This window comes from Coregonus clupeaformis, chromosome 10 (genome assembly GCF_020615455.1).
Source record: "Coregonus clupeaformis isolate EN_2021a chromosome 10, ASM2061545v1, whole genome shotgun sequence".
Taxonomy (NCBI): domain Eukaryota; kingdom Metazoa; phylum Chordata; class Actinopteri; order Salmoniformes; family Salmonidae; genus Coregonus; species Coregonus clupeaformis.
In genome coordinates, this window is record NC_059201.1 from 60,074,874 (window position 1) to 60,219,052 (window position 144,179).

General features: G+C 44.0%; 2 protein-coding genes across 2 annotated transcripts; both read right to left on the bottom strand.

Moving 5' to 3' along the window:
• Window positions 1-5,210: 5,210 nt before the first annotated feature.
• Window positions 5,211-102,670, bottom strand: rims4 (regulating synaptic membrane exocytosis 4). The gene is made up of 6 exons (XM_045223104.1): window positions 102,019-102,670; window positions 87,431-87,569; window positions 12,072-12,184; window positions 11,640-11,741; window positions 11,216-11,355; window positions 5,211-7,468 (listed from the first exon to the last, which is right to left on the bottom strand). The coding sequence occupies exons 1-6, from the start codon at window positions 102,155-102,157 to the stop codon at window positions 7,250-7,252; spliced, it is 852 nt and encodes a 283-aa protein (XP_045079039.1). The 5' UTR covers window positions 102,158-102,670; the 3' UTR covers window positions 5,211-7,249.
• On the bottom strand, window positions 59,734-61,522 carry LOC123491628. The gene is made up of 2 exons (XM_045223103.1): window positions 60,039-61,522; window positions 59,734-59,943 (listed from the first exon to the last, which is right to left on the bottom strand). Exons 1-2 carry the CDS (start codon window positions 61,261-61,263, stop codon window positions 59,786-59,788), a joined length of 1,383 nt encoding a protein of 460 aa, XP_045079038.1. The 5' UTR covers window positions 61,264-61,522; the 3' UTR covers window positions 59,734-59,785.
• Window positions 102,671-144,179: the final 41,509 nt, after the last annotated feature.

A 144,179-nucleotide genomic window follows, 5' to 3' on the forward strand; every position in this document is an offset into this window, starting at 1 on the left:
CATCATTACTTTAAGACATGAAGGTCAGTCAATCCAGAACATTTCAAGAACTTTGAAAGTTTCTTCAAGTGTAGTCGCAAAAACCATCAAGCGCTATGATGAAACTGGCTCTCATGAGGACGGCCACAGGAAAGGAAGACCCAGAGTTACATCTGCTGCAGAGGGTAAGTTCATTAGAGTTAACTGCACCTCAGATTGCAGCCCAAATAAATGCTTCACAGAGTTCAAGTAACAGACACATCTCAACATCAACTGTTCAGAGGAGACTGTGTGAATCAGGCCTTCATGGTCGAATTCCTGCAAAGAAACCAATACTAAAGGACACCAATGAGAAGAAGAGACTTGCTTGGGCCAAGAAACACGAACAATGGACATTAGACTGGTGGAAATCTGTCTGATGAGTCCAAATGTGAGATTTTTGGTTCCAACCGCCGTCTCTTTGTGAGACGCAGAGTAGGTGAACGGATGATCTCCGCATGTGTGGTTCCCACCGTGAAACATGGAGGAGGAGGTGTGATGGTGTGGGGGTGCTTTGCTGGTGACACTGTCTGTGATTTATTTAGAATTCAAGGCACACTTTACCAGCATGGCTACCACAGCATTCTGCAGCGATACACCATCCCATCTGGTTTGCACTTAGTGGGACTATCAGTCCTTCTTTGCTGATGTGAATAAGAAACTCAATGAAAGACAGTCCAGCGAGGATAGGGAGGGGTAAAAGGTTGCCCACATTTTCAAGACCTGAGATACTTCATTTATTTTTGAAATGTACTAGTTTATTTAGGCAATCTAATATATTTGTTTAGGCTTGGCCTTTTTAGTAGGCTATTTTGCACCATAAAGCCCCATTTGTCAGCATAAAGCTGAGTAACTCACTCATTTGTGGCTTTGGATCAAAATAAATAAGTACCAACATTCTTTCTGATAGTCTTTAATAAAGAAATGTTTTGACCAAGTTAATCTGCTCATGTTGTGTGTGTGTAGTTACAATGAAGAATGTAAACGGACGCATCACTTTGTTTCTCTCCGTTGCCCACGCACTTTCAATATTTGGATAATAAAGCATTTAAATGCTGACATTGGTTGATTTTACGTTTTTAAGTTTACGCTTTATCAAGATGACTGACAAGAAAAGTATCATCCAACCCATAGGGTATCTCACTGCACCCTTATATGCCATGTCTCGAAATATGCAGACAGAAGGATTAAAAGTTAATTTCCATTGTAATACTTCTGACAGCCAAATGTCTAACTCCACCCATAACCTTTGGACTTCATAACATTCCCAGAAGGCATGGATTATTGTAACCTAATGAAAAATGTACCTGGTAATCTAATTTAATTTACTGCAGGCCTAAGACCTATGGGTTAACCTTCTGAATGAATTATTATATTGAAGATAGATGCCGCCTCTTAATGAGTTCCTAGAGCCAATCAGTTACCCAACAAAACAATATCAATTTATTTCAATGTATTTAGCCTAATTGTTAGCCTAATTGTTTTTATGACTACAGACAGTAGGTTAATATTCCTCTTTTCCTGCCTTCTAATATTAGACAACAAATAAATACACTAAAACAATAACTTAAAAGACAGTCCATTCATAACTAGATTTCTTCAAATTGCTGTGCAGGAAAAGGATGTCATCCACCGAGCCTGGTCGCAGGCTCGCAGCTGGCTTCTCTCTGAAACCACACATCCATCTGTAGGTGACGCTTTATCATTTGGAACCACACAATTACCAGGTGGACAGTAGGCCTCTTGAAACGATAGAGGAAATCAACAAGATCCACAAGTATTCTTTCACAATAGCTGGCCTTATGTTATCTGCAGTTTTGAGCTGCACTGTCCCACTCCGTACTGGACAACATCCACGTTTTGTTGATGTAATGGCCTGTAAGGCACAAGTATCCTATTTTTCAAAAATCGTCAGTCAACATGTCAAGTGTAATTGCGCCATTGTATTTACCAAACTTCTCTCTCAACTCCGGGAACACACAATTTAGACTACCGATAGATGCTGCGGTCAGTCAGAGATGAGTCCTATTGTAAAGTGTAGCCTAAAGGCCAAAAAAGGGCAAAGTTGCAATGTATTCCAGGCTTAAGTACTCTAAAGTTTTACATGTCTAACTCAATATCACAGACCAGATTGAGTGAGTCACTCAGCCCTACGCTTCTGTTCCTGCTTCTGTTGGCTATTTGAGTGTTTGTTTAATATCCTACTGATTCTGTGATCACCCAGCCTCATGCAACAGCAAAATGTCGGATAAAGCAATTTCACAAATCCGTCTGTTTTTAAACTTTGCTATGCTGTATTAAAGGCTTTACAAAAAAAATGAATTTGAACAGTCAGGCGGCATTGGCGGGGGCGAGGAACGAGATGGAGTCCCAATCCATGCCAGGCACACCTGCGAGCTCTGGAACTCCACCTCCGACAGGAAGAGGCAACAATCGTGGCGGGTTCATCAGGTCCTCGGTTCACCCTGACATTTCCATTCCTCTTCTGACACCAGAGCTTGACGAACTGCTCACCAGGCACAGCAAGGGCCGTCCGGACCGTTATGCTGTTCTGCTGTTCCAAGGATGTGTAACCGAAGAGAGATACCCTTAGTGGACACAGAATACCAACTGGGATGGATCCCGAGGCAATTGTGGCTTACCAGTGAACCTCCGAGTGTTCATCATAAATACTGTGTCTCAGAAGTTTCTGTCCATGAGTGATGCAACCCGAAAAAGTATTAAAGACAGATTTAATGAGTACTTGAGGTCTCGAGAAAGTCTGGACATGGCCTGCTCTCCCTTATCTAAGGAATTAGGCACTTTACTATGTTTATTATGTAAGCTACAGTAAACATCTCATTGTCTTTTTGGTTTTTGTCACACTGCACAGTAGCCTAATAAACATATGCATTTTGAAACCGTAATTTTTTTTAAATAATAGTTCTACAATATATTTCTACCACTGTAGATGCTGTGTTTTTGTTTTTAGAATACAGTTCTCGGTTTACAGTAGTGATGGACAGCTGTTTTCAAACACGTATAATCAATCCCATATAGTTTGTTCTAACAAAAAAGGTTTTATAGTCTTCAGTACAGCCAAGATTAAAAACAGTTGAATTAATTCCTGAATTCAATTGCTTTAGCCGACATGTTGTGGTTTATTTATTGTTTAATTATTCAAGGCTCCCTTTGTTATTTCTGTCACACCCTGATCTGTTTCACCTGTCTTGTGCTTGTCTCCACTCCCCTCCAAGTGTTGCCCATTTTCCCCATTACCCCCGTGCATATATACCTGTGTTTTCTGTTTGTCTGTTGCCAGTTCGTCTTGTCTCGTCCAGCCTACCAGCGGTTTTCCCGTACTCCTGTTTTCTCTGTAGTCCCTGTTTTCTAGTTTTCCCGGTTTTGACCATTCTGCCTGCCTTGAGCCTGCCTGCCGTTCTGTACCTTGTGACACTGCCCTGGATTACTGACCTCTGCCTGACCCTGACCCTGAGCCTGCCTGCCGTTCAGTACCTTTCGGACTCTGCTCTGGATTACTGACCTCTGCCTGCTCTTGACCTGTTGCTTGCCTGCCCCTGTTGTTGTAATAAACTTTTGTTACTTCGAGCTGTCTGCATCTGGATCTTATCCTGAGGTCTGATAATTTCGTTTTATAACTGAAACGCTTGATTGTATTTAAAGACACTGCCCAGTAGCCTAATAAACATATGCATTATGAAATAGTAAAAAAAAAAAGAATCTAATTCAATAATATATTTCTACCACTGTAGATGCTATGTTTATATTTTTAGAATACAGTTCTCGGCTTACAGTAGTGATGGACACTGGTCACAGTTCACGCATTGATGAGCCATTAAATTGGCCCAGGCAGACGTTGGTGAGATGTTCGTGTGCTGTCTGGGGTGATGACATGCACAAATGCATGAATGTAAGTTATGTTAAGACAGCTACAGTAAACAGGACACTTAGTCCTACAGCTCCATGTCATTTCAATAAAAACCTTGAACCCACCTGTCCCTGAATTTACCAAAATATGTGTATTTTACACTCTAGCAGTAGGCCTACATTAAGATAAATATCATAAAAGACAAAAACTTACTGAGCATTTCATCCTCAAAGCGCATGAAGGTCTGCTGCGCGGTATGCATATTAACAGTAGAATAGCTAGGACTTAACGAGTAGTCTATCAATAGCCACCAGTCTAATAAATCAATGTAATATACACAATCACAAAGAAATCCATTCATATCTTGTTTAGGAAGGTCATAAAAAAACATGATACTAAGACAATTTATTTCAAAAGAACAGAATAGCATGTTTTCAGATTTATTTCTCTGCTATACCCTATCTGAAAGCTACTATAGCACAATCAAAACGTCTGGCCTGCATGGACCTCTGTAGGATTATTTGGGAAAGTAAGCAAGCTTCATAAAGTAATCAAGCTTCATAAAGACACCCTCAAAGATGCCCTCTGGTGGTTTCAACAAGCATTAACGGCCACAATGGCTGACAGTAAAATACCATGACTTCATGCACTGTAACCTGCTGTACAATCCTGCAGCATCCTGCAAGCTGTGCTACATTATGACACAACTTTTAAAGGAAGAACCACTGTATAAAATAATCTAATTTCCCAATTTTTCTTGAGTAAACAGTATTTCAATTATTTATTTTATACAGTCATTATTGCACATCTTTATCAAGCGTGTCAATTTCGGACCCCACTGTCCACACCTGCTGACACTGGTTTGCACAGAAATGACTTACAGGTTGTATTAGCTTAATTGTAGTTTTAGCCTAATATATCACAATTCGATGGACAAAAACATGGTTTGTTGTGGATTATTGTAAATGGGTGCTGCTACTTATTGCTTTACACAATGAAGATATTTATTAGACAAATAAATGTTTCTGAACAGTAAGTCTTGGTAGCATATTCCTGTACCAGTGCTAGCTGCTCTAGAGAGCTCAAATTTTTTCCACTTTGATGTTGCGTCTACAATTAAGTGTTTGATTCAATGAGATCCGCTTTAGCCAACATCCTCATAGCAGTTGTTTTGGCTGTGTCGGAGGTGGAACTGCCTTAGAGCTGTCAAATCCACAAGCGGCTCCTGGCATTATACCTAAAGCGGACATTGCCATTGGCTGCACGCATTAAGAGAAATCCCATGCAAGTCGCATTAAGAGAAATCCCATGATGCCTTGTTTACAAGTTCGAACACTGGAATGTGAGATGTAATCTACACCTCGATTAGGATTATATAAATCCTCATTATTTTGTTTAATGAATTTTCAATTTGAGCATAATTATTTCTATACAGCCTACACTTTCTTGTTCTGAACTTCTAATGCAAATGGGGAGGGTGTGGCTTCCTGACAATGATTGCAAGAGAAGCTGCTTACAGATTTGACAGCTCCAATGCAGTTCCAACACTGCCAAAACATCCGCTATGCAGGTGTTTGTTATTGCCGGTTAACACTTGTTTTAATTGAATCTAAGCCTTAGTGTTCATCTTAAGACTTGAATTTTGTCTTCAAGTTAATTTAGCATTTAAAAAATGTTGTATCCATATATATATATTTTGAACATTTCATTCTAATTTAGACTTAATACATTATACGCAACATGTAGACTCATTTTAGCTAGATCCAGGTCAGATACTTTTGTCAAAAACGTTCAAGTACTTGAGCTGCGCTTGATTTAGTTTGCATGTACAATGAAACCAATGGAATAGTCCCAGAAGTGCAAACTCCAAGCTAAATTAAGTATTTGGAAGTATTTGACATCTGTATTTGACACAGGTTTGATTTATCAGGTGTGGTTCAGAGTTTTTGCACAGCATTGGACATTTTATATTGTCAAAAAAGATACCAATGTGTGCTGTATAATACTTAAAGGGAACAAATACACTTGTTTCTTAATATTTAATACAGCTATTCTGTTTTCCACAGTAGCACACAAGTCAGTACTGCAATTATCTCTATGAATCTGAACTTAACTGCTACATGTTAAGGACAATACACAATGCGCAAGTGAATGCCAGTGAATGGTTAAAAGCAGTGGGTGTCCATCCTTTACCCTCTGACCAGAACTTTGGCCAAAATTATTTATTTCCTGACCATTCTACATGTTGAATCGGCACCGTTCCGTCGACACCCAGCAGGTGATTGCCTGGCCACCGGTTCCTCTTAAGTGTTCGTTGGCACTGTGTGTTTCTTGTCCTTTAGCTCCTTAATCAATTTACACTTTAGTTTAGATTTCTGGGACCTATCCGCCCCTGCTTAATCTTATTATTTTGTGATAAGCTAATAAGGTATTCTGTCATGCTGACGCTACCACCTAATGCTACAACCTTACTGGGATACCAAAGTTCTGTGTCTCTGTTCTTGGCTCACTGAAGACTAACATTAATAGAAAAACATCAATAATAAAGTGCCCAAATAAAATACATGTTATTCTAATTACCGTACAGCTATACAATGTGCACACATGTTCTTCTGTAAATTCATTTGATTTCATTATATATCTGTCATATATCCTCTCAGTGCCCCGTCACGAGCTGTCATCAAATGTTTCCGTTCCAAAATTACCCCTTTTCAGTGAACAATGGCACAAGCCACAAAGTCAAGACACTTGCTGGTAAATTGGCACAGTTGAAAATGTTAAAATGTTAGCCAAGCATCAAAGACAATCTTAAATATATTCAAACAACACTTAAGCTCGATCCAAATCAGAATTCTCAGCCTGGTTTTACAAATTCTATTATTGTAGAGAGAATCTGCTTCTCTTGCTGTTGGATGTCTAGAACTTGTGTTGGCTTGTTTTTTCCTATACCAGCTACAGTATAACCATGATATTGCACATTCCCCTCTGTGATGCAACCTTCAGCTTCAGACCCAATGTCTGCAAACAGAACACAGGATGGTAACCTCCCCAGTAGAGGGTTGCAAATCTCTCTCTTGCACCATCATTGACATAATTCTATCCAAAAGACACAGATTATACCATTGTACCATGTAAGAAGAAACAGCCCAAGTCAAGAATAAGTCCTGTGCTCAAAGTCTTCCTAGACCTTTGGCGCCCCTTTAAAATATATATTTTTTTAAACAGTGCAAGGCCAGTGTCACATTCATCATCTCAGAGCTGTACACTACGGTCAGGCATATGTTCCTCTGAAGGTGTGGTACCTTCCTTTGGAGGGCACACAAATAGAAGGGTATGTTCAAAAAGAGCCAGTACCCAGAGGTCTTAAGAGCGTTCAAAGGATGGGCCCACGGTGCTCTCCAAGGACAGCTGGGAAGAGTGCCTTATCAACGGGGCCATCGTGGGGTCCACCATGGACGAGGTGGGGAAAAGCTTATACCAGCCAATCACCATGCTCGTCAAATCCAGCTCCTCCAATAAAATGCGGGCAACACCCATGAAGCATTTACGATCCATGCGTCCGTAGTTTCCCCAAACAATCACCTGTTGGAGGAAAGAAATGGGAATATCAGTGAAGGTACTATTATTTTCTAAGGACTGGAAAAGCTCTAGATGAATCTCTTTGATACTATATATCCACTATTCCAAATGCATATGTTGATACGCTCTAAATTAATCTGAGACAAATAGAGATGTTATTTACTGCAGGACAAAATAATAAATGACCATCATCGGTTTCCTCTGGGACTGTTTCCGCATTGGTTCCACTGGCGACACAATCCCATTTCTCCCTCAATTGCTAATGGTAGATGACTCTACACTTTTAGATATACTTTACATGATGTTGATTTTTTTGTCACCCATCAGACTATTGCCAATTTAATATTGTCTTTAGGCTTCATCTATTATTATATGTGTGAAATGTCGTTTTCGATGGGCCATTATCAGATGGGCAACCAGCTGTCGGATGAAGGAAGGGCAGGGGGGAAATATGACATGTCCTCCTAAAACTGCTAATAACTCTGTGATTTCAAACTTCTAACAAAGTCATTGTGTTACAGTGCCTTCAGAAAGTATTCACACCCCTTGACTTATTCCACATTTTGTTGTGTTACAGCCTGAATTTAAAATTGATTACATTTAGAGTTTGTGTTACTGGCCTACACAAAATACCCCATAATATCAAAGTGGAATTATGTTTTTCGAAATGTTAACAAATTAATTAAAACTGAAAAGCCCAAATGTCTTGAGTCAATAAGTATTCAACCCCTTTGTTATGGCAAAACTAAATAAGTTTAGGAGTAAAAATGTGCTTAACAAGTCACATAAGTTGAATGGACTCTGTGTGCAATAATAGAGTTAACATGATTTTTGAATGACTACCTCATCTCTGTTCCCCACACATAAAATGATCTGTGAAGTCCCTCAGTCAAGCAGTGAATTTCAAACACAGATTCAACCACAAAGACCAGGAATGGTTTTCAATGCCTCGCAAAGAAGGGCACCTATTGGTAGATTAAAAAAGCAGACATTGAATATCCTTTGAGCATGGTGAAGTTATTAATTACACTTTGGATGGTGTATCATTATGCCCAGTCACTAAAAAGATACAGGTGTCCTTCCTAACTCAGTTTCCGGAGAGGAAGGTAACCACACAGAGATTTCACCATGAGGCCAATGGTGACTTTAAAACAGTTACAGAGTTTAATGGCAGTGACAGGAGAAAACTGAGGATGGATCATCAACATTCTAGTTCCTCCACAATACTAACCTAATTGACAGAGTGAAAATAAGCCTGTGCAAAAAATTTTTTTTTTACAAAATATGCATCCAGTTTGTAACAAAGCACTAAAGCAATACTGCATCATGTTATTGGTATCCTTGTAATTGTTAAGGACTGGGAAGTTTTTCAGGGGAAAAAAAGAAACAAATTCCTAGAGGAAAACCTGGTTCAGTCTGCTTTCCACCAGACAGTGGGAGATTAATTCACTTTCAAGCAGGACAATAACTTAAAACACAAGGCCAAATCTACACTGGAATTGCTTACCAAGAAGACAGTGAATGTTCCTGTGTGGCCGAGTTACAGTTTTGACTTAAATCTACTTGAAAATCTATGGCAAGAACTGAAAATGGTTGTCTAGCAATGTACTCCTGAGTGACGCAGTGGCCACTAGAGATCCTGGTTCGAATCCAGGCTCTGTCGCAGCCGGCCGCGACCGGGAGATCCATGGGGCGGCGCACAATTGGCCCAGCGTCGTCCAGGGTAGGGGAGGGAATGGCCGGCAGGGATGTAGCTCAGTTGATAGAGCATGGCGTTTGCAACGCCAGGGTTGTGGGTTCGATTCCCACGGGGGGCCAGTATAAAATAAATAAATAAATGTGTCTCTGGATAAGAGCGTCTGCTAAATGACTAAAAATGTAAAATGTAAAAAGCAATGATCAACAACCAACTTGACAGAGCTTGAAGAATTTTGAAAATTAATGGGCAAATGTTGAACAATCCAGGTGTGGAAAGCTCTTAGAGACTTACCCAGGAAAACATGTTTTTACTTTCTCATTTTGTGTGTAGATGGGTGAGAAAAATAAAATATTTAATCAATTTTGAATTCAGGCTGTAACACAACAACATGTGGAATAAGTCAAGGGGTATGAATACTTTCTGAAGGCACTGTAAATATACTTATTTACAAAAAGCCAAGGACGGAGCAGGACATTACTTAAAAGATTGCAGAAATATTACAATTTTAAATTCACATGATGTCAAAATGACCGTCTCTGCGCTTCTAGTGTTAACAGTACCCAGTCGTCCTGTTCATTTGAGGTTTACATCAATATGAGTAAATGTTTAGAGATATCTTTGATTGCCACAGTCACTGCTTTTGTAATTACTATGGAGACCACCAGGATCGTGTTCATTAGGCACCAAATGGAAGGAAACAGACAGGAAAAGGGCGGGGCTACCTGGACCTGGGATGCAAATGTTGTTTTCTGTTGCAAAACATTTGAAAATGCTTTCTGTTGCATCCACTTATGAACATGAAACTGATGTATATATACATGTACACTGATCAAAAATATAAACGCAACATGCAACAATTTCAAGGATTTTACTGAGTTACAGTTCATATAAGGAAATCAGTCAATAGAAATAAATAAATTAGGCCTTAATCTATGGATTTCACATGACTGGGAATACAGATATGCATCTGTTGGTCACAGATTCTGTACCTTAAAAAAAAAGGTAGGGGCGTGGATCCGAAAACCAGTCAGTATCTGGTGTGACCACCTTTTGCCTCCTTTCAAAGAGTTGATCAGGCTGTTGATTGTGGACTGTGGAATGTTGTCCCACTCCTCTTCAATGGCTGTGCGAAGTTGCTGGATGTTGGCGGGAACTGGAACACACTGCCATACATGTCAATCCAGAGCATCCCAAACATACTTAATGCATGACATGTCTGGTGAGTATGCAGGCCATGGAAGAACTGGGACATTTTCAGCTTCCAGGAATCGTGTACAGATTGCGACATGGGGCTGTGCATTATCATGCTGAAACATGAGATGATGGCGGCAGATGATGTGCACGACAATGGACCTTAGAATCTCGTCACGGTATCTCTGTGCATTCAAATTGCAATCCATAAAATGCAATTGTGTTCGTTGTCCGTAGCTTATGCCTGCCTATACCATAACCCCACCGCCACCATGGGGCACTCTGTTCACAACGTTGACATCAGAAAACCGCTCGACCACATGATGCCATACATCTGACTGGTACAGTTGAAACCGGGATTCATCCGTGAAGAGCACACTTCTCCAGCGTGCCAGTGGCCATCGAAGGTGAGCATTTGCCCACTGAAGTCGGTTATGACGCCAAACTGCAGTCAGGTCAAGACCCTGGTGAGGATGACAAGCAAACAGATGAGCTTCCCTGAGATGGTTTCTGACAGTTTGTGCAAACCCACAGTTTCATCAGCTGTCTGGGTGGCTGGTGTCAGATGATCCCGCAGGTGAATATGCTGGATGTGGAGGTCCTGGGCTGGCGTGGTTACACGTGGTCTGCAGTTGTGAGGCTGGTTGGACGTACTGCCAAATTCTCTAAAACGACTTTGGAGGCGACTTATGGTAGAGAAATTAACATTAAATTATCTGGCAACAGCTCTGGTGGACATTCCTGTAGTCAGTCATTCCATTTCTGAGATCTTTTATTTCAGCTCATGCAACATGGAACCAACACTTTACATGTTGCGTTTATATTTTTGTTCAGAGTGAATGAAGTCTGTTTTACCTTACCTGAACGACTTTCCCCTGTGGACTCTCCGAGAACACCAGCGCTTGGTTATACAGAGGGTCCAGGGATTTCCTAACTGACTTTGTCTTCTTTTTGGCAATGCATACCCCCTTTTCAAGTAGGTACACTTTAATGTAAGCCGCTGGCAATGAGAGAAGACCAATATTATTACATTGCGTGTCTCTGGGGCATGCGTAGATACCTCAAAGCAATCAGGTCACACTGATACACTTTTCATCCCCCATTTCAGATTGCAAGATTAAAGATTACACTTAGACATCCACCATGAGGAACAAGGTTTGCAGTGTCTTAAACACTTTTTGTTTCTCATTCCCAGTGCAGCAATATAGGGTTTGTTTTGAGTTCTGATCGGATATCATCCCCCAGAGAACTAAAGGGATAAGATGGTTGCAGCTCCTTGCTCACCTGGAGGTCCTTTGGATCCAGGTTTCTGGGTGAGTCCTCTGGCCTGCACGATCTCCACCTCCAAGAGGCCATTTCTCTCCAGCAGGCCTATTTCAACATCACCTGTATAATGATAAACATATCTATGAGCATAGACACGCTCACCAACTATACCACTATTGAATGTTGGCTGTATGGTTCATACACATGAAATAATATTAATCCATTTCATTACTCATTAAACCACACAAATCTTTACTTTCAGAAAAACACTATATATTTTTCTCATGAGGGTGGTGAGGTGTTGCCCCTTCTGTCCAATGAGGTAATTTCTGCACAATATATCCGTCCATTTAGGGGACCTTTTTTGGCTCCAGAGCAAAAGTTCTGTATAGCCACTATAATGACTTGAGTCACAGGTTTAGCTCAAGCACAGCGTTTAGTAATTCTCACCCAATGATGTTGTGGCTAGTGTCTGTCGCCCAACAAACTGTGCAGGGCCCATCCCATCCAGGAAGTCACTGAATTGGGTATCAGAGGCCAGGCACATCCCACTGTAATTCAGACTGGCAAAAAGGAGAGATAAGAAGAAATGGGAGAAACTGTTAGCTTCACTTCTCAAAACAGGAATCCCAGTTAAGCTTTATTTAATAGCTCCCTACCGGGTAGTTAGGTAGGAATTACATAGTTAAAGAGGTAATTACCAAATAATTGCATAGTTATTACATTTAGGTTTCTTTGAGATTTATTGACACAACTGTCACTATACCATTTGGCAGTGTTTCAGTACTCAAGTCCAGGACTCGGACTCGAGTACTACTCGATTCCCGACTTTCATGACTTGTAACTAGGGGGTGGGGGGGCAGAGCTGTGTTCCAAGAAAGAAAGAAGAGTCAGGAATTGTTTCTTCCCACTCTCCGTAACAAAGATAAAAGGGTGCCAATAGTACCAGAACATATTAAACACATTTCTTATCAATGTATTAAACTGAAAAACTCATGACATGTTGATATAACTTGAAACATAATGTGATATTTCTGTTCTGATCCTCCTATGTCATAAAATAAGTATAATGTGGATTTTGCTGTAACATACAAAGTATGTGAAGTAACCATGGTCATGTTTGGACTCTACAGGCTATGTATTTAATGGAAAAGATGTTGAAACTGTTCTCTGTACAGAAAAAAACATTCTATGAACACTTATGAGGAAATCTCAGGTTTATCTCATATGAACTTTAAATGTGTTGAGTTCTTAGAAACAACGGGGCATTCCCGTGCTACACTGTCCGGCCATTAGAGCCGCCTTCTGTGAGTCTCCCTATAAATTAGACGACTTACTAAACATACTGTAGATCAAGTTTAGCAAGGCGCCGCCATGCCCGTTGAACGAATGATCCCATCTCCTTAGAAGCCAAAACACTGATCGAGGAAGCATTATCCTATTCAGACAGAAGAATCACCCGAGAGGACCCTGCGGAGCACACTGTTGCTCATTCAAGTCCGACGGACTGAGTTAGCAATACATCCTGGGAGATCAGAGAAATAACTATATACACTTTAATAGACTTTACTTTCTTGGATTGAGAACTGAGAACAAAGAGAGGAAGACGTGGGTATCAATCCTTCGGCTGTGAGCTATTTCTGGCCCGCTGGCCTCAGCTCCAAAGGTAAGAGACAGGGAGACAGACCACAAGTAATTTCCCTGTTACATTCTTCCTATTGTATGAAAGTGGCCTTGTGTGTGTAACGTGGGTGGAAGTTATTGATTAGTTGTAAGACGGCAGGTCTAATTGACCAACCCATGATCAATACTGTCTCTGCATTGTCCACATTCTGATGTGAACTGATAGCCTAGCCATTGGCGATTCCTGGTTGATGAAACTCTATAATTTCACAGTTGTGAAAGCCTGTGTTGGTGGAGCCTCATATTTCCCCCTCAATTGATAAGACTATCTTGTCCTCAAAAGTCTTGTGAACTTATGTACTGTTGTATTTGCTTAGTTGAGTATGGAAGTTAATTTATATTGATATGTGGAGATTCTCACCTCAAAAACTATGCTGTATCCCATTATGCTGTATCTATTAACCCCCTAGAGTAAATGTCTGCTCCCCTGCAGAAATCAAATTAGCATAATAAAACAATCCCCATAAAAATCTGTTAGTTTAAGCTAGAGATATCCACCGCATTCGCCGATGTCGCACTTCCGCATCTGCGGTGAAAGGTAACAGAGCTAGAGCGGTGTTTGTCAGCCCATGAGACATCCCGAAAATCAGGCTTCTCACAAAATAGCATCCAAACGGTTTGGCTTACAAACTATTACCCCTCTGTGGAAAGGTGAGACTATCATGAACGCGTACATGTCAGTTGTTTTGCTCTAGGACGCCCACAGGCCACACAATACTTGTCTGAAGGTCCCCCGGTACCAGTTGAAAACATTTATGGAAGTATACTGTATATAGAAACTGTTTAGTGCCAAAAATATGGGGTTAAATACATGTAAAAAAATATATGTATCCTAATCTTTATTATATCTCTCATATATAGGACATACACTTCAGAACAAACCATGTAGTGAATCTGTTATTAAATGTGTTTGTATGGGCTAATAGCAGTAAGGCCAAATAATATTTTTCATCAAATCATTTTTTTAATATATATTTTTTTATACTTCAAGGGGGCTTAAAATTCCAAATCAAATAGCAAAATGATCCTTGGTATGACCTTCTTAAAACAATTGCATATAGCTTAGACAGGGCTTGGACTGTAATGGGTTAACTACCTAATTTTCCAATTTACTTAGTCTAGTAAATAAAACTTTAATGAATTATTTGAGGCATTGAGTTCATTTGCAAGTGACTGGGTTCTTGAGGTTTCAGAGTGACGACTGTTAAGAATGAGAATATAGTAAATTGACTGTTGATATAGGATTAACGGTATAAGGGCTAACATTTTCACACACGAGTTCCAAATATCTCTAATGATCGCTCCAGCTTGAGTTTTTTTATACAATGTGATTGTTACGCAACAGGACAGTTAACCCGCGCTGCCCTCGAACCAAGGTACAATGCCTGCTAATTATCTATAGGCTATGTTTAAACTTGTCAATTTCAAATTATTTTCTAAAAAGTTTTATTTTCTAACAGTTTGATTTGAGGTGTGTTCCGCCTCCTCATTAATTCACATAAGAATTGTTGCGGACAATTTATGTTTGAGGCTTTACTGAGGCGGACAAACTTCTCTGTTTCCCCAGATCAAGTGTGCAGACATTTGTGCATCTCTAGTCAGAACAGGCCTTGCATGAACTTTTTCCCCCTGGCACATTTTCTGGCTGGCGCCTGCATTGTCTTCATTGTTGTTTTCCTTACAAATAATAACTTTAGACATTACATTTACATTTACATTTTAGTGATTTTGCAGACGCTCTTATCCAGAGCGACTTACAGTTAGTGAGTGCATACATTTTTTTCATACTGGCCCCCGTGGGAATCGAACCCACAACCCTGGTGTTGCAAGAGACATGTGTGCGTTCTTATCAAAGTACAGTCCCAGTCAAAAGTGATTCAAGGGTTTTTCTTTATTTTTACTATTTTCTACATTGTAGAATAATAGTGAAGACATCAAAACTATGAAATAACATATATGGAATCATGTCGTAACCAAAAAAGTGTTAAACAAATCAAAATATATTTGATATTTGATATTCTTCAAAGTAGCCACCCTTTGCCTTGATGACTGCTTTGCACGCTATTGGCATTCTCTCAACCAGATTCATGAGGTAGTCACCTGGAATGCATTTCAATTAACAGTTGTGCCTGGTTAAAAGTTAATTTGTAGAATTCCTTTCCTTCTTAATGCGTTTGAGCCAATCAGTTGTGTTGTGACAAGGTAGGGTTGGTATACAGAAGATAGCCCTATTTGGTAAAAGACCAAGTCCATATTATGGCAAGAACAGCTCATATAATCAAAGAGAAACAACAGTCCATCATTACTTTAAGACATGAAGGTCAGTCAATCTGGAAAATGTGAAAAACTTTGAAAGTTTCTTCAAGTGCAGTCACAAAAACCATCAAGCGCTATGATGAAACTGGCTCTCATGAGGACCGCCACAGGAAAGGAAGACCCAGAGTTACCTCTGCTGCAGAGGATAAGTGTCACGCTCTGGCTCCGGGACTTTGTGTGTTGAGCCAGGGTGTGTTCGTTTCGTGGTGTTTTGTTTGGTTGGGTGGTTCTATGTGTTGTATTTCTTTGTTGGGTTCAATGACTCCCAATCGGAGGTAACGAGTGTCAGCTGTCGGCTCGTTATCTCTGATTGGGAGCCATATTTATCTGTATGTTTTCCTGTGGGTGTTGTGGGTTTTTGTTCCAGGTTCAGTCTTTGTCACTGTTGGACTTCACTATCGTCTTTTGTTTTGTATTTACGTGCTTTACTCATTAAAGTCATCATGTTCACTCAACGCGCTGCGTATTGGTCTGCTCCCTTTCAAGACGGTCGTGACAATAAGTTCATTAGAGTTACCAACCTCAGATTGCAGCCCAAATAAATGCTTCACAGAGTTCAAGTAACAGACACATCTCAACATCAACTGTTCAGAGGAGACTACGTGAATCAGGCCTTCATGGTCGAATTGATGCAAAGAAACCACTACTAAAGGACACCAATAATAAGAAAAGACTTGCTTGGGCCAAGAAACACGAGCAATGGACATTAGACCGGTGGAAATTTGTCCTTCGGTCCGGAGTCCAAATTTGAGATTTTTGGTTCCAAACGCTGTGTCTTTGTGAGACGCAGTGTAAGTGAATGGATGATCTCCGCATGTGTAGTTCCCACCGTGAAGCATGGAGGAGGAGTTGTGATAGTGTGGGGGTGCTTTGCTGGTGACACTGTCTGTGATTTATTTAGAATTCAAGGCACACTTAACCAGCGTGGCTACTTCAGCATTCTGCATGCAATATGCCATCCAATCTGGTTTTGGCTTAGTGGGACAATCATTTGTTTTTCAACAGGACAATGACCCAACACACCTCCAGGCTGTGTAAGGGTTATTTGACCAAGAAGGAGAGTGATGGAGTGCTGCATCAGATGACCTGGCCTCCACAATCCTCCGACCTCAACCCAACTGAGATGGCTTCGGATGAGTTGGACCGCAAAGTGAAGGAAAAGCAGCCAACAAGTGCTCAGCTGTCATCAAGGCAAAGGGTGGTTACTTTGAAGAATCTAAAATATATTTTGATTTCTTTAACCTCTTAAGGATCAGACCCTTCTTTTCAATTTCCGCCTAAAATCACATACCCAAATCTAACTGCCTGTAGCTCAGGACCTGAAGCAAGGATATGCATATTCTTGATACTATGTGAAATTAAACACTTTGAAGTTTGTGGAAATGTGAAATGAATGTAGGAGAACATAACACAATAGATCTGGTAAAAGATAAAACAAACGTTTTCTATTTTTATTTCATCATCTTTGAAATGAAAAACAAAGGCCATACATTCAGATAGGAAGCAGGAGGTAATTTAGATGTTATCCACAAGAGGGCAGCAGTGTCTGTACAAAGTTTCAGACTGATACAACAAAGGATGACAACACAACATCATATGTTGTATCAGGACTCCCAGGTGTCCCTCACGAGTTAGCCCAAATGTACAATTGGTCAATTGATACATTTTTAAGTACATACAGTGGGGGGAAAAAAGTATTTAGTCAGCCACCAATTGTGCAAGTTCTCCCACTTAAAAAGATGAGAGAGGCCTGTAATTTTCATCATAGGTACACGTCAACTATGACAGACAAATTGAGAAAAAAATATCCAGAAAATCACATTGTAGGATTTTTAATGAATTTATTTGCAAATTATGGTGGAAAATAAGTATTTGGTCACCTACAAACAAGCAAGATTTCTGGCTCTCACAGACCTGTAACTTCTTCTTTAAGAGGCTCCTCTGTCCTCCACTCGTTACCTGTATTAATGGCACCTGTTTGAACTTGTTATCAGTATAAAGACACCTGTCCACAACCTCAAACAGTCACACTCCAAACTCCACTATGGCCAAGACCAAAGAGCTGTCAAAGGACACCAGAAACAAAATTGTAGACCTGCACCAGGCTGGGAAGACTGAATATGTAATAGGTAAGCAGCTTGGTTTGAAGAAATCAACTGTGGGAGCAATTATTAGGAAATGGAAGACATACAAGACCACTGATAATCTCCCTCGATCTGGGGCTCCACGCAAGATCTCATCCCGTGGGGTCAAAATGATCACAAGAACGGTGAGCAAAAATCCCAGAACCACACAGGGGACCTAGTGAATGACCTGCAGAGAGCTGGGACCAAAGTAACAAAGCCTACCATCAGTAACACACTACGCCGCCAGGGACTCAAATCCTGCAGTGCCAGACGTGTCCCCTGCTTAAGCCAGTACATGTCCAGGCCCGTCTGAAGTTTGCTAGAGTGCATTTGGATGATCCAGAAGAGGATTGGGAGAATGTCATATGGTCAGATAAAACCAAAATATGACTTTTTGGTAAAAACTCAACTCGTCGTGTTTGGAGGACAAAGAATGCTGAGTTGCATCCAAAGAACACCATACCTACTGTGAAGCATGGGGGTGGAAACATCATGCTTTGGGGCTGTTTTTCTGCAAAGGGACCAGGACGACTGATCCGTGTAAAGGAAAGAATGAATGGGGCCATGTATCGTGAGATTTTGAGTGAAAACCTCCTTCCATCAGCAAGGGCATTGAAGATGAAACGTGGCTGGGTCTTTCAGCATGACAATGATCCCAAACACACCGCCCGGGCAACGAAGGAGTGGCTTCGTAAGAAGCATTTCAAGGTCCTGGAGTGGCCTAGCCAGTCTCCAGATCTCAACCCCATAGAAAATCTTTGGAGGGGAGTTGAAAGTCCGTGTTGCCCAGCGACAGCCCCAAAACATCACTGCTCTAGAGGAGATCTGCATGGAGGAATGGGCCAAAATACCAGCAACAGTGTGTGAAAACCTTGTGAAGACTTACAGAAAACGTTTGACCTGTGTCATTGCCAACAAAGGGTATATAACAAAGTATTGAGAAACTTTTGTTATTGACCAAATACTTATTTTCCACCATAATTTGCAAATAAATTCATTAAAAATCCTACAATGTGATTTTCTGGGAAAAAAATTCTCATTTTATCTGTCATAGTTGACGTGTACCTATGATGAAAACTACAGGCCTCTCTCATCTTTTTAAGTGGGAGAACTTGCACAATTGGTGGCTGACTAAATACTTTTTTTCCCCACTGTATTTGGGGTGATGATCTGTGAGGTGTTAACATTTTATTTGCTTAGTGATTAATCAAAAACGGTAAACGACTTGTCAAGTCATGTGCTCCGGTTCTTGTATACACTGTAACAAGTACATCGAAGATTTGCAATATGCTGAAAAATGGGAGTTTTCGCTCGTCAAACATTTAAAAAAACATGGCTGCCATCAAATAATTTAGTTGCTGTTAGCTTAGCTGACACGCATCTCTTTTCTAAACAATATTACATTTCTCCCTTGTGCTCACCAGAGATGTGGTACATTGTAAACAAGTCTAGCTGTTAGGTCGCTAAATTATGTGTTGTTTTTTGTCCGTTTAACCTGTTATTTAGACTGGTTTATGGAATGAGTTTGGCTGTGGATGTGGTCTGTGTGATGCTTGGATGATGAAGTTCACATTTATCCTTTACAATAAAAGGTGAAATTGAGGAATAAAATTCTGAAGATCTTTATTTCCCATCACTACAAAACATTGTTTAGATGCTTTTCAGACAACAATGCTGTTTAGATTGTTGCATCATATGTTCTGTTGCTACGGTATGCTGCAGGGAACACTGAACAATTATATAAAATATGTTATCATATGCGTCAAAGGGAGTTAATTCAAGGGTCTCTCTCTATATAATCCAAACCTTAATGTTGCCCCTCTTAGATTAATTTGGACAGGATAACCAAATTAACTATATAAATTAGATCAATTAATTATTCCAGTAATTAACCAGTAAAATATCTTGAATAACCATAACCAAAGTCACAACAGCTACTATGATAAGCAGAATAATAGCAGCACTGGGTGCGCAGCGCAGCAAGGGTTCTGTTCTCTAGCTAGCAGTGGGAAGGACGCGCCACACCGTCACACGCAGAATACATCAGCAGGTGAGCTGCTGTGAAGCAATCGCTGAGGGTGGGCAAACAGGCAGGCAGGCAGGCTCTGCTCCGCCTCCGATCATAGCTACACAACGCAGCAAGCGACTCGCTTGCTTCCCCGTAACCACCAGGTACCAGCCTACTATATAGCATTGCCTGGTTAAGAAACACCGCTTTACGAAATTGAACACAATAGTACTGAGTTTAAAAGTAAAACAGCAGTCTAGCTATTGTCTCACTCTCCCCTTGAGTAAAAGTAATCTCGCTCTACCCTCACACTTTCCCCAGTCTACCTTTAGTGTTTACATTTAAAAAACAACACAAATATCAGTGGGCAATTACAAAAAAAAGTAACTGAGAGCCTGTTACAATTATTGCAATTAATAATCAGGTCAATCTTGTCACGCCCTGGCTCTGGGGACTCTAATATGTTGAGCCAGGGTGTGTATAGTCTATGTGTGTTCTAGGTTTCACTTTCTGGTTTTGTAGATCTATGTTGGCCAGGGTGGCTCCAAATCAGAGACGGCTGTAGCTCGTTGTCTCTGATTGGGAGTCATACTTAGGTAGCCGTTTGGCACTCCTTCATTGTGGTTTCTTGTTCGTATTTGGTTTGTGTTTACCATTGACTGTCACGTCATCGTTTTGTTGTTTTGATCGTGTGATCATTAATATAATAAATATGTTCGCCTTCAACGCTGCGCCTTGGTCCTCCTCTCTCACCGACGATCGTGACAGAAGAAACCACCAAGACTTGACCAAGCAGCGTGTCCAGGAGCCATCGCCAGGGAGATCTCTAGCAGATCTCCTTCGCCTCCTCGACTGGGTCAAGCCGGGTGAGGAAGAGAAGGGCTTGACATTGAGGCAGAAGGGCGAAAGGCTGGCGAGGGACATGGAGACCTTGTCCACGGGTAGGAGAGACGCCCAGAAATTTTTTAGGGGGGGGCTAACGCCGTGGACGACGGGCCAGCAGGAGACCGCGGCAGAGCGGCCCAGCGGATTGGCAGAGGAGGCCGCCAGGTTACGGGGCCACTGGTCGAAGAGGGGGGTGGAAGGTGTAGAGGCACGGCGAGAGGTACTGGGGTGTGTTACCAGTCCGGTCCGGCCCATTCCAGATCCCTGCGTAGGACCAGTGGTGTGTGTCCCCAGTACGGTCCGGCCTGTTCCTGCTCCCCGCACCAAGTCAGTGGTGCGCTTCGTCAGCCCGGCTCGGCCCGTTCCTGCTCCCCGCACCAAGTCAGTGGTGCGCCCGTCAGCCCGGCTCGGCCTGTTCCTGCTCCCCGCACCAAGTCAGTGGTGCGCCCGTCAGCCGGCTCGGCCTGTTCCTGCTCCCCGCACCAAGTCAGTGGTGCGCCCCGTCCAGCCCGGCTCGGCCCGTTCCTGCTCCCGCGCACCAAGTCAGTGGTGCGCTCGTCAGCCCGGCTCGGCCCGTTCCTGCTCTCCGCACCAAGTCAGTGGTGCGCTCGTCAGCCGGCTCGGCCCGTTCCTGCTCCCCGCCCCAAGTCAGTGGTGCGCCCGTCCAGCCCGGCTCGGCCCGTTCCTGCTCCCCGCACCAAGTCAGTGGTGCGCCCGTCAGCCCGGCTCGGCCCGTTCCTGCTCCCGCACCAAGTCAGTGGTGCGCTCGTCAGCCCGGCTCGGCCCGTTCCTGCTCCCCGCCCCAAGTCAGTGGTGCGCTTCGTCAGCCCGGCTCGGCCCGTTCCTGCTCCCCGCACCAAGTCAGTGGTGCGCTTCGTCAGCCCGGCTCGGCCCGTTCCTGCTCCCCGCCCCAAGTCAGTGGTGCGCTCCGTCCAGCCCGGCTCGGCCCGTTCCTGCTCCCCCGCACCAAGTCAGTGGTGCGCCCGTCAACCCGGCTCGGCCCGTTCCTGCTCCCCGCCCCCAAGTCAGTGGTGCGCTCGTCCAGCCCGGCTCGGCCCGTTCCTGCTCCCCGCACCAAGTCAGTGGTGCGCTCGTCAACCCCGGCTCGGCCCGTTCCTGCTCCCCGCACCAAGTCAGTGGTGCGCTTCGACAGCCCGGCTCGGCCCGCTCCTGCTCCCCACACCAAGCCAGTGGTGTGCGTCGTCAGTCCGGCACGGCCCGTGCCTGTTCCACCGGTGGCTGGTCCGGCACCGGTCAGATGCTTCACGCCGGAGCTAGAGCAATCCGCTCCACCAGTGTGTAGTCCAGCTCCGGCCAGCGGGGCCAGACCGGACCAGGGGTACTTTGGGGGGTTGGAGAGGGAGCGGGGATCAGGCCCGGAGCCGGATCCGCCGCCTAAGCGGAGTGCCCACCCGGTCCCTCCCCTGTGGTGTTTGGTGGGCGCGGTCGGAGTCCGCGCCTTTAGGGGGGGGTACTGTCACGCCCTGGCTCTGGGGACTCTAATATGTTGAGCCAGGGTGTGTATAGTCTATGTGTGTTCTAGGTTTCACTTTCTGGTTTTGTAGATCTATGTTGGTCAGGGTGGCTCCCAATCAGAGACGGCTGTAGCTCGTTGTCTCTGATTGGGAGTCATACTTAGGTAGCCGTTTGGCACTCCTTCATTGTGGTTTCTTGTTCGTATTTGGTTTGTGTTTACCATTGACTGTCACGTCATCATTTTGTTGTTTTGATCGTGTGATCATTAATATAATAAATATGTTCGCCTTCAACGCTGCGCCTTGGTCCTCCTCTCTCACCGACGATCGTGACAAATCTGACAGGAACAATAGCCAATTCCATCTAGAGATAATTCATCCCTTCACAACATTATTACTAATTTGACATAACTATTGAACATTATATTAAAATAAAATACGTGTGAGCCTGTGTATGATAACGACTTACATTGCCTTGCAAAAGTATTCATCCCCCTTGGCTTTCTTCCTATTTTGTTGCATTACAACCTGTAATTTAAATGGATTTTTATTTGGATTTCATGTAATGGACATACACAAAATAGTCAAAATTGGTGAAGTGAAATGAAATAAATAAATAAATAATGTGGTGGTGCGTGCATATGTATTCACCCCCTTTGCTATGAAGCCCCTAGATAAGATCTGGTGCAACCAATTACCTTCAGAAGTCACATAATTAGTTAAATAAAGTCCACCTGTGTGCAATCTAAGTGTCACATGATCTGTCACATGATCTCGGTATATATACACACACCTGTTCTGAAAGGCCCCAGAGTCTGCAATAACACTAATCAAGGGGCACCACCAAGCAAGCAGCACCATGAAGACCAAGGAGCTCTCCAAACAGGTCATGGACAAAGTTGTGGAGAAGTACAGATCAGGGTTGGGTTATAAAAAGATATCCGAAACTTTGAACATCCCACGGAGCACCATTAAATCCATTATGAAAAAATTGAAAGAATATGGCACCACAACAAACCTGCCAAGAGAGTGCCGCCCACCAAAACTCACGGACCAGACAAGGAGGGCATTAATCAGAGAGGCAACAAAGAGACCAAAGATAACCCTGAATGAGCTGCAAAGCTCCACAGCGGAGATTGGAGTATCTGTCCATATGACCACTTTAAGCCGTACACTCCACAGAGCTGGGCTTTACAGAAGAGTGACCAGAAAAAAGCCATCGCTTAAAGAAAAAAATAAGCAAACACGTTTGGTGTTCGCCAAAAGCCATGTGGGAGACTCCCCAAACATATGGAAGAAGGTACTCTGGCCTTTTGGCCATCAAGGAAAACGCTATCTCTGGCGCAAACCCAACACCTCTCATCACCCCGAGAGCATCATGCTGTGGGGATGTTTTTAATCGGCAGGGACTGGGAAACTGGTCAGAATTGAAGGAATGATGGATGGTGCTAAATACAGGGAAATCCTTGAGGGAAACCTGTTTCAGTCTTCCAGAGATTTGAGACTGGGACGGAGGTTCACCTTCCAGCAGGAAAATGACCCTAAGCATACTGCTATAGCAACACTCGAGTGGTTTAAGGGGAAACATTTAAAATGTCTTGGAATGGCCTAGTCAAAGCCCAGACCGCAATCCAATTGAGAATCTGTGTTATGACTTAAAGATTGCTGTACACCAGCGGAACCCATCCAACTTGAAGGAGCTGGAGCAGTTTTGCCTTGAAGAATGGGGAAAAATCCCAGTGGCTAGATGTGCCAAGCTTATAGAGACATACCCCAAGAGACTTGCAGCTGTAATTGCTGCAAAAGGTGGCTCTACAAAGTATTGACTTTGGGGTGGGTGAATAGTTATGCACGCTCAAGTTTTCTGTTTTTTTTGTCTTATAACTTGTTTGTTTCACACAAAAAAATATTTTACATCTTCAAAGTGGTAGGCATGTTGTGTAAATGAAATGATACAAGCCTCCAAACAATCCATTTTAATTCCAGGTTGTAAGGCAACAAAATAGGAAAAATGCCAAGGGGGTGAATACTTTCGCAAGCCACTGTAAACATCAAATACATTGCCAGTTTGCCCTTTTTTTGCCATTAGGCTACACTTTACAATAGGACTCAACTCTGACTGACCGCAGCATCTATCGGTAGTCTAAAATGTGGCACAAATTGGGGATTTTTCACACCTAGCCGAGCTATTAGACTATCCTTTTGTAAATTAATGGAGGTGTGAATGTACATTTCATAAATAAATAAAATAGCTCAGGTCTTGAAAATATGGGCAACCTTTTCCCCTCCCTATCCTCGCTGGATTCTCATTCATTTTCTTCTTCACATCAGCAAAGAAGGACTCCATGTTTCAGAAACTCACTTCATATAGAGGGGCTATCACTCTTTCACACTGTGGTAAATAAAGCCAGTTTGTTATTTAGAATTATTTATTTCTGTTTTTAGAGAGAGAGAGAAACCAAAAGTGCCCACCGTGCCTATTTAAAAAAAAATATCAGTCCACATGTCAAGTAAAATTGTGCCATTGTATTTACCCAAGTTCTCTCTCAACTCCAGGACCACCACCAGCAATTCTTTTTTTTGCCTGATGCAAGAATCTAGTGCCAGAGAAGAGAAACATTCACACCTACATTAATTTATGAAAAGATAGTTAATTTTTGCCACAGTTTAGACTACCGATAGATAGCGTTCTACCTCCCCCTTGTGATACTGTGGTGCAATGATAGAATGACGCAATTTACCACAATCTGCCACCATCTACCACAAACGATCGCGGCATAAGCTCGAAACTTTTAAAGGAAGAATAACTGTATAATGTAAATACCAGGTAAAAAGTGGACTGTGAAATCAAATGCACCTGTGAACCTAGAACAATAAGTCAGGTGATGCCAAATATACAGTAATTACATCTGCAGTCAATGTCAGTAGTGTGTAACACTGACCTGGGAGACTCAACTACAGACACTTTATTACACTTTGTTATAGTATCTCAGCTCCCCTACTGTAAATGAAAGAGTATGTTGTCATGTCCTGTAACGGGCTGAGTCATTCAATGACAACATCTAAACATAACAATGGCCACCCTTAGTAATGAAAATGTATGCACTCACTAACTGTAAGTCGCTCTGGATAAGAGCGTCTGCTAAATGACTAAAATGTTTTTTTAAATGTAATGCGTCAATTATTATTATTGCAGATAGATTGTGGCTTCCATCAATGTAATTGTCTGCATAATTTCCAATCCCCCATATATTATTTTATAAATATACAAATAAAATATATATTTTTTAAATATTTTGCCCTAATCCTACCATCCTTCCCCTAATTGGAGTAAACTAATGGACAACAACTCTTAGCTTCTACTTTTACGGACACAGTATATTTTACAATAGTTATCTTTTGTTTGTTTTTAGTCCCATCTTTCAGCTCCACTCAACCCCTCCCATCTATCTCTGAACACCATCCAGTTTTGATTTCTATTTGCCATATATTTTTCAACTGTGCTGTGATGTTTCACATACGTTCTGAACCTTACTATTCTCATAGATTCTACATATTGTGAATTTAATATTTTTGTTGTTGTTGCTAAGAGTATTATTATATTATTGATCGATTGACTATGACTTTTTAAATCACCCAGCAGTGCTATTTGCAGAGTTAGCTCCAGATAAATGTTGCAATTATTCAGCCATTCCTGAACCTGCAACCAAAAACAACCTACGTATGGACAGTACCAAAACAAATGATCTACTGATTCTGCCTCGTCGCAGCAAAATCTGCAGAGCTGGGATGGTTGTATCCCCTACAGTGCATTCAGAAAGTATTCAAACCCCTTCACTTTTTCCACATTTTGTTAGGTTACAGCCTTCTTCTAAAATGGATTAAATAAAAAAATGTTCCTCATCAATCTACACACAATACTCCCTAATGACAAAGCGAAAACAGGTATTTAGAAATGTTGCTCATTTATTAAAAATAAAAACAGAAATACCTTATTTACATAAGTATTCAGACCCATGCTATGAGAATCGAAATTGAGCTCAGGTGCATCCTGTTTCCATTGATCATCCTTGAGATGTTTCTACAACTTGATTGGACATGATTTGGAAAGGCACACACCTGTCTATATAAGGTCCCACAGTTGACAGTGCATGTCAGAGCAATAACGAAGCCAAAAGGTCGAAGGAATTGTCCGTAGAGCTCCGAGACAGGATATCGTTGAGGCACAGATCTGGGGAAGGGTACCAAAACATTTCTGTAGCATTGAAGGTCCCCAAGAAAACAGTGGCCTCCATCATACTTAAATGGAAGAAGTTTGGAACCACCAAGACTCTTCCTAGAGCTGGCCAAACTGAACAATCGGGGGAGAAGGGCCTTGGTCGGGGAGGTGACCAAGAACCCCATGGTCACTCTGACAGAGCTCCAGTGTTCCTCTGTGGAGATGGGAGAACCTTCCAGAAAGACAACCATCTCTGCAGCACTCCACCAATCAGGCTTTTACGGTAGAGTGACCAGACGGAAGCCACTCCTCAGTAAAAGGCACGACAGCCCGCTTGGAGTTTGCCAAAAGGCACCTAAAGGACTTTCAGACCATAAGAAACAAGATTCTCTGGTCTGATGAAATCAAGATTGAACTCTTTGGCCTGAATGCCAAGCGTCACGTCTGGAGGAAACCTGTAACCATCTCTACCGTGAAGCATGGTGGTGGCAGCATAATGCTGTGGGGATGTTTTTCAGTGGAAGGGACTGGGAGACTAGTCAGGATCGAGGGAAAGATGAACAGAGCAAAGTACAGAGAGATCCTTGATGAAAACCTGCTGCAGAGCACTCAGGACCTCAGACTGGGGCAAAAGTTTACCTTCCAACAGGACAACGACCCTAAGCACACGGCAAAACAACACAGGAGTGGCTTCAGGACAAGTCTCTGAATGTCCTTGAGTGGCCCAGCCAGAGCCCGGACTTGAACCTGATTGAACATCTCTGGAGAGACTTGAAAATAGCTGTGCAGCAACAAGACACACCTGTTAATTGAAATGCATTCCAGGTGACTACCTCATGAAGTTTGTTGAGAGAATGCCAAGAGTGTGCAAAGCAGTCATCAAGGCAAAGAGTGGCTACTTTGAAGAATCTAAAATATATTTTGATTTGTTTAACACTTCTTTGGTTATTACATGATTCCATGTGTTATTTCATAGTTGTGATGTCTTCACTATTATTCTACAATGTAGAAAATAGTAAAAATAAAGAAAAACCATTGAATGACTAGGTGCGTCCAAACCTTTGACTGGTACTGTATATAATAATGTGTCAATAAACTCACTCCTAGTACACCTCCCTTCAACACAACATCAGCCTTTCCTCCTCAAATATTCCAGGCAAACCCCTATGGGCTAATGTCGATAAAACATTAGATAGAGAACTGCCAGTGTTTTGGTGCTGTGGAATACAGTGCTCTTATATAACAGTGGCAGTTTTGGCTTAATGGTGTCTGACAATGAGGCTGGAGTTTGGACATCCTGTCTATGGCAGAAAGCAGCAGGCCAGCACCGAGAAGCAGCTAAACCACCAGCCTGAAGGCAGAATTAAGGGAATTACTTGATGTGTGATTCTTGGCAGCATTTACGCCCCAACGGAATGAAATTCAAAGGGAAAGTGGATGAGCTGAGTACAAGAGCACAGGTGCCTCTCCAGGCAGTCTGGCTTTCACCAAATAACTGTGGTTGGGGGAGAAGGGGGCTCAGGATGCATTGAATTGAACTACACTGAACTACATTGAACTACACTGAACAAAAATATAAACAACATGCAACAATTTCAAAGACTTTAGTGAGTTACAATTCATATAAATCAGTCAATTGAAATAAATTAATTACGCCCTAATCTATGGATTTCACATGACTGGGAATACATATATGCATCTGTTGGCCACAGATACCTTTAAAAAAAGGTAGGGGCGTGGATCAGAAAACGAGTCAGTATCTGGTATGACCACCATTTGCCTTATGAAGTGCGACAGATCTCCTTCGCATAGAGTTGATCAGGCTGTTGATTGTGGCCTGTGGAATGTTGTCCCACTCCTCTTCAATTGCTTTGCGAAGTTGCTGGATATTGGCGGGAACTGGAACACGCTGTCATACATGTCGACTCAGAGCATCCCAAACATGCTCAATGGGTGACATGTCTGGTGCGTATGCAGGCCATAGAAGAACTGGGACATTTTCAGCTTCCAGAAATTGTGTACAGATCCTTGTGACATGGGGCAGTGCATTATCATGCTGAAACATGAGGTGATGGCGGCGGATGAATGGCACAACAATGGGCCTTAGGATCTCATTCAAATTGCCATCAATAAAATGCAATTGTGTTCGTTGTCCGTAGCTTATGCCTGCCCATACCATAACCCCACATCCAACCTGACAGAGCTTGAGAGGATCTGCTGAGAAGAATGGGAGAAACTCCCCAAATACAGGTGTTCCATGCTTGTAGTGTCATACCCAAGACTCAAAGCTGTAATCGCTGCCAAAGGTTCTTGGCTCAAACGCATTAAGAAGGAAAGTAATTCCACAAATTAACTTTTAACAAGACACACCTGTTAATTTAAATGCATTCCAGGTGACTACCTCATGAAGCTGGTTGAGAGAATGCCAATAGTGTGCAAAGCAGTCATCAAGGCAAAGAGTGGCCACTTTGAAGAACCTAAAATATATTTTGATTTGTTTAACACTTCTTTGGTTATTACATGATTCCATGTGTTATTTCATAGTTGTGATGTCTTCACTATTATTCTACAATGTAGAAAATAGTAAAAATAAAGAAAAACCCTTGAATGAGTAGGTGCGTCCAAACCTTTGACTGGTACTGTATATAATAATGTGTCAATAAACTCACTCCTAGTACACCTCCCTTCAACACAACATCAGGTTTGAAAGGATCCTCTAGAAGGAGCTCGAGAGGGAGAACTGTTCATAATGGATGGATTTGGCGGACGAGTTGCAAAATAAATCAATGCATTGCAGGGATCAACTTGCTGTGGCAGTTTTATTGCCTCATGCAGTAGTAGTAATAATAATAATAATAATAATAAACGATTACTACCTTACTATTCTGTGCAGGCTGACGCAGACAGATTAGGCTATTTTAAACATTACAAGCTACCAGGAGTCAAAAGCCACCTATTGGGCAAAAGATGTCGGAGGTGCGCACAGATTATTTGGACAATAATGTCTGGTCTGATATGGCAAAGAAGATGCATCCTGTCTCTTTGGGGATTTAGATAAGTAAACAGTATTTTAGGGACTGCAGATTACCGGCGTGACCATTGCGCATGCCCTCAGTGACAGTCTGTTTGATTACAGCCAAAAGCCATTTTGTGGGGTTTGTAGAGTCTTATAGAATGTCTGATCATTCAGTTACCTTAGTCTTATAGACAGTGTAGTCTTGTATAGACAGTGTAGTCTTGTATAGACAGTGTAGTCTTGTATAGACAGTGTAGTCTTGTATAGCAGTGCCTCCGTTGTCCACTGGGTGGATGACTATAGAGGTGTCATTCTGGAGATTTAAGGGCTTGTTTCTCAAAGCGGGTTAAGTTATTCCTTTCGAGTTTATACCGCAGCGCATTGAGGTAGATTATGGTATACTACGGCACATTACGTCGCCGCAAGGGGGAGTTAGAACACTGGTTATGCTTTTGGGTTCGTTGTAAAGCGTTGGTACCAAGACGCTAATGTGTCCCTCTCCTTACTGAATGAATGACGTGAATTGATGAATGGATGATAGAAATCAGATAGAACGTTTCTGAAACACAGAGTTCTTCTTTGCTGATGTGAAGAATGAACTGAATTAAATACATTTCCAAGGAGGATACAGGGGAAAAGGATGTCCATATTTTCAAGACCTGACCAATTTCATTTATTTGTTTTATTTTAAAAATGTACTTGTTTTTTATGCTATTTAATTTATTTGGCCTATTTAGTAGGCTATTCTTCAGCATAAAGCTGAGTGACACACTCATTCGTAGCTTTGGTTAGAAATAAATAATCACAGACACATTCTTTCAGATGGTCCAATTATTATTTATTTTTTACAAAGTTAATCAATCTACTCATGTTGTGTCTGTGTGTGTTTAATTATTTGTGACACTGTGGTTACAATGAAGAACATATTCTAAATAAATCAAATACATCCTATTCATAATGAATAATCAGATGCGTGTTACGAGCTTGTCATTTTTCCAACACTCCTATTAGCCTATAGAGTTCGTATTTAATCAAAAATGTTGATTTATCTCATTTCATTTACTGCGGGCCTAAGACCTATGGGTTTAACCTTCTGAATGAATGAATTTTTATATTGAAGAAATAAGGCGCCTCATGAGTTCCGAGAGCTGATCCGTTACAATAACATTAATTTATTTATCCTAATTGTATTTATGACTCCAGACAGTAGGCTATTATTCCTCTTTCCTGTATGAAATGATTTGTCTATTCAACATTTGGATAAAAAGAAACCATGCCATGAACTAAGAATTAAAAAAATATATAAATCACAATGCAATGCAGCACAATGACAACTCAAATCACTTTAAAAGAGCCTTCCAATAACCTAATGAAAGCTTATAGCTGACATAAGAAAACAAGATATTTACATTAAATATTGTTTAGAAAATAAAGTAGTTTAATTGAAACTTAAATAAACAATTCCCAGAATTGAATGCAGGCTGAAAAAAATCCTACATTTATTTAGTATAGGCCTACCCAAACTTTTACCATATGGCCTGCGTATGATCTATGAATGAAAGCCTGATTTAACCAACAAATAAAGCTACTAAAATAATAACTTCAAAAACAGTACATTCATCACTCTGATTTCTTCAAATTGCTGTGCAGGAAAAGGATGTCATTCGCTGTGCCTGGTCAGCTGGCTTCTCCTCCCTGACACCAGAAATCCAGTTGCTTTATCCTTTCGAACCACACAATTACCAGGTGAAGAGTAGGCTGTTTGCTTGCCTCAAAGGCGTGTGGCCTCTGAAGAGAGAGAGGAAATGAACATAATAATTCAAATGAAATGAGCTGTAGCATGAGGAGAGAGACTGCATATGCAAAAGACGATCAGATAGAATGTGTCTTTATTAAATTAACCCTGCATTATGAACCTATTTTGAACGAAAGCCAAAAATGAGCAAGTCACAGCTTTATGCTGACAAACATAGCTGTATGCTGCAAAATTGCCTTCTAAATAGGCCAAGCCTCAACAAATAAATGTAATAGCTTTAATAGTAACTTTGCCGTTGGCTACAGATGGGCTAGCTAACGTAAGCTAGGAACTTGTCTGTCGGCACTGCCTAGAAGACCAAAATTGGTTAAAGAAAATTGTGATGAATTACTAAGTATACAAGTTTAATTTAAGTAGCAAAATATTGACAGCTGTGACTTAGATAGCAAAATAGTTGGGAAGAAATTTGATGTACAGATTCCATGGCACATGGTTTACGAACTGATACACAAAACAACGGCGGATTCAAAACTTCGAGTTATACAATTTAAATTATACAAAATTCTTGCAACAAATAAAATGTTCTGTATGTATATATATATATATATATATATATATATATATATATATATATATATATATATATATATATATATATATAACACACACACACACACATACACACACACACACACACACACAGTGGGGAAAAAAAGTATTTAGTCAGCCACCAATTGTGCAAGTTCTCCCACTTAAAAAGATGAGAGAGGCCTGTAATTTTCATCATAGGTACACGTCAACTATGACAGACAAAATGAGGAAAAAAAATCCAGAAAATCACATTGTAGGATTTTTAATGAATTTATTAGCAAATTATGGTGGAAAATAAGTATTTGGTCAATAACAAAAGTTTCTCAATACTTTGTTATATACCCTTTGTTGGCAATGACACAGGTCAAACGTTTTCTGTAAGTCTTCACAAGGTTTTCACACACTGTTGCTGGTATTTTGGCCCATTCCTCCATGCAGATCTCCTCTAGAGCAGTGATGTTTTGGGGCTGTCGCTGGGCAACACAGACTTTCAACTCCCTCCAAAGATTTTCTATGGGATTGAGATCTGGAGACTGGCTAAGCCACTCCAGGACCTTGAAATGTTTCTTACGAAGCCACTCCTTCGTTGCCCGGGTGGTGTGTTTGGGATCATTGTCATGCTGAAAGACCCAGCCACGTTTCATCTTCAATGCCCTTGCTGATGGAAGGAGGTTTTCACTCAAAATCTCACGATACATGGCCCCATTCATTCTTTCCTTTACACGGATCAGTCGTCCTGGTCCCTTTGCAGAAAAACAGCCCCAAAGCATGATGTTTCCACCCCCATGCTTCACAGTAGGTAAGGAGTTCTTTGGATGCAACTCAGCATTCTTTGTCCTCCAAACACGACGAGTTTAGTTTTTACCAAAAAGTTATATTTTGGTTTCATCTGACCATATGACATTCTCCCAATCCTCTTCTGGATCATCCAAATGCACTCTAGCAAACTTCAGACGGGCCTGGACATGTACTGGCTTAAGCAGGGGGACACGTCTGGCACTGCAGGATTTGAGTCCCTGGCGGCGTAGTGTGTTACTGATGGTAGGCTTTGTTACTTTGGTCCCAGCTCTCTGCAGGTCATTCACTAGGTCCCCCCGTGTGGTTCTGGGATTTTTCTCACCGTTCTTGTGATCATTTTGACCCCACGGGGTGAGCTCTTGCGTGGAGGGAGATTATTAGTGGTCTGGTATGTCTTCCATTTCCTAATAATTGCTCCCACCTATTGCATATTCAGTCTTCCCAGCCTGGTGCAGGTCTACAATTTTGTTTCTGGTGTCCTTTGACAGCTCTTTGGTCTTGGCCATAGTGGCGTTTGGAGTGTGACTCTGAGGTTGTGGACAGGTGTCTTTTATACTGATAACAAGTTCAAACAGGTGCCATTAATACAGGTAACGAGTGGAGGACCAAGGAGCCTCTTAAAGAAGAAGTTACAGGTCTGTGAGAGCCAGAAATCTTGCTTGTTTGTAGGTGACCAAATACTTATTTTCCACCATAATTTGCAAATAAATTCATTACAAATCCTACAATGTGAATTTCTGGATTTTTTTTCCTCATTTTGTCTGTAATAGTTGACGTGTACCTATGATGAAAATTACAGGCCTCTCTCATCTTTTTAAGTGGGAGAACTTGCACAATTGGTGGCTGACTAAATACTTTTTCCCCCCACTGTATGTATGTATGTATGTATGTATGTATGTATGTATGTATGTATGTATGTATGTATATATATATATATATATATATATACACACACTGCTCAAAAATATAAAGGGAACACTTAAACAACACAATGTAACTCCAAGTCAATCACACTTCTGTGAAATCAAACTGTCCACTTAGGAAGCAACACTGATTGACAATAAATTTCACATGCTGTTGTGCAAATGGAATAGACAACAGGTGGAAATTATAGGCAATTAGCAAGACACCCCCAATAAAAAAGTGGTTCTGCAGGTGGTAACCACAGACCACTTCTCAGTTCATATGCTTCCTGGTTGATGTTTTGGTCACTTTTGAATGCTGGCGGTGCTTTCACTCTAGTGGTAGCATGAGACGGAGTCTACAACCCACACAAGTGGCTCAGGTAGTGCAGCTCGTCCAGGATGGCACATCAATGCGAGCTGTGGCAAGAAGGTTTGCTGTGTCTGTCAGCGTAGTGTCCAGAGCATGGAGGCGCTACCAGGAGACAGGCCAGTACATCAGGAGACGTGGAGGAGGCCGTAGGAGGGCAACAACCCAGCAGCAGGACCGCTACCTCTGCCTTTGTGCAAGCAGGAGCAGGAGGAGCACTGCCAGAGCCCTGCAAAATGACCTCCAGCAGGCCACAAATGTGCATGTGTCTGCTCAAACGGTCAGAAACAGACTCCATGAGGGTGGTATGAGGGCCTGACGTCCACGGGTGGGGGTTGTGCTTACAGCCCAACACCGTGTAGGACGTTTGGCATTTGCCAGAGAACACCAAGATTGGCAAATTCGCCACTGGCGCCCTGTGCTCTTCACAGATGAAAGCAGGTTCACACTGAGCACATGTGACAGACATGAGTCTGGAGACGCCGTGGAGAACGTTCTGCTGCCTGCAACATCCTCCAGCATGACCGGTTTGGCGGTGGGTCAGTCATGGTATGGGGTGGCATTTCTTTGGGGGGCCGCACAGTCCTCCATGTGCTCGCCAGAGGTAGCCTGACTGCCATTAGGTACCGAGATGAGATCCTCAGACCCCTTGTGAGACCATATGCTGGTGCGGTTGGCCCTGGGTTCCTCCTAATGCAAGACAATGTTAGACCTCATGTGGCTGGAGTGTGTCAGCAGTTCCTGCAAGAGGAAGGCATTGATGCTATGGACTGGCCCGCCCGTTCCCCAGACCTGAATCCAATTGAGCACATCTGGGACATCATGTCTCGCTCCATCCACCAACGCCACGTTGCACCACAGACTGTCCAGGAGTTGGCGGATGCTTTAGTCCAGGTCTGGGAGGAGATCCCTCAGGAGACCATCCGCCACCTCATCAGGAGCATGCCCAGGCGTTGTAGGGAGGTCATACAGGCATGTGGAGCCCACACACACTACTGAGCCTCATTTTGACTTGTTTAAGGACATTACATCAACGTTGGATCAGCCTGTAGTGTGGTTTTCCACTTTAATTTTGAGGGTGACTCCAAATCCAGACCTCCATGGGTTGATAAAAATTATCAATGGAAATCAAATTTGTGTGATTTTGTTGTCAGCACATTCAACTATGTAAAGAAAAAAGTATTTAATAAGATTATTTCATTCATTCAGATCTAGGATGTGTTGTTTAAGTGTTCCCTTTATTTTTTTGAGCAGTATATATATATATATATATATATATATATATATATATATATATATATATATATATATACACATATACACACACACATACATACAGTGGGGAGAACAAGTATTTGATACACTGCCGATTTTGCAGGTTTTCCTACTTACAAAGCATGTAGAGGTCTGTAATTTTTATCGTAGGTACACTTCAACTGTGAGAGACGGAATCTAAAACAAAAATCCAGAAAATCACGTTGTATGATTTTTAAGTAATTAATTTGCATTTTATTGCATGACATAAGTATTTGATACATCAGAAAAGCAGAACTTAATACGTTTCCTGTAGGTCTTGACCAGGTTTGCACACACTGCAGCAGGGATTTTGGCCCACTCCTCCATACAGACCTTCTCCAGATCCTTCAGGTTTCGGGGCTGTCGCTGGGCAATACGGACTTTCAGCTCCCTCCAAAGATTATCTATTGGGTTCAGGTCTGGAGACTGGCTAGGCCACTCCAGGACCTTGAGATGCTTCTTACGGAGCCACTCCTTAGTTGCCCTGGCTGTGTGTTTCGGGTCGACCCAGCCACGACCCATCTTCAATGCTCTTACTGAGGGAAGGAGGTTGTTGGCCAAGATCTCGCGATACATGGCCCCATCCATCCTCCCCTCAATACGGTGCAGTCGTCCTGTCCCCTTTGCAAAAAAGCATCCCCAAAGAATGATGTTTCCACCTCCATGCTTCACGGTTGGGATGGTGTTCTTGGGCTTGTACTCATCCTTCTTCTTCCTCCAAACACGGCGAGTGGAGTTTAGACCAAAAAGCTAAATTTTTGTCTCATCAGACCACATGACCTTCTCCCATTCATCCTCTGGATCATGCAGATGGTCATTGGCAAACTTCAGACGGGCCTGGACATGCGCTGTCTTGAGCAGGGGGACATGCGCTGGCTTGAGCAGGGGGACCTTGCGTGCGCTGCAGGATTTTAATCCATGACGGCGTAGTGTGTTACTAATGGTTTTCTTTGAGACTGTGGTCCCAGCTCTCTTCAGGTCATTGACCAGGTCCTGCCCTGTAGTTCTGGGCTGATCCCTCACCTTCCTCATGATCATTGATGCCCCACGAGGTGAGAGCTTGCATGGAGCCCCAGACCGAGGGTGATTGACCGTCATCTTGAACTTCTTCCATTTTCTAATAATTGCGCCAACAGTTGTTGACTTCTCACCAAGCTGCATGCCTATTGTCCTGTAGGCCATCCCAGCCTTGTGCAGGTCTACAATTTTATCCCTGATGTCCTTACACAGCTCTCTGGTCTTGGCCATTGTGGAGAGGTTGGAGTCTGTTTGATTGAGTGTGTGGACAGGTGTCTTTTATACAGGTAACGAGTTCAAACAGGTGCAGTTAATACAGGTAATGAGTGGAGAACAGGAGGGCTTCTTAAAGAAAAACTAACAGGTCTGTGAGAGCCGGAATTCTTACTGGTTGGTAGGTGAACAAATACTTATGTCATGCAATAAAATGCAAATTACTTACTTAAAAATCATACAATGTGATTTTCTGGAAAAAAAATTCTACATGCTTTGTAAGTAGGAAAACCTGCAAAATCGGCAGTGTATCAAATACTTGTTCTCCCCACTGTAAAAGCTTCTGAGAGGTGAGCACCAGAACATCCTGTCTGTCTCCTCACTGACCGATCCACCGCGTTGGCTTCTGCATCACAAACTATAGTGTTAATAAATTGTCATTCGCAATGGATGTTAAAAAAACACTTTCCTACATTTCCGCGCAGCAGGCCAGGTACTTCTGTGCGCCAGGCGCGCACGCTCCCTCAACATTATCAGGACATGTATTTTAAGTAGATGTACTCAAAGATTCCCTCAAGTGGTTAAAATGTGCATTAATGGCAAGCACTGTGACAAACACAGAATACCGCACACTGTCCCGCAGTATTTCACAACTTTAAAATGAGGATCCACTGTAGGGGATAGAGCCCTCTAGCTTGGATATGTCTTTACACACCAGTCTGTAGTATGTATCCACAGCTAATAGGCCCAGGTGAAATGAATGTACATGGAGCCATAAACACACTTTTCGTGGGGACCGAGGGGTTGCAATCTCTAAAGAACAGTTTGAGATGTAATGTGCGTATGAATTAGTAGTCGAAAAGCATTGCGGTTGTGTGTCCTGATATTCAGGCTGATTTGCTCCTATACTGTATGTATTCTTTTGTATATATTTTCTGTATATACAGTTGAAGTCGGAAGTTTACATACACTTAGGTTGGAGTCATTAAACTAGTTTTTCAACCACTCCACAAATGTCTTTTTAACAAACTATAGTTTTGGCAAAACTTTGTGCATGACACATGTAACTTTTCCAACACTTGTTTACAGACAGATTATTTCACTTAAAATTCACTGTATCATAATTCCCGTGGGTCAGAAGTTTACATACACTAAGGTGGTGACTGTGCCTTTAAACAGCTTGGAAAATTCCAGAAAATGATGTCATGGCTTTAGAAGCTTCTGATAGGCTAATTGACATAATTGGTGGTATTCCTGTGGATGTATTTCAAGGACTACCTTCAAACTCAGTGCCTCTTTGCTTGACATCATAGGAAAATCAAAAGAAATCAGCCAAGACCTCAGAAAACAAATTGTAGACCTCCACAAGTCTGGTTCATCCTTGGGAGCAATTTCCAAACGCCTGAAGGTACCACGTTCATCTGTACAAACAATAGAACGCAAGTATTAACACCATGGGACCACGCAGCCGTCATACCGCTCAGGAAGGAGACGCGTTCTGTCTCCTAGAGATGAGCGTACTTTGGTGCGAAAAGTGCAAATCAATCCCAGAAGAACAGCAAAGGACCTTGTGAAGATGGTGGAGGAAACAGGTACAAAAGTATCTATATCCACAGTAAAACGAGTCCTATATCGACATAACCTGAAAGGCCACTCAGTAAGGAAGAAGCCACTGCTCCAAAAACGCCATAAAGAAGCCAGACTACGGTTTGCAACTGCACAATGGGACAAAGATCGTACTTTTTGGAGAAATGTCCTCTGGTCTGATGAAACAAAAATAGAACTGTTTGGCCATAATGCCCATCGTTATGTTTGGAGGAAAAAGGGGATGCTTGCAAGCCGAAGAACACCATCCCAACCGTGAAGCACGGGGGTGGCAGCATCATGCAGTGGGGGTGCTTTGCTGCAGGAGGGACTGGTGCACTTCACAAAATAGATGGCATCATGAGGATATATTGAAGCAACATCTCAAGACATCAGTCAGGAAGTTCAAGTTTGGTCGCAAATGGTTCTTCCGAATGGACAATGACCCCAAGCATACTTCCAAAGTTGTGGCAAAATGGCTTAAGGACAACAAAGTCAAGGTATTGGAGTGGCCATTACAAAGCCCTGACCTCAAGCCTATAGAAAATGTGTGGGCAGAACTGAAAAAGCGTTCAAACCTGGCCTACAAACCTGACTGAGTTACACAAGCTCTGTCAGGAATGGGCCAAAATTCACCCAACTTATTGTGGGAAGCTTGTGGAAGGCTACCCGAAACGTTTGACCCAAGTTAAACAATTTAAAGGCAATGCTACCAAATACTAATTGAGTGTATGTAAACTTCTGACCCACTGGGAATGTGATGAAAGAAATAAAAGCTGAAATAAATCATTCTCTCTACTATTATTTTGACATTTCACATTCTTAAAATAAAGTGGTGATCCTAACTGACCTAAAACAGGGAATCTTTACTAGGATTAAATGTCAGGAAAATCTGAGTTTAAATGTATTTGGCTAAGGTGTACATAAACTTCCGACTTCAACTGTAGTTCACTAAAGTTTATTGTACCGTACTGGCTGCCTATTTTTTTTCTCCGATCAAATAAAAAGTATCTGCACAATAGTCCCTAAGAAATATTTTTTAAAAAATTAGAAATAGCATCCACACGACTTCATCTCAAATTGGTTTTTCAAATATATTCAATTTCTTTCTCGTTTTTTAATACTATGGCTATATTCCCACTAATATTCCTGTATATAATTAAGCTTTTACATGTGTATTTATAATAACAATAATATTTAATTTGTAGAGCACATTTCCCGCGCTCAATGCACATGTGAAGCTTGTTGGTACTAGCTTCCTTGCACAAATCATTTGAACGCTGCAGTTTGAGATTATTTATTCCCTTTTATTTATGAAAAGCTGATAATGGCCTTTATTATTAATTTCTGATATGTTAGCTTATTTCAACGTATTTAATATTATGGTGTTTCTATTCCAAGAAAAACTTAAATACATTGTACACTAGCCTATGTATTGCCTACCTAAAACATACATGAATACATTTGAAGCCCTTCAAAATAGAAGCTACATATCCTAATGTTAGAAAGTACAATATAAACTAGATATAGGCTAGTGTGGGTGGAGTAGGCTAAATAATTACAACCGACTGGGCCTAATTAAAAGAATAGTGATAAAGGAAACAAAAAATGCTAGGCAGAGCATGCCCAGAACTTGTGGCTGAGCAGTACCAAAGCAAAATTGGAGCTGGAAAGAAGGCAGATAGCGAAATTGGAGTGGGAGCTCCTCACTCTGCCACTTACATGCTCTGGCATTCAAAAGCAGCCCTGCTTCAGGCTATCAAAGAACTGTCAATTAATAATCATATCAATGGATGGAATCAGTGAATGAATGACTGCAGAAACCTTTACACGGTTTGACAAGCTGCATAACAAATTAGGCCTAATTAGACAAAAGAACAATTATGTTAAACCTCCGACTTCAAAGCGAGAGCAGCACAAGTGATTTAAACAAAGAAGTGAGTTTGGAAAATCTAAAAGTATAAATCTTAGAAATAGTTTTCACATATAAAGTTTATATGCCTGAACTCAGAATCAATTGGGCTTCCAAAAAAATCAATGTGATAGAACATTTATTTAGATTGGCGATTTTCGCCTATTTTCAAAGTCCCATCTAATACAGCTGTAGCAGGCTCGCTCTCTCTCCCTCCCCGATTTTAACCACACCCATTTCAAGTTCCACTTTGCTCTATGCGCCAGCAATTAGAGCCTGGGGACAAGGTTACTTCTCTCTGAACTTGCCGTTCAGTTTCCTGGCTTGCTTTGCAGTGAAGGGCAGTCCGGCACAGCTAAAAATTCGTTCACAGGCAGCAGAGGCAGGCCTATGTTCAGTTTGAGGGACACTTTCTTTATGTATGGAAAGGAATGAAGCAAGTCCATCTTGTCTGACACAGAGACAAGGTACCATCCAGCTCCCCTGTACCTTGTGACCTTTTGGGCATCAGTGATGAGAATAATCTTTATCAGATGAATGCTGCCTCTGTTGCTCTGTCTCGTACTCTATCATTGTGTGAAGATAATGCTTCAGGTAGACCAAACCAGTATAGTGGCAAATACACAACATCCACATATTGAATATTTCAGCAAATTCTGCTTTACGTGGCAACTTAGTTCATCATATCACTGACATTACAATAGCCAAACAGACTTTCCATAATTGTTATTCTCAGATACTGAGACTGTAGTAAGTTTGTCAGATGTTCTCAGACCTAAAAAGTTGTCTAATGTTGAGATGAGTCCATGTCTAGCTGTACCTATTGTGTAGACTCGCACAGTTTTATGCAAGAGGCAAGTAAAGGCGCATGGGGGGCCTCTAGTGGCCAGCACCTACAATGCAACCTTAGTCATACAATTATATGAAAAGACCCACAGTGACCATATCCTGCATTTCATATCACCATAGGGACACTTTTGAGGTTAACAAATATTAGAGTGAGGAAATCTTACCTGCTTCGATGACATCTGCTTTGTCAGTCCAAGAGGTCTTGAACTTTGGCAGAAGGATTGCAGCAGCAATAAGTTGGGGATCTTCCATCCTTCCTCCAATATGCTTTGGGAGACCCTCCTGAATGGCTCTGATGAGTGGTAGGCACATCTTGCAAGATGCTTCCAGCCTCTTAAGTTTGGCTTGTAGCGAGAAGATCATTGGCAGCAGCCACCCCATGTGCATGTTGGTCTCTGACTGAAGGATGTTCAAAGCCATCACCACAGGCTTCATCACGGTGCAGTACTCGGTCAAGAAGGCAATTTCTGCAGGGCTCAGCCTGTAAGACACAATAAAAATGTTAACACCTGTTAGAATAGTCATGGACAATAACGGTTACAGTAGCTAGGTTTCCATCCAATTGGTGACAGATTTTCATGCGAATATTCTAAAATCTGCATAAAAAGTATATGCTAATTTTCCCACCAGAGATGTGTTTGGATCAAATTGACTTGTTGTGGATAAAAGGCTGTGCGTGATGACATAGTGCACATAAAAATAACTTTTGAAGTTAAATTCCCATGTACCGAATAAAAAATACAAGTCAAATGAGTTTCCGTCGCATTTTCAACTCTACTGATGGTTTTGTCACAAAAAAATGTTGCGTTATATATCGAATGTGCCCACTCTGGTATTGGCATGTGCGCTCTAGCCAAAAGCTTGCATATACAGTGCAGGTATAGCCTACATTATGAGATTATTATGGACAAAATAGAGATTATTTTAATTGTCAAACGGCAGCCAAGCATCGATCATCATGTCATCAGAATAAGACCCTTGATATTTATTGGAAAGGAGGAGCTCACCTTGCACGTTCACCACCCTGTGAAGTTCACCGTAACTTATTTAATCTGTAGGCTGATAAACTGCATGCTTTCCTGAGTGGTAGTGGGAGGACCACACAGCATGTCATCGCATGACTCCAAGTTTACTTCGATATGATGGATATTTTAATCAATATTTCCACCGCCATTTCTCGCATAATTAATTTGACTGACAAAAAGATCCCACCTTGTCTAGCGTATTTTGTTTTGTCGACATTTGGAAAGTTTACAGACAAATTTGCTGTTTCAATCTGGCATGTCGTGACATTTTTTATCTGACATGTACTTTACTCGCATAAAAAGGTTGGATGGAAACCTGGTTACTAATAGGAATAAATGACATACATGAATATACCATATGAAATGTTACTCACATTTTCACAATGAACACACATTCCTTATGGCGTTCTTCTCTTGTATGACACGTGTGATCCTCTCCACAGCCAGGTACAGGAAGTCGAGTTCCAACGTGCTTGATTCAGCCGGATCAACTGCAGATTACACTCATCCTCTACAACTTCAGCAGCCAAGGTTGAACACCCAGTTTTATTCCACATGCCTTAGCATTTGGCAAAGGCTGAACGGGACAACCTTTTGTAGCTTTCACTATTCCTTACTGCCAGGGCAGAATCTGTCGTTGGTTCAGCAGGTGACATGCACACCGTTGATGTTGAGGGAACTGATACTCTAGGCCACTGTCATCTTCAAGGATGGAAAATGTGTATTGGTACTCAACCTGATCTGCAGGCTCTTCTGCTGCTTCCACTACTTCTGCCTGGCTCTGCTCACCAAAAACATTAAATGCTTTAATGAAGTTTGATCCACTGTCAGTTGGGGTTCTTACCACTTTCCCCCTGATCCTGTACGCACAATGGATGTCATTAAGGGCACCTGCAAGCACATCGAAGGTATTTCTTCCATCTATCTAGCGGGATGTGATGCCGATGTAACTTCTGTGATGAGCTGTCCAACAATCGGTGGTGGTGGCAACATAATTCACTCTACCGAGGAGTGCCATCACAGTATTCGTCATGTGATTGGCAGCTTCATGTACACTGCTCAAAAAAATAAAGGGAAACAACACAATGTAACTCCAAGTCAATCACACTTCTGTGAAATCAAACTGTCCACTTAGGAAGCAACACTGATTGACAATACATTTCACATGCTGTTGTGCAAATGGAATAGACAACAGGTGGAAATTATAGGCAATTATCAAGACACCCCCAATAAAGGAGTGGTTCTGCAGGTGGTGACCACAGACCACTTCTCAGTTCCTATGCTTCCTGGCTGATGTTTTGGTCACTTTTGAATGCTGGCGGTGCTTTCACTCTAGTGGTAGCATGAGACGGAGTCTACAACCCACACAAGTGGCTCAGGTAGTGCAGCTCTTATTAAATGTGCTTTCCATTGATAATTTGTGTGTGATTTTGTTGTCAGCACATTCAACTATGTAAAGAAAAAAGTATTTAATAAGATTATTTCATTCATTCAGATCTAGGATGTGTTGTTTAACATCCTCTGTAGCTCAGCTGGTAGAGCACGGCGCTTGTAACGCCAAGGTAGTGGGTTCGATCCCCGGGACCACCCATACACAAAAAATGTATGCACGCATGACTGTAAGTCGCTTTGGATAAAAGCGTCTGCTAAATGGCTTATTATTATTTAAGTGTTCCTTTTATTTTTTTGAGCAGTGTATTATTGAATGGAGATTACTTTGCATTGAGGTTGCAGGGTGGTTACCAACTCTTTAAAAGCTGGTTGCTGGACCACAGAGAATAACTGTTGCACCTCAGATTAAATTAATAACAAGCTTGTCAACTGCAAGACACATCTGCCTCTTATCACTGCCATAATGTCAGATATCTTTGCTTGCTGAAGGGGTGTTTGATGGTTCCTTGGTCCGCTTGATTTTGCGTGCTGAGGGGACGTTATTGTAGACCGTCATCTTTGATGGATGTTTCCTCTGTGAACAAAAATATTCCATCAACGTATGCAAAATGAATGTCACATGACCTCCAAAAACACACTGTTTGGTTTTATACAAATTAATTTAAACAAACCCATCTATTGTTCTCTCTCACTTCACATACACACACACACACACACACACACTCAATAATGATGATGAGAATGATGTGTACACAAAACATTACTTGTGAGAGACACTGATGTTGAATGAATACAATCAATCATGAAGGTTAATGTAATGAATGATAGGCCTACTTCAATTCTCATTAAATGTGTCATGAAAGGCTTAATAAAGATGTTTTTAATGCTTATGTAAAGTGTAGGCCCCAGTTATAGTAAAGTTTTACACAGCAAACATACTTTTATGTCATTGAATTATGTGATATTTGGTTACTCTATTATTTTATACATCCGAGTGATCTAACCAAATATAGCTAGCTAAAAAAAATTGACCCATTCTATCTGAGACTACAGAATCTGTATTTTAGATGAATGCTATCCTAATTTAAACATAGAAAGTACATAGCTAAAAATCCTAGGTCTCTCTAAATATGTCATGACCAAGCAAGCTAACGTTAGCTAACTAGCTTTTTTCTCTCTTCGGAGGACACATATTTTTTTTTGCTTTTCTGCTACCTATATTTTACATATACATTTTACATACATGGTGATTTTATATACAGCAATCACATAACAATAATACCTTACTGAACATAAACTCTTTAATCCCACCCCTCAGCCCATCCCACCTATCGCCATAACTAGTTAGTTAGTTAGTTAGTTCACTTGCTGACGTTAGCCTAATGTTGTTAGCTAGCCCAGATAACTTACATGGCTAGCTAGCTAGCCACCACCACACATAGTGACAATGATGTTCTAGGCAAAATAATGGCTATCATGATCAGATGGTGGTTAGCCATGTAGCTAGCTAGCTGCAAGGATAGCTAGCTAACGTTAGCATGCAAGACAACTAGGCTAACGCTAACCTAGGTTCAGAATACATTCATTGTTATGCATCCATTGCATTTATTTTGTATTATTCATAGCCAGTTATCTTACCTCTACATGTTTCCTCAAGTTCGAGGCAGAATTTTTGTAGGTGGCCACCTCTTTTATCCAGAGTAAGCAAAGCTTGCATTGCATGATTACACTGTCACCTCTCCTGTGATTATTAAAGGAGAACTGGTCTCTGAGACGCGGCCATGGTTTCTCCTCCTCGTCTTCAGACACTGGGTCTGTCAGTGTCTGATTGTCTCCTGACTCTCCTCAGCATCCTCCGTCGCCGTTGTTTTTCACACACACCGCTTTGATAAAAACTTCCTCGCTTTCACGATACTTCCCGAACTAGCTCTAGTTCTTTTGGAACATTTCTGTCCATTCATCATTCAGTTTGTGTGCACAGATTGATTTAATTGGTCTGTTTTGGTGCGATGCATGACATTTTATTTAATGGGTCACCTGACTAAACAACATGAGCAGTTGTTTTATGGCTCCTCAAACCTTCCATGCCACCATGATCTACTATTATGGATAGCCTACAAAATAGTAGCGAAGTACAATACTTCATTCAAAACATATTTAAGTAAAAGTACAATTACTGACTTCGATAAATACAAATAAAAAGTACAAGTACTCGGAAAAGCTACTCAATTACAGTAATGAGAGTATTTGTAATATGTTACTTCCATCTCTGGTTTTAGGGTTATGTACACTTTTTTTTTTATCATGTTGTTTTTATAGTAACTTACTGGCAGCCTGGTCACCTGTAAGTTACTGTAATAAAAAGGAACAGTATGTTTTACGGGATTTCCAATACTGTTACTGTAATTGATTTACAATACCAATAATACTACTGTAGTCATTTTACGGTAACATACTCTTACTGTAAAGCCTTATTTGCATATTTCACAGAGTGCCTTGCCTTTCGATTGAATTGTATAGTTACCAACCATGACTGTATTTGTTATTGACAGAGACATGGTTGCATTCATCCATGTTCAGTCCTATGGCCTTCACAAAATGAGATCATAAGTGAAAATGTTATCTTCTTCTTCTTCAATGAGGTTTAACGGCGGTTGGCATCCAATTTGTTCCATTACCTCCACCTACTAGACTGGAGTTCAACTCCCTTATCTTTCCTTGAAAAATAAAATAAACCAAAGCAAAGAAATATCCTACCATCTAACACTACACTCACACCTTCAACACTACAACTAATAATTAACCCCACCCTTCTCCACTGTTTAAATACACTCACTCCTACCTCATGCCCTCAACCTGAATTGATGGGACATCACCACTTAACACTCCCTGTAACTCTTCTGCTGTCAAATCTTGCACACCCAAATATCTCTCTGCAGCTGCCACCACCACCTCAATTTTCTTTGATTTGCGTTCCATCCCTGCAGTACAATTAATAACCATTGCTATAAACGCTAAAAATCCAATCTTGCTGAACCATATAACTTTTTGGTTTATCCCTCTGTACTGGTACATCTCTACTACTCACATCATTTCTCTCAGGATCCCTCCCCCTTGACCCATCTTCCTCTACTTTCTTCACTGCCTCCGCATATGACAACTTCTTCTCTACTCTTACCCTGGATACCTCAACCTGCTTCTCTCACACTGGACATGTCTGATCCCCAGCCCCATGGCCACCCCTACAATTAGCACACACCACCACATTCCCCACTGCTTCACACTCCTTTGTCTCATGCCCTTCTGCACACTTCTCACACCTTGGAATCTCCCTCCTACACACTGCTGCCACATGCCCATAAGTTTGACACCTGTAACATCTTAAGGTATTCAGCACATATGCTCGCACTGGATAACTTATATATCCTAACCTCACTTTCTCAGGCAAAGCCTCAACTTCAAAACTCAAAAGAACAGACAAAGACTTTCCCCACTCTCGCCACCCTGTTTACGTCGTACCAAACGACGAGCTTCACACACACCGGGAATCATCTCCTTCAGTTGGTCAACTTTTACATTCACTGCTACTCCAGTAATCACTCCTCTCAATGGCGCCCTTTTCTTAAGAGAGAAACAATTCACAATTCTTTCCCCCATTTGTTTAACTCTGAGCACCTTCTCCCTCTGCCCAACAGAAACACAAACAATTATCACTAGACCACTTCTGGTTACCCTCACCGATTCCACTTCACCCAACGCTCTTTTCACCCATCTTGAAACCACAATTGGATCAGCCAAAAGGCAAGGATCCATTTTTTCTTCACTCCTACTGTCAAAGACTCATCTTTATCCTGACCCGCTGTTCAATCCTCGGGCTCCGAGTACTTCACCACACCTTCCACCTCCGATACATCACCCTCATTCACTTCCATTTCTACTCCTGTCTTCAGCTCACTTTGCTTACATTTCCTACCACTCTTCTTTAACAAACCTTCTCCCTTTTTTCCGCCATTTTTAACTGACTCAAACTCACAATCTTCCTCCATCTCTCTCTTAGACCTCCTCTGCCTCTCTTTTTCCCTCCATTCCTCATCATTCATCCAAGTATACGTCTCCTTATGATAATACTGCATTTCTCCAGACCTATATCTGTTTCTTGCCTTCTCTAATGACTCCATTTTCCCCTTCCTTTCCCTTCCGGCGTCTATTCTATCCTCGGCCTTGACCTCTTCATTGCTCTCCTCTTCTGATCCGCTGTCCTCCTCTCCTGAATCACCATCGTCTTCCGATCCCTCACCTGTTATCCTCACTATCATCGGGACTTACTCCCTTTCCAACTGCTCGTCTTTTCGCTGAAGACACCATGCTCCACCCTTTGCAAGTAAGGTTGAAAAATTCTGGTAACTTTCACCAAATTCCCAGATTTTTTAGAAATCCTGGTTGAAGGATTCTGGATTTCCTGATTATTCCCTCCTGTTTCCAGGAAACTTCCAACGTTATCAGAATTGTGCAAACCTACCTGCAAGTCACATTATGCTGGCTTGACAAAATTGTGTAATTCCTATTGGAATCGAACCAAAGTTAGGATATCCAACAGTTGGAATTTATTTACCCACAACCTGCATTAAGAATGACTGTCAGGGTTAGGAAAATTGTGAGGTGACTACCTAAGCCATTTAAACTGGAACAACCATTTCAATAATGGGTGCAAACAAATCTAACTAACTAGAGGGACACTAATCCTGATGCTTATAAGAAATCCCACTATGCCCTCAGACGAACCATCAAACAGGCAAAGCGTTCACAGCTAATCATGGCTACCCGGACTATTTGCATTGTCCCCCCACCTCACCCCCACCTCACCCCCTCTATTACGCTGCTGCTACTCTCTGTTTATTATCTATGCATAGTCATTTTAACTCTACCCACATCTACAATTACCTCAATTAACCTCGACTAACCTGTGCCCCCGCACATTGACTCTGTACCGGTACCCGCTGTATATAGCCTCCCAACTGTTATTTTATTTTACTGCTGCTCTTTAAAAAAAAATTTTTTTTTTTTTACTCAGCAATTTTTTACTTAACACTTATTTAGCTTAAAACTGCATCGTTGGTTAAGGGCTTGTAAGTAAGCATTTCTCTGTAAGGTCTACACCTGTTGTATTCGGCGCATGTGGCAAATCAAATTTGATTTGATTTGACATGTCATTTCACTGAGCAGCCATTACGAACACAGGCTGTAAAACAGTGATCATAAGGTCATTACAGAAAACACCAGACTGATACCTATCAGGATTATTTGTAAGGAATAACATCAAGGAGAGTAGCCTTTTCTGGGTGTTTGGAGTCATACCTTGTGGGATTAGTAATAATCTGAGAATGATTTAGGGAGTCCCATTGCTTTAGGACTTGGTCAAGTGGTTTAAGCATGTCCCAGTTTAGGTCACCTAGCAGGACAAATAGGTCACCTAGCAGGACAAATTCAGACTTAGTGTGAGGGGCCAGGAGAGAGCTTAGGGCATTTAGGGTACAGGTCGGTGCTGATGTTGCACGATAACACCCAGCAACAGTCAACAAAGAGCTATTTGAAAGTTTAATGCTTAAAACCAGCAAATCAAATTGTTTGGGGACAGACTTGGTGGAGACAACCGAGCACTGAAGGTGTTCCTTGGTAAAGAATGCCACTCCACCACCTTTGGAAGATCTGTCTTGCCGAAAAAGGTTATAACCAGAAAGGTTAACATCAGTGTTCAAAACGCTCTTTCTTAACCACGTCTCAGTAATGACCAACACATCTCGATTGGAGCTGTGAACCCACACTTTCAATTGATCAATTTTAGGTAATAAGCTTCTAATGTTAACGTGCAGAAAACCCAGGCTTTTACAAGAGCAGAAATCAGTGAAGCAGATATCAGAGCACAAGTCAGAATTGGGGCTAGCAACAGTAGATGGGCCAGGGTGTACATGCACATTTCCAGATATCATCAGCAGTAATACAATCAGGGCATGGCAGAGGACAGGGAGAGCTCTGCAGTGTTGATTTATGACATTTGAATGTGCATTAGATATTTCATTTTGTACAGCAATTTCATCAGGTAACATGAATATAAAAGCCGGCGAGAGGTGGTTAGAATAGGATGGGAGGCCAAGAGTCTGTGTAACCAATAGAGAGTCAGAGTCCCAAGTGTGCGAACAAACATGGTCTGTCCCACGGTTGGGTAAACAAGCAAGTTCATAGTCAACAAAGCACGCAGGAGTCATGAGGCAAATAGCATAAAGCACAATAAAAAATATATAACGACTTGGGGCTAGCCATTGTAAGTTCAGAGTCACTCGCCCCAACAGTGCATGTGTGCTGGAGGCAAGCGAACGCTTGGGAGAGAGGGGGGAGTATGGCGGGGGTACCTGTATCAGACAGGGGGAGACAGGGCAGACGGTGAACAGATCGCCAGGTGGAATCCAAGCAGCAGTGCAGCAGGCAACGGGAGTAGGTGTCACAACCACTTGAGAGAAGCTTTTTTCGGGAGGCAGATTCCTTGTAAAAAAATCCCAGCTAGCTAGTCTCTGTCCACCGTTTTTTTCCCACTTGGAAAAGGAGGTCGTTAGCTAGCCATATCAAGGCTCATCCTATATAACTACTGCTGTACACACCTTTCCTATTCATATACTGTCCATACTGTCTATACACACCATTGGACTCTGACATTGCTCGTTCTGATATTTCTTGATTTGTATTTTTTGTATTTGTGTGTATTGTTAGATATACTGCACTGTTGGAGCTAGAAACAAAAGCATTTCGCTGCACCTGTGATAACATCTGCAAAATATGTAAATGCAACCAATAAAATTAGATTAGATTAGATTTTGAATATATTTTTAAACCATGTCTATCTTTATTTCCCAAACACAATTCAACACTATCACAATCACTTTTTTCGCCTTTTAAGCATATTTTAACACAGGCTTAACACTTAACAAACACTTGTACATTTTAAAAACACTTTTAACATAGGCCAGGCCCTGTTACCTCATATCCCAGCGATAATGCTTTGCATTACACCTGGGAAGAAAACACTTTAGTTTGCTCAACTTGCCATTGGCTCAACCATTGGCTCAACTTACCCAAAGGCAAATATTTTGACTATATTAGCCCAGACAGCTACAAGGATGCACTTCAGCGGCGGTCAGTACCATTTAAGATGAGGGAGGATGATAATTTCTTCTTTTTTGAGCATGGCCATATTTCTATTACAGCATATTGGATGACTGTCATTCATAATCCATTCACCCAGCTCAATGTAACATCGATAGGTTTAGGCTACTACATGATACTCTCATTTTCACTATATCCATCATGAAGCTGCCACAACCTAGCCTACAAATTAAAGTTTACAACGTAGGTGCAAAGGTCAAGAGAAATTTGAGTAATCAAGGTGTCAGACATTGACACATTCAATAATGCTTTGCACACTCTTGCCTGCATCTAGTTGGTCTAGGGTGTAATCATTAGTCCAACAGTTGCAAACTAGAGTTTCTATTGGACAAATTCAGGTATGTTTATCCCCGTTTCGTTCTGTTCGCTTCCGTTTAAGAAACGTTTTCCAACACAATCGGCGGAATGAATACACCCCTAATCACAAACAAACACAGATAACTTTCCTAGCAGCCACATACAAACAGCATGATCCCTTATGCATTCTCCTCCTCTCACCTTTTCTCTTCGCTTACGGACTTAAGTGCACAACACATCAGATTTCTGTGACCAGGCCCCAAAAAAACTTTCCAAGCCAAACCTTCATATCATAACCGCTACACACAGGATGAGTTGGTCAATTCAGCCCAGAATAACTGATTAATTTGTGAACACGCAGCACCCGTTGAATATGACCGGTGTCAGTAAACTTTGGCAAAGAAATGTAAGTAAATTGTTGCCAGCAGCACAGTTAGTCACCAACGCACTAGATAACATGAAAACAGCCTAACCAGCTCTTCTAGGGCGAGTAAAATGGTCAGTGAGGTGTTCTCTCATTTGTGTCTGGAAGTAGCTAGCAAGCTTGCTAACTTTGGCCAGTTAGCTTGGGTGCTTGACTGCCATTGTGAGGTCAGAACCCTCAGATCAACCCTACTCCTCGGCCAGAGTGTCCAGTGTGCGCTCTGAACGCCCCGAGAGCAAAACACTATGAATTTACAAACATTGCTCTGAATTTAGAGTGGATTTAGGAACACACCCACAGCCTATATTGTTGTCACCATATTAATGTCATAATCAACGCCCCGATATTGTGGTCCTCTGTAGCTCAGCTGGTAGAGCACGGCGCTTGTAACGCTAAGGTAGTGGGTTCGATCCCCGGGACCACCCATACACACAAAAAAATTTTATGCACGCATGACTGTAAGTCGCTTTGGATAAAAGCGTCTGCTAAATGGCATATTATTATTATTATTATAATCAACATAGCTACTAGAACTAACGCGTTAGTAAAGGCACTACAATCATGCAGTACAGTGTACAGTCGGCAGCAAGCAGTTTAGCAGTTACACTGGCGGGCCCCTGTGGCAATTCGTTAATAAAACCAATAAAACCTTACCTTGAGGAGTTCCAGTGTTGGATAGCCATAGTCAGCTAGCTAACATAGCATCCCTCTCTGTTTGAGCCGGGTGTTTGAGTAGGTTGAACTAGCTAGCTGCATTAGCTAGCGAAGTAAGTGAAAGTAAAAAAAAATACTACAAAATATAGCTATCGTTCTCTCTCTCTCTTGCTTCTCCTTCATTTTTGAAGAAATGAATTTGTTCAGAGCTGTTCAACTCTTGTCTTTTCTCTCAAAGTCAACTTCTCACCACATTTTATGCACTGCAGTGCTAGCTAGCTAGCTGTAGATTATGCTTTCAGTACTGGATTCATTCTCTGATCCTTTGATTGGGTGGCATGTCAGTTAATGTTGCAAGAGCTCTGAAAGGTTGGAGGACATCCTCCGGAAGTTGTCATAATCACTGTGTACATTTACGGAAGGGGGTGAGAACCACGAGCCTCCTAGGTTTTGTATTGAAGTCAATGTACACAGAGGAGGACGGAAACTAGCTGTCCTCCGGCTGTACCATGGTGCTTCCCTAATTATTTTTATTTATTTTTATTTAACCTTTATTTAACCAGGAAGGGCTCATTGAGATTTAAAATCTCTTTTTCAAGAGCGTCCTGGCCAAGATAGGCAGCACCAAGTCATTACAAAAAATTACAGACAGACAACATGAAAAACTACAAGTAATCTAGTAAAAACCATTCATGAATTCACAAGAGTATAACAATATCAAAAACAGCAAATTAAAAACATTGACAGGTCAGGGAATCAGCCTCAAAATCCTTCATCAGAGATTTAAAAACACCAATCGGGACAAGTTCTTCCAGTTTAAAATTATTTTGTAAGGTGTTCCAAGACGATGGCGCAGAGTACATAAAATACCTTTTACCAAATTCAGTTCGGACATTTGGAACAGTTAGCAGGATAAAGTCCAGTGAACGAAGAGAGTACCCACCACATTTCTGAACAATAAAAATGCCCAAATAAAAAGGTAGTAAACCCAAAATGGCTTTGTAAATAAAAGTATACCAGTGACTGAGCCTACGAGTGACTAGAGAAGGCCAGCCAACCCTGGTATACAAAGTACAGTGGTGCGTAAGGGTTTTGCAGTTTAAAATAAATCTCAAAGTACCATGATAAAGAGTGTCAATTGATCTCAAACACTGAGCGGAAGCATTCATATATAAAATATCCCCATAGTCTAGTAAAGGCATAAATGTAGCTGATACTAGCCTCCTTCTGGCTTCAAAAGAAAAACAGGCCTTATTCCTAAAATAAAATCCCAATTTCAGCTTCAATTTTTTTGTAAGTTGTTGAATATGCAATTTAAAAGAGAGGCCGTCATCAATTAGAATTCCAAGATATTTATATGAGGTTACAACCTCAATCTCCTTGCCCTGACAGGTAGTAACAGGTGAAAGGTTCAGAGGTCTATTTCTTGCATTAGAAAACACCATTAGTTTAGTTTTGTCAGTATTGAGGATAAGCTTCAACTGACACAAGATATGTTGAACAGTATAAAAAGCAGTTTGCAAGTTCTGGAAAGCTTTTGTAAGAGATGAGGCACAACAGTAAATAACAGTATCATCAGCATAAAAATGAAGTTGTGCATTTTGGACATTTTTGTCTAAATCATTAATATAAATAGTGAATAAGAGAGGACCAAGTACAGAGCCCTGGGGGCACACCATTCAGGACAGACAATTTAACAGACATAAGCCCATCAAATTGAGTGCACTGAGTTCTATCAGACAGATAGTTAGCAAACCATGCAACTGCATGCTCCGAAAGACCTACACTCAACAATCTCTGCCTTAGTATAGCATGATCAACTGTATCAAAAGCCTTAGAGAGATCAATAAAAAGTGAGACACAGTGCTGTTTTTTGTCAAGGGCTTCAGTGATATCATTTAAAACCTTCATGGCTGCTGTAATTGTGCTATGCTTCTTCCTGAAGCCCGATTGATACATTGATAAAATAGAGTTAGTAAATAAAAACTCTTTTAGCTGTTCACTTACAAGGGTTTCAAGTATTTTCACCAGGGGTGACAGCTTTGAGATTGGCCTATAATTATTTAAAAGAGTTGGATCTCCCCCTTTTTAAAAGTGGTAGGACAAATGCTGATTTCCAGATCTTTGGAATTTCATTACATTCCAGGGTTAGATTGAACAGATATGTAAGTGGTTCAGCTATGAAATCAGCTGCCAGATTTAAAAAGCAGGGATCCAAAAGATCAGGACCTGCAGGCTTTCTTTGATCTAAGGATTTCAGGGCTTTATGTACCACCTGCACTGAGAATGGCAGAAAACTAAAAGTTTGACCAGCTCTCACTGGTTCATCCACACAGGGTTGTACAGAGACAGAGGACACTGGTTCATCCACACAGGGTTGTACAGAGACAGAGGACACTGAATCAAACAGCCTACCAGATGATACAAAGTGCTCATTGAAACAATTCAGCATTTCAGTTTTGTCATATATAGCAACAGAGTCCTTCAAAACACATGACGGTAATTCATTAACATTACTGTTACCAGACATAGACTTAATAGCATTCCAAAACTTTCTAGGGTCATTCAGGTTATCAGTGGTAACAGACATAAAATATTCAGACTTGGCCATCCTGAGAAGAAAAGAACACTTGTTTCTTAACTGCCTAAAAATAAGCCAATCAGCATCAGAACAAGATTTCCTTGCTTTAGCCCAGGCTAGATTACGGTCGTGAATAATACAAGACAGCTCAGAAGAAAACCATGGATTATCCCGCCCTTTAACCCTGAACCTGCGGAATGGTGCATGTTTGTTTACTATTTGGAAAAAACCATCATGAAAGAATATCCAGGCAGTTTCCACATCAGGGATAAGCTCAATCTTGCTCCAGTCAAAATAAAACAAATCATGAAAGAAAGCCTGCTCATTAAAACACTTCAAATTTCTCTTACGAATAAAACGTGGATTTGTCTTTGGAACCTTAGTATTTCTAACAGCAACAACAGCACAATGGTCACTTAAATCATTACAAAAAACACCAACCGCAGAATATTTATGTGGAACATTTGTCAATATTATTAGGTTGGGTGGGGGACTCAGGTGCAGAGACGGACACACGGACAAAGAGAGTAGAATAAGGATGTAGTTTATTCAACGTGTAATGGCAGAGAGAAGTAGTCAGGGTGAAGTAGCTTCAGGCTGGGGTAGGAGCTGAGTGGGGTGGAGAGCCAGTAGTCCTGAGAGCTGGATAACGAGGATGTCAGGCAACAGAGGATCAGGTAGCGGCGTGGGAATGGCAGGCAGGCAGGCAGGCAGGCAGCAGGAACAGAAGAGATCTGGTCGAAGGAGAGACAGGTTACAAACGAGGCTGGAACAACAATAATACTGAGAGAGTACAACTACACTGAGAGTGCTGTACGGGCCAAGTTACCACTGGAAGTGTAGGAACGAACTGGCGCTGGAGAGGTGTCCAGCCCGGGTAGATATCTGCTGCTTGATTGGTGCCAATGAGCTGCAGCTTGATGTAACTGCTCTGGTGATAGAATGGCCACGCCCGCTGACCAAGAACCTCTGACTGCACAGCAGGGGGAGACAGACACAAACAACACACACAGGGGAGAAAAGGGAAACGAACACCAACAGGAACAGGACCAACAGAGCCGGACCGTAACAGTACCCCCCCCTCAACGGGCGCCACCCGGCGACCCACCCGGCTTGTCAGGGTGGTCCCTATGGAAGTCATTCACTAGCTGCGGATCCAGAATAAAACGTCTAGGAATCCAGGACCTCTCCTCGGGACCGTATCCCTCCCAGTCCACCAGGTACTGAAACCCTCTACCACGCCTCCGGACGTCCAGCAGTCTCCGAACCGTGTAGGCTGGATGGTCGTCAATAATGCGCGGTAGCGGAGGGGGATCCGCCGGCGGACACAAAGGACTGGAGGAGACCATCTTCAGCTGGGACACGTGAAATGTAGGATGGACTCTCATGGCCTGGGGAAGCTTCAACCGAACAGCCGAAGGGTTGATGATGGATTCGACCTCAAAAGGACCCAAATATCGGGGCGACAGCTTACGGGAGTCAGTGCGCAGGGGAATGTTGCTGGAGGAGAGCCAGACACGCTGACCAGGCTGGAACTGTGGAGCGACTACCCTGTGCCTGTCCGCCACCCTCTTATTCCTCTCTGCTGTCCGTAGAAGGGCCTCACGGGTGTCCACCCACACCTTGCGGCAGCGACGAAGGTTATCCTGAACTGACGGAACGGCTAACTCCCTTTCCTGAGACGGGAACAATGGCGGTTGGTACCCCAAAGCCGCCTCAAATGGTGAGAGGCCCGTGGCAGATGAGGTGAGGGAATTGTGGGCATATTCGACCCACGGGAGATGTTTGGCCCAGGTAGACGGGTTCTGGGATGTCACACAGCGTAGAGCAGCCTCCAGGTCCTGGTTGGTCCTCTCAGTCTGGCCATTGGACTGGGGATGGAAACCTGATGAGAGACTGACAGAGGCACCCAGAGCCGAACAAAACTCCTTCCATACCCGAGAAATAAACTGTGGACCTCTATCGGACACTATGTCCACAGGTATTCCATGGGGACGGAATACATGTAGGACAAAGAGGTCGGCTGTCTCACTGGCAGATGGTAATTTTGGTAATGCAACAAAATGGGCAGATTTAGAGAATCTGTCCACGATGGTGAGTATAGTGTCATTACCCTCAGACATAGGAAGTCCAGTGACGAAGTCCAAGCCCACGTGAGACCAAGGCCGACTCGGGACAGGGAGAGGCCGCAGCAGGCCCGAAGGAGCCCTGTGGGAAGCCTTATTTTGGGCACAGATGGAACAGGCCGCCACGTACTCCCGGACGTCAGCCTCGGCGGATGGCCACCAAAAGTGCCTCTTGAGTAGCGATAGTGTTCGTTTCATACCAGGGTGGCAGGAGAAGCGTGAGGTGTGGATCCAGTTGAGCACTTGCGGCCGCACGGCTGCGGGAACATAGAGAAGGTCGGGAGGCCCATCGGCCGGTCCAGGTTCCAACTCTTGTGCCGATCGGACGAGGGACTCGATTTCCCAATGAACGGCCGCCACCAAACAGGAAGCGGGCAGAACAGGTTCAGGATTGCTGGAGTCTTCAGTGTCTGTAAACTGGCGAGAGAGAGCATCAGGCTTGACATTACGTGTGCCAGGACGATATGTTAAGATAAACTTGAACCTGCTGAAGAACAGAGCCCATCTGGCCTGACGGGAGTTCAGCCTCTTGGACGACTGGATGTAAGCCAGGTTCTTGTGGTCCGTCCAGACTATGAAGGGTTGCTCTGCTCCGTCTAGCCAGTGCCTCCATTCCTCCAACGCCAACTTGACAGCAAGCAACTCCCGGTTACCCACGTCGTAGTTCTTCTCAGCAGGGGTCAATCTCTTGGAGAAAAAAGCCACCGGATGGAGCTTCTGGTCCGTGGGGAACGTTGTGACAGGACAGCCCCCACCCCCGAATCTGAGGCGTCCACTTCCACAACAAACTGCAAACTAGTGTCTGGATGAATAAGAACAGGTGAGGTGGTGAACAGTTTCTTCAATGTACTCACGGCTGACTCGGCCTCAGGCGTCCACAGGAATGGCACCTTAGGGGAGGTGAGCTTGGTCAGGGGGCAACCACTCGGCTGAAACCCCTGATGAAGCGGCGGTAGAAGTTGGCGAAACCCAGGAAGCGTTGTAGCTGCTTCCGAGACGTGGGTGTGGGCCACTCCACAACCGCTCTGATCTTGTCAGGGTCTGGTGACACTTGTCCCCGCTCGATGATGAAGCCCAAAAAGGGGGACGGACTGCCGGTGGAACTCACATTTTTCTGCCTTCACATACAGTTTGTTTTCCAGGAGGCGTTGGAGAACCAGACGGACGTGGGAGACGTGTTCATCCTGTGACTTAGAGAATATCAGAATGTCATCCAAATAGACAAACACAAAACGGTGTAGAAAATCCCTCAACACATCGTTCACCATGGCCTGAAACACTGCTGGGGCGTTAGTGAGACCGAATGGCATGACTAGGTATTCAAAGTGTCCGAGAGGGGTATTAAACCCAGTCTTCCATTCGTCTCCCTGCTTGATCCTAACGAGGTGGTAAGCGTTCCGTAGATCGAGTTTGGTAAACACAGTGGCACCATGAAGGGAGTCAAATGCTGAGTTGATGAGAGGCAGGGGGTATGTATTTCTGACTGTGATGTTATTAAGTCCTCTGTAGTCAATGCAGGGCCGTAAGGTTTTGTCCTTCTTCTCAACAAAAAAGAACCCAGCACCAACAGCGGACGATGAGGGACGAATGATGCCAGAGGTTAGGGAGTCGCCTATGTAGGTTTCCATAGCTTCTCTCTCAGGACGGGACAGATTGAAAAGCCGACTGGACGGCAAAGGCGCTCCAGGCAGTAACTCAATAGCGCAATCGTATGGCCTATGAGGTGGTAATGAAAGTGCCTTGGACTTGCTGAATACCTCGGCCAGGTCCCGGTACTCCTCCGGGACTGAAGAGAGGTCTGGGGTTTTGACTGGGGAAGCAGGGGAGCCGACCGAGGGCGGAATAGCCGACCCAAGGCAAACAGAATGGCAGTGAGTGCTCCAACTGTGTATCTTGTGGTTTTGCCAATCAATATGGGGGTTGTGAAGGCTAAGCCAGGGAAAACCGAGGATAAGGGGGGAGGCCGAGGAGGAGACTACTTTGAACTGGATGGTTTCTTTGTGATTGCCGGACAGCATGAGAGAAACGGGGACAGTTTGGTGGGTGATGTTGGCAAACTGATGGCCGTCAATAGCGGTTACTGTTATAGGCTTAGGCAGGGGCTTAACAGGGATCTCAGCCTGAGTAACCAGGCTAGCGTCAATAAAACTATCCTCAGCACCAGAGTCGATGAGAGCAGCTAGTGGGAGAGATAGATTCCTGAACTGGACTGTAACTGGGATCACTAGACGGGGTGCTGTGGGCATTGAGTCTGGTCTAACACTCGCAAGTACGCCCACTTTTACCTGCGAGCTTGGTCTTTTGGGGCGAATCGGACAGTTAACCAGGAAATGAGTGCGGCCCCCACAGTACATGCACTCACCAGCCCGTATGCGCCGTTCCTTTTCGACATGGGACAGACGAGCACGGCCCAGCTGCATGGGCTTGTCTAGTTCCGTGGAGGAATCCGCTGAGGTGTGTGGTCGGTGTCCGAGTGGTGGTGTAGCTTGGACTGCAGAAAGCGAGGGAGCCCCGTTAGAGGTGTGGACCCGACCGCCCCTCTCCTGTCTCCTCTCCCGTAGCCTGTTGTCTATTCGTGTAGCAAGGGAAACGAGAACATGAAGATTAGCAGGCTCATCACGAACAGCTAGTTCATTCTTAATTGTGTCACTTAGACCGTTAACAAACGCTCCCTGAAGAGCTTCGTCGTTCCACTTGGAATCGGCTGCCAAGGTCCAAAAATCAATGGCGTATTCAGCCACGCTACCCGTGCCCTGTCGTAGCTTCAATAGTCTTTTTGTGGCGGTTCCGGCATAGTCCGGGTGATCAAACACAACTTTCAATTGAGAGGAAAAATCGTCAAACGACAGGCTGGTAATCTGCTGAGTAGAACAAGCCGCTTCTGCCCACATCAAAGCTTTGTCCCTCATTAACCCCAGTGCGTAATGTACCTTTGAGGATTCCGTGGAGAAAGACAGGGGCTTCTGTTGGAACACCAAGCGGCACTGAAGCAGGAAACCACGGCATTTGTTCAGATCCCCGTGAAAGGTTCGGGTGCGGTTGTAGGGGGGTTCCCGAAAGGCAGGAGCGGAAGCCGAGCCTGGAGCCACTGTAGGAGGAACAGGCGGAGGAGAAGCAGAGGGAGAAAAGGTAGTGAGTGTTACCAGGTTAGCTACCTGAGAGGTGAGATGAGATACTTGATCCAACAACTGCTGGTTGTTATCCAATAGAGTCCGGATGAGTTGGTCGTGTTGTCCCAATAGTACTCCTTGTGAATGGAGGGCGTGTTGTACGCCATCCTCCGTTGTTTCATGTGGCATCTCTGCTGAGTCCATGTCTTGGCCAGTTCGTTCTATTAGGTTGGGTGGGGGACTCAGGTGCAGAGACGGACACACGGACAAAGAGAGTAGAATAAGGATGTAGTTTATTCAACGTGTAATGGCAGAGAGAAGTAGTCAGGGTGAAGTAGCTTCAGGCTGGGGTAGGAGCTGAGTGGGGTGGAGAGCCAGTAGTCCTGAGAGCTGGATAACGAGGATGTCAGGCAACAGAGGATCAGGTAGCGGCGTGGGAATGGCAGGCAGGCAGGCAGGCAGGCAGCAGGAACAGAAGAGATCTGGTCGAAGGAGAGACAGGTTACAAACGAGGCTGGAACAACAATAATACTGAGAGAGTACAACTACACTGAGAGTGCTGTACGGGCCAAGTTACCACTGGAAGTGTAGGAACGAACTGGCGCTGGAGAGGTGTCCAGCCCGGGTAGATATCTGCTGCTTGATTGGTGCCAATGAGCTGCAGCTTGATGTAACTGCTCTGGTGATAGAATGGCCACGCCCGCTGACCAAGAACCTCTGACTGCACAGCAGGGGGAGACAGACACAAACAACACACACAGGGGAGAAAAGGGAAACGAACACCAACAGGAACAGGACCAACAGAGCCGGACCGTAACAAATATCAAATCAATCAGGGTAGATTTATCAGGGCATTTAAGATTTGGGCGAGTGGGTGAATTAATCAACTGGGTAAGATTCATAGAATTACAAAACATTTTTAAATCATCAGACACCGGCTTTAACCAACACCAGTTGAGATCACCAATCAAGATCATTTCACTGTAAAGAAGTTTAGACATAAGGTGCGTCAAAGAAGAAAATGCATCACCAAGAGCAGAGGGGGGTCTATAACAGCCAATCACAGTTATAGAGAGGCCCTTTGAAACCTCAATATTCAAAGCAAGAAATTCCAACTGTTTACAAATAGTTTCAGACTTTGCCACACTTACATGGAATTTAGATTTTACATATATAGCCACACCCCCACCTTTCTTAACCCGATCTGCACGATAAACATTGTAACCACTTATACAAATATCCTTATCAAAAATAGACTTGCTGAGCCAGGTTTCCGAAAACACAATTACATCAGCATCAGTTGATTTAGCCCAAATCCTAACCCCATCAATTTTTGACAACCGGCTGCGTGCATTTAAATGAAAAATACCAAAACCAGATCTTGATTTAAAATCAGAGGGGGTTTGGAGACATTGCATATCAGGGCCAGGGTTAGGTTGCACGTTACCTGATATCAACAACAGAAGAATAACTAGGCACCTCTGTTTAATAACCTTGCACGGCTTCTCTTTTTTAAGAGACCTACTGCAAGCGAATTCTACAAGTGAGTTTCCAGACAATACAAAACAGTCATTTAAAACCATTAGACTTTGGTAGTGACACAAATTCGTACTGTTCACATCATGCCACAAATGCATCGGCACTTGGACGAGTGGACCGAGTGAAAAAGAGCGAGTTCCTGCAGACAAAATGTCTAATGGACGCGAGAGTACATTGTCAGATGTACTCACCCTGCGACAATGTTCGTTTTCTCCAGAGTTCAATAATGTCAGTGCACAAAGCAATACCACGTAAATTGTCATTTTCTCTGACCAAAAAACAAGAGGCCAACGAAGGTAAGTGGAGAGAGGGACAGCGTGTATGTGAGTCAATGTGAGTGTTTGCGCGCGTGAGCAGATTGGGTGTTGAGGGCGATAGAGAGAACGGGTTGAGCTGCCACTGACAGCCAGGCGAAGAGCAAGGAGCAGCTCGGACAAGACACTCCGCGGACTAACGAGGAACTCAGGCCAGCCAGAGATAGGGTTACTTTGGTAAACTTCAAGTAATGAAGTTCCGAGTTGAGGAGGACCTGTGATCTTTACACCAGCAAAAAATAAAATAGTTTGCACTACGCAACAACGAAGTTACGCAACCATAAATAAATAGATTATTAGTAGGTTAAAATGTACTAGTCACAAACAAACGACTTGACAAACGACTTGACATGCTGCCATCTTGGATTGAGTGCTGTTGAGGCTACTGTAGACCTTCATTGCAAAACAATGTGTTTTAATCAATTATTTGGTGACGTGAATATATTTAGTATAGTTTTATCAAAAAGGATACTTTAATGTTTCACTATTTTTATGAAATTCATTGAGGAGGATGGTCCTCCCCTTCCTCCTCTGAGGAGATTTCACTGATGCACTTTCATGCTAGGTTTAGAACCTCATATTGAAGCTTATAGAGACCCCAACTGATGTACAGTTGAAGTCAAAATTTTACATTCACTTAGGTTGGAGTCATTAAAACTCGTTTTCCAACCACTCCACAAATTTCTTTTTAACAAACTATAGTTTTGGCAAGTCGGTTAGGACATCTACTTTGGAAGCACAGAATCGTCTAAAATGTAATTGTATGCTTTGGCGTTACGATTTCCCTTCACTGGAACTAAGGGGCCTAGCCCAAACCATGAAAAACAGCCCCAGACCTCCGCCAAACTTTACAGTTGGCACTACGCAATCGGGCAGGTAGCGTTCTCCTGGTATCCACCACACCTAGATTTGGCGGATGTGAGCTTGTGTGGCCTACCACTTCGCGGCTGAGCCGTTGTTGCTTCTAGACGTTTCCACTTCAAAATAACAGCACTTACAGTTGACCAAGGCAGCTCTAGCAGGGCAGATATTTGACGAAAGGACTTGTTGGAAAGGTGGCATTCTATGACGGTGCCACGTTGAAAGTCACTGAGCTCTTCAGTAATGCCATTCTACTGCCAATATTTGTCTATGGAGATTGCATGGCTGTGTGCTCAATTTTATACACCTGTCAGCAACGGGTGTGGCTGAAATAGCCAAATCCACTAATTTGAAGGGGTGTCCACATACTTTTGTATATTGTGGCATACCAGGGGGTTTGATCAAGACGTTTACACAGATTAGACATGGAGACAAGTGTGATACTTCAGTTTCAAGGGTGTTTATTAACAACAATAAAGAAAAAGAAAAGAAACAGGTCTCCAGGAGACCTCTTCCCACTGGGCTATCCCGAACTGTCCCCTCAGGGGGCTCAGGGCATGTGTCTCGGAGGGTCCCTCGAAATCGAGGAGGGGGAGCATGGGCTCTTCCTCAGGTTGTTCACCAGGTGAGGTTGGTTCCGGCACCCCCTCGGACCCCGACTCCGGGTCCGTAGACACTGGGTTGACAACCGCTTGCTTCCGGGCCACGCAGGCGACGGTCTGTCCCCGCTCTCGTCGGTCGCCGGTTCGTACTCTTTTTCCCAGCTCGTACCTCCACAGTGCTGTGAACAGCGGATAATCTCGTGCCACGAGGAGGGGTATCGGCAACTCAGGTACAGCACACACCCTCATCTGGCAGCTCCCTTGTGGCGTCACGATGGTAGCCTGCCTGGTCGAATACCGCTTGGTGTCACCGTGGACACAGGAGACGGACATCCTCACCACGGTCAGTCAGATGGGCCAGCAAGCGCTCTTGTTACCACACTCCCGGAATCCAACAGAGCGTGGGTGTCGTAACCATCGACTTTCACCGGGACCATGGGTGCTGGTGGTTCGCTGTGGGCCCAACAGGATGTGACATAGTTTACTGCGTGGCCCGGCTCGTCTCCGGGGCCCGCTGATGTCATCGACTCCTCTCGACCGTGAGAGGTGTCCCCGGGCACCACACTCAAAACACGTCCTTTGTTCTTCATCCACCTGGGGGCGGCGGCGGTAGATCGACTCTCTCCCGGCTGTCTCTCCGTGGGTCTGCAGTCCTTTAACCCGACTGACTGTCGGATTGGGGAGTACGGTGGTGGGGTATCCTTCTGTCCCCTCCGACAGCTCCCGGACTCGGCCTGCGTCCCCTTCAGCAGGGCCTAGGTATTCTGGTGCGTCTCCACAGCTCCCAAGAGGTCCTCCAAGGTCTGGGGCACTCATAGGCTCACCGCCCTCTTCATGTTGTGTGGTAGCACCCGTAAGAAGTGATCCATGACCACTTTGTCGATAACGGGGAGAGTGGCTACGTCGGTTAGGAGCCATGCCCTGGTGATGCGCAGTAGGTCGCTCATCTGGTCTCGGGGGGAAGCGTTGGCCACGAACCTCTAGTCATGGACCAGTTGGGCCCAATGGCCCAGGCTGTACCCATAGCGGCTGAGTAGTTAGCCGCCTGTTCGGAGTTGAGGTCATAATACGCCTTTTGGGCGTCTCCAGACAGCAAAGGGGCCAGCAGACTCGCCCACTTCGCCTTGGGACATCCTTCCCAGAGTGCTGTCCATTCGAATGTGCAGTGGTAGGTCTCGATGTCGTCATCCTCCGTTAGCTTGATTAAAAACAGATTGGGATGCGATTCGGTCTGCGTTTCTCCTCGCAGCTTCCTGACTTCCTCCAGCAGGCGGACATTCTGTAGACGCTGTTCTTCCAGCGTTCGTTCCTGAATGTCCTGTTGCGCTTGTTGGGCCTGAACGAACGGAGCTATTAACTCATCCATGCTGATACTGCACAAACGTCAACCCTGGTCTGACCACGTTGTCAGACTTTCCCGCATTCTCCATCACTTGTGGAAGACCAGGGGGTTTGATCAAGACGGTTACATAGATCAGACACAGAGATAAGTGTGATACCTCAGTTTCAAGGGTGTTTATTTACAACAATAAAGAAAAAGAAAAGAAACAGGTCTCCTCCAGCAGACCTCTTCCGTGTTACCGCCTTCTGGGCTCCAGGGAATGCTGTCTCCTCTGGGGTAGAACACAGAGCCCCTCGGTTCTATCAGATCGTGAGGACGTCTGTCCGGTGGCAACCTCTCACTACCTCCAACCCTCCTGGCAGAAGATAGCCCTATTTGGTAAAATACCAAGTCCATATTATGGCAAGAACAGCTCAAATAAGCAAAGAGAAACAATAGTCTATCATTACTTTAAGACATGAAGGTCAGTCAATACGGAAAATGTAAAGAACTTTGAAAGTTTCTTCAAGTGCAGTCGCAAAAACCATCAAGCGCTATGATGAAACTGGCTCTCATGAGGACCGCCACAGGAATGGAAGACCCAGAGTTACTTCTGCTGCAGAGACTAAGTTCATTAGAGTTTCCAGCCTCAGAAATTGCAGCCCAAATAAATGCTTCACAGAGTTCACGTAACAGACACATCTCAACATCAACTGTTCAGAGGGGACTGTGTGAATCAGGCCTTCATGGTCGAATTGCTGCAAAGAAACCACTACTCAAGGACACCAATAAGAAGAAGAGACCTGCTTGGGCCAAGAAACACGAGCAAAGGACATTAAACCGGTGGAAATTTGTCCTTTGGTCTGGAGTCCAAATGTGAGATTTTTGGTTCCAACCACCGTGTCTTTGTGAGACGCGGTGTGGGTGAACGGAAGATCTCCGCTTGTGTATTTCCCACCGTAAAGCATTGAGGAGGAGGTGTTATGGTGTGGGGGTGCTTTGCTGGTGACACTGTCTGTGATGTATTTAGAATTTAAGGCACACTTAACTAGCATGGCTACCACAGCATTCTGCAGCGATACGCCATCCCATCTGGTTTGGGCTTAGTGGGACTATCATTTGTTTTTCAACAGGACAATGACCCAACACACCTCCAGGCTGTGTAAGGGCTATTTTACCAAGAAGGAGAGTGAAGGAGAGTGATGGAGTGCTGCATCAGATGACCTGGCCTCCACAATCCCTCGACCTCAACCCAATTGAGATGGTTTGGGATGAGTCGGACCGCAGAGTGAAGGAAAAGTAGCCAGCAAGTGCTCAGCATATGTGGGAACTCCTTCAAGACTGTTGGAAAAGCATTCCAGGTGAAGCTGGTTGAGAGAATGCCAAGAGTGTGCAAAGCTGTCATCAAGGCAAAGGGTGGCTATTTGAAGAATCTCAAATATAAAATATATTTTGATTTGTTTAACACTTTTCTGGTCACTACATGATTCTATATGTGTTATTTCATAGTTTTGATGTCTTTGCTATTATTCTACAATGTAGAAAATAGTAAAAATAAAGAAAATAGGTGTGTCCAAACTTTTGACTGCTACTGTATGTGTAACTGATAGATGCACACACACACACATACACACACACACACACACACACACACACACATACACACACACACTATATGTTAATGTTGTTAAATGTATGTAAATCGTTGTCTTCTGTCTGTAATGTCTTTTTCGTTATGTGTCGGACCCCAGTAAGACTAGCTGTCGCCATTGGCGTCGGCTAATGGGGATCCTAATAAATCAAATTAAGTAAATAAATCAAATATATCTTTAGGGGACTATCCAAATAAAGTGTAACCGAATATCATTTCATCATCAACATACAGTAAGGTGGTGGCTTGGATAAACCTGAATCGATAAGAATGGAACTCACACACTATAGAGGTTACTCCAAAAAAGTAATCTGTATAAGAGCCTATACAATCAAAACTGCTAACCAGGATTTCAGCTGAGATGGAAAAAAACTACAATACTGATGTAATAGTGTGAGTGTTTGTTCATGTTCAGCACCAGTCCTCATCTGAACCAGAATGTATTTTCTCAAGAGCAGCCAGGATGATAGTCTTGTTTGAATTGTATAATACACTAAGAAATTGCATCTCCATTTATTTTCCTACAAGCATGAACTTTCAGAGAGAAAACCAAATCAAGATAATAGCCCCTTCTTTCCCTTCTGGCGGCCTCAAGTCTTTTGACGGCTTGATTATGTAAAGATGTATTATTTGTTATGTATTCATGAGATTCATAAGATCCAATAAGATATGGTAAACCATCATCTGCACCAGAAGAGTAATCCCTGACTGTTCAATTCCCCATAATCCAGTTTCAATTAGGTTGATTTCCTTCCCTGATGCGGTTTCCCCTGTCGGAGTGGCCACAGATGTTACGTAAAACTACAGTGCAGAGGCCATCCTTGGTGCTTTGATGATGGCTCTCTTTGCAGAGTGCAGAGCTGGCACATTTCTAGCACTGCCTGATAGGCTGCTGTCAACAAGAGACACTTCCATAGAGGAAAGAAATAAAGTATTTTCCTCTTTCTTGTAATAAGATGAAAGCAAAAAAGTGCACCGATAATGAAGCTCTTTTTTCACTTCTTTGATGTAATGTGTGCAAGCATTGTTCTTTTTATAACACCATAGGACTAAAATGCTGTCACACCAGCTACCATCGGTGCTAGTCTGAGCCAGTGGTATATATCAAAAGCACACTGCACTTCCAAAAAGGTATCCCTTTTATCCTATGGCACATATCCATATTTATATTCCCTTTGTGATTATGGCACCGAAGAAGATGGCAGCCGTTTTACAGCCCTCTAACCAATTGTACTATTATGTGTGTTTTTTCGCGTTATTCGTAATTTATTCTGTACATAATGTTTCTGCCACTGTCTCTTATGACCGAAAAGAGCTTCTGGATATCAGGACAGCTGTGACGAGTACTGAGGATACGAAGAGGCAGGACGCAGACGCAGGAATCAACAATGTAAAGGTTTACTTAACACTGAGCAAGAGAACAACAAAGAGTGAGTACATGACAAGACACTAACAATCACACACTAACAACAGCCGGAGGGGAGCAACGGGAGGAGACGTGACAGTATCCCCCCCTCGGCGCGCGGCTCCCGCCGCAGGACGTCTATACCCAGAAAGACGACCCCGAGGACGAGGAGCGGGCCTGTCAGGGTGGCGACGGTGGAAGTCCCGAATTAGGTTGGGGTCCAGAACATCCCCCGCCGGAACCCAGATCCTCTCCTCAGGACCATACCCCTCCCAGTCCACCAGGTAACGGAGCCGTCCCCCACGGAACTTGGAGTCCAGCAGGTCCCTCAACACATACGCCGGACTCCCGTCAATTTCCAGGGGTGGAGGGGGCGTACCCCGGGGGACGGCATCCGCCAGAGGACCAGGAACCACCGGCCTGAGGAGAGACACATGAAAAGTGGGGGAGACATGGTAGTGAGGGGGAAGGAGCAGCCGGTACGATACCTCATTTGTCCGCCGGAGGACCTTAAACAGCCCCACAAACCGGGGCTCAGTTTCTTGCAAGGCAGGCGGAGAGGGAGGTTTTTTGTACACAGCCAGACACGATCACCAGGCTGGAATACGGGGGCCTCACTGCGGTGGTGGTTGGCATGGTCCTTCTGCCGACGAATGGCCCTCTGGAGTTGGACATGGGCGGCGTCCCAAACCTGTCCGGCCCTGTGGAACCACTCGTCAACAGTGGGCGCATCGTTCTGGCTGGGTGTCCAAGGGGCCAGGGCCGGCTGGTACCCCAGGACGCACTGGAAGGGAGTGTGCCCCATGGAGGAGTGAACGAGGGAGTTCTGGGCATATTCTGCCCAAAATAGAAACCTCGCCCACTCACCCTGCCGGTTCTGACAGTGGCAATGAAGAAACCTCCCCAGCTCCTGGTTCATGCGCTCCACCTGCCCATTCGACTGAGGCCTATAGCCGGAAGTGAGGCTGGCCTTGGCCCCGATCTTCTCCAGGAAGGCCTTCCACACTCGGGAGGTGAATTAGGGGCCACGGTCCGAGACGATGTCCTCCGGAAGTCCATAATGCCGGAAGACCTGTTGGAACAGGACCTCAGCGACCTGTAGAGCAGAAGGAAGACCAGTTAGTAGCAAAGAACGGCATGATTTGGAGAACCGATCTGCGACCACCAGGACTGTGGTGAAGCCGTCAGTACTTGGGAGGTCGGTGACAAAGTCTATGGACAGGTGTGACCAAGGTCACTGAGGCACTGGGAGAGGAACTAGTTTGCCTGCCGGGGCGTTCCGAGGTGTCTTTGTTTGGGCACATATGGAACAGGAGTTGATATAGTGGGAGACATCAGTAGCCAAGGTGGGCCACCAGTATTTTTGTGAGAGAGAATGTAGGGTGCGCGTCTTACCAGAGGGTGGTGTGCGCCCAGATCAGAAGGCGGTCACGGACCCTGGTGGGTACATACACGCGCCCCGGGGGGGCATTGGCAGGCGCTGGGTCCTTCTGAGCTGCCAGGCTGATGTCTTCATTCACATCCCAAATGACAGGTGCCACGATGAGAGACGGAGGCAGGATAGGACCCCCCAGATCCTTTCTCCGGTATGGTGCATCCTGGAGAGAGCGTCAGCTTTCACATTCTGGGATCCTGGGCGGTAGGACAGAGTAAACTGAAAGTGAGTAAGAAATTGGGCCCACTTGGCTTGACGAGAGGTCATCCGTTTCGCTGCCTGTATGTGCTCCAAATTCCGGTGGTCAGGTGAGAATCCGGAGTGGATTCCTCCAGAGCGAGGACCACTGCCAACAGCTCCCTGTCTCCAACTCCATAGTTCCACTCTGCGGGGGTAAGCTTTTTAGAGGAAAAGGCCCAGGGATACATTTTCTCTGGCTTACCTTGCCGCTGGGAGAGGACCCCACCCACGCCCTCCTCAGATGCGTCCACCTCCATGATGAAAGGACGAGCTGGATCTGGGTGTTTTAGGAGGGGCGTTGTGGTGAACCTCTCCTTCAGCCTCTTGAAGGCATCGTCAGCCTCAGGGTTCCAGGCCAGCTTCTGAGGCATCCTCTCAAGGAGAGAGGTGAGCGGGGCGGCTATGGAGCTGAAGGACCTGATGAAACGGCGGTAGAAATGTGCGAAGCCCAGGAAGCTCTGTAGGCCCTTGATGGTGGTGGAGACTGGCCATGACCTGACGGCATCCGTCTTCGCTCTTTCAATGAACACCCCGTGAGGACTGATCCTGTATCCCAGGAAGGAGATGGCCTGTTGGTGGAATTCGCATTTCTCCCCCTTCACCAACAGGCTGTGTTCCCAGAGGCAGAGTAGGACCGCTCTGACGTCCCTGACGTACTCCTCGAACGTCGCCGAGTAGATCAGGATATCGTCGATGTACACCACCACCTCTCTATTCGGCATGTCTCAGAACACGTCATTGACGAAGGACTGGAAAACAGAAGTTGTGTTGGCGAGGCTGTAGGTAGTATTCATAGTGGTCTGAGGTAGTGCTGAATGCCGTCTTCCACTCGTCTCCTTCCCAGATTCGAATCAGGTTGTAGGCACTCCTCAGGTCCAACTTGGTAAAGCTGCTCGATGGCCGACGGAACAAGAGGGCGGGGGTACCGGTACTTGGTGGTGACTGAGTTCAGCCCCCGGTAGTCAATGCACGGTCTCAGTCCGTCTTTTATGGCCACAAAGAAGAAGCTGGCGGAGGCAGGAGAGGTAGAGCGTCTGATGAACCCCTGTTTCAGGGTCTCCACAACATACTTCTCCATGGCCTCAGTCTCCGCTATGGAGAGGGAGTAAATGCGACTCTTCGCGGGGTGTTGCCCCTCCAGCAGGTCAATGGTGCAGTCCCAGGGCCTGTGAGGAGGGAGACACTTAGCCTTGGAGGCAGAGAAGACATCGGAGAGATCTGTGTACTCACGTGGAATGTTGGGCTGGAGGGCGGACTCCGGACTCTCCATTGACGTGGAACAACAAACCACCGGCAGGCAGGTCCTCCAGCATGAGGGGGACCAGGCTGTGATCCTCTTGGTGATCCAATTGATGGTGGGGTTGTGTAGTCTGAGTCAGGGCAATCCCAAGACGATCCGGTGAAGGGGTGACGTGACGATGTGGAAGGACAGCTCCTCGTGGTGCTCCGGTAGTGTGGGAACGGTGATGGTGATGGGGAGAGTGACGTGCGTAATGGTGCCTGATCCAAGTGGTTTATTGTCCAGCGATGTGACGTGTAGCGGAGAAAGCAGTGGCACGGTGGGCAACCCCCATTCAGAGAATAGCAGCTCCCTATCTATAAGGTTCCCCGCTGATCCGGAATCTATCATTGCCGTGGAATGAAGGAAGGAAGGAAGAACCATTCACCATTAGGGGAACTAAAAACAATGGTTTGGTGACAGGTGATGACGGAACACTCGACGGGAGTCATACCGCCTAGACCACGGACGAGGAGATCTGTGGTCCGTGGTGGTGTAGGGGGTGCTGCATTGTTGGTTAAGGGCTTGTAAGTAAGCATTTCACTGTAATGTCTACACCTGTTGTATTCGGCGCATGTGGCAAATACGATTTGATTTGATTTGCTTTTGAAAAAGAACAGCAACATTGGGCACACAAAAGCTTAGCAGAGGCAGTTTGCATTCTGAATCTGGATCAGTGAAATAGGAAATACTGGCAATCATATTATGCCAATTTTAGCCTCAAAAGAAGCACGTTGTCCAGGGACATGCCACTGTCCACTGTATTCCGCTGTGTTTTGCATTTTTGTTTATACTACCCATTTTTTGTGTTTTCGGAATGTTTATAACCCGAGCAATTTGAATGACTACATTACCCATTACTTTAGCCTTTACATTTTTTTTTATGGTTGCCATGACGCCAGTAAAAGCATCATAGGTTGAGAGCTCCTGTAAGTATTGTACATATTCCCCCTCGGCCGACTGAAGCACCATAAATGACTGATCCACCATTAACGGGTGGTCTTCCTCGGTTGCCACCTCAGGGGGCTCGACTTTGGTGAGCGAGTCGGTGTCTTTGCCGGTGTCTTTGGTGTCACTGATGGAGATGCTCTCCTCCGGCTCAGGTGTCAAAAAGTCATTGCCAATAAATTGACGTCACTGATCGTCTGAACCAGCTCCCAGCTTAACATTACTATTTAGAAATCTAGCAATTTCTTTCTCACGGGAATCCATTGATAAAAAAAGTATCTAGCTAGCTAGCTAAGCTGTAGGCAAGTAGTAGGGTGTCCACCCACTCTGCCCAGAATGGGTGAAAAAGCGCTTTGGTGATGAAATTTCACTTCCTTATGTTATAAAATACATTACAAGACAAATAGGATTCAGTGGGGTCTTTCTCGAACATATGATTAACATTACAGAGGAATCACTTCTTGATGCAATTCAAGCCTTTAAGTCCGAGACAACTCCAGGGCTGGATGGCATACCAGTGGAGGTATACCAAACCTTTTTTTATATACTCAGAGGACCATTTGTAGCATGTTTTAACCACTCCTATATAAATGGTAGATTATCAGACACTCAACAAGGTCTGATTTCATTATTACTGAAAAAGGATCCAAGTGGTAAATATAAAGATCCAGTCCATTTAAAACACTTCTGTGTTGTGATGCTAAAATTCTAGCAAAATGAATAGCACATAGAATTAAAAAGGGATTGTTGGATATTATTAATGTCACGTTTTCGGCCGAGGCTGCTCCTCCTCCTTGTTCGGGCAGGCTTCGGCGGTCGTCGTCCCCGGAGTACTAGCTGCCACCGTTGTATGTTTCGATGTTTGTTTGGTTTTGTCTTATTGGTACACCTGTTTCTGTTTTGTGCTTATTATGTGTCCTATAAGTTCTCGTTGTTTGAGTCTTGTGTTGTGTGTAATTGTTTCACCGGTCAGCAGGAGCTGTGAGTTATTCTCTCCATTTGTTTATTTTGAGAGAGTGTCCGCACTGTTGTGCGCATTTGTTTGTATTTTGTGGTTTACGCAGTGTGCGTAAAGTTCACTTGCCTCCGGCTCGTTTGTAGCCGTTTGTTTGTTTTTCGTGTCTTTACTAAAGACTTTTGGACGAAGCCTCTGTTGTCCTGCGCTTGATTCCCACACCACATCCACGCTCGCACCTGACAATTAATCCTAATCAGACAGGTTTTTTTTTACATGGACAATACATTGGAGATAATGTAAGACAAGTACTAGAAACAATAGAACACTATGAAAAATCTGGGAAACCAGGCCTGCTATTCATAGCTGACTTTGAAAAGGCTTTTGATAAAGCACGACTGGAGTTTATATATAAATGCCTGGAATATTTCAAATTTTGGAGAATCTCTTATAAAATGGGTTAAAGTTATGTATAGAAACCCTAGGTGTAAAATAGTAAATAATCGCTACTTCTCAGAAAGTTTTAAACTGTCAAGAGAAGTAAAACAAGGTTGACAACTATCGGCATATCTATTTATTATTACCATCAAAATGTTATCTGTTAAAATCAAATCCAACAGTAATATCAAGGGGTTAGAAATCCAGGGCTTAAAAACAAAGGTGTCATTGTACGCTGATGATTCATGTTTTCTTTTAAATCCACAATTTGGATCCCTCTACAGCCTCATAGAGGATGTAGATACTTTTTCTAAAGAAATTATCTCACTCCCAAAAAATGTAATAGAAAGTTAGCAAAAATAGATATGATCTTGCTACCATGGAAAGGAAAATGATGTCATGGCTTTAGAAGCTTCTGATAGGCTAATTGACATAATTTGAGTAAATTGGAGGTGTACCTGTGGATGTTTTCAAGGCCTACCTTCAAACTCAGTGCCTCTTTGCTAGACATCATGGGAAAATTCGAAAGAAATCAGCCAAGACCTCAGAAAACAAATTGTAGACCTCCACAAGTCTGGTTCATCCTTGGGAGCAATTTCCAAACGCCTGAAGGTACCACGTTCATCTGTACAAACAAAAGTACGCAAGTATAAACACCATGGGACCACGCAGCCGTCATACCGCTCAGGAAGGAGACACGTTCTGTCTCCTAGAGATTAACGTACTTTGGTGCAAAAAGTGCAAATCAATCCCAGAAGAACAGCAAAGGACCTTGTGAAGTATCTATATCCACAGTAAAAGGAGTCCTATATCGACATAACCTGAAAGGCCGCTCAGCAAGGAAGAAGCCACTGCTCCAAAACCGCCATAAAAAAGCCAGACTACGGTTTGCAACTGCACATGGGGACAAAGCTCTTACTCTTTTGAGAAATGTCCTCTGGTCTGATGAAACAAAAATATAACTGTTTGGCCATAATGACCATCGTTATGTTTGGAGGAAAAAGGGGGTCGCTTGCAAGCCGAAGAACACCATCCCAACCATGAAGCACGGGGGTGGCAGCACCATGCTGTGGGGGTGCTTTGCTGCAGGAGGGACCTGTGCACTTCACAAAATAGATGGCATCATGGGGAAGGAAAATTATGTGGATATACTGAAGCAAAGTTGTAGCAAAATGGTTTAAGGACAACAAAGTTAAGGTATTGGAGTGGCCATCACAAAGCCCTGACCTCAATCCTATAGATAATGTGTGGGCAGAACTGAAAAAGCGTGTGCGAGCAAGGAGGCCTACAAACCTGACTCAGTTACACCAGCTCTGTCAGGAGGAATGGGCCAAAATTCACCCAACTTATTGTGGGAAGTTTGTGGAAAGCTACCCGAAACGTTTGACCCAAGTTAAACAATTTAAAGGCAATATTACCAAATACTAATTGAGTGTATGTAAACGTCTGACCCACTGGGAATGTGATGAAAGAAATAAAAGCTGAAATAAATCATTCTCTTACTATTCTGACATTTCACATTCTTAAAATAAAGTGGTGATCCTAACTGACATCAGGCAGATAATTTTTACTAGGATTAAATGTCAGGAATTGTGAAAAACTGAGTTTAAATGTAGTTGGCTAAGGTGTATGTAAACTTCCGACTTCAACTGTATTTGCTTATGGTCTTGCCTACACCTAGCGACCTGTTTTATAAATTATATGAGCAAAAAATATTCCATTTTATTTGGAATGGCAAGCCATACAAAATTAAAAGGGCCTATTTATATAATGAATATGAATTCGGAGGGCAGAAATGATTCAATATGAAAGCATTAGACCTCTCACTAAAGGCGTCAGTCATACAAAAGTTATACTTAAATCCGAACTGGTTCTCTAGCAAATGAGTAAGAATGTCTCACCCCATGTTCAAGAATGGCTTTTTTTCCCCTTTATTCAGATTACAACCTCTCACTTTCGGTTATTTGAAAATGAAATCATCTCCAAAATATCACTATTTTTAAAACAAGTGTCACGGTCGTCTATGTCGTCCAAGTATGACCAAGGCGCAGCGTGTCCAAGAAACATGACTTTATTAAATAAACGTTATCGAACTACAAACAAAAGACGACTCAATGAAGTCCACGGTACACTGACCAAAAGGAACAAAAACCCACAATTCCCACAGGAAAACAATCAGAATAAATATGGCTCCCAATCAGAGATAACGAGCCGACAGCTGACACTCGTTACCTCCGATTGGGAGTCATTGACCAAACCTAGAAAAGAACCCCACAGAACTGCAAACAAGAAATACACCCAAAACCAACATAACCAAACCAAACCCCAACAAAACAAATACACCCTGGCTCAAATATAAAAGTCCCGGAGCCAGAGTGTCACAGTACCCCCTAAAGGTGCGAACTCCGGGCGCACCAGCATACACTCTATGGGAGGGTCTGGGTGGGCGTCTGTCCACGGTGGCGGCTCTGGCCCTGGTCGTGGTCCCCACCCCACCTTAGTCACTATCCGCTTCCGTAGCCTCCTCCATATGACCACCCCCAACTAAACCCCCACTGGATTAAGGGGCGGCACCGGATTAACGGGCAGCACCGGACTAAGGGGCAGCACCGGACTAAGGGGCAGTACCGGACTAAGGGGCAGCACCAGGATAAGGGGCAGCACCGGGCTAAGGGACAGCACCGGACTCAATGGCGGATCCTGGCTGGCTGGCTCTGGCGGATCCTGGCTGGACGGCTCTGGCGGATCCTGGCTGGACGGCTCATGGCAGGCTGAAGGATCTGGCTGCTCGTGGCTGGCTGACGGATCTGGCTGCTCATGGCTGGCTGACGGATCTGGCTGCTCATGGCTGGCCGACGGATCTGGCTGCTCATGGCTGGCCGACGGATCTGGCTGCTCATGGCTGGCCGACGGATCTGGCTGCTCATGGCTGGCTGACGGATCTGGCTGCTCATGGCTGGCTGACGGATCTGGCTGCTCATGGCTGGCCGACGGATCTGGCTGCTCATGGCTGGCCGACGGATCTGGCTGCTCATGGCTGGCCGACGGATCTGGCTGCTCATGGCTGGCTGAAGGATCTGGCTGCTCATGGCTGGCTGAAGGCTCTGGCTGATCCTGTCTGGCAGAAGGCTCTGGCTGATCCTGTCTGGCGGAAGGCTCTGGCTGATCCTGTCTGGCGAAAGGCTCTGGCTGATCCTGTCTGGCGGAAGGCTCTGGCTGATCCTGTCTGGCGGAAGGCTCTGGCTGATCCTGTCTGGCGGAAGGCTCTAGCGGCTCTTGTCTGGCGGAAGGCTCTGGCTGATCCTGTCTGGCGGAAGGCTCTGGCTGATCCTGTCTGGCGGAAGGCTCTAGCGGCTCCGGTCTGGCGGACGGCTCTGAAGGCTCATGGCAGACGGGCGGCTTATGCAGCGCTTGGCAGACGGACAGTTCAGACGGCGTTGGGCAGACAGGCAGTTCAGGCGCCGTTGGGCAGACGGGCAGTTCAGGCGCCGTTGGGCAGACGGGCAGTTCAGGCGCCGTTGGGCAGACGGGCAGTTCAGGCGCCGTTGGGCAGACGGGCAGTTCAGGCGCCGTTGGGCAGACGGCAGACTCTGGCCGTCGGAGGCGCACCGTAGGCCTGGTGCGTGGTGCCGGAACTGGAGGTACCGGGCTGAGAACACGCATCTCAGGGCTAGTGCGGGGAGAAGCAACAGGGCATGCTGGACCCTGGGAACGCACATAAGGCCTAGTGCGTGGTGCCGGAACTGGAGGTACCGGGCTGAGGACACGCATCTCAGGGCTAGTGCGGGGAGAAGCAACAGGGCATGCTGGACCCTGGGAACGCACATAAGGCCTAGTGCGTGGTGCCGGAACTGGTGGTCCCGGGCTGAGGACACGCATCTCAGGGCTAGTGCGGGGAGCAGCAACAGGACGCACAGGACTCTGGGGACACACAGGAGGCTTGGTGCGTGGTGTAGGCACTGGTGGTACTGGACTGGAGCGGGAGGTGGCGCCGGAAATACCGGACCGTGCAGGCGTACTGGCTCCCTTGAGCACTGAGCCTGCCCAACCTTACCTGGTTGTATACTCCCGTCGCCCGACCAGTACGGGAAGGAGGAATAACCCGCACCGGGCTATGTAGGCGAACCGGGGACACCATGCGTAAGGCTGGTGCCATGTAAGCCGGCCCGAGGAGACGCACTGGTGGCCTGATGCGTTGGACCGGCTTCATGACATCCGGCTCAATGCTCAATCTAGCCCAGCCGATACGTGGAGCTGGAATGTACCGAACCGGGCTATGCCTGCGTACAGGAGACACCATGCGCTCTACTGCGTAACACGGTGTCTGCCCGTACTCTCGCTCTCCACGGTCAGTCCAGGGAGTAGGCGCAGGTCTCCTACCTGACTTCGCCACACTCCCTTTTAGCCCCCCCCCAAGAAATTTTTGGGTAGTACCCACGGGCTTCCAGCCTCGACTCCGTGCTGCCTCCTCATACCACCTCCTCTCGGCTTTAGCTGCCTCCAGCTCTTCACGAGGGCGGCGATATTCTCCCGGTTGTGCCCAAGGACCCTTTCCATCCAGTATCTCCTCCCATGTCCATGAATCCTTGATAGGCGTCCATAAATCCTGTTGCCGCTTGACACGCTGCTTGGTCCTTTTATGGTGGGTTTTTCTGTCACGGTCGTCTATGTCGTCCAAGTATGACCAAGGCGCAGCGTGTCCAAGAAACATGACTTTATTAAATAAACGTTATCGAACTACAAACAAAAGACGACTCAATGAAGTCCACGGTACACTGACCAAAAGGAACAAAAACCCACAATTCCCACAGGAAAACAATCAGAATAAATATGGCTCCAATCAGAGATAACGAGCCGACAGCTGACACTCGTTACCTCCGATTGGGAGTCATTGACCAAACCTAGAAAAGAACCCCACAGAACTGCAAACAAGAAATACACCCAAAACCAACATAACCAAACCAAACCCCAACAAAACAAATACACCCTGGCTCAAATATAAAAGTCCCGGAGCCAGAGTGTCACAACAAGCCATAGAAAGTTTGTTGCAATTTCAGTTTAATCCACCAGAAAAGACAGAACAAATAATACAACAAATATTGTGGTTAAACTCAAATATACTAACTGATAAAAAAACATTTTCCACTAACATTTAAAAAATATATATAATCTTTGTAAATTATATCATAAAAGGACTGGTGGAGTTGTGTCACATATGCAGCTAACAAAAATGGAAATGTCTGCTCTACCCAAAATTACAACCAACTAATTGCAGCATTACCGCAAAAAATGGAAGAGGCAAGTGGAAGGGGTAAAAAGTAAGGAACTTGTCTGTCGGCCCTGCATTAAAGACCAAAATTGTAAACGACCGGCTCGATTCGGTCTTATATAGCAACATTTGAAATTGTGTTTTTTTACATTGGATAAAAGTAGAGACTCAGAGCTAGAAAATTGTATATCATACACTACAGTTGAGGAACAATGGGAAAGTAATTCTGCTTTGAAAGTTGATAAACTTGTAACCTAACTTTTGAGAAAATGGCCCTCTAATGTTTTGGTAAACCTACTGGAGAGCTCTTCGTTATCTACACCCATTCAGCATCGTTCACACCCTCTTAAACATTAGCCCCACCCATCTCTTTAAGGATTCACGTGAGGCTATGTACTAAACAACGAAAGATTTCAAGACTAAAGGCTGGCTTATACTACCGGTGTGTTCGTGAATTTAATCTGGGTGCCAAAGTGTGCTCTGGGCGTTCGTAAACTCAGAGCGTTGTCAGATTGGCCATTCAGAGTGTTTCGCTCTCGGAGCGTTCAGAGCGCACACTGGACGCTCTGGCCGAAAAGTAGGGTTGATCCGAGCATTCTGACCTAACAACACCAGGCAAGCACCCAAACTAACTGGCTAGCGTTGGCTAGCTTGCTAACTACTTCCAGACACAAATGAGAGAACAGTTCACTCTGACCATTTTACTTGCCCTAGCAGAGCTGGTTAGGCTGTTTCTATGTTATCCAGAGCATTGGTGACGGCAACTGTGCTGCAGGCAACAAATTAATTACGCTTACTGATACCGGACATACTCAACTGGTGTTGAGCATTCGTAAATTTGTCAGTTATTCTTCGCTCTGGCACACTTTCAATTGGTTAAAGAAAATTGTGATTAATAAAAAAGTATACCAGTTTAATTTAAGGACCAAAAAATTGACAGCTGTGCCATATAGATTGCAAAATAGTTGAGATTTGATGTACCGATTCCATGGCACATGGTTTATGAACTGATACGCAAAATGACATCGGATTCAAAACTTAGATGTCTTCTATTTAAATTATTATACAAAATTCTTGCTACCAATATATATGGGGGATACAACCTTCCCAGCTTTGCAGATTTTGCTTCTAAGAGACAGAGTCATTCGATCATTTATTTTGGTACTGTCCATATGTAGCTTGTTTTAGTCACAGGTCCAGGAATGGCTGAAGAATTGCAACATTTACCTGGAGCTAACTCTGCAGATAGCACCCCTGGGTGATTTGAAAAGTCATAGTCAATCTATCAATAATATAATAATACTTTTAGCAAAAACATTTATCTTTAATTTACAATCTGTAGAAACTATGGGAATAGAAAGGTTCAGAACTTTTGTGAAACATCACAGCACAGTTGAAAAATATATACGGCAAATCCAATATGGATGGGGTTAAGAGATACAGTGCATTCGGAAAGTATTCAGACCCCTTGACTTTTTTCACATTTTGTTACTTAATCTACAAACAATACCCCATAATGACTAAGCGAAAACAGGTTTAGACATTTTAGCAAATGTATTTAAAATTAAAAACAGATATACCTTATTCACATAAATATTCAGACCCTTTGCTAGGAGACTCGAAATTGACCTCAAGGATGATCCTGTTTCCATTGATCATCCTTGAGATGTTTCTACAACTTGATTGGAGTCCACCTGTGGTAAATTAAATTGATTGGACATGATTTGGAAAGGTACACACCTGTCTATATAAGGTCCCACAGTTGACAGTGCATGTCATAACAAAAACCAAGCCATGAGGTCGAAGGAATTGTGCGTAGAGCTCCGAGACAGGATTGTGTCAAGGCACAGATCTGGGGAAGGGTACCAAAACATTTCTGCAGCATTTAAGATCCACAAGAACACAGTGGCCTCCATCATTCTTAAATGGAAGAAGTTTGGAACAGCCAAGACTCTCTAGAGCTGGCTACATGGCTAAACTACGCAATCGGGGGAGAAGGGCCTTGGTCAGGGAGGTGACCAAGAACCCGATGGTTACTCTGACAGAGCTCTAGAGTTCCTCTGTGGAGATGGGAAACCTTCCAGAAGGACAACCATCTGTGCAATACTCTACCAATCAGGCCTTTATGGTAGAGTGGCCAGACGGAAGCCACTCCTCAGTATATGGCACATGACAGCCTTGGAGTTGCCAAAAGGCACCTAAAGGACTCAGACCATGAGAAACAAGATTCTCTGGTCTGATGAAACCAAGATTGAACTTTTTGGCCTGAATGCCAAGTGTCACGTCTGGAAGAAACCTGGCACCATCCCTATGTTGAAGCATGGCGGTGGCAGCATCATGGGGTTGTTTTTCAGCGGCAGGGACTGGGAGACTAGTCAGGATCGAGGGAAAGATGAACGGAGCAAAGTACAGAGACATCGTTGATGAAAACCTGCTTGTCACGGTTTCGGCAGAGGCTGCCTCTCTTCCTTGCTCGGGCAGGCTTCGGCGTTCGTCGTCTCCGGAATACTAGCTGCCACCGTTGCATGTTTCTATGTTCGTTTGCTTTTGTCTGTTTGTTGTGACACCTGTTATCGTTTAGTGTAATTAGTGTCCTATAAGTTCTCGTTGTGTTTGTCTAGTGTTGTGTGTGATTGCTTTATTTCTGTCGTGCGTTGCTGGACGTGTATACTATATCGCTCGGTTGAGCTATTCTCCACTGTGTTGGATCGTTTGACGCACCTGTGTAGTGCGCCCGTTTTGTTTTGTCGCCTACGTGCGGAGTTTCGCCTTCGGGCAAGTTTGTTCATTTTCCCTTGTGGATTTTCACTAAAGTCTTTTGGACTGTACTTCGGTGTCCTGCGCTTGATTCCACCACTACACCCACCTACAGCATCAGTGACAAAATCACACACCTTCAAGAATGGAATCAGCAGGAGCCGCAGCAGCACAGGCGACGCTGGAGGACAGGGTCCGCAAACAGAGTGACCAGATCCTGCGGATGGGGTCCGCACTGCAGGAGGTGATCACCACCATCCGAGGCTGGGAGACCCGAGGGACTTCTCCACCGCCATCCTCCCTCCAGCACCATCGGCAAGTCAGCCCATTCCCGCTCCGGAACCCAGAGGAGTTCGACTCTCGCTCCCGAGGGCCTACGATGGGACCGCGGCCGGGTGTCAGGGATTCCTTCTCCAGGTGGAGCTTTACCTGGCCACCGTGCACCCGGCGCCCTCGGGACACGAGGCGTGTCCGCCCTGATCTCCTGCCTTTCCGGGAAGGCGTTGGAATGGGCCAACGCAGAGTGGAGGAGAATCGACGCGAACACCATCACCTACGACGAGTTCTCCCGCCGCTTCAGGGCGGTGTTTGACCATCCCCGGAGGGGAGCGGCGGGGGAGCGTCTGGTCTGCCTCCGGCAGGGGAAGAGGAGTGCCCAGGAGTTCGCCTTGGAATTCCGTACTCTAGCGGCGGATGCAGGGTGGAATGAGCGGGCTCTCATCGATCACTACCGATGTAGTCTACGCGAGGACGTCCGTAGGGAGCTGGCCTGTAGGGACACCAGCCTCTCGTTCGACCAGTTGGTCGACATGTCCATCAGGCTGGATAACCTGCTAGCTACCCGCGGACGTCCCGAGGGGGGTCCGTCCATTTCACCCTCCAGCGCCTCCGAGCCGTGCCCCATGGAGCCCGGGGGCGCTGGCGCTAGAGAGAGGAGGGGTCGGCTTACGAGGGGGTCCATCTCATTTTTACATTTACATTTTAGTCATTTAGCAGACGCTCTTATCCAGAGCGACTTACAGTTAGTGAATACATATATTATTTTTTATACTGGCCCCCCGTGGGAATCGAACCCACAACCCTGGTGCTGCAAACGCCATGCTCTATCAGCTTTACATCCCTGCCGGCCATTCCCTCCCCTACCCTGGACGACGCTGGGCCAATTGTGCGCCGCCCATCAGTCTCCCGGTCGCGGCCGGCTGCGACAGAGCCTGGATTCGAACCAGGATCTCTAGTGGCACAGTTAGCGCTGCAAAGCAGTGCCTTAGACCACTGCGCCACTCAGGAGTATCTCCTGCACCAACTGTGGTCGGGGAGGACACACCGCGGCTAGGTGCTGGGGATGGCCTCCTAGGGGAGAGGACGACAGGTCCCGCACTGGGGAGTCCTTCCAGGTGAGTAGGCGCCCCACTCACCCAGAGCTCTCTGTTGCACATTTCTGTATACCTGTGCGTTTTCCACAGGTAGCACCTCATTCCCAGCATAAGGCGCTGGTAGATTCAGGCGCGGCTGGGAATTTTGTTGATAAGAAGTTTTGTTTAGCCTTAGGGATTCCCCTTCTTCCTGTTGACGTCCCCTTCCCCGTTCATGCCCTAGATAGCCGTCCGTTGGGTGCGGGCTTGATCAGGGAGGTCACTGCGCCACTTAGGATGTGTGCGCAGGGGGTCATCAGGAGATGATCCAGCTATTTCTGATCGACTCGCCTGCGTATCCGGTGGTGCTGGGCATGCCCTGGTTGAGTACCCATAACCCATCTATTTCGTGGCAGGAGAGGGCTCTGATGGAGTGGTCTGCCCAGTGTGTGGGTCGATGTTTAGGCGTTTCCGTAGGGGCTACCTCGGTGGAGAGTCCAAACCAGGTGCCCGCATTGCACGTTCCCCCTGAGTATGGGGATTTGGCTATTGTGTTCAGTAAGTCGAGGGCGACGCAGTTGCCTCCCCCATAGGCAGGGAGATTGTGCGATAGACCTCCAGGCAGGAGCTGCGCTCCCACGGAGCCATGTGTATCCTCTGTCTCAGGAGGAGAAGAGAGCTATGGAGACGTACATAGACGAATCTCTGAGACAAGGATACATACGGCCCTCCACTTCCCCTGCGTCCTCGAGTTTCTTTTTTGTGAAGAAAAAGGATGGAGGATTACGCCGTGCATTGATTACCGTGGTCTCAATCAGATCACGGTGAAGTACAGTTATCCACTCCCGCTGATTGCGACCATGACGGAGTCATTGCACGGGGTGCGTTTCTTCACTAAATTAGATCTCAGGAGCGCGTACAACTTGGTGCGCATTAGGGAGGGCGATGAATGGAAGACAGCCAAAAGTACCACCTCGGGCCATTACGAGTATCTCGTCATGCCATACGGGTTGATGAACGCTCCTTCAGTTTTCCAATCGTTCGTGGATGAGATCTTCAGGGACATGCAGGGGCAGGGGGTGGTCGTGTACATCGATGACATTCTCGTGTACTCGCCTACCCGAGTCGAGCATGTGGCCCTGGTGCGCCGAGTGTTGCGGAGGCTGTTGGAGCACGACCTGTATGTCAAGGCAGAGAAGTGTCTGTTCTTCCAGGAGTCGGTCTCCTTTTTGGGTTATCAGTTGTCTGCGTCAGGGGTGAAGATGGAGGTAGACCGGGTGTCGGCCGTGCGTAATTGGCAAACGCCAACCACTGTGAAGGAGGTGCAGCAGTTTTTGGGGTTTGCGAATTATTACCGGAGGTTTATCCGGGGTTTTGGACAGGTGGCAGCTCCCATAACGTCTCTTTTGAAAGGGGGTCCGGTGCGTCTGCAGTGGTCAGCCGAGGCAGACAGGGCGTTTGGGAGGCTGAAGGACCTGTTTACCTCGGCTCCGGTGCTGGCGCATCCGGATCCCTCTTTGCCATTTCAGGTAGAGGTGGACGCGTCAGAGGCCGGTATAGGAGCCGTGCTGTCGCAACGGTCCGGCGCGCCACCTAAACTCCGCCCCTGTGCCTTCTATTCCAAGAAGCTCAGTCCGGCGGAGCGAAACTATGACGTGGGGGACAGGGAGCTGTTAGGCGTAGTACAGGCCCTAAAGGTGTGGAGGCACTGGCTTGAGGGGGCTCAACACCCTTTCCTCATTTTGACGGACCACCGTAACCTGGAGTACATCCGGGCAGCGAGGAGGCTGAACCCTCGCCAGGCGAGGTGGAATATGTTTTTGACCCGGTTCACATTTAAGATCACGTACATCCCTGGGTCACAGAACGGTAAGGCAGACGCACTGTCTCGGCGGTATGACACGGAGGAGAGGTCCGTGGAGCCCACTCCCATACTGCCGGAGTCGTGTCTGGTGGCACCGGTAGTGTGGGAGGTCGATGCTGAACTCGAGGCGGGCGTTACGCACCGACCCTAGTCCACCGCAATGCCCGGAGGGTCGGAAGTACGTTCCGCTCGAGGTTCGGGATCGATTGATCTATTGGGCTCACACGTCACCCCTCCTCTGGACACCCTGGTATCGGCCGGACAGTGCATTGTCTTAGTGCCAAGTACTGGTGGCCCACGTTGGCGAGGGATGTGAGGGTTTATGTTTCCTCCTGCTCGGTGTGCGCCCAGTGTAAGGCGCCTAGACATCTGCCTAGGGGTAAGTTACTACCCCTGCCCGTTCCACAACGACCATGGTCTCACCTCTCGGTGGATTTCCTCACTGACCTTCCTACTTCACAGGGGAATACCACTATACTGGTCGTTGTGGACCGGTTTTCTAAGGCCTGTCGTTTGCTCCTATGCCGGGCCTTCCTACTGCCCTGCAAACCGCCGAAGCACTATTCACCCATGTGTTCCGGCACTACGGGGTACCCGAGGATATTGTGTCTGATCGAGGTCCCCAATTTACCTCCAGAGTCTGGAGAGCTTTTATGGAGCGGTTGGGGGTCTCGGTGAGCCTCACCTCGGGTTACCACTCGGAGAGTAATGGGCAGGTGGAACGCGTGAACCAGGATGTGGGGAGGTTTCTTAGAACATACTGCCAGGATCGGCCGGAGGAGTGGGCAGGTACGTTCCCTGGGCCGAAATGGCCCAGAATTCCCCTACGCCATTCCTCCACTAACCTAACCCCTTTTCAATGTGTGTTAGGTTACCAGCCGGTTCTGGCACCTTGGCAGCAGAGCCAGATCGAGGCTCCCTGCGGTGGATGAGTGGGCGCGGCGCTCGGAGGAGACATGGAACGCTGCACACGTCCACCTGCAGCGGGCCCTCCGTCGTCATAAGGCGAGCGCCGATCTCCACCGCAGTGAGGGACCGGTGTACGCACCTGGTGATCGAGTCTGGCTCTCTACCAGAAACCTGCCCCTCCGCCTGCCCTGTCGGAAACTGGGTCGGCGGTTTGTAGGGCCATTTAAAGTCCTGAGAAGGTTGAACGAGGTGTGTTACAAATTACAACTACCTGTTGAATATAAAAGTATTAACCCCTCGTTCCATGTGTCTCTTCTCAGGCCGGTGGTAGCTGGCCCACTCCAAGAAAGTGAGATCAGGGAGACTCCTCCGCCCCTATTGGACATCGAGGGGGCACCTGCGTACTCCGTGCGGTCCATCTTGGATTCGAGACGTCGGATGGGGGTCTCCAATATCTAGTGGAGTGGGAGGGGTACGGTCCGGAGGAACGGTGCTGGGTGCCGAGGAGAGACATTTTGGACCCGTCTCTCCTGACGGAATTCCATCGTGGGCACCCGACGCACCCTGCTCCGCGTCCTCCTGGTCGTCCCCGAGGCCGGAGTCGGCGCACGTCTGGAGCCGCGCGTCAAGGGGGGGGGTACTATCACGGTTTCGGCCGAGGCTGCCTCTCTTCCTTGCTCGGGCAGGCTTCGGCGTTCGTCGTCTCCGGAATACTAGCTGCCACCGTTGCATGTTTCTATGTTCGTTTGCTTTTGTCTGTTTGTTGTGACACCTGTTATCGTTTAGTGTAATTAGTGTCCTATAAGTTCTCGTTGTGTTTGTCTAGTGTTGTGTGTGATTGCTTTATTTCTGTCGTGCGTTGCTGGACATGTATACTATATCGCTCGGTTGAGCTATTCTCCACTGTGTTGGAGCGTTTGACGCTGTGTAGTGCGCCCGTTTTGTTTTGTCGCCTACGTGCGGAGTTTCGCCTTCGGGCAAGTTTGTTCATTTTCCCTTGTGGATTTTCACTAAAGTCTTTTGGACTGTACTTCGGTGTCCTGCGCTTGATTCCACCACTACACCCACCTACAGCATCACTGACACTGCTCCAGAGTGCTCAGGACCTCAGACTGGTGCGAAGGTTCACCTTCCAACAGGACAATGACCCTAAGCACACAGCCAAGACAACACAGGAGTGGCTTCGGCACAAGTCTCTGAATGGCCTTGAGTGGCCCAGCCAGAGCCCGGACTTGAACCCGATCTAACATCTTTGGAGAGACCTGAAAATAGCTGTGCAGCGACACTACCCATCCAACCTGACAGAGCTTGAGAGGATCAGCAGAGAAAAAGGGGATAAACTCCCCAAATACACGTGTGCCAAGATTGTAGCGTCATACCCAAGAAGACTCGAGGCTGTAATCGCTGCCAAAGGTGCTTCAACATAGTACTGAGTAAATGGTGTGAATACTTCTGTAAATGTAATCTTTCAATTTTCTTTTTGTTTTTTGGGCAAATATTTATACAAACCTGTTTTTGCTTTGTCATTATGTGTAGATTGATGAGGGAAAAAAACAATTTAATGAATTTTTGAATAAGGCTGTAACCTAACAAAATGTGGAAAATATCAAAGGGTCTGAATACTTTCCGAAGGCACTGTACCTAGTCCAAACCAATAAATAGTTAGGCTATCCATATGAGCTTCATCTTATTCTTTCTATTTCTATGGCGGATTCGTGGCCGCAATTTATGCCCACATTTTGGAGATAACAATAGACGCAAAGTTAACAATACTGGTTTCTCCAATCCATATTTCCCCTAAATGCTTATGAGAAATCCAGCTCCAGAACTAGCCATAGCCTAGCCAGCTGGCTAATCTTTTGAATATGGTGTAACAACAACAGATAACATTAGCTAGCTACACTCACAGCTGTCAGTGCCCTACATGTTGTTATTTCTCCACTCCACGTGGAATTCTCCCAAGCGGCCAGGGGCCCTAAGCGACCTGGAGCCTGCCCTGAGTAAACGCATACACTTCTAGTATGTTTATGTGATCTGTTCTGAAGTTTAACCCACAACCTTGGCGTTGTTAGCACCTCACTCATACCAACTGACGCACAGAGAACCACAGTGAATCAATGGGGGCCTCAAGTGCTTAGAACGTTAGTGTTATTCTCCTGTCTTATCCGGTGTCCTGTCTAATTCTCTCTCTCTCCCTCTCTCCCTCCCATCCCAGAGGACCTGAGCCCTAGGACCATGCCTCAGGACTACCTGGCCTGATGACTCCTTCCTGTCCCCAGTCCACCTGGTCGTGCTGCTGCTCCAGTTTCAATTGTTCTGCCTGCGGCTATGGATCCCTGACCTGTTCACCAGACGTGCTACCTTGTCCCAGACCTGCTGTTTTCAACTCTCTCTCTCTACCGCACCTGCTATTTCAACCTCTAAATGCCCGGCTATGAAAAGCCAAGTGACATTTACTCCTGATGTACTGACCTGTTGTAACCTCTACAACCACTGTGATTATTTTTTGACCCTGCTGATCATCTATAAACCTTTTAAAATCTTGGAGAAAAATCTGGCCTTAATGGCCATGTACTGTTATAATCTCCACCCGGCACAGCCAGAAGGGGACTGGTCACCCCTCAGAGCCTGGTTCCTCTCTAGGTTTCTTCCTAGGTTTCTGCCTTTCTAGGGAGTTTTTCCTAGCCACCGTGCTTCTACATCTGCATTGCTTGCTGTTTGGGGTTTTAGGCTGGGTTTCTGTATAGCACTGTGACATCTGCTGATGTTAAAAGGGCTTTATAAATAAAATTTGATTGATTGATTGATTGATTGATGTTGCTGTACTCACTTGCCCTCTGAGCCATAGCTGTTCATGCTGTCTTCGATGGACTCGTGGCTGGCCTGGCGTACGTTGCGGCTGGGCATCTCTACGGCCAGTCCCGTCTCAGTGCTCCTCTGGATCCCCTTTTGCCTCCTGCCCTCAGCATCTACAATTCACACAGGGAATAGACATGTTTGGTAAACACAGGAAACAATTTCCTTCAGGTAACACTATACTAGAAGGTAACCCTTTACTTTAGGTAACACTTTACTTGAAGTGGTCTCTCATTTGTTATATTTTCAGCAGTGTGTTGATTTGTCCTACGCCTTTGTGGCAAGGGTCAATGGGTTGTGTCATTGGGTCATTTGTTGTTCAGTATGTGCATCTGTCCATTTTGAATATTATATTTTTTACTGTGTAAAGATCAACGTTTTGTGATATCTATTTTTCCATCCATTTGAATTGTGAAGTGTAATGTTATATTCAAACCTCTGCCTAAACCGACGTATCCAAAACCTAAAACAAAACTATACTAGATCAAGTACGCAATACCATTTTATTGTCCATTAGTTACAGCAAACAACAGAAACGTTTCTTCTGCTCCATTCTCCTTTGCTCCCTCCCAGACAGCACACATCACACATACAGTTGAGAAGAGCACAGGGTCAAGCTGTAGCACAGTGCCCCTGGATGGAGAGCATTTTGAGGGATTAAGGGCCTTGCTCAAGGGCCCAACGGTAGAAGAATGTATTGAAGATGTGAACCCAACAGCTCTCCAGATGCCAGATCAATCCCACCTGTTTTTCCAGCACCCGGCCCGGGATTCGAACTAGCCACCTTTCGGCCACAGGTCCAACTCCTTAGCCATTGGGTAACCTACCGTATAATAGACAATATCTAGTATAGGATAATGCTTGCTCACACATACCAGCTCATGAACCACATCCTTGATTGATCCTCCAACTGCAAACAAACTAGCATCATTTAAAAACAGGGCTTTGATTTTCCAAAAGGCTGTATTCTTATATTATTCAAAATGAAGCTGTTGATATACAGTAGTGCAAAACTTTGATTTGGAAAGCTACAGAAGGCCAAAACTGTTGTACAGCAAGTGACAGCCACGTTTTTTACAGCAAAGGCTCTGCCAGCTAAATGTAATTCATGATGTTATGAGACCTCTGTGAGTTGGAACAATTCAACACTATTCTAGTCCACCAACGCATAGCAATAAATTAAGAGGAACCTTAAGGGTTCACAGTGTCAAGGTCATTATATAAATTGCCTATCTTCTCCAAAGGTAGAAGGGTTTTTCCATTTCTAATTCTCAGTAAATACAGCACATAGAATCCAATTTTCACAGTAGCAGCCTAGCCTATCTAACATTTCTCAGAATAAGGGCAATTGAAAGACTGCAGTGAGGTGACATCATTTTAGCAAGGACAAATCCTTCACTGCAGGCTTTGCTTTGTGGAAACATATATTTATATATTATATATATATATTTTTTGTATTTTACCCCCTTTTTCTCCCCAATTTCATGATATCCAATTACGATCTTGTCTCATCGCTGCAACTCCCCAACGGGCTCTGGAGAGGCGAAGGTCGAGTCATGCGTCCTCCAAAACATGACCCGCCAATCCGCGCTTCTTAACACCAGCCCGCTTAATCCCAGAAGTCAGCTGCACCAATGTGTCGGAGGAAACACTGTCCAACTGACGACCGAAGTCAGTCTGCAGGCACCCGGCCCACCACAAGGAGTCACCAGAGCGCGATAAGCCAAGTAAAGCCACCCCCGGCAAAACCCTTCCCTAACCCGGACGAAGCTGGGCCAATTGTGTGCTGCCCTATGGGACTCCCGGTCACGGCCGGTAGTAACACAGCCTGGGATCGAGCCCGGTTCTGTAGTGACGCCTCAAGCACTGCGAAGCAGTGCCTTAGACCGCTGCGCCACACGGGAAGCCCCGGGAAACATATATCTTGATAAAAAATAAATAAACATTAATCTCCAAAAAATCCTGCAGTATCCATCTATTTCAGATGTAAGTACAGAAAATGTCCTAATCCTTCTATTTGACCTCATGGGAAGCAAGAGGCACTTTTTGATAGAGTGCTCCAGCAGGCCTGACATAAAGTCTTTGACATTGTCAATCTATTATTAAGGACACGAAAGTTTCCCCTTTTTACATAGGTGCAGTATCAGTTGCAGGTCATCTTAGTCTACATCTCCAGGTTAACTTTGCACTGTGCCGTTGCCTCACAGGCATGCAGTACAGTACTGAACACTAGGCATAGGCACCTTGCCCAAAGACAGTATTGGCTCATAGACTTCCATGCAATAATCATGCTATTCAGATTTGATCATTTGCTTTGTATAAAAGACCTGTGATATCTGTCGATGGCCCAGTCTTACATGGCAACTCCAGTAGGGGGTGTCAGGGTTTGCTTTTTATATTGCTCAAATGTGACCCAGAACATTGCTATTTTCAGCCTGTTCACAGGGAAATTGAGCATTGGCATATTTGGATTACTCAAAGACTGGTTTCAAATAAATGCAAAGAGATAGGCATCTTGTCTGGAGGGAACCGAATTCCACCCCGTAAGAATGTGAATACAATCATGTTCAGCATTCAAATGTAATATACTACCTGTTTATGCTGTCTGAAACTATATCAACCTGAGTGTATTCTATAAAAGCAATGAGCAGCAGGCAGTCCTAACAACCTCTCTAAAGCGATGTCTGAAAGTACTGAAAGGATGTTGTTGCTATGGGAGACCGAACCATCCCGGGGTTTTGAAAATGTTTTAACCCTGTTAACATTTTAGAGAAGGAACATTATGTCTTACTATAATTAATACCATTTCTTTCCAAAAAGATCCAGCTGAACAATATTGTTATGTGCAGCAGATCGAACAATAATGGATGTTGGCTGATTGAGACAGATATACTGTACATTGAGATGGGATGAGAATGTATATACCATAGACAGGGCCAATAAACAGCTACATCTAGAATAAGCCCTGAACACAGAGACCTGTTCTGTTGCAAATAGGATAATACATTTCTTGGATGAAACACTATGCTCTAAACCGAGGTAAAATACACAGGCTCATTGATTTCTCATCATAACAAATGTTCTTGGTACATTTGCATATGCATGCTAGTCTATAGCTGATTGTTATTAGCAGTAATATAACAAATTGATAATGTATACCGTATTTAAATGCATTTTCATTTGCATATGCATGCTAGTCTATAGCTGATTGTTATTAGCAGTAATATAACAAATTGATCATGTATACCGTATTTAAATGCATTTCCATTCACTGTAACAAATGTATACTGAGAAATAGACTCAGAAAACAGTGCATTTGCAGCCAAATATCTTATTTCAACAAAGGTTCAGGTTTGTTTTCAAGCACTTGCTTTTTTACATTAAAAGAGACTCTCTCTGTCTTTGCATTGTGGCCTCTAGGAAACCTACAATCTACAAGATGCCTGCATATAAAGACATTAAGTCGGGACCATATGACACACGTACTTTACATTACTCCCCATGAATTTGAACCAGATTGATAACTTTGGGGTCAACCAGTCTAATGCAGCACATGCACAAGTAGGTCTCATTACAGAGGTCCCCAGTGTGGGGATATAAATGAAATAGAGCACATTTATTAATGTTAGCTGAATTAATTTGTGACAATCACAAATTTGAAACCAAGGGGAAGGGAGAAAATGAGTATTTTTAAAACACCTGCTGATCGTTTCCCTTATCAAATGGTTCACAAGACAGGCACTGGCCTTGTAAATGCCTGTGGTGGGATAATCCCATATCGATTCAAGATATAGATAGATTCTAGCTAGATAGAGAATTAGACTGGGTAATGTATTTCTTATCTTCAAAAACTCATGCATCAGAAACAATGTTTTATCACTAGCTCTATCAATCTGTATCTGCTCCTCCTCCCATGTAGAATGGCTTGTGAAAGGAATATTTTCCGAATATGTCTAATATAATTAAAATGTATCATTCCAGTCGACTAGGGTGTTACTAATCCAAAACCCCAGTCGTCAATGCTCTTGTTCATTCTGATCATTGATTGGGCCATCATATAGCACTTCATTAGTCACTCGTCCACTTTATGAATCCAGAATGATCATACACTCAAAATGGCAATGTTATTTAGAGTGCTCGACTGACATTTCTCTGTGACTCGTTTTCATTGAACGCTTTCAGCTACTCATAAGAAAATATGTATTTTCCAATCACATTTCCCATTGACTGGGAATGGTTCAAAGTCACTAAACAGAATATGCAATCCCACAACTGATGCCCTATTAGAGAAAAATATACACAGGGTTTCAGATGTCTCTGATGAAACAGACTCTGATCCCATATTCGGAACTCATCAATGCACAATATTGCCATTTCCCAACCTGGGCGATTCTATTAAGTTGTAACTTGTATGACGTGATATGGCCCTGCTGGTCAATGGCATCTAAATCAAATCCCATGAGTAATTATATCCCATAATATACTAGAAATTAAATTTGACACAAATACCTTAATAACAATGCTGCAGTAAGGCCAATGGGTCTGGGACTGAGCGTGAGTAGGGCTGCTCATTGTGTTAAGCCCTAAGTAGTCCCATTTTGAAAAGCAGATAAGAGCATGTTATGTAAATGCCTGAAACAAAACAAACAGCCATCCTAATAGATCTCCCAGAGAAACATATGATTTAGGTCTGTCACACCGTCCTGGGCCACGTTCAGTGGGTAAACGTTGGGGAACGTTGCAGATAGAAAAGTCATGAATAGAGCCAACACGATTCCTCATTCTACATGTCATATACAGTATTGATATCCGAACGTGCCCCTGTTATAGGCTAACTCCTAATGGGGAGGTGTAGCTGCACCGATTGGTGCTTGTTCTGTCCAGACCTTGATTTCATAGAACATAGTTTGTGCATATCCACAGCATTTTATTAGCATGAACATAGCAAGTGAGTAAGGGAGGAGGAGCAGTTCAGACTGGCAAGCTGCATGAATGGGTTTCAAAAGAGAACAAGAGAACATAAATTGATTGCTAACAGGATGAATGTATCCTACCTATCTCACCTTTGTATAAATCAAATATGAATTCGCCATTTTTGGAGGATTGCTCTAGGATTAGATGTTATACATTGTGACAGATAATATACAGTTCATTCGGGAAAGTATTCAGACCCCTTCCCTTTTTCCACATTTTGTTACGATACAGCCTTATTCTAAAATTGATTAAATTATATGTTTTCCTCATCAATCTACAAACAATACCCCATAATGACAAAGCGAAAACAGGTTTTTATCAAAATTTTTAGCAAAACTGAAATACCTTATTTACATAAGTATTCAGACCCTTTGTTATGCAACTCGAAATTGAGCTCAGGTGCATCCTGTATCTATTGATCATCCTTGAGATGTTTCTACGACTTGATTGAAGTCCACCTGTGGTAAATTCAATTGATTGGACATGATTTGGAAAGGCACACACCTATCTATATAAGGTCCCACAGTTGACAGTGCATGTCAGAGCAAAGAACAAGACATGAGGTCGAATGAATTGTCCGTAGAGCTCCGAGACAGGATTGTGTCGAGGCACAGATCTGGGGAACGGTGCCAAAAAAATTCTGCTGCATTGAAGGTCCCCAACAACACAGTGGCCTCCAACATTCTTAAATGGAAGAAGTTTGGAACCACTAACACTCTTCCTAGAGCTGTTCGCCTGGCCAAACTGAGCAATCGGGGGAGAAGGGCCTTGGTCAGGGACTTTTTCCACATTTTGTTACGTTACAGCCTTATTCTACAATGGATTAAGTCGTTTTTTCCCCCCCTCATCAACCTACACACAATACCCCATAATGACAAAAATACTGAAATATCACATTTACATAAGTATTCAGACCCTTTACTCAGTACTTTGTTGAAGCACCTTTGGCAGCGATTACAGCCTGGAGTCTTCTTGGGTATCACACTACAAGCTTGGCACATCTGTATTTGGGGAGTTTCTCCCATTCTTCTCTGCAGAGCCTCTCAAGCTCTGTCAGGTTGGATTGGGAGCGTCGCTGCACAGCTATTTTCAGGTCTCTCCAAAGATGTTCGAACAGGTTCAAGTCCGGGCTCTGGCTGGGCCACTCAAGGACATTCAGAGACTTGTCCAAAGCCACTCCTGTGTTGTCTTGGCTGTGTGCTTAGGGTCATTGTCCTGTTGGAAGGTGAACCTTCGCCCCAGTCTGAGGTCCTGAGCACTCTGGAGCAGGTTTTCATCAAGGATCTCTGTACTTTACTCTGTTCATCTTTCCCTCGATCTTGACAAGTCTCCCAGTCCCTGCCGCTCAAAAACATCCCCACAGCATGATGCTGCCACCACAATGCTTCACCGTAGGGATGGTGCCAGGTTTCTTCCAGATGTGATGCTTGGTATTCAGGCCAAAGAATTCAATCTTGGTTTCATGAGACCAGATAATCTTGCTTCTCATGGTCTGAGAGTCCTTTAGGTGCCTTTTGGCAACTCCAAGTGGGCTGTCATGTGCCATTTACTGAGGAGTGGCTTCCGTCTGGCCTCTCTACCATAAAGGCCTGATTGGTGGAGTGCTGCAGAGATGGTTGTCCTTCTGGAAGGTTCTCCCATCTCCACAGAGGAACTCTGGAGCTCTGTCAGAGTGACCATCGGGTTCTTGATCACCTCCCTGACCAAAGCCCTTCTCCCCCGATGGCTCAGTTAGCTCTAGGAATAGTCTTGGTGGTTCCAAACTTCTTCCATTTAAGAATGATGGAGGCCACTGTGTTCTTGGGGAACTTCAATTCTGCAGAAAAGAAACATCTCAAGGATGATCAATGGAAACAGGATGCACCTGAGCTCAATTTCGAGTCTCATAGCAAAGGGTCTGAACACTTATGTAAATAAGGTATTTAAGTTTTTTATTTTGTATATATTAGAAAAAAATTCTTAAAACCTGTTTTCGCTTTGTCATTATGGGGTATTGTGTGTATATTGATGAGGGAAAAAATAATATAATCAATTTTAGAATAAGGCTGTAACGTAACAACATTTGGAAAAAGTCAAGTTTTTTTCTGTTTGTTCTTTGTTATGAGGCCAAAAAGACTGGAGGAGTGGCTTATCTATACATCTCCGTTTTGGATAGATAACTCTTCGTGTCGTTGTTCGTTTTGTGTTTTCCAATTTTCCCAGAAGTGGTTAGAGTCTATGGATTCTTCAATTACATTGAGCTGTCTCGCTCTCATTTTGAGAGGCATCATCTAACCAGGGCCTGACAGTGTTAACAAGCATAGGAAGTTCAGAGATTTTCTTCAGTAGATCCCAATTCCTCTCCTGGAGGCATTAGAAAACAGGCTTGGCATATCTTCAGAAGTGTGTCAGTGGTAAACAAGAACAATTGGAAGCTAAATATGATACTTAAAATGCATTGGGAACAGGTTGAGCTGTGGGTTGGAAGTGCAGTGTTTATTGTACTCTTTCAACCTACCGACACGTTCATTACAAGTAGTCCATTATGGGACCCTAGGAGCACACACAGGAAATAACGTAGAGTCTTTAGAGCAGAGTTACTATTATTTTACTCGAAAATAGTTCAATTAACTCTGTAAGGAGTGAAATTAACACTCAGTGGTGCAAAATAACCCCAAAATAATCCCCATGCTCTATTGAAGAAAAAACATTTGGAATTGTTTTTTTCAATATCTGTGTTTTTGCATGTACATTGATTTACTAATAAATCTTACGCAACACAAAGATACAAATAAATAAAATGATGTGGCCTGCAATCCAGGAGTTTCAGGGCACTGTATTAGGGTAACAATAGCATTTTTCTGTGTTTACCCTGATCGGAGTCCATTTATTTAGAGTAAAGTTGTAATGACTAGTAAGAGTAAACATTACTGTAAACAATGAACTCTAGAATACTGAACAACACTACAGAGAGTTAAAAAAGTAATGGAGTTATTTTAAATGAATACTGTAGGCCTACAGAGTGAAACACAATGACACAGAGTTAAATATCAACACTAAATTGAGCAAATACAACTCTGAAAAAATAACTCTGTTTCCAGAGTACGTTTTACTCTTTTTAGACTGGGACCAGATGTTATCTGTGGCAGAGTTACATTTTCTTCAATTAGAGTTAAATTTACTCTGTAATTTTTACTGTGCAGGTGAGACACTGACCTCGGGAAAGCTCATAGATACTTAACCTTTGACCTACTCCTCCCTTCTATCTGTGCGTGTGTTCATGCGTGATTGAGGCATTGGTTGAGCTGTGGACCCAATAGACAGGTTATACATTCATAACATGAGGCTATGAGTGTCACACCCTGGCCTTAGTTATCTTTGTTTTCATTAATATTTTAGTTAGGTCAGGGTGTGACATGGTGAAGTATGTGTTTTGGTTTGTCTAGGGGTTTGTAGGTTTATGGGGTAATGTCTTGTCTAGGTGTTTGTATGTTGATGGCTGCCTAGATTGGTTCTCAATTGGAGACAGCTGTGGTTTATTGTCTCTAATTGGGAGCCATAGTTAAGGCAGCCATGGGCATCATGTGTTGGTGGGTAATTGTCTATGTTGAACGTTTGTTGCTTGTCTGTGCACTTACGTTATTTAGCTTCACGGTCGTTTGTTGTTTTGTAAGTTTTGGATAGTGTTCGGTTTCGTGTTTTTCTCTCTTCCAAAATAAAGAGATGTATTTTGCACACGCTGCGCCTTGGTCCTCCTCTATGCTTGACGATCGTGACAGAATTACCCACCAATCTAGGACCAAGCGGCGTGTCAAGCGGCAACAGGACCCACCTACACAGGATTCATGGACATGGGAGGAGATACTGGATGGAAAGGGTCCTTGGGCACAACCGGGAGAAGTTCGCCGCCCTCGTGAAGAGCTGGAGGCAGCTAAAGCCGAGAGGAGGCGATATGAGGAGGCAGCACGGAGGCAAGGCTGGAAGCCCGTGAGCACTAGCCAAACATTTCTTGGGGGGGGGGCCTTAAAGGGAGTGTGGCGAAGTCAGGTAGGAGACCTGCGCCTACTCCCTGTACTTACCGTGGAGAGCGAGAGTACGGGCAGACACCGTGTTACGCAGTAGAGCGCATGGTGTCTCCTGTACGCGTGCATAGCCCGGTTCGGTACATTCCAGCTCCACGTATCGTCCGGGCTATATTGAGCGTTGAGCCGGATGTCATGAAGCCGGCCCAACGCATCTGGCCACCAGTGCGTCTCCTCGGGCCGGCTTACTTGGCACCAGCCTTACGCATGGTGTCCCCGGTTCGCCTACATAGCCCGGTGCGGGTTATTCCACCTTCCCGTACTGGTCGGGCGACGGGGAGCATACAACCAGGTAAGGTTGGGCAGGCTCAGTGCTCAAGGGAGCCAGTAAGCCTGCACGGTCCGGTATTTCCGGCGCCACCTCCCCGCTCCAGCCCAGTACCACCAGTGCCTACACCACGCACCAAGCCTCCTGTGTGTCCCCGGAGTCATGTGCGTCCTGTTGCTGCTCCCCGCACTAGCCCTGAGATGCGTGTCCTCAGCCCGGGACCACCAGTTCCGGCACCACGCACTAGGCCTTATGTGCGTCCCCAGGGTCCAGCATGCCCTGTTCCTTCTCCCCGCACTAGACCTGAGATGCGTGTCCTCAGCCCGGTACCTCCAGTTCCGGCACCACGCACCAGGCCTATAGGGCGTCTCGGCCGGCCAGAGTCTGCCGTCTACCTAATGGCGCCTGAACTGCCCGTCTGCCCAACGCCGTCTGAACTGTCCGTCTGCCAAGCGCTGCATGAACTGCCCGTCTGTACTGAGCCTGCTAAGCCGCCCGTCTGCCATGAGCCTTCAGAGCCGTCCGCCAGACCGGAGCCGCTAAAGCCTTCCGCCAGACAGGAGCCGCTAGAGCCTTCCGCCAGCCATGAGCAGCCAGATCCGTCAGCCAGCCATGAGCAGCCAGATCCGTCAGCCAGCCATGAGCAGCCAGATCCTTCAGCCAGCCATGAGCAGCCAGATCCGTCAGCCAGCCATGAGCAGCCAGATCCGTCAGCCAGCCATGAGCAGCCAGATCCGTCAGCCAGCCATGAGCAGCCAGATCCGTCAGCCAGCCAAGAGCCGTCCAGCCAGGATCCGCCAGAGCCGTCCAGCCAGGATCCGCCAGAGCCGTCCAGCCAGGATCCGCCAGAGCCGTCCAGCCAGGATCCGCTAGAGCCGTCCAGCCGGGATCCGCCAGAGCCGTCCAGCCAGGATCCGCCAGCCAGCCAGGATCCGCCAGAGCCAGCCAGCCAGGATCCGCCATTCAGTCCGGTGCTGCCCCTTAGTCCGGTGCTGCCCCTTAGTCCGGTGCTGCCCCTTAGCCCGGTGCTGCCCCTTAGTCCGGTGCTGCCCCTTATCCTGGTGCTGCTCCTTATCCTGGTGCTGCTCCTTATCCTGGTGCTGCCCCTTAGTCCGGTGCTGCCCCTTAATCCAGTGGGGTTAAGTTGGGGGTGGTCATTTGGAGGAGGCTACGAAAGCGGGTAGTGACTATGGTGGGGTGGGGACCACGACCAGTGCCAGAGCCGCCACCGTGGACAGACGCCCACCCAGACCCTCCCCTAGACTTTATGCTGGTGCGCCCGGAGTTCGCACCTTAAGGGGGGGGTTATGTCACACCCTGGCCTTAGTTATCTTTGTTTTCATTAATATTTTAGTTAGGTCAGGGTGTGACATGGTGAAGTATGTGTTTTGGTTTGTCTAGGGGTTTGTAGGTTTATGGGGTAATGTCTTGTCTAGGTGTTTGTATGTTGATGGCTGCCTAGATTGGTTCTCAATTGGAGACAGCTGTGGTTTATTGTCTCTAATTTGGAGCCATAGTTAAGGCAGCCATGGGCATCATGTGTTGGTGGGTAATTGTCTATGTTGAACGTTTGTTGCTTGTCTGTGCACTTACGTTATTTAGCTTCACGGTCGTTTGTTGTTTTGTAAGTTTTGGATAGTGTTCGGTTTCGTGTTTTTCTCTCTTCCAAAATAAAGAGATGTATTTTGCACACGCTGCGCCTTGGTCCTCCTCTATGCTTGACGATCGTGACAATGAGGTGAACATGGAGATAACTATAACACAACATACTCAAGAAGCACCTTCAATATACCACCACTGACCCAGAAAAGGCCATTTCTGGATCGGGGATCACAGTACTTCTAGGTCTCAGGAAGGCCATCCGCCACATCCACCTCCCTATGACATCTTCCTCCTGCAGCAACCCCAACAGCCAGACAAAGCCTGACTGTGTGATCCGAGTCACGTGCACCACTGTGACAGACTGGAAGTTCCACCCCACAGGCCGCGAACTGACAAACCTTTGCACCATAACACAACATACCCAAGTAGCACTGGCAATAGCACTGACCCAGAAAATCCAAGGCATTTCTGTTTCCAGGGCAACAGTACTTCTAGGTTTCAGGAAGGCAGTAGAGAAGCACATAGCCATCTGCTGCATAAAAACATGTTAATAATGTTACTAGTGTTATTACAGCTAGCTATACTACACAGCTATAAGAGCAACTTCATGAAAAGTGTTACTGATACATGTATATTTTTAAACCCACCCTAAGGTAAACAACAGTAAAAGACTGAAAAACAATGCAATGCAAAATATCACAGGAATCAGTCGATATAATGTATGTTCTTCAATTGATTGCCTCTTTCACCCACCAAATTGTTGTTTTATTTATGACTTTTCTGGGTAGTTTCTCCAAAATGGTCACCAAGGGATTATTTTTCCCTCCATTTTTTTGCCCTGCCTACACAGGTTTCAGCCTTTCCACCGCTCAGACCTGACTGATTAATAGATGTAAAATGTTACATTTCCTCTGGAAATAACTGTAATTACTAGCTCTGTCATTATCTGCACATTCATAGATCGCCAGAACCATTATGACAAGAGATGATTATATTTTTCACCAATGTGTTGTTTCTATATTTGCGCCCAATTTCTCCTCTTAGGAATTTATTTATAATAGTTCTCGTCGGATGTGGTAGGCTTGCAAACTATTATGGACTACGAAGGGAAGCCCAGCCGCGAGCTACCCAGTGACACGAGCCTACCAGACGAGCTAAATGACTTCTATGCACGCTTCGAGGCAAGCAACACTGAAGCATGCCGGGCCGCACCCAGGTGGCAAGGGTAGGCAACAACACATCTGCCACGCTGATCCTCAACACGGGGGCCCCTCATGACTGCGTGGCCAAGCACGACTTTACTTTATTTTTTTTTATTTTTTTTACTTAACTCTTATTTTTCTTAAAACTGCATTGTTGGTTAAGGGCTTGTAAGTAAGCATTTCACGGTAAGGTCTACACATGTTGTATTCGGCGCATGTGACAAATAACATTTGATTTTATTTGATTAGTGGGAGGGTACCCCGGGTTATTCCTTAATTAGTCCAATGTTGTTGTTTTATCCAATTGTTCTTCAACACACTGTTTAAGGTTAGTTTGTAGATATTTCAAAATGCTGTTTTAATTTTCATATGAAATGTCTTATACATTTGTACTGCATCTACATCACAGTATCTAATATTATGAAATATATTAGGGTTCATTCCATTATGACATTTCAATTTTCTCAATCAGTCTGTTTCAATGTTTTCCCTTGTTCCTCACTTTTGGCATTGAAATCATGCTCATAATAATTGGGCCACAAATATAGTCACATATTTTAAAAAATAATATACAAATAAGACCAAAAACACATTCACAAATATGTTCACAAATATATTCATATACATTTACTTCTTCCCCTGGCTGAGACATGACTGGCAAGGGTCTTCGAGCTGTAATCAAGGCTGAGTGCCAGAATCTCTCTCAACAGGTAATAATCCTCCCCTCTGGCTCCCAGCACCACTATATAGAGATATATCAGGCTACATAGATCAGTGACCACGAGTGTCACTGTACTGTACATGCGATGATACGATCATATAAATAGAAACAAATTAATTATATATCTATGGATAAGATAACGAAACGTCTGCCGTCTAATCGAGTGTAATGAAATGCTAGCACGAAAGAGCTGATGATGAAATCTGTGACAACGGGCTGCTGTGTGTGTGTGTGACTCTTCTGACTGTAGGTAGAGCTAGAGCTTGTCGAGGAGGTGCAGTCTGGTGTGTTGTTCCTGTTGGCTGGGGAGACGTGATGTCTGGCCCAGTCACGCATTGCCACGCATGCAGACCCCGACAGGCTGACAGACAGAGGATGGATGGAGACAGACACAGTGAAAGAGAGAGGGAGATGGAGACAGACACAGTAGAGGAGAAAATAGAGATTGAGACATGTAGAGTGAAAGAGAATGGGAAACAAATGTAGAAATCGAGAAAGCGAGGGGAGATGGAGAGAGTGGAAGAGAGGAGATGGAGACAGTGAAAGAGAGGGAGACAGTAAAAGAGGGGGAGAAGGAGACAGTGAAAGAGAAGAGGAGATGGAGACATACACAGTGAAAGAGAGAGGGAGATGTACAGTAAAAAAGAGGCGGAGATGGAGACAGTGAAAGAGGGGAAAATGGAGACATACACTGTGAAAGAAAGGAGTAGATGGAGACGGCAAAATAAGAGGGGAAGAGATGAGATGGAGACATGCAAAGAGACAGTAGTGATCTGTCAATCAATTCACCTCACCTCCACATACATTTAGTTGGCTTGCAATGTGCACCGGGGAGATTACAAATCAGCCTAAATATAAATATAATGACACTGATAGATTGAATGACAAGTGAAATGATGAGGGCATGTTTGCAGCTCATCTCAACAAGAGGAGAAATTAACCTGTAATCAGTGGGTGTTTAACTTGAGTAGTGCAGTTTGGCAAATCGCAAAGGAATTAGCATTTCAGTTGTGCACACAGATACAGAAATGCTACTCTCCTTTGCATGAGATGGTCTGATTACAGTAGTTCAAGTAGCCAATGACCCTTGGCCAATGTCTAGTGCGTACGAAAAAAAAGTATTAAAATGTATGCACTCACTACTGTAAGTCGCTCTGGATAAGAGTGTCTGCTATGTGACTAAAATGTAAAATGTGTGTGTGCTGGCAGAAGTCATGGGACTAGTAGTGCTTATGCATCCAGCCCTTTATAATGAGATTGGGCTGGATAAATCACTTCTCAGAGAGAGACTGACTGAATTGCTTTTGTGCTCAAAGAACTTCACATAAAATGTATGATGCATCAAGTTGGGTGATACCTAGAATGTTCCTTTTGGAGCTGTTAACAGTCACCCATCAGCCATTTGCAAACAATGTATTACATACTAACATGGTAGCAACATTTGATCAGAAGCTTTATTCACTATGCTATAGAACAACCACCCAAAGGGTTTTTTAGACATTTCAACCACCTCGAAACCACTAAACTCCCAAATACACTTGATTTAAGTTCAAGAGAGGGATACCGACATGCATAACCACCTACACACAACTGCTCCTCTCAAACTTTCCCCACCTTGTCTACTAACTTGTCACACCAACTGTGAGCCACGATGAGCAGCCCACAAGCAGTGAAGATAGATGGGATGGAAGTAGTGAATGAGGAAGCTGCTGCTAGCATCTTTAGGCTGCTTACCAACATCGTCCTCATCGAAAGAGTTCATGCAGGGGAAGTAGATGGCCAGGGCCTCGAAGGAGGCCGACAGGCTGATCCGACTCTGCGAGCGCTCCATGTAGAGCCCTGGTGTGGGCGCCGGTTCGGCCGGCTTGGCCATCCTCGCCTGGGCATTCTTCACGCGGAGCACGGCACGCGGCGTTTTGATAGACTTTCACCCACCAGCAGAGAGAAGAAGACCCAAATCCTCCCTCCCTTTCTCTCTCTCTCGGCACTGGAAGGCCACCGTATATCCGACCGTATACGTAGTAGGCTCCCCTCCAAAGTTGATAGGTTTCCACAACTTTTGTTTAGTCAGAGTGGGGTGTCCTGTTGTGTTGTGGTAGTGTGCGCTCCGAGGGTAATCGCTGAGGAGAGAAGCAATGCTGTCCTAGAATGAGAAAATTGAGTAATTATGGGGAGAACTGAGATGAAAAACAGCCTCTCAGTTCAGTGGAGGGTGTTGTTTTGTTGAGGAGACGGTATATTCCTACGTAGTATGGTCTGCTGATGTAGCTTTACCCAGGGTAGGGTGCTCCTGTGCACTGCAACAGCGTCAGTGTCTGTGTCTGTCTGGTTGTTCTTGGTGATAGAGCGTGGCGGAGAGAGGCTTTTACTATTTCAACAGCTTGTGCTTGACTCAGTTCATTCACTGGTGAGTCCTTTGTGGAGACAGAGAGGGGAGGAGGGAGAGCAGGCTGTTGCTGCTCGGCCAATAGAAGAGCGGATGTGGGAAACTGGGTGTGGCTTGTTGCAGTCAGCAGCAGCCCCTGGCACAATGGGGCTGTGCAAATGTATTCTCTCTCTCTCTAAACTGCCTCCGGAAACAACGTCAGCACAAGAACTGTTCGTCGGGAGCTTCATGAAATGGGTTTCCATGGCCGAGCAACTGCACACAAGCCTAAGATTAACTTGCGCAATGCCAAGCATCGACTGGAATGATGTAAAGCTCACCACCATTGGAATCTGGAGCAGTGGAAACGCGTTCTCTGGAGTGATGAATCACACTTCACCATCTGGCAGTCCGACAGACTAATCTGGGTTTGGCGGATACCAGGAGAACGCTACCTGCCCCAATGCATAGTGACAACTGTAAAGTTTGGTGGTGGAGGAAAAATGGCCTGTGGCTGTTTTTCATGGTTCGGGATAGGCCCCTTAGTTCCAGTGAAGGGAAATCTTAACGCTACAGTGTTCTTTTTAGGGGTAGATCAGCTTTAATATTGCAGATAGATTGTGGCTTCCATCATTGTAATTGTCGACATCATTTCCAATCCCCCATATTTTTTTGGGTGTATATACAGCTGCGGAGAAAATTAAGAGACCACTGCAAAATTATCAGTTTCTCTGGTTTTACTATTTATAGGTATGTGCTTGGGTAAAAATAACATTTTTGTTTTATTCTATAAACTACTGACAACATTTCTCCCAAATTCCAAATAAAAATATTGACATTTAGAGCATTTATTTGCAGAAAATGACAACTGGTCAAAATAACAAAAGAAGATGCATTGTTGTCAGACCTCGAATAATGCAAAGAAAATAAGTTCATGTTCATTTTTAAACAACACAATAGTAATGTTTTAACTTCAGAAATCAATATTTGGTGGAATAAACCTGATTTTCAATCACAGCTTTCATGCGTCTTGGCATGCTCTCCACCAGTCTTTCACATTGATGTTGGGTGACTTTATGCCACTCCTGGCGCAAAAATTCAAGCAGCTCGGCTTTGTTTGATGGCTTGTGACCATCCATCTTCCTCTTGATCACATTCCAGAAGTTTTCAATGGGGTTCAGGTGTGGAGATTGGGATGGCCATGACAGGGTCTTGATCTGGTGGTCCTCCATCCACAAATTGATTGACCTGGCTGTGTGGCATGGCGCATTGTCCTGCTGGAAAAAACAATCCTCAGAGTTGGGGAACAATGTCAGAGGAAAAGGAAGCAAGTTTTCTTCCAGGACAACCTTGTACGTGGCTTGATTCATGCGTCCTTCACAAAGACAAATCTGTGCAAAGCTGTCATCAAGGCAAAGGGTGGCTATTTGAATAATCTCAAATATATTTTGATTTGTTTAACACTTTTTTGGTTACTACATGATTCCATATGTGTTATTTCATAGTTTTGATGTCTTCACTATTATTCTACACCTTATAAAACACCTTGAATTAGTAGGTTTTCTAAAACTTTAGACCGGTAGTGTATCTACACAGTTCCTGGACTCACTCATAATATTGCAATCATACAGGACTAAGAGGGATATTAACATGGATACTGAATACTGTATCTACCCTTACCATCTATTTTCTGATAAGCCTCTTCGGGTGTTGATGCCTTTGTTCTATTAAATAACAAAAGTAATTATGATCAACTTTGATATTTAGGCTACAAGCATACTCAAAACCTCTCAGCTCAGAAAATATACAAGAAAAATGCAATCTGTCCACTAGCTAGATAACGTCCGAAGTAGACAGTGTGGCAAAAACAGCCATTAGGAATGTATCATAAGGTTGCTCTTCTACAGTACAGCTTCTCAGTTGTCACATCAACAACTCACATACACACACAGATAAATATAGCCAACATATTTAAAATAATTCATAAACAAGTATTAAAAAGAGTCTAGCTGTCATATATAAAACACATTGTTAATAGTAGGCCAAGAGTCTCCAACTCAGGTTCTTTCCAGCCCAACAGTAACACATTCTCCAGACTTAAGACTATGATTCTTCAAATGTGTGTTAGTGATGGGCTGGAGCAAAAGCCTGCACCGTAGGACTAGAGTTGGAGAGCACTGGGATAGGCTATAACTTACAATAGTTTAATGCAGTGCACAATTGCATAGGGAATAAAACGCTATGATAGCAAATCCAGATAGAGTCCGTGGCAGAGCAGACATGTGGAGAGTAAAAACGAATGCACATTCCTTCCCTCCACTTCAAAGCCAGCAAAAGGATATCCCATCATGATGGACATCCCTGGAGCACCTGATGAAAGCACATTCATAACACCATTAGCCATTTATCTAAAACGTATCTTTAAAAAAAAAATAAGTACACATTACAAGTCCATGTCAAACTTATCCAACCCCTTTGTGATTAGTTGAAGAGATTATCAGTTGAATACCTTATGATATCCACCACACAATTGTTTAAGATGGTAATAACATGGACCATTAAGCTATTTGATTCTCTATTTAGGACACCTGGGAGTATCAGAAACAAATGTGGAAAAAATATTGGATGACTTGAATTTGGCCTTAATGCTATCATCAATAAACATAACACACAAACTTCTGCTTCACAAAAAATAGCCAAGTTAGCCAGCTAGTGTAGTTTTATTCATCCCTGGTTGTTAGCTAAATTATTCAGTTCTGCGACATTCAGAACACATACAGCGCTGCGCTGAAAACAAAACATTTTCTCTAAACAGCTGATCAGGGATATCTCTGGTGTAATTAGATCAGCTCTGAAAAAGATATGATGTGAAAAGGAGGTTGAAAGAATAAGGTTGCGTTGTAGTCTATTGTTGTATACCTCCCGTCTTCAAGAAATGGATAGGGTCCACTCGCATGAAGTGCGGCACAGCCTCCCTCTGAATGGAACTGATGACAAAAGCACAATGTACAACATTTCAAAGTGGTTGTAAATGACACAATGTTAAGGCATCATCACCCATATTCAGACATGTATTGAAAAAAGTAATCATATTATCAATATACACAAAAAGTACGTACTGGACAGAATACTTTCATTTCAATAAATATAATACAACTCACTTCTTTGTCAAGACTGTCCATCAAGTGTTTTAGCTCCTCAGTCCCTCCACATCTCTTGGTCCTGTAGAATTCAAGGATCTTGGGCAGATGACCGTCCAGGCCTTCATAGAATGACTTCTTGAGGTCCACAGACACCCGTCTTGTGAACTCCAGAGCAACCTGTTTGAGAGAGCATAAAACAGACAACTTTCTTAACTAGCCTTACGTAATTCCGTGTCCGCTGTCCTCACCTCCTCAAAATGCATTTAAGAAGGTCTGAAGGGAGGCCTAATGAGGTATTCATTAAATATTCTGAATACATCATTATTATTATTTTATTTTTTAAATACCAGTAAATATCAGATTTCACTTTGTGAACAGTACTGGCAAACTGGATTTAATCTTCCACAATCACTTTTCTTCTTAATCGAGAATGTACTCACAAAGCTGCATTGATATTTACACAGCCTTGCAGTTGCATAGGTGTAATGTGTGAGATTACAAATTAGCCACATAGCAAACATCTGCGTGCTGATAGATAGGCCTAGTTTGCAAATTTGACACATGCTATAAAACACCTTGTTAGCTAGCTAACAGGCTTGCAAACTGATGTTGGCTAGCTAACCCTAACTAGCAAGAGATATATGGTAGCCACAACGTTTTTCTGACTTAAATCTTTTTAAACGATTTGAGATTTTTATTTTATTTTTTATCCCATTGTAGAAACCCATTTTCTTGACCGAATGTGAAGAATTTGATTGAACTAGTGTCCGCATGCGCCATCGCGCGCATGTTGATTTTGTCCACCCACACCAGACACAATCAGGACACGCAGGTTGAAATATCAAAACTAACTCTGAATCAACTATATTAATTTGGGGACAGGTCGAAAAGCATTAAACATTTATGGCAATTTAGCTAGCTAGCTTGCTGTTGCTAGCTAATTTGTCCTGGGATATAAACATTGGGTTGTTATTTTACCTGAAATGCACAAGGTCCTCTACTCCGACAATTAATCCACAGATAAAAGGGTAAACAGAGTTTGTTTCTAGTAATCTCTCCTCCTTCAGGCTTCTTCTTCTTCTTTGGACTTTATATGGCGGTTGGCAACCAACTTTAAGGTGCATTACCACCACCAACTGGACTGCAGTGTGGACCTCAGTTCATCTTTCATTCACCCACGTGGGTATATGCTCCTAAAAACCAATGAGGAGATGGGAGAGGCAGGACTTGCAGCGCATCAAGCGTCACAAATAGAACCAAGTTCTATTTTAGCGCCTGGCTACGCAGACACTTGTTGAAGCGCGCGAGCAGTGTGGGTGCAATGATTGAATAACATGTATGTGTACATATATTTTGCAACTCTCGCGCACTCGACGCGAGCGGTGTGGTCAGCATGTTAGGCTGTTGATTTTCAACACCTGGCTTAAGGTGGAAGGTGTTCTTTCCTGAATGTTGCACATCTTAGAATGCCTTGTTTATAACTCGCAAAATACATACAGTGGAAAGTACACTGAGTGTACAAAACATTAGGAACACCTTTCCATGACACAGACTGAGCAGGTGAATCCTGGTGAAAACTATGATCCCTTATTGATGTCACCTGTTAAATCCACTTCAATCAGTGTAGATGAAGGGGAGCAGACAGGTTAAAGTATCATGTTTCAGGAGAAGACCCAGATGCAGACAGTGTCGAAGTAACAAAAGTTTATTACAAAAACAGGGGGCAGGCAAACGACAGGTCAAGGGCAGGCAGAGGTCTGACCATTCTACCCTGAGACAAGGCTGAGTATAGCCCACGAAGATCTCCTCCACTGCACGAGCCCGAGGGTATGTGTGCCATTCAGAGGGTGAATGGGCAAGACAAAATATTTAAGTGCCTTTGAACGGGGTATGTTAGTAGGTGCCAGGTGCACCTATTTGAGTGTGTCAAGAACTGCAACTCTGCTGAGTTTTTCACGCTCAACAGTTTCCTGTGTGTATCAAGAATGGTCCACCACCCAAAGGACATCAAGCCAACAGCAGGCCAATGGTCAAAAATGGGTAATTGATGAAAGAGAACAAAGGAGGCTGGCATGAGAGAAACAGATGGGCTACAGTTAGTCAACTGACAGTCCAGTACAACATTGGTGCCCAAAGACCTGTAAAAGAATGCACAACTCGTCGTACCTTGACACGAATGGGGTATGGCAGCCGACGACCTTACAGAGTTACACTTCTTTCAGCAAAAAATAAGAAACTGTGGTTGCAGTGGGCTAAGGAACGAAAACACTGGAGAATTGGAAAAACATTGCCTGGTCTGAATTGTGCGGCCCTATGGGACTCCCAATCACGGCCGGTTGTGATACAGCCTGGAATCGAACCAGGGGGTCTGTAGTGACGCCTCAAGCAATGAGATGCAGTGCCTTAGACCTCTGCGCCACTCGGGAGCCCAAGTATACACACACCAAACCGAGTGCGCTCAGATTGTGTTGACAAGTGCGTTGGCCCGCCTGTCTTTGTGAAGTCCTGGCACACCTCCTCACAGAGGCACTGACCTTTCAACAGAGCCTTATAGCTCTGTCTCCCTGGCCTCCATTGGGTCGCCAGGACACCCCCGTCAGTACGGCAACAGATGGGCACCACAGTGATGGCGTTGTCAATTTGCCGTAACATGGATAGCACCTGACAGTGACCAGCTCTGATAAGCCAACCCTGTGTACTACAGCAGTGTTGCCCAACCATGGTCCTCGAGTACCCCCAACAGTACACATTTTTATTGTAACCCTGGACAAGCACACCTGATTCAACTTGTCAACTAATCATCAAACCCTCAATGAGTTGAATAAGGTGTGTTTGTCAATGGCTACAACGAAACTGTGTACTGTTTGGGGTACTCGAGGACTAAGGTTGGGAAACACTGTACTACAGCACCTGTATAGATCAAACTACTCACCAGAGTAGAGAGAAGAGAGAGAGGGTCTAGCAACATGTCAACAACACGTAAGCAACATAGTGAGGCATAGAGTGTCAAAGCATGACTGAGGTTGTGGCATGACAGTTTGTGGACAACTGGTGAGTCAATGAGTAAAAGACTATCTGTGAAGTCCGGGGGAAATGGGTTTGTATTGACAAACCCATTTCTTCTCAGGGGGAGACATAATAAACACATTTTTTATTTTGACACGGATGCAGGCTCATTTTAATCAACTACTGTCTGATGCCATGATCTGCAGTGCAGTTGTGCCAGGGCACATTGTCACTCATATCAAGGCAGAATCCAATTAAAGGATTGGGCGAACATTGTGTCTGTTCACGGCCAAATAGATTTCACTGTAGTAACAACAGACCAGGAGCATTTGGATTACTCCTGGCCACTGTACCCGATTACCGGCAGGTCCCTTTCATCCTCCCAATTAAATTTGAATGGGACTCAATAGAGCAATTGGAGTGGAGGAAACTCAGCTAAGATTTACACTGAGTGATCCAGCTAAGATTTACACTGAGTGATCCAAGTCTTGGGCCTCTCCAAAACCACAAAACTCTCAATTCATCAGCCAACACTGCCCCTGTGTAGCCTGTGGGGATTATGCAATGAAATGTGTGTTATTCCCAAGTAATCCCGACTGTCAGTATTAATGTTCAACCTTTTATAAGTAGAGCAGTCTAACAGTTCCGTATTTTTTGCAACCTAGGGAAATTATAACCTGCAGGCTTACAGCAATGTTTGGTTCAGTACAACATTGTTCTACTGTATGTACAGTATACTATACTTAAAAAGTTTCCTTTTGGGTTACATTGGATGACCCAAAGCACAACACAATGAGATTGGCTGTATGCAATTAACGTTGCAAGACAGTCTAGTAAGATTAGATGACAAAGTCGTAAAATGTGAGGAATTTACTGTAGAATGTCTGGTATTTATTGAATTTGCATCTGGGGCAACAAATAAAGGGTACAAATAGACCAGGGCAACTGTAGGCTAGCATTTCATCAGGATCTTTCAAACTCACTTAGATTCTTGACATTTGTCCAACTGGCGTAAACGTCAAATTGCGAGGCTGCGGTGAAATATCAAATTATGCCGGGAAATGTGTGAGTGCAAGAAACAGAAGTACACCCTTTTCTTTAAATGTTTACTTCTAGGACGCAAGACGTTAAGGGTTACGGTTAGGCAAGAACCCCTAAATGGTTAAGTTATGATACTCTTGTACCGAAACTAACTTGAAACTAAAACACAGAAAAAAGGGGCGCTATTGAACCAGGGATGTTTTTGACACTGCAAGCGCGGCTTGCGCTCACCATCCACCTTGACCTCCAAACTCTAGCAAACAAATCTACTACAAGGCGCTCTGCAACCCTCTCGTGGACAAACTGCCACGTCTGTCTCCCTACGTAAAACTACCTTAAAACATCTAAAAGCGCAGTCTAAAGCTTAGAGACCAGGTATTGCATAAGCCTACACATTTGTTGTCCATGGGGGAGCGTTTACTGTGAATGCAATCTCCGCAAACATCAGGGGAAATGCTTTTAAAAGGTGCAGTGTCAACTGTTTATTGCACTGCTCTAGAATGCGCCTTGGATTGAATCCTGGCTTTGATGAGTGACATTATTAGTCTGTGTGATTCATTCAATTTCATTTGATAACAAAAAGGCAGATATGCGTCATACTTAGAGTTTGCCCCCTGCAGGTAACAACATCCTGAAATGTATTCATTGAGATGAGGTTTCGTCTTTCTTTAATGATGAGTCTTCAGTGGTTATTGTTCAAATTGTCAGGCATGTTTGACATTTTGGCTAGGTAGGTACACTGTTTTTTTATGATGGTTCTCGCTGTGCTCAGTGACTCAGCCATGCTTATAGGCCCCAGGTAATTTCTACCCAGCATTTTTCCTCTAGATGCTGTTTGACATCCAAGACAGGCTTTAATTCTGAAATCACATCTGACTCTCTGCTCTGTCACAGTGGCTGCATAACAACCCTCGCATTGTTGCATAAAATCCTCCAGGCAAAAGTTGTGCTGGGTGCCACCTGTGTACAAAACCAAATGGCATCGTATCATATTCCACTATTCTTTCATCACTTTTTAATTAGTAAATTCTGTCCATATGCGTGTCTGTGTTGCTGAGCATCCTTTCATTCTTGGAAGGGTTTCTCTTTTTTCTGGTATATTATGTGAATAATTTTTATTTATTTTTTATTTTATTTCACCTTTATTTAACCAGGTAAGCCAGTTGAGAACAAGTTCTCATTTACAACTGCGACCTGGCCAAGATAAAGCAAAGCAGTGCGATAAAAACAACAACACAGAGTTACATATGGGGTAAAAAAAACATAAGGTCATAAAATACAACAGAAAATATATATACAGTGTGTGCAAATGTAGCAAGTTATGGAGGTAAGGCAATAAATAGGCTATAGTGCAAAATAATTACAATTAGTATTAACACTGGAATGCTAGATGTGCAAGAGATTATGTGCAAATAGAGATACTGGGGTGCAAAAGAGCAAAATAAATAACAATATAGGGATGAGGTAGTTGGGTGGGCTAATTTCAGATGGGCTGTGTACATGTGCAGTGATCGGTAAGGTGCTCTGACAACTGATGCTTAAAGTTAGTGAGGGAGATAAGAGTCTCCAGCTTCAGAGATTTTTGCAATTCGTTCCAGTCATTGGCAGCAGAGAACTGGAAGCAATGGCGGCCAAAGGAGGTGTTGGCTTTGGGAATGACCAGTGAGATATACCTGCTGGAGCGCAGACTACGGGTGGGTGCTGCTATGGTGACCAATGAGCTAAGATAAGGCGGGGATTTGCCTAGCAGTGATTTATAGATGGCCTGGAGCCAGTGGGTTTGACAACGAACATGTAGTGAGGACCAGCCAACAAGAGCGTACAGGTCACAGTGGTGGGTAGTGTATGGGGCTTTGGAGACAAAACGGATGGCACTGTGATAGACTACATTCAATTTGCTGAGTAGAGTGTTGGAGGCTATTTTGTAAATGACATCGCGAAGTCAAGGATCGGTAGGATAGTCAGTTTTACGAGGGCATGTTTGGCAGCATGAGTGAAGGAGGCTTTGTTGCGAAATAGGAAGCCGATTCTAGATTTAACTTTGGATTGGAGATTCTTAATGTGAGTCTGGAAGGAGAGTTTACAGTCTAACCAGACACCTAGGTATTTGTAGTTGTCCACATACTCTAGGTCAGACCCGTCGAGAGTGGTGATTCTAGTCGGGTGGGCGGGTGCCAGCAGCGTTCGATTGAAGAGCATGCATTTAGTTTTACTAGTGTTTAAGAGCAGTTGGAGGCTACTGAAGGAGTGTTGTATGGCATTGAAGCTCGTTTGGAGGTTTGTTAACACAGTGTCCAATGAAGGGCCAGATGTATACAAAATGGTGTCATCTGCGTAGAGGTGGATCTGAGAGTCACCAGCAGCAAGAGAGACATCATTGATATACACGGAGAAAAGAGTCTGCCCAAGAATTGAACCCTGTGGCACCCCCATAGAGACTGCCATAGGTCCAGACAACAGGCCCTCTGATTTCACACATTGAACTCTATCTGAGAAGTAGTTGGTGAACCAGGTGAGGCAGTCATTTGAGAAACCAAGGCTATTTAGTCTGCCAATAAGAATGCGGTGGTTGACAGAGTCGAAAGCCTTGGCCAGGTCGATGAAGACGGCTGCACAGTACTGTCTATTATCGATTGCGGTTATAATATCGTTTAGGACCTTGAGCGTGGCTGAAGTGCACCCATAACCAGCTCGGAAACCGGATTGCATAGCGGAGAAGGTACGGTGGGATTCGAAATGGTTGGTGATCAGTTTGTTAACTTGGCTTTCAAATACTTTCGAAAGGCAGGGTAGGATGGATATAGGTCTGTAACAGTTTGGATCTAGAGTGTCACCCCCTTTGAAGAGGGGGATGACCGCGGCAGCTTTCCAATCTCTGGGGATCTCAGACATTACGAAAGAGAGGTTGAACAGGCTAGTAATAGGGGTTGCGACAATTTCTGCGGCTAGTTTTAGAAAGAAAGGGTCCAGATTGTCTAGCCCAGCTGATTTGTAGGGGTCCAGATTTTGCAGCTCTTTCAGAACATCAGCTGTCTGAATTTGTGTGAAGGAGAAGGGGGGGGCCATGGGCAAGTTGCAGCGGAGGGTGCAGAGTTGGTGGCCGGGGTAGTGGTAGCCAGGTGGAAAGCATGGCCAGCCGTAGCAAAATGCTTGTTGAAATTCTCGATTATTGTAGATTTATCGGTGGTGATAGTGTTTCCTAGCCTCAGTGCAGTGGGCAGCTGGGAGGAAGTGCTCTTATTCTCCATGGACTTTACAGTGTCCCAAAACTTTTTGGAGTTAGTGCTACAGGATGCACATTTCTGTTTGAAAAAGTTAGCCTTTGCTTTCCTGACTGCTTGTGTATATTGGTTCCTAACTTCCCTGAAAAGTTGCATATCGCGGGGGCTATTTGATGCTAATGCAGTACGCCACAGGATGTTTTTGTGCTGGTCAAGGGCAGTCAGGTCTGAGGAGAACCAGGGGCTATATCTGTTCTTAGTTCTGTATTTTTTTAATGGGGCATGTTTATTTAAGATTGAGAGGAAATTACTTTTAAAGAACAACCAGGCATCCTCTACTGACGGAATGAGATCTATATCCATCCAGGATACCTGGGCCAGGTCAATTAGGGAAGGCCTGCTCGCTAAAGTGTTTTAGGGAGCGTTTGACAGTGATGAGGGGTGGTCGTTTGACCGCGGACCCGTTACGGACGCAGGCAATAAGGCAGTGATCGCTGAGATCCTGGTTGAAGACAGCGGAGGTGTATTTAGAGGGTAAGTTAGTCAGGATGATATCTATGAGGGTACCCATGTTTACGGATTTAGGGTTGTACCTGGTAGGTTCGTTGATAATTTGTGTGAGATTGAGGGCATCTAGTTTGGATTGTAGGATGGCCGGGGTGTTAAGCATATCCCAATTTAGGTCACCAAGCAGTACGAACTCTGAGGATAAATGGGGGGCAATCAATTCACATATGGTATCCAGGGCACAGCTGGGGGCTGAGGGGGTCTGTAGCAAGCGGCAACAGTGAGAGACTTATTTCTGGAAAGGTGGATTTTTAGAAGTAGAAGCTCAAACTGTTTGGGCACAGACCTGGATAGTATGATAGAGCTCTGCAGGCTATCTCTACAGTAGATTGCAACTCCACCCCCTTTGGCAGTGCTATCTAGATGGAAAATGTTATAGTTGGGGATGGAAATTTCAGAATTTTTGGTGGCCTTCCTAAGCCAGGATTCAGACACTGCTAGAACATCAGGGTTGGCGGAGTGTGCTAACGCAGTGAATAACTCAAACTTAGGAAGTAGACTTCTGATATTTACGTGCAAGAAACCAAGACTTTTGCTATTACAGAAGTCAGCAAATGATAGCGCCTGGGGAGTAGGAGTGATACTGAGGGCTGCAGGGCCTGGGTTAGCCTCTACATCACCAGAGGAACAGAGGAGGACTATAATAAGGATACGGCTAAAGGCTTTAAGAACTGGTATTCTAGTGCGTTGGGTACATAGAATAAAGGGGGCAGATTTCCGGGCGTTGTAGAAAAGATTCAGGGCATTATGTACAGACAAGGATATGGAAGAATATGAGTAAAGTGGAGGTAAACCTAAGCGTTGGGTAACAATGAAAGAGATAGCATCACTGGAGGCACCAATTGAGTCGGTCTCCGCATGTATGGGGGGTGGGACAAAGGAGCTATCTAAGGCAGGTTTAGCTGGGCTGGGGGATCTACAGTGAAATAGTACAATTAGAAATAACCGAAACAACAATAAGCTAACCATATTGACAAGGGAGAGAGGCATAAAGCAATCAAGGTGTAATTTGAGAGAGCTAAGACAACAGCTGGTAATGACGACACAGTTTGGGCTGAGGCTAAACATAAACAGGATGCAGTACTGTAAAAAGGAACAGTCCAGCAGACATCAGCTGTATAACTGAGTTATAAGGTCCGGTGAACAGCAATAGGATAGTTCGGAGGTAGTTCGGGGGCTGCTAAAGCACTAGCGAGCAAGAGGGCACGGCTAGCGTGTGCTAGCAGGCCGGGGCTAACAGATGGAATCTTCGTGGTCAACAACGTAACGGGAAGCCTGTTGTAAAATCTACCTCATCAGACGATTTCGTCGGCAGACCAGTCGTGTAGGATCGGCTGGGCTCCGTGTCAACACTAGGTGGTCCCGTCCGGTTGACAGAGAGGTAGATAGCCGGGAGATGGGAGATGGGAGATGGGCCTAGCTCAGGATGATTAGCCAGACCTCAACGTCCATTTTGTTGCAGCTAGCTGGTAGCGATGAATCCGGAGTTAAAGGTCCAGTGATTCAGTGATTCCGGCAGAAAAACTGATATGTTCTGGGTCGATAACGCGCTGTGCAGACAGTGCAGACTGGCCGAATAATAGTCCAGACTAGAGCTGGCTGGTAGGTGGTGCAGGCCACGGACAATGGTGAAAAACCGCTAACGGTAGCTGATAGCAAGTAGCTAGTTAGCTGGCTACTCCCGTCCGGTAGACCTAGAGGTAGATAGCCGGGATATGAGCCTGGCTCTAGGCTAGCTCGAGGCTAACTGGTGCTTGCATCGGGGGCAGTGGTGATTAGCCAAACAGCAATATCCATTCGGTTGCGGCTAGCTAGTTGCGATCCGGTGATTAATGTCCAGTGATTAAATTATTCCGGCAGAAAATCCAATGTTCTGGGTGAAATAGCAACTGTGGCAAATAGCAAGTAGCTAGTTAGCTGGCTAGCTAGTTTCAACTGGAGATTCTAGATAAAAGGTAAGTCAATAATAGAATCCGTTCCACATTGAGTGAGGCGGGTTGCAGGAAAGTATATTTTGTAGAAGTATAGAATAATACTTAGTGTGTAACAGCTACTTGTTTTCACAACCATTATTAAATCAAGGAGTATTTAATCCAGAACTATTGGTTTGCCCCGATTTTTTAATATTCTAATTTGCCATTGTAGAATATCTGTCATTGGTGAGACGTCCAGAGCTTTATGTGAGGAAAAGTTGTAATCATATTTCTGTGGCCTAATTTTTCAGGGATTTTTTTTCCCATCCTGTTTTGTCTGGCAGTTAAGACAGTCAGGGACGAGTCACATTTCAATCATGTAATTGAACATTTCAATAATGTAATTGATATGTGAAAATCATATTTAAACCAGATCATTCATTGACAGGGTAGTTTTAGACAACTCCACAATACCCAGAGAAAGCAAGCAGCCACAGACATCCTGTATTTTTCAAGCAAAACAAATGTCTACCAAAGTCTGCGACTGCTGTAAAGAGCTCTTTAGAAAACCCCAGTGACTATTGCATCAAGGGTAGTCTATGTTGCATCAAGGGTAGTCTCTGTTGCATCAAGGGTAGTCTCTGTTGCATCAAGGGTAGTCTCTGTTGCATCAAGGGTAGTCTCTGTTGCATCAACAATAGTTTAAATAAAACCAAGCCACAGGGGAATCGTACGTGCCAACGTAGTACTCATCACAAAACTCACAATAGACAAGGTTAGAACATAGAAACACAGTCATTTTGCATCCTTTTACATGCCACCATGCTTCAGTCTAGTCCGTCCTTTCATATGTGACGAGATTTCCACCTCTTGCCAAACGGTGACATCATTTTGGCAACTCCATCAAAGTATTTTGGAAGTTGTCCAAGAGTGAGCAGCACAAAGAATTAGAAAGTAAGCACAGTGTACTCCTGCCGCACACTCTTAATCAACCGAGCAGCCCTTAAGGGTATGGAGATTTATAGAGTCATCCCAAATGCCACCCTATTCCCCCTTTAGCGCAATACTACAAGATGTGCAATAACTAGAGAATGGGGTGTTACTTGGGGCACAGTATCTATGTCCTGGTGGTCAAGTGAAGGAAAAAAGGGGGAGTGTGAGGGGGAGGGTGTTTACATAATCAAATCATGATAGATCAGTAGGTGGCTTCAGGACCAGTCACATCAAACTAGCATCTCTGGTCCTTCTTGCAACAGCAGTCACAGCCGATCTCCCTCAAATGCATTGCTTCACAGCAGTACCTCTGCTCGAGAGCATGTTACTTGACTGAATGGGCTCCAGTGTGCGCTCCTCTTTGGCTTCCCTGTCTTTTTACATCAGCAGTGAAAACAAAAAGGCATTTTATGATAGCAGCCTAGATGTATTCAGGTAATATGGGACTATAAAATAAAACAACCATTATTTTCCCACTAATATAGAATACTTTACATGATCTCAAAATATTGTCATCAAATAATAATACATTCCGTACATCCCATTGTGTTATAACTGAAGGGAGAGCCTTTACAGTATGAAAATGTGTTTACGCTGTCAGCCTCCTTGGGAGAGTACACCATGGTAGCCATTAATTCTGCATGTTTGTTGCATTACTCAAGGGGCTTGTGTATCGTCAGAATGGCCTGGCGTAGAGAGAACACACGACACCATTGATTTATTCTCCATCATGGGCCTCTCCAAACATCACTGGGCTCCTTCACACCATCAATGAGAGACATGGAAAGGGGGAGGTGTCTTCACAAAGTAATTAACCTTATACTGCAGTGGGCTAAATCAGGTTCGCACATAGTTTTTCTTGGTAGTCTTAAACAACTCTACTTTGAAACAAAAGTATACACCTCACACACATGGTTATGGGCTTTAAAAAAAGAAGACACCTGTACCATGTCAGATATAGAGTTGAAATGTATTCAATGTTGAGTTTGCATCACAATATTACTTTTATATACATCACAGAAGTCTGAAATATAGAAAAACCATTTGACATCGAAACACCAGATTTTTAGTAGGATTTTTTAAATAATGTTTATTAATTATGAAATTATGAAAAATATTAATAACATTCCACCTATGAGGCCACTAGAGGGCGATTTGGTCAGTTGACTGCAGGAAAGGGAACACACATTCACACATTAAACCCTGACCCTTTGCAGCTGTGGGCCTCCATTATGTAAACAAATTGTGTGACAGTCTTCCCTGCATGTGACTCAGCTATGGAACCTGGATTCAAATACTATTTTAGATAGTCTTCTGTGAAGCATACTGTATAGTCTCCAAGCTGTTCTCTCAGCGCTTGTTAGTTGCTGAGGCTTGGAGATTAGGTAGTAATATACCATAAATCATATTTGAGTCATGTGTGCTTACTTGTTCCATGCAGCTGCAATAAAGATCGTTAGCTGCATTGCTCAGTGTGGGAGACTGCCCAACGGGTTCGTGTTTTTGCACGCAGGTGATTGGAGCAGCTTCAGTACAACCGTTCTCAGTAGGGCAGGAAGTGTATAACATTGACTTGCCTTTGAGAGCTGCTCTCTCCAGGGTAGCCCCCTCCTCCCATTCCTCCTCTCCCCTCTCTCCTTCCTGGTCCAGGGAGGTAGCGGCAGGTAGCTGCTCCGTTCCATGTCCTGACAGAGAGTAATTAGTATCTCTCTCGCTCTCTCGCTCTCGTTTCTCCTCTGAAACATGCACTGTATCAGCTTGACCTAGAAACATGGGACGTCTTTCTTGCTGCATCGACAAGCCATTAGGAAAATATGTATCTTGGTGCTTGCTGCTCCCAAAATGCAAACTCAGAGACATGTAATATGTACATTAATTTCATGATGGTCTGCGTGTGCAAGCTTTTTGACAGAATGAATCTCGACACACATAATATGCCTGTCACGCCCACCACTGATAAAAAAGCATGTATGTGACGTCAAATACTGTTGTATGTGTTATATGCTGAATGTACAAACTCTATGTGGACAGGATTATATATTTATTTGTGTATGAGAAGAATAACCAAAAAAGGCCTTGTTTCCCAGAGCCTTCGTAGCGTTAAAATAATCCTTAGAACCATTTTACGATCTATATTAAGCAGCCAAGCTGTTTCCCAAAACCATTGTTACTAAAGTTGCACTTCAAAACGCTCGTTATTTGCCGACTGCCTCAGACCACTCGTAGAACAGTTAAGTGCGTCATTAGATGCTTTTTTGCCCTTCCGCGTCACTTTATACACAGAAGATCTATGTACAAACACGGAATCAAGAGGTTTATCTGTCAGAATGAAGTTGACTACAAATACAAAGTTGCCTATGTCTTTGTAATTGTTACAGACAAGCGAAGAAATAAAATTATGTTTCAAATGAAAACCGAGGTGACTGCAAAAGCCTACAATATAGGCTATGTAGCCCTGTATACTTCAATCACATTGAAATCAATTTCATGTTCATTCAATTGAATTCTATTTTGCTAATCCTACGCTACCGTCTGTAATTTCTGCCTCAATATATTTCATGATGTGTAACAACGTGCGCAATGATGTGCCAAATCGTGATTTAGTGCAATATTATAGGGTAAGCATTTTAAGCCGTCTCAATATGTGCAGCCATAGGTGGTAATATGTCTCCAGGAGCTGATCCGTCGTCAGTATTTTGGAATAATTATAATGGTAAAGTAAGATTTTAATGGAGAGAACCAATCTGACAGCTGGGTCTAATTACGCACTTAGCGAACATTTTCTCTTCGTGCTTGTTTGGGAAACACTTAAAAAGTTGGCTCGTAAATAATGATGCATCTGGTACGATCATCATAATGCTTAAGTTACATCTCAACTGGGAAACGAGCCCCAGGCATGGGGCATTAATAATGCACCCAGACATACATCTCGCCGACGTCGGCCCAATGTATACATGATACATCGTACTTTTTTTTCTTCATACATGTCCCCCGTCGGAATCGAACCCACAACCCTGGGTTTGCAAGCGCAAAGCTCTACCAACTGTGCCAAGGATGCGGTGTACGCGGTATAAATCAATAAGCATCAGCACTGCCACCAACATAACCACCAGTGGAAGTGAGCTTATGCCATGGCATTTCAGTGGAAGTGAGTTCATGCCATGGCATTGAATACATTACTGTGTGTAAGACTGTTCCCTGTTCAACATAACCACCAGTGGAAGTGAGCTTATGCCATGGCATTTCAGTGGAAGTGAGTTCATGCCATGGCATTGAATACATTACTGTGTGTAAGACTGTTCCCTGTTCACAATAAAGTTTAATGATTGGGTTCAACCTTCACAAACAGGGGTAATTGTGTGTCATTTTCATATCATACTTACTATAATAAGATAAAAATCTTACATTAAATCTTACACACAGTATAATACTTAGTATAATAAAACATATGTAGATATTGAACTTTAAACTCCAAGTTAAGCCAATAACAATCATGTAAAGTCAGCAATATGGCTATAAACAGCAGTGCCATTCTTTGGTGTCAAAGCATATCATAAAAAGCAAATAATTCACAAAATCACAATATTGTCTTTCTTCGCTGTTAAATATATGTGTAAAATACATATTGAGTCTATTGACCTCGGGTACCTAAGCATTAGGCTCCCAAAGTGGGATTTACATACAAAAGTTAGATAATTGAGTTGTAGTTGAAAATAAATTATGCAGCTATTGAGGTATAGCCTACCTGCCACTTCTGAAACATAGCTAATCTTACTATGTTTATTTTGAGGAGACACACTGTCATTCACAATTTGAAATGTTCCTGAGAACCGCCCCCGGCTCCTCCTTCAATTTACAGAGCAGCTTTTGGAATTTAGAATTTTCTTCAGATGAAGGAGAAAAGCAGCCGTCACCGCCAGAAATCTTTAATATGTCATGTATGTGTTAGATATAATTTAATTGCCAAAGCTAGTCAATGTTAAATTATGCTTGCCAAGCAATGTGTTGCTTGTCACTAGCTAGCTAGCTTTATAGTGAGGGCTGGGTTTCTCTAAAGATTTTTATAAATAACCTTAGCTCCTTGTTCGATCTGTGGTTTCTCTGACAGCAATATAACTAGCTAGAACTGGCTAGCTAGCTAGATTATTTCTAGCTAAAAAATAATAATATTTTTTCCCTGAAGTGGTTCCTTCTGGTTTGGAGCCTCAACTGCCTATTGATAGACCCCAGCCAATTTAAGTTAGTATTTTGTATAATTTAGCTTGCTAGCTCCCAATGAAATTAAAATGTGTTCATAAACATTCATCCCTAATTCTTCTTCTTGTGTGGAAGTTTTTCACTGACTCTCTCTCTGCATTATCCACAGGGTAACTGTCAATTTGTGAGTCTGAAAATGGACACTGGAGGTTAAGGAAACCGCATTGTAAGTATCAATTTGATTGTCATGAACATTAACCCCTAATTCTTCCTCTTGTCTGGAATTGTTTCACTGACTCTCTGTCTGCATTATCCACAGGGTAACTGTCAACATAGTCTGAAAATGTACAGGGTGAAGGAATCTGTATTGTAAGTATGAATTTGATATTAAAATACTTTATTTTCAAATATAGATGATAAGGGCACAGAGGTAATTTGTTATTCAGTTGTAACCTTTCAGTGACTCCTATGCCACAATTCAACAATGGACCAAGTTATTTGAGTAGAAAATAAAGATTATTAAAAGCACTCATTTAGTTGTCAGTCATGTACTGTATACCACAGCATGCTATTGTGTAATAGTGCTGAACTTTGTAGTTTTATGCATTGCATGCTGTCAGAATATATTTATAGTCCATATATTTACTTATATGTTCCATAAATATATGAATAGCACATGTATGTGCATACTACCACATATGGATAAGTACAAACAAATATTTAAAAATGGCCAAATTTGAATATGTAAACATATGTATGAAATGTATGTGACATACAGTATATGGACATATATGAGTAATACATGTATTTAGTTATATTTATTTCAAATATTAGTAATGCAGGGCTCTAAAGTGCTAGCAATTTGGTCACATATGCAAATACATATTTTGCTGTAAGACCAGGAGTTTTATTTTGGGAGCAATGTGAGACTAGGAAAAAATCACCCAGATAATAATTGTTATAATGATAAGGCTTCGCTGTACCATTGTTTCCGAGTGCCCTAGATAGAACAGTGAGTGCAGATTCGATAGCGTCATGGTTGCACCATTACTACAGCGAAAATGGTTTGCTTCTAGCCCAACCAGGTCAAAAGATCTGACCCATATTACCAGCACAACATTTTTATCTACCTATAGTCCGGCCAGGTCAAGCTGAAAATTCTAGCCCAATGACCACTCAAAACCTGCCCACAAGGCCTTAAAACTACCCAATTTGTTTTTTTTCAGCAGCAAGAAAGGGGTTTGCATATTTATCCAATAGGTGTATCCATAATGACAATGTAAATACTTATGGTAAAATTGCTTCTCTGCATTTCTTCCTTTTGTTATTGGTTCATCATACCAAATGATTTAATCTGAACTATAGAAGTGATTGATAGTGAATGGTTAAGAGGTATGTTTTTTTCAGAAAACATTCTTGTGAAATGATGTTAACTGTCACGTGTCCTCCCGTTGCTCCCCTCCGCCGCTCTGATTCGCCGGTCTACTGAGCCACCGGTCTGAGCGCACCACCTCGGCAACACCGGAATGGAAACCCAACGCACCCTAATCACCTCCAGCGCACCTGCACCTCATCATCTCATCACCACCCCTATATAGCCCTGGACTGTTCAGTGTTGTGTTGTATGTGATTGTTAGTGTCATGTCGTGTACTCGCTCTTTGTTGTTCTCTTGCTCAGTGTTAAGTAAACCTTTACATTGTTGATTCCTGCTTCTGCATCCTCCTTTTCGTATCCTCAGTACTTGTCACAGAATCACACACCAATCACGAAGATGGATGCAGCAGGTAATCCTCCTGGAGTTTCCCAGCGCCTCGAACAACACCAGCAGAGATTGCCCAGCTGAACGCCGCCATGCAGGAAGTGCTCCCAAACGCTGCATAAACTGACCATCGCTCTGGTTCCACCTCAGGGAGAGGCGAGTGCATCCAGTCCACCTCCTCCCGTGCTATCATCAATGTCTGAGGGACCCCTCGCCCTGCCGGAGCGCTATGATGGGAAAATTACAAAATATAGAGGCTTCCTGCTACAGGTCTCACTGTATCTGGCACGTCAGCGTGGGGCATCTCCATCGGATAAAGCCAGGATAGCGCTGGTGATTTCGTTACTGAAGGGAAAGGCGCTGGATTGGGCCACGGCAGTCTGGGAAGGAGGTGAGGCCGCGGCGCTTCCCTACTCCACCTTCCTCGCTCAGTTCTGGGCGGTGTTTGATCATCACACGGAGGGAAAGGACAGGGGTGAGCGTCTCTTCTGGCTACAATAGGGAAAGGAGGCCATATTCGAGTACGCCCTGAGCTTTCGCACGGTGGCGGCGTCTTCCGGCTGGAATGAGCGTGCTCTGCGCACGGCCTTCAGGAGAGGCTTACGGGAGGACATCACGACGGAACTCGCATGTCGGGACGACGAGATGGACCTTGATACCAACATCGCCACGTCCATTCGTCTTGACGACATGTTGAGAGACCGACGGCATTCCCAACACCACCCAGAGCCGTGACGCTCACCTCATCTAACCTATGGAAGCCGCCCTGCCTCCGAGTCCTCACCCATGGAGGTGGGCAGCACCCCCTACACCACCACGGACCACAGATCTCCTGGCGGCTCCCTATCTAGGCGGTATGACTCCCGTTGCCGCTCCGTGAGTGTTCTGTCATCACCTGTCACCAAACCATTGTTTTTAGTTCCCCTAACGCTGAATGGTTCTTCCTTCTCTTCGCTTTCCACGGCAATGATAGATTCCGGATCAGCAGGGAACCTTATCGATAGGGAGCTGGTCTCTGAATGGGGGTTGGCCACCGTGCCACTGCCTTCTCTGCTACACGTCACCTCGCTGGACAATAAACCACTTGGATCAGGCACCATTACGCACGTCACTCTCCCCATCACCATTCCCACACTACCGGAGCACCACGAGGAGCTGTCCTTCCACATCGTCACGTCACCCCTTCACCGGATCGTCTTGGGATTGCTCAGACTACACAACCCCACCATCAATTGGATCACCAAGAGGATCACAGCCTGGTCCCCCTCATGCTGGAGGACCTGCCTGCCGGTGGTTTGTTGTTCCACATCAGTGGAAAGTCCGGAGTCCGCCCTCCAGCCCAACACTCTCCGATGTCTTCTCTGCCTCCAAGGCTAAGTGTCTCCCTCCTCACAGGGCCTGGGACTGCGCCATTGACCTGCTGGAGGGACAACACCCCCCCCACCCCGTTCTCTTTCCCAGTCTTTGCAATATTTTCGCCCATATTTTGCATATTTACATGGCATACTGACAGTAGAATCGTGTCATACCAGTAAACTAGCGTGTCAAATCGGTTTGTTCCTCTGTCCTCATCTCTGCACGTTGCTCCATCTCTCCTCTGACTTCAACTTTCTGGCCAATGTTAGCTAGCTAGCTAGCTAGCTACATACCCAGAGAGAAAGCAAATTGTTCGATCCTTTCTCCCTCTCTCTGAAACTGTTAGATGATAATTTCTCAGTTTCTCTCCCTTGCTGTGGTGGCTGTAATGACTGGTAGGACTTGGGGCGGTCAGGATACAAAGAACGAAGCAAAGAATAATTTTGAGGGAGAAGTATGTAGTTAGCTAGCTAGTGCCGCTGTTCGTTGTTGAATCTCACATTACTTGTCATTATGTGCGCGCAAGCTGCTCTCCTCTCACTGACGTGACTCAGCTGAGCTACCTGCTGCAGCAGAAGCCGTCTCAACAGTATTACAAACACACCCCTCCGGCCCGCCCCTCCATTCCAATGACTGTATGAAGCTCCTTCCACTCCACCACTCACTCACTCAGCAACAGCAGCCTGTCTCACTGCCTGATAGTCAGCAGCAGCAGGTCACAGTGAAATTAATAGATAATAAAAAAAGAGATGGCATGGCGGCCGCAGTGCAATTTAGAAGTAGCCCAAAAACCTGCAACCCGCGACCAATACATTTTCACACGCGACATCATTTTCAAAGTAGACCAATTTGGCAGGAAAACCGCGAACATGGCAACCCTGAGTCTGGCACAGTGGATGCGTCATAACACCCATAAAACCTAGCAGTGAAACACGGAAATGGTTCCAATCGTTTTTTCACCATTTATCGCGAATTTTACAAACACTTCAAACTCAGTATGTGTTTGGTGTAGGCTTACCTTGGCATGACGTTTTTGATAACCATGTAATTCTCTCTCGGACAAGGTTGGTTTTTATCAATATATTCACCTCAATTTACTCTCAAAAATTCGAAATGTTAATTAGCAACAGAGAAGACCTCAGCAAGACTACAAATTCCTGCAGGAAGCTCCTGCATTTAATCTCTAGCTGACAAAGCTACCGTTCACCAGTGTGATTAAAGACCTTTGCCCAATCCATGATGAATCCATGTGCTGTATTGAAATGAATTGAATAGCGTTGAACTTCTTCCGTCCCGTTTCTCTGTCTTAGCTAGCCACTGACTACACTTTAGCTAGCTAGTTAGCAGAGCAGTAGTTCAAAAAATATATATCTTATTACTTTGCCTAGATAATTGTTTGTACAGTATGTCGACTTTGGTGTCTATTTCAGACCATATGGCATTTTTCAAGGACGAGCATAAGACCATTAAAAGGGGAGAAGACCACTATAAGTCTGGCCATGTGGAGAACTGCAGCTATAGTGAGGGGCAATTTACCGGTTTGGTCAAGGCCAGCATGAGGGATAAGGCTAAACCTGTGTTGGTGAGTGTAGCTATTAAGTTAAGTTTGAAAATCTTAGCAATACAATGGGGTTCTATACTGCTGTCAACATTCTACAAGAAAGAGACACTTAATCAATGATATAATCATTAACCAGATTACCCCGGATACCAGACTTAGATGAGTGATAACTCAGTTCTAGAATGTTGTCATTGATGAGAATGAATCTAAAAATCTATTGACATTCAGAATTGACGTTGTTTAGATATCCAGTCTTTATTGTAGTTTCATGAGACAAATCTTCAAAGACACAGTCTTGATTTATAGCATCCTTCCCACTATATTATTGATATGTCAAGTGATAAAATCCCAAGTTAACAATGAAACGTTTATGGAAAAACGCAACCTCCAAAGCAAATGGAGACATTTGCCATAACTGCAGGTAAAGAGATGTCTTGCCCTTTTAATTATGGAGTGTGGTGCCATCTGTAGATTATAGACTGTGTTGGCGCTTTAATAACGGTTTGTTTTGCTGTATGTTAGCTGTCAGTCAATCTGTGCAAAAGTGAAATAATAAATCATAATACAATGTATAGAAATCAAACAGGGAATGTTATCTAATATGCCTGATACATAACAAATCAGATGGTCTAGAAGGTATTTATGAAATGAACAGTATGTTATGAATATTTGATATCATATCAGTGCTGTGACTTGAAGCTGACAAGCGCTTCCTCTCACGAAATAGTTAAAATCAATGTGCCAACCACAAGCAGTTGGCACTTGTTTTAGCAGTCTGATCAATTTCTCACAGTACTTCTCAACCTAGTTTCAAAGGAAAATGGAGGCAGGCCTGCCAGTGTAAATAGAAATTGAAGCTCTGATCTTGATGGCCTCCTTTTTATATTTGTAACTCCTCCCTTAATCATATGATGCTGCTCTGGCTGGTGATGTGGGGTGCAAAATGAAGATATCTAAACGTTTTGGGGAGGTTTTTGTCAACAATGAGACTTAAAATCATGCAGGTTAGTGTTTTTCGGCATGAATCTTGTTCTGGAAGCAACTCATATAATGTTATAAAAATCTCTATAAAAATGTAAGACCTTACTTTATGGATAGAATGGAATATACCCTTCAAATAGAATACCATAAAATAAAATAGCTTTATTTTTCAGAGAAGGAACTTCAGTTGTGGAAAGTCGGATAATATATGTAAAGATATTGCACATACAGTATACAGTGCCTTCAGAAAGTATTCATACCGCTTGACTTATTCCAAAAAAAATTCTAACCCATCTACACACAATACCCCATAATGGTAAAGTGAAAACATGTTTTTAGAAATTTTTGCAAATGTATTGAAAATGAAATACAGAAATATCTCATTTACATAAGTATTCACACCCCTGAGTCAATACATGTTAGAATCTCCTTTGGCAGCGATTACAGTTGTAAATGTCTTTCTGGGTGAGTCTCTAAGAGCTTTGCACACCTGGACTGTACAATATTTGCACATTATTATTTAAAAAATACTTCATTGCTAGACAGCCATTTACAAGTCTTGTCATAGGGTTTCAAGCCGGTTTAAGTCAAAACTGTAACTAGGCCACTCAGGAACATTTAATGTCATCTTGGTTAGCAACTCCAGTGCATATTTGGCCTTGTGTTTTAGGTTATTGTCCTACTGAAAGGTGAATTTGTCTCCCAGTGTCTGTTGGAAAGCAGACTGAACCAGGTTTTCCTCTAGAATTTTGTCTGTGCTTAGCTCTATTCTGTTTCTTTTTATCCTAAAAAACTCCCTAGTCTTTGCCGATGACAAGCATACCCATAACATGATGCAGCCACCACCATGCTTGAAAAATATGAAGAGTGGTACTCAGTTCTGTTAGATTTGCCACAAATGTAACTCTTTGTATTCAGGACATAAAGTTAATTTCTTTGCCACATTTTTTGCAGTTTTACTTGAGTGACTCATTGCAAACAGGATGCATGTTTTTGAATATTTGTTATTGTGTACAGGCTTCCTTCTTTTCACTCTGTCATTTAGGTTAGTATTGTGGATTAACTACAATGTTGTTGCTCCATCTCCAGTTTTCTCCTATCACAGCTATTAAACTCTATAACTGTTTTAAAGTCAGAATTAGCCTCATGGTGAAATCACTGAGCAGTTCCCTTCCTCTCCAACAACTGAGTTAGGAAGGACGCCTATATCTTTGTAGTGACTGGGTGAATTGATACACATGCTCAAAGGGATATAAAATGTTTATTTTTACCCATCTACCAATAGGTGCCCTTCTTTGTGAGTCGTTGGAAAACCTCCCTGGTCTTTGTGGTTGAATCTGTGTTTGAAATTCACTGCTCGACTGAGGGGCCTTATAGATACAGTGCCTTCGGAAAGTTTTCAGACCCCTTGATTTTTCAAAATTTTGTTAGGTTACAGCCTTATTCTAAAATTGATTAAATAGATAAAAATCCTCAGCAATCTACACACAATACCCCATAATGACAAAGCGAAAACAGGTTTTAGAAATATTATTTTGCACTCTTTATGCGATGCACACTGCAGAGAACACTGGAAGAAGAATTGTCACTGAATTACCACAGTGAATTATTGTAATGTTTGTTTATGGGTCAATTAATCCCATAAGGGATGGGTTGCACATTGGCGATTTGACTCGGAAAAAAACATTCATTCATTCAATATTTACATACACTACTGTTCAAAAGTTTGGGGTCACATAGAAATGTCCTTGTTTTCAAAAGAAAATCTTTTTTTTGTCCATTAAAATAACATCAAATTGATCAGATATACAGTGTAGACATGGTTAATGTTGTAAATGGCTATTGTAGCTGGAAACGGCTGATTTTTAATGGAATATCTACATAGGCGTACAGAGGCCCATTATCAGCAACCATCAGTCCTGTTTTCCAATGGCACGTTGTGTTTGCTAATCCAAGTTTATCATTTTAAAAGGCGAATTGATAATTAGAAAACCCTTTTGCAATTATGTTAGCACAGCTGAAAACTGTTGTGCTGATTAAAGAAGCAATAAAACTGGCCTTCTTGAGACTAGTTGAGTATCTGGAGCGTCAGCAATTGTGGGTTCGATTACAGGCTCAAAATGGCCAGAAACAAAGGACTTTCTTCTGAAACTCGTCAGTCTATTCTTGTTCTGAGAAATGAAGGCTATTCCATGCGAGAAATTGCCAAGCAACTGAAGATCTTGTACAATACTGTGTACTACTCCGTTCACAGAACAGCGCAAACTGTCTCTAACCAGAATAGAAAGAGGAGTGGGAGGCCCCGGTGCCCAACTGAGCAAGAGGACAAATACATAAGAGTGTCTAGTTTGAGAAACAGACGCATCACAGGTCCTCAACTGGCAGCTTCATTAAATAGTACCTGCAAAACACCAGTCTCAACGTCAACAGTGAAGAGGCGACTCCGGGATGCTGTTGCAAAGAAAAAGCCATGTCTCAGACTGTCCAATAAAAATAAAAGATTAAGATGGGCAGTCTGAGATGTGGCTTTTTCTTTGCAACTCTGCCTAGAAGGTCAGCATCCCGGAGTCGCCTCTTCACCCCCAAAGCATAATGTTTCCACCTCCATGTTTGACGGTGGGGATGGTGTTCTTGGGGTCATAGGCAGCATTCCTCCTCCTCCAAACACGGCGAGTTGAGTTGATGCCAAAGAGCTCGATTTTGGTCTCATCTGACCACAACACTTTCACCCAGTTCTCCTCTGAATCATTCAGATGTTCATTGGCAAACTTCACACGGCCCTGTATATGTGCTTTCTTGAGCAGGGGGACCTTGCGGACGCTGCAGGATTTCAGTCCTTCACGGCGTAGTGTGTTACCAATTGTTTTCTTGGTGACTATGGTCCCAGCTGCCTTGAGATCATTGACAAGATCCTCCCGTGTAGTTCTGGGCTGATTCCTCACCGTTCTCATGATTATTGCAACTCCACGAGGTGAGATCTTGCATGGAGCCCCAGGCCGAGGGAGATTGACAGTTATTTTGTGTTTCTTCCATTTGCGAATAATCGCACCAACTGTTGTCACCTTCTCACCAAGCTGCTTGGCGATGGTCTTGTAGCCCATTCCAGCCTTGTGTAGGTCTACAATCGTGTCCCTGACATCCTTGGAGAGCTCTTTGGTCTTGGCCATGGTGGAGAGTTTGGAATCTGATTGATTGCTTCTGTGGACAGGTGTCTTTTATACAGGTAACAAGCTGAGATTAGGAGCACTGCCTTTAAGAGTGTGCTCCTAATCTCAGCTCGTTACCTGTATAAAAGACACCTGGGAGCCAGAAATCTTTCTGATTGAGAGGGGGGCAAATACTTATTTCCCTCATTAAAATGCTAATCAATTTATAACATTTTTGACATGCACTGTTCAAATAAACCTACCATTAAAATTATAGACTGATCATTTCTTTGTCAGTGGGCAAACGTACAAAATCAGCAGGGGATCAAATACTTTTTTCCCTCACTGTATTATTAGTCCATACAACGTATTATGTGACTTGTTAGCCAAATTTCTACTCCTGAACTTATTTAGGCTTGCCATAACAAAGGGGTTGAATCCTAATTGACTCAAGACATTTCAGCTTTTCATTTTTAATTAATTTGTAATTCCACTTTGAGATTTTATGGTGTATTGTGTGCAAGCCAGTGACACAATCTCAATTTAATCAATTTTAAATTCAGGCTGTTACACAACAAAATGTGGAAAAAGTCAAGGGGTCTGAATACTTTCTGAAGGCACTATAACAGCAACATTCACACATAACAGACCCAAATACTATACAAGATATACAACAAACATTTTACAAGAATTTCATTTTAAATTAAAAGTAATGAGAATTCTGCTTCAAGGGACACTATTAGGTACTAAACATAGTAACCATGAGGTTTAAGCAGCATGATCAAGTGTCCATATGTAACAACCATCAACATTATGCAATGCACTGAAAGACCATCATGGTAACCTACACTCTTTAAAAAATGTACTCACTAGAGGCAGCATCTCTCTCAAACAGCAGCCACCAAAAGTCAAGTCGATATATAAACCAATCAGCATCACAACCTGGTTGAATCCCCAATGCTTATTGCTTTGTTTCCGCAAAGACTGCTGAGTAAACAAAACAGTGCCTTAACTTTGTCAAACGATGTCTCCATAAATTAACCAGGGGCCGATTGATTGTACAGAGATTACTATACCTTCTCAATGGACAATGTTTTCTGTATTGTGGTGATAGTCTCAAGCGCAAGATGAATCACTTTTTCTTCAATAAAGTGTACTATATCAAAAGCAACATGAAACAAAATGGAGTGATGGTAGTTTAACATCCTTTGTCGAAATATAGCTCGATAAGATTAGAGGGAAATGTTTGCTGCTGATTAATGACAGTTTAGAATTGTTGTCATTCCCACTCTCTTGACTATAAAAGTGCTTCCATGAAATCTAACAGTATTTTCATGAAAGCTGGAGAGCCTCATTAACACTATAATGTTGTTAACAAGTTAAGACTGCAAAAACTGAAATCAGCAACCAACTTACAGGTTAGTGTCAATGCAGTATCAATACATTTTTGTGAGGCCTTGATACGGAATACGGAATCAAACTGCTCAAGTATACACTTTCAGTGATAAAGCATTGTTGATGTAGGCCTACCACAACTTTGATATGGCTGTCTCTTGCATTTGTACATTTTGGTTCTTTCCATACCCCTTCTTCAGAATTATTATATTCCTCTCCATTCCGGAGCACATCCACATCCACCTTCCGTTGAATGATTTGATGTCCCAAAATAACCCAAACCCATTATGCATTGAGTCATGCATAACAGTGTATCACAGAAAGAGGCCAGCGATAATCATCTTAGAGATGCTGCTCCATGCACTAATATGGTTACGTCAAGTCATAAAAGTAGCATCCCAAAAAAAGCTGAACTAGAATAATCCCTATTTTGCAAACAGTGGAAAAACTAGAACATTGTTCCAATTGCAAGATAGGATAAATGCAACGTTCTTTGAACAAAGTGTAAGCATGCTCCCAGTATGTAAGATCCCACTGGACAGACAGTGGTTGAATCAATGTTGTTTCCACGTCATTTCAATGAAATTACATTGAAAGAACGTGGAATAGATATTGAATTGACGTCTGTGCCCAGTGGGATGTGACCCCCTGCCAAGAAGTCTTGACCTTTGTGGCACAAGTGGTAGTGTGCTTGTCCAGGGTTGACAGTTCAAGCACCAATCTTAGCGGAAATACATTTTTGCTTTGCAGGGGTAGGGGGTTACTTAACGGGATACTGCGGAATTTCAAGATTTAGGTCATTTATCTACTTACCCAGAATCAGACAAACTCATGGATACCATTTTTATGTCTCTGTGTGCAGTTTGGAGATGATTGAAGTTAGCATATTGATAGCTTCGCGCAATTGCTTGAAGTCTCCCGGTAAAGTAGCCAGCTCCTCTCAAAAGCAGGGGAATAGACCTTCTAACTACTCCAAAACTGGGTGGTTGGTCATTTATAGTCTTACAAAGCTATATATAGTAATGAATATTTTATAAATTCATTAATTTCACTGATAATCATAAGAAATTAGATTCTATCCACTTCCTAATTATTTCCCCGTTGTCGCATAAAGATGTATCGAGATAGATACAATGTTGCGGTCTCATTATGGCGTCTGTGAGCGCACGGGCAGCGGCATTGAGACAGATCCAACGCTAGTCAATAAAGATGGAATTGCATTGATGCAAAATTAATCAGATGATCCAATGATTTCACAGAGTCATCACAGAAGGTGAGTAATGCCATACATTATCACTGTCATAGATTTCAGTATCTGTGAGTCCAGCGTCTCAATGGAGTGTATCTGACCTCTTCAGGCTGTGGATAAAATTAATGGGAAGGAGCTGAATGGAAGACGGGTCTATGTGGGCCGTCCAGAAGAAAGGAGTGCGCCGGACGGAGCCGATACACTAGTTTGAGCAGATGAAGCAGGATGATCAGTAGGATGATGAGCATCTTCGCAAGTGGTGATCATGACAGAGGGTGGCCGCAGCAAGGGCTTCGGCTTTGTCTCAGCGGAGGGGTACGTATATCTGATGATGCACATAAATGATCCCATTTAATTTACAGTCTGTAGTTGGAAAAATGCATTAGTGATATGGCAGGCTATAATCACATCTTTAATCGTGAATATCTAGTCCTCAGCATTGTACAAGTAACGTTACAAGTACCCAGGCAGTGTACACAACCCATCGCATCATATGATTGCCCTGCCATAGGCCCCCATGCAGCAGCCTGCTGTCCATGTCCAAGGCCAGGAGCCTCTGATGGCCTCCATGCTGGCAACGGCTTGTCCTCAGGAACAGAAGCAGATGCTTGGTGAGTTTGGCATCCTTCTGTTCAGTTCACTTTATTAACCTCATTCTGGAATTTTGCAATCCTCCAGTGTGAAGTCCTTTATGATGGTTTGTTTTGTTCCAGCATCTCTCACCCAGATCATGCACCTCAGTCTGGCTGGGAAGATCACAGGCATACTGCTGGGGTTAGACAACTACGAGCTGCTCCACATGAGTCCCCAGAGATCTGCATTCTGAGGTGGATGGCTGTGTATCAAGCTCACTAATGAGGCCATACAGATAGCTGTCCATATCTCAACTTGAAACTTCCTTCACTGAAGAAAAAAGTAGATCATTAAATATTGAAAAATATATAACTCAATATAGATACAGTTTTTTGTGTTTTTTGTTTAATGACTGTCCTGTCTTGACGGTCAAACCTATGTCTGTCAAACCGCACTGCCAAATAACAATATTGTGAAGGACACAATTGATTTCCAATATATTTATTTTTAGGCCACTGTAAAGACTGAGTTATTATATTGTGTATTGATTACCTATTGAAAAATTGTAAATTCCTCATAAATAACTTTAAGCAAGGGCATAGAGAAATGTGTTACTTGTTAAATATATTTACTGTTGCAAGAAAAAGGCTTTTATATCAACAAACAGTTCAGTGGAAATGTGAATATGTAAGACTAATCACTCTTTCAACTGATTATTGAAGACGTCGGTTAATAATGCAGTTGATGCAAACCATACAACAGATCAATGTAAATAAACTGTTCTTACATTTTTGGTATTGGATTTATAACCCTTCGTTTAGCCTATTATAACACTTGACATTGTGCTCATAATGCCCCCAATTCCATATCAGTGATACTGATACCCTCATTATAAGGGTTGTGTTATTCATTTAACAATATCAAAATGTGAAAGTTATCATCTTGAAGATGATCCTATTAGCAGCATTTGGCAAGGCAGGTCAAGGTTAATCGTGAAATAAATTAAACTTAAGTAGGACTAGCCATCCAATACCATAGCCTCCACTACACCCTGCTGGCTGCTTCATAGCATCACACCACCACAGTCAAGAGCACCATTATAGGGGTTGTCTTAACCTTAAAGGGATACTTCGGGATTTTGGCAATGATGCCCACTTTCTACTTCCTCTGAGTCAGATGAACTTGTGAATAAAAACTGTATGTCTCTGTGTCCAGTATGAAGGAAATTAGAGGTAGTTTTGCGAGACAATGCTAAGTAGCGTTGTATCCCTCTACCCAGACTGTTAACCTTATACCTAACCCTAACCTTACATTAAGACCAAAAAGCACATTTTTGTTTTCATACATTTTTACGGTATAGCCAATTTTGACTTTGGAGCTTGGCCATCTAGTGGGAACCACTCGTAGGTCATTGATACGAGTCCATTGCAAACACTGGTATAAAACATTTGCACCCACGACTTGAGGCTTCCATCTGCCCGGTACAGTGAAGAGCATACTTCTCTAGCATTCCAGTGGCCATCGAAGGTGAGCATTTGCCCACTGAAGTCAGCTACAACGCCGAACTGCAGTCAGGTCAAGACTGAATGCGGTCGAGCACGCAGATAAGCTTCGCTGAGATGCTTTCTGACAGTTTGGCGATCCCGCAGGTGAAGAAGCCGGTTGTGGAGGTCATGGGCTGGCATGGTTACACGTGGTCTGCGGTTGTGAGGCCGGTTGGACGTACTGCCAAATTCTCTAAAATGACTTTGGAGGTGGCTTATGGTAGAGAAATTAACATTAAATTCTCTGGCAACAGCTCTGGTGGACATTCCTGCAGTCAGCATGCCAATTGCACGCTCCCTCAAAACTTGAAACATCTGTGGCATTGTGTTGTGTGACAAAACTGCACATTTTAGAGTGGCCTTTTATTGTCCCCAGCAGAAGGTGCACCTGTGCAATGATCATGCTGTTTAATCAGCTTCTTGATATGACACACCTGTCAGGTGGATGGATTATCTTGGCGAAGGAGAAATGCTCACTAACAGGGATGTAAACAAACCTGTGCACAAAATTGGAGAGAAAAAAGCTTTTTGTGCATATGGAACATTTCTGGGATCTTTTATTTCAGCTCATGAAACATGTGACCAACACTTTACATGTTGCATTTATATTTTTTTTCAGAGTGAATGGTGACATCTGTTTGGACACACCTACTCATTCAAGGGTTTTTCTCTATTTTTACGATTTTCAACATTGTAGACTAATAGTGAAGACATCAAAACTATGAAATAACACATATGGAATCATGTAGTAAACAAAAAAGTGTTAAACAAATCATTTTAGATTCTTCAAAGTAGCCACCCTTTGCCTTGATGTCAGCTTTGCATACTCTTGGCATTCTCTCAACCAGCTTCACCTGGAATGCTTTTCCAACAGTCTTGAAGGAGTTCCCACATATGCTGAGCACTTGTTGGCTGCTTTTCCTTCACTCTGCGGTCCAACTCATCCCAAACCATCTCAATTGGGTTGAGGTCAGGTGATTGTGGAGGCCAGGTCATCTGATGCAGCACTCCATCACTCGCCTTCTTGGTCAAATAGCCCTTACACAGCCTGGAGGTGTTTTGGGTCATTGTCCTGTTGAAAAACAAATGATAGTCCTTCTAAGCACAAACCAGATGGAATTCTTGAAATTTTCCAGATTGACTGACCTTTATGTCTTAAAGTAATGATGGACTGTCGTTTCTCTTTGCTTATTTGATCTGTTCTTACCATAATATGGACTTGGTCTTTTACCAAATAGGGCTATCTTCTGTATACCACAATTGCTGATGCTCCAGATACTCAACTAGTCTCAAGAAGGCCAGTTTTATTGCTTCTTTAATCAGCACAACAGTTTTCAGCTGTGCTAACATAATTGCAAAATGGTTTTCTAATGATCAATTAGCCTTTTAAAATGATAAACTTGGATTAGCAAACACAACGTGCCATTGGAACATAGGACTGATGGTTGCTAATAATGGGCCGCTGTACGGCTATGTAGATATTCCATAAAAAATCTGCTGTTTCCAGCTACAATAGCCATTTACAACATTAACAATGTCTACACTGTATTTCTGATCAATTTGATGTTATTTTAATATCCCAAAAAAGTGATTTTCTTTAAAAAACAAGGAAATGTCTAAGTGACCCCAAACTTTTGAACAGTAGTGTATATACACACTAAACAAACGCAACACATACAAACAGTGGCGGCTCCTGAAAAAATTCTCAGGAGGGGCAATTTTTCTGATGATTTAGGTGACCTACACACATTTTAAAAAAGATATGTCCAGCAACAACATGAAGACAGGGGCAGCATATAAGTCAATACCAGAAGCATTTATTGACTGATCTGGGGAGATGGATTCCAGTTTCTGTGACAGATTATAAATAATCTCTGATGCCTTTGTTATATTAGCTTTTGGTTGAATGTACTGTCGTAGTAAATATATAATGTTATAGCTTGGTCTGACTAAAATCTTGTGCATGACCCATTTTGTGTTGGGCGTTTGTTTTCAATCAATGCTGTTCCTATCCTATAACAATGGACAAAAGAGTCCTATCTTGTCAGCCTTGTCAGCAGGTGGCCAAGGACAACACCCACGCCATAGGTCTCTCAGTTCTTCCAACTCACGAGTTCTTGCTCTGAGGACACACACACACACACACACACACACACACACACACATCATCACTGATAACACACACACACACACACATCATCACTGTTAAACACACACACACACACACACAAAAATCCCCTCTCTTTAGGCTGAACATTTGAAGACAGAGAACCCGACTCAGAGCCAATGCAACAGTGGAGGGGCCCTCGCCCAACTCATCAGGACCAATCAGAAGATCAGAACTACTAGATTCAACCTACATCATTTATTGTATAAAATGTCTGCACACAATGTTTTCGGGGCTCTCTTCAGATAGCTCCCTAAGAGTTTGACGAACGAGTCCGTGCACGCGATTCCAGATATCTTTACCTCTGAATAAACTGCCTTTATTATACCATATCCACCCTGTCCAAAGTCTCTACTTGGTCTCAGTTCTCCAGTAAACTTGTGATTATCAACAGTACACAACGGTAACAAACAATTGGGGGAACTCACGGGGCAGATAGTAAGGTCGCAGTGACACAGAAAGCAGTTCAATGTCGGGGGTACAGAGTCGCTCTCTTACCAGGATCGATTTTCCCTGTGACTGTGTCAGATCGCGGTCCGCTCTGACCAGGGTGAAGCCGGCCGGCTCCACTTCTCTGTCCGGGACTCTGTCATCCAGCCAAGTCTCCCAGCTGTATTGGATTCCGCTGCCAGCAGCGTTTCATTATTTAGTCCGTTCGTAGCGGGTATGTACACGATCAACAAGATCAGTCCAAAACCCACCACTGGAAATCCGTGGTTGGCAGAATGTTTGTAAACTAAGTGTACAAATTAAAAACATAAAATAACGCCACTAAGTGTACAAATTAAAAACATAAGATAACGCCACACTGCAGGTCGCAACAGAGACGCTGCTAGCCGCTATTTTCTTAGTTACGTTCATGGTTACGTCACGTATGACGAAAGCGCGTAAGTGCAAGCCCACAGACACCCATAGAGATTGTATTGAAAGCTTTGAAATTTGAAAAAATAGATTTTACATGGGAGTCTATGACAGACTTCTGGGCGATTTTCAACATGACTGAAATCGCCCCAAAAACGGGCGGGGCCATTTGAAGCACGACTTTAGCCTGATTTGACATTTAGTGGCAGTCAGATCAGATTAGAACACTGATAACTACTGTTGCCGTGATATAATTGATTAGAAAAAAAATCCCTTCCTTTTCCCGTTTGGCAGTGCGTCGCCCATATCGCCCTATTGAACACACCGCCCCTGCATACAAATATAAATGTAAAGTGTTGATCCTCGTGAGCAGCGGGGGCCCATGTTTGCGGTTTGGTGTTGTTTACCTCGAAGGTGTTTAGCTTGTCCGGGAGCGAGGCATTGGTGTCCGAAAAACAGGCTGGCTTTCCCTTTATAATCTGTGATTGTGTGGAGTCCCTGCCACATATGTCTCATGTCTGAGTTGTTGAATTTCGACTCCACTTTGTCCCTGTACTGTCGTTTTGCCTCTTTGATTGCCTTACAGAGGGCATAGCTGGTCTATTTGTACACGTCCATGTTCCCAGTCACCTTGTTGAGGTTAAATGTGGTGGTTAAGTTTTTGCGAATGCTGCCATCTATCCACGGTTTTTGGTTTGGATAAGTTTTAATCATCACAGTGGGAACAACATCCTCTATGCACTTCCTGATGAACTCAGTCACCGAGTCAGTGTATACGTCGATACTATTCTCAGAGACACCTGGAACATTTCAGAATCCACGTGATCAAAACAATATTGAAGCATGATTCCAATTGGTCAGACTAACGTTGAACAGTCCTTACCATGGGTACTTCCTGCTTAAGTTTCTGCCTATAGGTGGGGAAGAGCAGAATGGAGGCATGATCTGATTTTCCGAAAGAAGGGCGGGGGAGGGCTTTGTAGCCATCCCGGAAGGGAGAGTAGCAATGATCCAGAGTGTTCGTTGTGCGTGTAGCACAGGAGTGTAGCACAGGAGATGATAGAATTTCGGTAGCGTTTTCATCTGATTTTTTTCCCTTTATTAATGTCTTCATCGACTCGATTGGTTGGAAAACAGTTACGAACATAATACGTGATGTTGCACCCCTTCTACAGGCATGTGGGGGGGAGGGTTTTTGAAATGTAACATCAATCAAAATGTCCTGAACAGGACCAAGAAGTCAGACCCCATCACCCCGATCCTGGCCCAACTCCTCTGGCTACCAGTGAACTACAGGATCAACTACACGCTCTTCTCATCTCACATTTTCCCTTCGCTTGGGGACTTCAGGGCACAACACAACAGCTGTCTGTGCCTAACCATCCTAGCCTAACCATCATACCACAACCGTTAACCACTACTCACAGACTACATCATTGTCTCTATATTAGCTAACATCATAGTCAACATAGCTATTAGAACTAACACATTAGTAAACCCACAATCCAATCCATGTGTACAGTCACGCAGTACAGTGTACAGCAAGCAGTTCAGCAGTTACACCGGCGGGCCCTGGTGGCAATACATTTATAAAACCAAAAGCTTACCTTGACTTGGAAGAGCTGGAATGTTGGATAGCCTTAGCCAGCTGGCTAACATAAATAGCATTCCTCTCTGTTTGAGTCAGAATGTTGAGTAGAGTAAATTAGCTGCATTAGCTAGCTAAGTAAGTGAAAGTGAAAAAAATAAATGAAATATAGCTATCTCTCGCTCTCTCTTTCTCTCTCTTCTGCTTAATTTTTGAATAAATTAATTTGTTAAAAACTGTTCAACTATTGTCTTTCTTTCTCTTTGAATCAACTACTCACCACATGTTATGCACTGCAGTGCTAGCTAGCTGTAACTTATGCTTTCAGTACTAGATTCATTCTCTGATCCTTTGATTGGATGGACAACATGTCAGTTCATGCTGCAAGAGCTCTGATAGGTTGAAGGACGTCCTCCGGAAATCGTCATAATTACTGTGTAAGTCTATGGAAGGGGGTGAGAACCATGAGCCTCCTAGGATTGTATTGAAGTCAATGTACCCAGAAGAGGACGGAAAATAGCTGTCCTCCATCTATACTACCTTACAGAGTGTTGCAAATAACAATCAGTTATTTGGTGACGTGAATATATTTAGTATAGTTTTATCTGGGGCGGCAGGTAGCTTAGTGGGTAAGAGCGTTGTGCCAGTAACCGAAAGGTCGCTGGTTCTAATCCCCGAGCTGACTAGGTGAAAAATCTGTCGATGTGCCCTTAAGCAAGGCACTTAACCCTAATTGCTCCTGTAAGTCGCTCTGGATAAGAGCGTCTGCTAAATATGTAAAATCTAAAATGGATAATGTCTTGCTTTGTACAAAATAATAAAATGCAGCACGACAGGATCTTTCTAAACGTAGCTCTTTATTAGTTAGCTAAAACTGGCATGTTCATGTGTCTCCGGCCATGATCATCTTGAAGATGACCTCACCACCTGGGTGGTCTTAACCAATCATAGCGCAGTATGACAAGACGGTAGCATGCATCCAATTACAATTCAGTATGCTGACACATATGAATATTACATCCCCCTTCTTTAAAAAAATAAAATAAATGTTCTACATATTTTAAGCGTTTCTTTTGCATACATGCTCTGTAGTTTGAACTCGAGGTAAGTAACCATTTATACTGCACCAACTGCATCAACATAACAGACTATGAAACAATGATTCAGCATACTGTTACTTTTAGAACAAATATTTCTCAGCAACTCAGCTTTTCACTGTAGCAATGACATCTCAACATTTCAAACAAATACAATACCAAAGCATTTCAAGTTAACATTTCAATAACAAGTTTACAGTCCGGAACTCTTTTAGGGCAGCGATCCGCCTACAACCTTTGACATTTCACAGGTCTAGGACAGCTCTAGGCTTGACCTCTCTTCCTGACCTTGTGTGATATGAAGCTGAGCATGCTTCTGTGTCAGTCAACAGTTCTTGTGGTGTTGCAGGTAAGTATGGTGTATGTTGTGTTGTGTCTGTGTTTAGTCCATCCCGTTCTCTTTCAGGGGAACAGTTCATCTCGTCAGTGTGTTGTTCTTTTGTGTTCAGTAGGTGACGACGATTGCGGCGGTACACCGCTCCTTCTGCGGTGCGAACGTGATATGAACGTTCAGTGTCAGCTGGTTGGATGACGACTGCTGGCTTCCAGTAGCCATGCTCCTGGATTCTAACTGACTCTCCATCGTTCAGTGGTGGCAGTGGTCTAGCTGACCTGTCGTAGTATCGCTTTTGGTGTTCTTGTCTCTGTGCACAATTTGCATGCATTTCCTTGTAGCTGACGACCTCAGGTTGCAGCTGCTGGTTGGTGCTGGGAAGAATTGAGCGAAGCCTGCAGCTCATCAACAGCTGGGTTGGTGATTCTAAGTTGTCAACTGGAGTGTTGCGGTATTCAAGGAGACTGAGGTAGGGGTCTCTCTTGTCTGCTTTTGCTTTGTCCATGAGTGATTTAGCAATCTGCACAGATTTTTCAGCAAGGCCATTACTTTGAGGGTAATGTGGGCTTGTGGTGACATGTGTGAACTCCCATGCTTTTGTGAAGGATTCAAACTCATTTGATTTGTAACAGGGGCCATTATCAGATATTAAAGTCTCTACAATGCCATGCCTGGCAAAGGCTGCTTTCAGCTTGTGTATCACAGCTGCCGATGTGGTGCTGTGAAGCTTGTCGAGTTCGAAGTATCTGCTGTAGTAGTCCACTGTTATGATGTAGTCCTCGTTGTTCCAGGTGAACAGATCGGATGGCACGACCTGCCAGGGTCGGTCTGGGATACAGTGAGGTAACATTGGCTCTTTGGTGTTTGAGGGGCGTCGTTCAAGACAGGTGGGGCATTTACCAACCATGTCCTCTATTTGTTTGCACATTCCGGCCCAAAACAAAATGTCCCGTGCTCACAGTTTGCACTTTTCCATGCCCATGTGTCCAGCATGGATCTTTGTCAAAATCTCTTCTCTGAGACTGGTAGGAATTATGATTTTCTCTCCTTTGAAAGTGATTCTGTTGATCTGTGATAGTTCGTCACGATGGTTCCAGAACTCTGAGACGCTCTGAGGGCATTTTCTCCTCTCCTCAGGCCATCCTGACTGTATGACTTTCCTCAGCTGTGTGAGTTGTGTGTCTTTTTCTGTTTCTCGGATCTCCTTCAGATTTGTGTCACTAACTGGTAAGTTGCTGTACACAGTGTGCACCTGCATGCCCATGCCTTCACTGAGGCTGCTGTCCTTGTAGGTAAGAAACTTCCTGGAGAGTGTGTCTGCGACAGGGATGTCTTTGCCTGGACGGTGAGTGATTGTGAAGTCGTATTTTTGTAGTTGATGGATCATTCTCTGTAGCCTTGGCGGGGCTGCGGCTAACGGTTTCCTCATGATTGACTCGAGGGGCTTGTGGTCGGATTCCACAATGACTTGTCGTCCATAGACTTACTGATGGAAACGCTTACATCCGAACAGAATGGCGTATAGCTCCTTTTCGATTTGAGCGTAGTTGATTTCACAGTCTTGGAAGCGTAGCCGATGGGTTTTCCTTCTTGCAGTAGCACTGCACCTAGTCCATACTTTGACGCGTCCACCTGGAGTCTGAGCTCTTTGTTGGGGTCGTAGTAGGCAAGGATTGGTCCTGGTTCTTTCGTGATCAAGTATTTCACTTTCTGGAAAGCGATGTCGTGTTGCTTGTCCCAGAGGAACTCACTGGACTGCTTTAGCAGCTGAAGCAGGGCTGCATTAGCATTGGAGAGGCTGGGTGTGAACTTCGCTAAGTAGTTGACCATGCCAAGCACTGTTTCCAGCTCTGTGCGGTTCTTTGGTGGCTCCATTTCCTTTATGGCTGAGATCTTCTACAGATCTGGCTTGATTCCATTCGCTGTGAGAAGATGTCCGAAGTAGCTGACCTCTGTAGCGCCGACTGTGCTCTTCTCGGGGTTGAGCCGGACTCCTCTCTTGCGGGACCTTTGCAGCATCGCGCTGAGGTTTCTGTCGTGTTCCTCTTTGGTTCAACCATAGACAAGGATGTCGTCCACAATTGCCACAACTCCGTCGAGGCCTTCGTACACCTCGTCGATCTTTCGCTGAAACTCATCTTGGGCTGAGATAATCCCAAATGGCAGGCAACGAAACCTGTAGTGTCCAAACGGTGTGTTGAACGTTGTGAGCTTAGATGACTCTTCTGTGAGCTTGATAGCCCAGTAGCCTGATCTGGCGTCCATGACACTGAAGTAGCGTGCGCCCGCTAGCTTGTGTGTGATGCCATCTAGCGTCGGTAAGGGGTAATGGGGGCATTTGATAGCCTTGTTCAAGTCTCTTGGGTCGAGACATACTCTGAGCTTGCCTGTGAGTGGTTTCTCCACCACCACTAACGCGTTGACCCAATCCGTCGGTTCTGTAACCTTGGTGACGATATCAGATTGCTCCATGCTCTTCAACTCTTTCTTCAGACGGTTGCGGAGAGCAAGGGGAATCTTTCTCGGTGGGTAGACCACAGGGATTGCGTCTGGGTCAAGGTGAATGGTACATTCTCCTGGGAATAGTCTTATTCCTGTAAAAATATCAGCAAACTCCTCCATTAGATTCTCTATCTCTACTGGTGCTGTCACTGATAAAACTAGCTTGATGAGGTCCATTTCTAAACATGCTTTAAGACCTAGCACTGCAGGTGCTCGAGTGTCAACAATGTAAAAGTCCAACATCATGTCACTTTCCTTGTATTTGCATTTGAAGGTGCATGTGCCTTTTACTGGGAGCTGTTCACCACCATAACCAGTCAGTCTGCGCGTGGTGGGCTGTAGCTCGCACTCAGATGTCAAGCTTCGGTACTTATTCCGAGGAATAATGTTTGCTTGTGCACCAGTGTCTAGTACGAACTTTAGCTCTGTGCCTTGTGTTCCTATCTCAATGTCAGCAAAGGCTTGCTCTGTCTCTGATATCTGACTTTTCTGTGTCACTGAATCAATAAACAGTTCATCAGCATTTGACTCTTTGATTGACATTTCATCTTCACTCACTGTATGTGCTGTTTATCCATGGTAAGCTCTGCACACTTTTGCAAAGTGATTCCATTTTCCACATTTAGTACACTGTTTGCCTTTAGCTGGGCAATTTCCCTGTTCGTCATGCACTTTGCATCCACATGTTTTGGGGCGTTTGGAGTCTGTGTCGCTCTGTTTTGGAGTTCTGTCTCTCTCCGTTCTGAAACATGCTCTCTGGACACCGGAGGTGTGCTTAGATGTCTGCCTGACTGCGTGCACTGCTTGTTCACGTGATGCGCTCGTGCTGCCGCCCGAAATGGTTTTCATCTGAACCTATGCTAGCTCGTGAGATCTGGCTATGTCGATAGCTTTGTCCAGCGTTAGCTCAGACCCAACATTCAAAAGTTTCTCTCTCACTCGCGGTTAGTGTATTCCAAATACAATACAGTCCCTGACCATCTCATCCTTGTTTGCATAATCACAGTCTTTCACAAGCAGATGCAGCTCAGTGACAAACTGTTCAAACGATTCGCTAGCTCCCTGTACTTTCTCATGGAATTTGTACCTAGCAAAAATTGTATTGGTCTTTGGCACAACATATGCTTTAAAACGATCATAGTATGTTTTCAGTACCTTTGATTCAGCCTTGGTAAGTGTCCATGTGTTGTAAATGTCTCTCCCTTTTTCACCGATCCAGAGGAGCAGGTAGCTGCACTTTTCCTCTTCTCCTCTTTCCTTCAGAGGACCCGTGAACATTAGCTCCACATGTTGTTTGAATTTACGCCATGCATCAGGTAGATTTGTAGACTCCCA

Coding starts and splice junctions, on each gene's coding strand:
- rims4 (XM_045223104.1), bottom strand. CDS start 102,157: ATGGCCAAGCCGGCCGAACCGGCGCCCACACCAGGGCTCTACATGGAG. Junction 11,742..12,071: donor ACTAGCCACAACATCATTGG/GTGAGAATTACT, acceptor ATCATTATACAG/GTGATGTTGAAATAGGCCTG. Junction 7,469..11,215: donor CACAGGGGAAAGTCGTTCAG/GTAAGGTAAAAC, acceptor TTCCTCCAACAG/GTGATTGTTTGGGGAAACTA.
- LOC123491628 (XM_045223103.1), bottom strand. CDS start 61,263: ATGACAATTTACGTGGTATTGCTTTGTGCACTGACATTATTGAACTCT. Junction 59,944..60,038: donor TCGTTCCTACACTTCCAGTG/GTAACTTGGCCC, acceptor TCCTTCGACCAG/ATCTCTTCTGTTCCTGCTGC.